The sequence below is a fragment of the Microcaecilia unicolor genome, chromosome 14, assembly GCF_901765095.1.
Source record: "Microcaecilia unicolor chromosome 14, aMicUni1.1, whole genome shotgun sequence".
Taxonomy (NCBI): domain Eukaryota; kingdom Metazoa; phylum Chordata; class Amphibia; order Gymnophiona; family Siphonopidae; genus Microcaecilia; species Microcaecilia unicolor.
Window position 1 is genome coordinate 42521206 of NC_044044.1, and position 144179 is coordinate 42665384.

Below are 144179 nucleotides of genomic sequence, written 5' to 3' on the forward strand. Positions count from 1 at the left end.
TATCTTCTCTTTTTTCCAAGGTATGCCAGGCTTCTATCATCCCCTTGATGCCAACGTACTGTAGCCTCAGAAGCCATAGGTTTAACAATCTTTATAGCACAGTTCCATGCAGCAAATCATCCTCAGTTATACAACAGGTCAGTTTCAGTGCTGGAGAAAATCAGAAAATCGGTGGTGGTGGTGGGGAAATCATTATAAAGGCAGAAAAAGAAATGCTAATAGCAGACACGTCCATATGACTCACTGAAAAAACAATTGTGACAAAACACTCATCCTTCCAGAGGTGGGCAAATTTTCTTCATCACTTACTGCAGTTGCCGTGACAACAAGCTGATGAAACACCGGCATCCTTACAGAGCCACTGTAATTTGGATTTTTTCTTCCAGAGCCACTGATTACACTCTGAACTCTGGCTGTGAAGAGGGGAGAAATACTGTAACCATCATCCCCCTCCTTATTTTTATTTTTAACATCTATTAAAAAGCTAGAAATAGATAGGAAGATACAGAATCAAATACATTTTAAAATAAATTAAGCTGAAGATAGCAAAGTCAACAAGCAGAAACTAAAAACCCATGGATTTGGTTTTCTCCATCCATAGCTAGAAATGGGACTCTTGTGGTGACCATTTTGTATCTTGCCTCAATTAGGAACCTACATTTAGGAATTCAATCAGGCAAAAGCTCTGACTGTATAGCTACCCCCCTCAAAGTCACTCTGTGTCCCCTTAATTTCCATTTCCATGCTAGAAGGGGAGGAGTTAGACAAAGTTACAGAAATTGCTACACACACATTGCCATAATCTGATCAACCTCCATTAAGCTAGAAATCATTTATCAGTTTAGGTTCTTGTTGTTGTATGATTACATTACATTACATTTGGGCTTATATCCTGCTAACACCTTAACAGTTCTAAGCAGCTTACAAACATTTTAAGGGGGTGTGAAAATCAGAGCCTTCCTCTGAGAATTACACTGGGTTGCTTGAGGAAAGCAGAACTATTTCTTAGGTAAGAGAGTTGCTTTTTTTTTTTTTTTAACGAGACCTAAGGTATTATTGTGACGGGGAAACAGTTATAGTACATATTTTCTGAATAAAAGAGTTTTTATCTTTTTTTTGAAATGAGGTACGATTGTGAAGAGGAAAACTATCCAGCGATATCTTTCTAGAGTCTTGCTGCTTGGAAGGCAAGAGATTTATCAAACAGCGCTAATCTTTTCATGCCCTTAGCTGAGGGGACAGTGAAGACGTTAGCGTTTTCCTGTCTCCGTTTTTGAGGAGGTTACGAAACAGAAGTGAACGAACAGTAGCTAGGGATCAGGCCTTGTAGAGTTTTAAAAAGGAAGCAAGCTAGTTTGAAGGACACTCTCACCTCAATGGGTAGACAATGTAGTCTGAAGATCAATCTGACTACCGTATTTTGAATGGTTTGGAGCCTCTTGAGTAAGGTCTTTGTACAGCCCAAGTATATAGAGTTACAATAATCGAGGGGTGATTGTAGTGAGTGGTTTCGAAGTACTTTTGGATGGCACGGAGCTTTTTCATTTGGAAGAAACATGATTATATATGATATGTCTGCTTTAGTATATTTTGTTGGGTTGTATTTGATTTTATTATGTATGTGATTTTCTAATCCGTTAGGAACTGTGGAGTATGCGGAATATAAATAATTTTAAGTTAATAAATATAAAAAAATGAATGTTCCCATTATAAAAATCTTATAACCTTTTTAGGTGCCCTTAAAGCTGACGACATGCTGCTCTTTTTCCTACATTTGCTCTTGTTATAGTTGAATGTGCTGACTGGTTCCTCTTCTTAACATGAATATTCTACAGATCAGAGAAACTACGATGCAGTCAGGAAGGCAAAAGGAATGCAGTTGTAATTAATTTGAACACTCACCTTGGGCTAGTGCATTATAGTTTATTAGATATCCTTGGCAACCCTTCAGCCTTGTTCCTAACACTTGGACGTTTTTCAGCCATAATGGAACAAACCAAACAAAACAGTCCACGACTAAAACTAAGATGTTTTGAGCTAGACATGTCAGCTTCCCCCCCCCCCCATTCTAGTTTAAAAGCTGCTCTATCTCCTTTTTAAAAGTTAGTGTCAGCAGCCTGGTTCCATCTTGGTTAAAGTGGAGCCCATCTTTCAGAACAGTCTCTCTCTTTCACTGAATGTCACCTAATTCCTAACAAATCTAAATCCCTCATCCCTGCACCATCATCTCAACCACGCATTGAAACTTCAGAGCTCTGCCTGCCTTTTGGGTCCTGCACATGGAACGGGGAGCATTTCTGAAAATGCTACCCTGGAGGATCTGGACTTCAGCTTTTTACCTAAGAGCCTAAATTTGGTTTCCTGAACCTTCCTCTCACATTTTCATGTACCAAGACAGCCGGTTTCTCCCCAGCACTATCTAAGATCCTGTCTAGGTGACGTGTGAGGTCTGCCACTTTTGCACCAGGCAGGCAAGTGACCAGGCGATCCTCAAATCCACCAGCCACCCAGTTATCAACATGCCTAATGATCAAATCACCAACTACAACAGCAGTCCCTAACCCTTCCCGCTTGGGCAGTAGTTCTCAGAGACATATCCTCTGGTGGGCAGGTCCTGGCTACAGGAGTACTTCCTACTTTACCAGGGTGATGCTTTCTTTCTAGGAGACCTCTTTCCTCCAAGGCAGCACAGGGTCTTCCAGACTGGAGGTGGGACTTTTCTACAATGTTTCTGTAGGTCTCCTTTATGTACCTCTCTGTCTCCCTCAGCTCCACCAAGTCTGCTATTCTAGCCTAAAGAGAACGGACCCATTCTCTGAGATCTAGGAGCTCTTTACATTGGGCACACACATATAACTGCTCACCAACTGGGAGATAATCATACATGTGACATTCAATACAAAAGATTGGATAGCACCCCTCTCGCTGCTGGATTGCTGTCTCCATCTTAGTATTTTTTAGTTTTTCAATAATTTAAAACTTGCTAAGGTATTGGAAGTAATGGAAGTGATGCTGAAGGAAAGGATAGTGAAGTTCCTGAAATCCAATAGGTTACAAGATCTGAGACAACATGGTTTTACCAAAGTTGAATTATGCCAACAGATGTGATTGAATTCTTTGACTGGGTGAATAGAGAACTGGATTGAGGACCTGCGCTAGATGTAACCTACTTAGATTTCAGCAAAGCCTTTGACACGGTTCCTCATAGAAGGCTCTTGAATAAACTAGACAGGCTGAAGTTAGGACCCAAAGTGGTGAACTAGACTAGGAACTGGTTGACAGACAGATGCCAAAGGGTGGTGGTTGATGGAATTCACTTGGAGGAAGGAAAGATGAGTAGTGGAGTGCCTCAAGGATCGGTGCTGGGGTTGATTCTGTTCAATATATTTGTGAGCAACCTTGCTGAAGGTTTAGAAGGTGAGGTCTGCCTTTTTGCAGATGATACCAATATTTGTAACAGACTGGATACTCTGGAGGGAGTGGGGAGCATTAAAAAGGATCTGCAGACATTAGAAGAATGGTCTAATGTTTGGTAGTTAAAATTCAATGCTAAGAAGTGCAATGTGATGCACTTAGGGAGTAGAAATCCAAGGGAGACATATGTTCAAGGTGGTAAGAGCATAGGCGGTCAGTGACTCAACTGTTTGGGGAGGCTAAGATGGGTGGGGCTAAATAGTGGGTGAGGTTAAGGTGGGGCCAAGGTGCGGTTGAATGGAGTGTGATTGGGAAGGTTAAAATCCTTAGTGTAGGGAGTAGCCCTTAGATTGTAAACTCTCCAGGGACAGGAAAATACTTATTGTATCTGAATGTAATTCTCCTTGAGCTACTGCTGAGAAAGGTGTGATCTAAAATTACATACAGAAGACTAGTACCACACATAATAAAGTGATATAAAACACAAAAAATGTCACTTAGGACCTAAAGAACAATTCTACAATACCATAATAGCCCTAACTTCCAGGAGTCACACAGCAAGGGCAGCAGCATAAACAGTGCAGTGGGCACTAGAAATACTGGAAAACTAAACAAGCCGGATTAGAACAGATCAACCCTACATAGACATTCAATGTTAACAGAATACCTAGTCGTTCACACACACAGAACACAGATAGACCCTCACCAGGTATAGAACTAAAAATAGAAATATGTAGACAAAAATACAAATACTTATGGATTACAGCAATATAACTAGGCATACCTCAGATGTACAGTCATATGTAAAGTATTTAAATTTTCTTCAACCCATATTCTTAAAAATACACTAATATGATTTTAAGAACTTCTGAAATTAAACCGAACCCCAACAAACTAGACTCTCCAATGCAACACTAAAATATATGCCAAATGTAAAGATAGCAGATGTAAATTTTAAAATATGACATATTCCAATCACATTACAAATTAACAAATAAAAATAAAGCAAAAAATGGAAATAAGGCAATATCTTTTTATTGGACTAACGTAATACATTTTCAACTAGCTTTCTATTATATACTATTCCAGTGATTTTATATATATTTGGCCCTTTCAATGCTGAGACTGCAGGGCAGTACTAAGAGAGTCTCTGTTCTGTAGGTGGTGGTGTCCTTCCAGTGCTGCACTGCAGGGCAGTACTAGGGGAGGATGTGCTCTGCAGGTGGTGTTGTCATTTCAATGCTGACACTGCAGAGCAGTACTAGGGGAGGCTTTGCTCTGCATGTGGTGGTGTTGTCCTTCCAGTGCTGCACTGCATGTGGTGTTGGCCTTCCAATGCTGACACTGCAGAGCAATAGAAGGGGAGGCTGTGCTCTACAGGTAGTGGTGTCCTTCCAGTGCTGGCACTGCAGAACAGTATTAGGAGAGGCTCTGTTCTGCAGGTCGTGCAGGGCAGTACTAGGGGAGGCTCTGCTCTGTCGGTGGTGGTGCTCTTCTTCCACTGCTGCACTGCAGGGTAATACTAGTAGAGGCTCTGTTCTGTAGGTGGTATTGTCCTTCCAGTGCTGCACTTCACAGCAGTACTAGGAGAGGCTCTGCTCTGCAGGTGGTGGTGTCCTTCCAGTGCTGCACTGAAGGGTATTACTAAGAGAGGCTTTGTTCTGTAGGTGGTGCTGTTGCTGACACTGGAGGGCAGAACTAGGAGAGGCTCTGCTCTGCAGGTGGTGTTGTCCTTCCAATGCTGACACTGCAGGGCAGTACTAGGGTAGGTTTCGCACTGCCAATCATGTTGTTTGCATGAAACAATATGAGTGTCCAGGACATATTTTGTATTCAATATACCGCTTCTGTTCCTCCACTGTACAGATTGCTGAATGAAGTTCAGCCTTATGTAACGAGTTTCAAAAACACAAGTTTTGTGTGTTCACACATGCAAATGAAAGCTTGAGGCAGGTGAGCAGTCTAAGCCTCAAAACCGTATTTTTTCTAGCTGACCAATTGTTTTGGTTTGAATGCAGAACTCATGTCTATAATGCTTGAGGCAGGAGCAGAATATGTGATGCCTACATTATAGATGGCCATAGAAGGCGAAATGGTCAGAGACTAGTGTCCTTCTGAGCCAGATTCCTCCCTGGTCTCCCCTTTGCATGCTCTATTCTGCCTACAATTATGTCCTTTGCTATCACCCTTTGGAGATCCTCATTGACTTCTAAGATGCCCTCATGCCCTGTTAATATATGAACTGCATTGTCTTTTAAGAAATTGAAGATTATGTTAAAAAGACATATTATTTTTTTCACCTGGCATTTTCAGATCAGAGTGTACTTACTGGGAGCGAGCTGAAGTTATCTGTTTGCCAGTATCTGTATTTTTTTTTAAGTGATTGATATGGAATGAGTGTATAAAAGGATTGTGCTGTTCAGGAATATTCTGCTCTCATTTGACCTCCTCACCTTGAGTGTATTCTCTCTTTCCAGATATGTAACAGGCTTAGTTGTATACCTCTGGGAAGCCAGAAGGAGTCCAGATAAAAAGAGAACTGAATATATTCAGTTTAGCATACCCAGGCTATTGAGCCAATGAACTTTTGGATTTGCAAGTGAGAGAACTATATTTCTGACATCTTTTACCATGAGAATGCTAAATCTTTTGGCAGGTTCTAGAAATTGGGGCCTCACTTTAGGCACCACAAAGTGACACACTCAGTGCTACTTCTACAATGGCTTAAGGGTGTGCCTCAGCTGTTATAGATTATCAGTGAAAAGCCAAAAGTTAGGCGCACCTACTTATGGCAGGTCAATGGCTGGCCGAAGTGTACCATGGAATCCACACAACTGATAGTAAAGTAGAAGTTGCACATGCCACTTGGTGACATACCCATAACATGCCCCCTGACAGTTGCATGCTAAGTGATTTAGGCAATCTTTATTGAATAGTGCCTTGCATGTACACTACCAGGCTCATTTTCGAAAGAGAAGGAGGCCCATCTTTCGACACAAATCAGAAGATGGGCGTCCTTCTCACAGGGTTGCCCAAATCGGTATAATCGAAAGCCGATTTTGGGCGTCCCCCAACTGCTTTCCGTCACGGGGACGACCAAAGTTCATGGGGGCTTGTCAGAGGCGTAGCGAAGGCGGGACTTGGGCGTGCCTAACACATGGATATCCTTGACCCATAATGGAAAAAAAAAGGGTGTCCCTGACGAGCACTTGGAAGACTTTACCTGATCCTGTGTTTTTTACGACCAAGGCACAAAAAGGTGACCAAACTGACCAGATGACCACCAGAGAGAATCGGGGATGACCTCCCCTTACTCCCCCAGTGGTCACTAACTCCCTCCCACCCTAAAAAAAACATCTTTAAAAATATTTTTGCCAGCCTCAAATGTCATACTCAGGTCCATCACAGCAGTATGCAGGTCCCTGGAGCAGTTTTAGTGAGTGCAGTGCACTTCAGGCAGGCAGACCCAGGCCTACCCCCCCTACCTGTTACACCTGTGGTGGTAACTGTGAGCCCTCCAAAACCCACCACAAACACACTGTACCCACATCTAGGGCTATGGTAGTGGTGTACAGTTGGGGGTAGTGGGTTTTGGGGGGGATTTGGGGGGCTCAGCACACAAGGTAAGGGAGCTATGTACCTGGCAGCAATTTCTGAAGTCCACTGCAGTGCCCCCTAGGGTGCCCGGTTGGTGCCCTGGCATGTCAGGGGGACCAGTGCACTACGAGTGCTGGCTCCTCCCATGACCAAAGGGCTTGCATTTGGTCGTTTCTGAGATGGGCATCCTCGATTTCCATTATCACTGAAAATCAGAAACGACCAAGTCTAGGGACAACCATCTCTAAGGACGACCTAAATTTCAGGTTTTGGGCATCCTCAACCGTATTATCGAAACGAAAGATGGACGTCCATCTTGTTTTGATATTACGGGTTTCCCCACCCCTCCATCGGGATGTTTTGCAAGGACGTCCTCAGCAAAACTTGGGCGTCCCTTTTGATTATGCTCCTCCATGGGCACTAATCATGCTCATTAGCACTACTATTTTATAAACCAGGCACCAGCTTTCACATGAACAGTTGCTGGTATGATCGCTGCTTACACGAATATTCAGCAGTGCTAGTTAAACAGATAGTTTATGTTTATTAGGATTTGCTATAGTGACACTGAACGTACATGTACAAAGTTAAGTATCAGTATTGGTGCTTAATTTTAAGTGCTACCTGCCCTGGCTGAATATCAGGCCCATCCTTCCTATGTGTATGTGTCAAAGAATTCTTGGATAGTGTAAGAGAAACACTGTGCTTTCTATTTGCTAACCATGCCTTTTCTGTTTTATTTCTAGGCCAAATGCAGCGTGGACAATAATCCTAACTTAATTCTGGGTGTTATCAGTACCTTGGCTTCCCAAATCTGGATTAAATTGATTGAACAAATCAAAAAGTAAAACTAGCAAGGCAGATTTATTTTGTGAGCTGGACTGTTTCTTACCTAGTCAGCAAGAAACAAAATTTGTACTTTTATGTTTTTTGTGTGATTGAAAGTCTTTGACGCCTCCGATCCTAGCTAGAGAAAAGGAGCTGTCCACAGCTGTAGGTGCTAAAAGTTAACAAAATATTTTGACATCTTCAACTAAGTTGGCAGCCTTGTGCTCTGAAACAAGTAAGATCAGCACAGCTAGTTAATTTGTTCATAATTCAAGCATGGATGAAGCCTTCAGAGATCGGACTGCTTTTATACGAGGGGCCAAAGACATCGCCAAGGAAGTCAAGAGGCATGCTACCAAGAAGGTGGGTCGAAGCGTGGACCGAATGCAGGATGAATACACAAAGCGTTCCTACACTCGCTTTGAGGAAGATGATGATGATGATTACCAGCCACAAGATGGCTACTATCGGGGTGACCAGCAAAATGATGAGGAAGGGGCCTCCAGTGATGCCACAGAGGGCCATGATGAAGATGACGAGATCTACGAGGGAGAATACCAGGGCATCCCTCATGCTGATTCCATGAAAGGAGACCACCTCACTAACAACCAGCAGATTGTCAGCGAGTTCAGAGACTTTGATGACTTGGAAGGAGAAAAGAAGAAGGACAAGGAGGAACTTGCCCAGCAGTATGAGACAATCCTGCAAGAATGTGGCCACGGGCGATTCCAGTGGACACTATACTTTGTTCTAGGACTGGCTCTTATGGCTGATGGGGTGGAGATCTTTGTGGTAGGATTTGTCCTGCCTAGTGCAGAGAAAGACATGTGTTTATCTGACTCAAACAAGGGAATGCTTGGTAAGTCTGTTTTATTTTCATCTTTATCTAAGTCTGGCACTGTTCTGCATTCCCACTCGGAATATAGAGCTAGCTGAGCAATTCATACAAAGCTCCATAAGCAGAGGCAGCAGCATAATTCAGGACTTCTTGACCTGCAGGACCTTGTATGGTAAACACAGAAAAACCCACAAACACTCCTTATGGACACTGAAACCTATTATTTCCAGTCCTTCTGTTCTTTCCCCAAAGACATGTAGGCTCTGAAATCAGCAAGCTGGTAAGAACAGGATTTGGCTTCTAGAGCTTGTCACCTGGTTCCATATTATATTTTTTCCAAGAAAGGCTAGTCCAGTCCTGCCTTTACCCCCACTGCATGCAGGGACTTCTAGTCCTGCTAATATTGATGGATTTTGGAATTACAGGTCACTATATGCAAAATCGGGGGGGGGAGGGGGAGTAAACTAAGGACTAAATCAGACTATCCTGAGAAAATGTGGCAGGTAACCTTCATAATTAGGAAGTATTTATTTCCTTCAGCGACTCTTCCTTTTCCGCTTTATTTTTAAAGACAGCTGCATACTTATAGAGATCAGACTCTAGTTCTTCTCACATGAATGAGAAATTATTCTTTGCAATCCATTTCCAGAAATAGAGTTGGACGAATACTGATATAGCTCATCTGCACAAGACTGTGCTAACAGATGGAGCTTCATATTATTAAATGGAATTATATTTCCAGGCTGCACCACTCCCATTACCACTATGCTGTACAGGCACTCATTGGTCCCAAAGGGACACCAGAGACTAAACAGATCAAGTGAACACTTAATAAACCTGATAAAATTTACACATTTCCACAAGCTCTGCCTGGCGCGATTTCTCACTTTGCAGTTGCAAAGCGATTTTTGTTCCTGCTAAGTAACATTAGAGATATTTTTGGCACACTAATTAAAGATAAAAAAGTCTTTCCATGAAAGTTAAGGACAAGATGTCTTCATTTACAATGATGAGCTCTGAAGCTATGATTCTAAACAAAGCACAGAATCTATTAATGTGAAAGGCAATTCTATAGGCTATCGCCTAAATTTGGGTGCCAGTAGTGTGCCAGTTTATAGAATAGTAGCATTTACATGCATGATTGGTGCCAATAATTGGCAGTCACGCACGTATGTGGTAGGTGCTGTTCTGTAAACAATGTGCCTAAATCACTTACAGATCCTTTTACTAAGGCACGTTAACGATTAGCGTATGCTAAATGCCATGCATCCCATTACATTCCTATGGGCTACATGGCATTTAGCACGGGCTAAATCTGTTAACATGCTTTAGTAAAAGGACCCCTTATAATGCAACTGTCGGGGGGGGGGGGGGGAGTGTACACATGGGTGAAGCATTGACATGTCATGGGTATGTCACCAAGCAGCATGCACAGCTTTCGACCTTATTGACCATTCTTTATTGCTGTCTTGTCTCTCAGACATAGGGCTCTCAGGTATTGTTCTTAGCTGAATCTTTTTTCCTTTCAGTACGATTTTTTTCTGTTCACACACGGGCTAGCTCTTCTAACACTTATCCTCTCACTTGTGGGGTCCCCCAAGGACTCGATCTTTAACATTTTTATTAGCTCCCTGGCTACCCTCATTCAGAAATTCAACATAAGAACATTTATCTATGCTGATATATCTTGCTCATATTCCCCACTCTCCTCTTAATATTAATTTTGGACGACTGCAAGATTGTCTTTCTTCTTTAGCATCTTGGCTTTCTTCCAACAGACTGGCCTTGAATCCGGAGAAGACTTTGAAATGTTGGATCTCTGGCTCCTTGCCTGTCCCAACCCTTGTTCCAGTGATAATTGGGCGTTCAATTCCTACTATTACAATGTTTAAGTACCTAGGGGTCTGATTGGATTCCCAATTATCCTTTAAGAAGCAAATTTCTGAGGTGGTAAAATCTTGTATCACATCATTGCATTCTCTGTTTTGTGATGTTCTTGATTTCTACTACTACTACTACTACTACTACTACTATTTTTCATTTCTATAGCGCTACAAGGCATACTCTGCTTTAACATACAGCCGGTCATGCTTTTCTTGTCTCATGACTTGATTACTGTAAAGCGGTTTATGCTGGCCTTCCTCACTCCCAAATTAAATACCTTCAAACTGTGCAGAACATAGCCGCTGTTGTTTAGGGCCAAAAAGTATGATCACATTACATAAGTACATAAGTACTGCCATACTGGGACAGACCGGTCCATCAAGCCCAGCATACTGTTTCTAACAGTGGCCAATCCAGGTCACAACTACCTGGCAAGATCCTTAAAAAGTACAATACATTTTATGCTGTTTATCCTAGAAATAAGCAGTGGATTTTCCCCAAGTCCATTTTAATAATGGTCTATGGACTTTTCCTTTAGGAAACCATCCAAACCTTTTTAAAACCCCGCTAAGCTAACGGCTTTTACTATATTCTCTGGCAACGAAATCCAGAGTTTAATTACACATTGAGTGAAGACATATTTTCTCTGATTCATTTTAAATTTACTACTTTGTAGCTTCATTGCATGACCCCTAGTCCTAGTATTTTTGGAAAGAGTAAACAAGTGATTCAGGTCTACCTGTTCCACTCCACTCATTATTTTATAGACCTCTATCATATTTCCCCTCAGCCGTCTTTTCTCCAAGCAGAAGAGCCCTAGCCACTTTAGCCTTTCCTCATAGAAAAGGTACAGAGAAGAGTGACAAAAATGATAAAGGGGATGGGATGACTTCCCTATTTCCACTATATCTTTTTTGAGATGCGGCCACCAGAATTGAACACAATATTCGAGGTGCGGTCTCATCATGGAGTGATACAGAGGCATTATAACGTTCTCATTTTTGTTTTCCATTCCTTTCCTAATAATGCCTATTTGCTGTCTGAGCTGCCACCGCACACTGAGCAGAGGATTTTAATGTATCATCAATGACGACGCCTAGATCCCTTTCCTGGTTGGTGACTCCTAACGTGGAACCTTGCATTATGTAGCTATAATTCGGGTTCCTCTTTTCCACATGCATCACTTTGCACTTGCTCACATTAAACGTCATCTGCCATTTAGATGCCCAGTCTTCCAGTCTTGTAAGGTCCTCTTGTAATTTTTCACAATCCTCTCGTGATTTAACAACTTTGAATAACTTTGTGTCGTCAGCAAATGTAATTATCTCACCAGTTACTCCCACCTCTAGATCATTTATAAATATATTAAAAAGCAGCGTCCCAGCACAGACCCCTGGGGAACCCCACTATCTACCCTTCTCCATTGAGAATACTGACCATTTAACCCTACTCTCTGTTTTCTATCTTTTAACTAGTTTTTAATCCACAATAGGACACTACCTTCTAACCCATGACTTTCCAATTTCCTCTGGAGTCTTTCATGAGGTACTTTGTCAAACGCCTTTTGAAAATCCAGATACACAATATCGACTGGCTCACCTTTATCCACATGTTTGTTTACCCCTTCAAGGAAATGTAATAGATTGCTGAGGCAAGATTTCCATTTACTAAATCCATGTTGGTTTTGTCTCATCAATCCATGCTCTGTAATTTTGTTCTTTTTAATAGTCTCTACCATTTTGCCCGGCTCTGGCGTCAAGCTCACCGGTCTATAATTTCCCGGATCTCCTCTGGAACCCTTTCCTCACTCAACTCTGTTGGTTGTCAATCAGTTTTTGGATCTTGTTAACTCATAGAGCTCTTCATCTAGATGAACCTTCATATTTATCATCTCTTACTTTCACGTATAACCCTTCTCGCCTCCTGCGCTTCCTTGACTCAAGTGGTTTGGTCTTGCATAATCCCAAGAGTGCACATTGGGAATCTACCCATCACCCTGCTTTCTTTTTCCTTTCCCCTAGACTATGGAAAGATCTTCCTCCTGGTATTCATCTGGAACTTTCCTTCTCATTCCTCTTGCATGTCTCTTTTCTACTGCAATTTAGTTAGTGGGTGGGGGGGGGGAGGGGATAGTCAGTCACACTGCTTGGTAGCTGATCTGTTTTTTTTTTTTGTTTTGTTTTTAATTTTAACGTTTTAAGGATGTGAGGTCTTGATTGCTTGTGATCGTCTTTACTATCTACATAAGTACATTGCCATACTGGGACAGACCAAAGGTCCATCAAGCACAGCATCCTGTTTCCAACAGTGGCCAATCCAGGTCACAAATACCTGGCAAGATCCCAAAAAAGGTTCAAAACATTTTATGCTGCTTATCCCACAAATATTTTCCCCAAGTCCAATTTAATAATGGTCTATGGAGTTCTCCTTTAGGAAGCCGTCCAAACCTTTTTAAAACTCTGCTAAGATAACCGCCTTTTCCACATTTTCTGGCAACAAATTGGAGGTCTTTTCCTTCCTGTTGCTTTACAGATAGAACAAAGCAAAGAAAAAAGGCACAAAACTGCTTGCACAAAAGCATAAACAAACAGAAAAGCAGAATAAGGTCAAAAAGGTTTATTGGAACAATACCCAACGTGGCCACGTTTCGCCCTCAGGCACACCCACTTATTTCAGCCATTGATCTGTCGTACATAGTCCTGCCTAACGTTTAGTGAACCAATGCAGCTTTGCGCTAAGATTCTATAACAGATTAGGCACACCCTTTTGCCATTATATAACTGGTGCTAAAACGAGGCGCCAATTTATAGACTTGCCTCTTGTGTTTGTCATGGATACACCAGAGGACCCATCTCTTACTTAAGCAAACACATTTTTGAGGATGTGCTTTTTACAGCAACTATATGTTATCTTGCAGTAGTTTAGGCTTGAGAATGGTGTTTTTGTGCACATGGATGGCGCTGACACTTTTCTAGGACAAAGGGGTACTTCTTGGAAGACTTACATATTGATTATAAGATATCTGCAAACTTCAGAATCACAGCTGCTTTTCAAAGGTTTTGCTTTTTAATTATACTACTACACTACTACAAATAATTTCTAGGCATTATAAAGCTCTTAGAAACTTGGACTCAGGCCCAAGGGCTTCTGCCATGGGGTAGGCCTGACCTTCTAACAGTGCATGAGTGTGGCAAAAACCTAAATATATTACAGTTTAGACTAACAGAACATTCCATAGTTTAAGAGGCATATGAGAGGCTCTTTGGCAATGGAAAGTTCACTGGCACTGAGGCTGTTCCATTCTCCAAAGCCAGAACAGTCAGTGGAAGCTATTCATAAACTGTCAGTTAAGGATAATAAGGCCCATTTGGTCTCTGCCCAATTTAACATTTAGTAGAACATTACAATATATTTTTAAGACTCACAGTGGTCCTAATAAATGAATCATAAGGATGCAGTCTTTTTCAGAGAAGCCTGTTGAAAGGCTGTCTAGCCAGGATTTATGCCAAGCGCTTGGTGGATTAGAGGAGCCCTGAGGCAAGAGTGAATCAGCCCCTGTGTCAAAACATAATGATTTGCAAATGGGGGGAGAGAATTTGTCAACAACTAATGTTTTGCATCTGAAACATTGTTATGGCCATTAAGGACTACAAGGGTTGACAGAGGATCTTAATGATTACAGAAGGGAACTGGAAACCTGAAGACCCAGGTTCCAATCCATAGCTTGCCCTTTCCCTTACAAACTTCTGTAAGTCACTGAACCTTCCCCATGCATGACTCTGATAATTAGGCAGCAGAACAGGGTGAGCCACTGGTTCCATGGTTCTACCAATATTTTGGCCAACATGAGAGCTTTGGCAGTGAATGCTGGAGATTGGTTTATTTCGCCTTACCAAACAAAATGGTGTTCCACATAGTACAGAGACAGCATACAGGAATACTTTAGCATTACATTCAACAAAGACATTTGCCCTGGGCATGTAATCCTGAGACTTAACATTGTACCATATTGTTGTTGTAGTAGTAGTAGCAGTAACAAGTTGAAGGGGAAGTCCTGGGACATGAGTTCAAGACTTCCTTCAGACCCCGGCCCAGAGGTGAGTCCCCTTGTTTTTCTGTCCCTCGGTTCTAATCCTAACTTATCACTGATTTTCTAGATGCAACCTTGAAGTAAATCACTTCATTTGATTTTATTAAATTTAATATTCCTCCTTTAACAAACAAGTTTTATAGCATCACAATATCAAAACAATACAACCTACAATACATCTCCTTTCAAAGTGGCATCCATGGAATTCTCCATAGAATTAAATCAGGCATTGACTTAATGGATTCCTGGGCCTCTGAATTTAGGCTTAATTTAAATCAGGATAAGACTAAATTTTTGGTATTAACCAGTCCGTTTGATCATGATCCCTGCAGCAGTTTTAGCATTGCATTATTTATCTCTTGGAAACCACTCTTAAAATATTGGGGATTGTTATTGATCGGCACTTATCCTTTGAATCTCAGGTGTCCCCCAGATTCCATGTAGTGGGCCTAGAGATCTGCGCAACTTAATTGCTTTAACAAGTTAATCAGCATTGTTACACCTCTTAATAAGCAGAAATGCGCACTAATTGGCACTGATTAGAATTCATGCACACAACTCGCTAAGTGTATTCTATAATGAAATGCGCCGAACTTCTAACATGCACAGGCAAAAGAGCGTGGTTATGGGCATGGAAATGGGCATTTCATTGATGTTATGAAATTTATGCTCGTAGTTATAGAATATGGCCCAGTGTGTGTATATCTACGTGCAGTGATTTATGCTACCTTTTCATTGGTGTAAATGGATGTGCATAGTTTTAGGAACTGAGATGTCAACTAAGCGTATTGTATAATCGGTGCCTAAATCTACAGAATACGCTTTAGGGACCATATATAATCTCCTTCTAAATCTTTTAAGGTACTTTGGAAGCTGAAGCAAATTAGGCTCCTTTTTTAATAGATATTTTCAGGTTACTTGTCCAGTCTCTAATCTTGGCCCAATTTGATTATTGTAATTCTATTTACGCTGGTTGCAAAGAGTGTGTTTTAAGGAAGCTTCAAACAGCCCAGAATACTGCAACCAGGTTAGTCTTGCATGTACCATGCTTTGGAAAGGCTACTTCACTGCTGATTCAATTGCATTGGCTTCCTATTAAGGCCAGAGTTGTTTTTATTTTTATTTATTTATTTGTTACATTTGAATCCCACATTTCCTCACCTATTTGCAGGCTCAATGTGGCTTACATAGTACCGGAGAGGCATTTGCATACTCCGGTGTAAACAAATACAAAGTGATGTTGTGGTAAGATAGAGTTCATGTGGTACAGCCACATTAGGGAATCGTTCAACGGAAGAGTTGTGTTATGTCCATTTCGTACGTTAGGTATGTTGTGTTGCAGAGATCAGGCGTTTCTGATGGATTGGTCGGGTATGCCTTTTCAAACAGGTTAGTTTTTAGTTTTTTCCAGAAGCTCTGTGCTCTCATATTTCAGACTTTATATGGCACTGCCCCTGATCATATGTTTCCCCTTATCACTTTGCCTTTTCACACTGCTACCTATGGTGAGAGAGACTACCTACATCTTCATTTTCCTGCCTGTAAGAAATTAGTCTATAAGTCAATTTATTCTGCTACTTTTTCTTACCAAGATACTAAGTAGTGGAATTCCTTTCCGAAATACATTTGATCCCAGCACGAATACTTAGTTTTTTTTGCAAGTTTTTTAAATCTTTCTTTTAAAAAAAAATGTGTTAATTGATGCTGATGCCTAGTTTTTCTCCTCTCCCCCATTGCATATGTATTTATGATTTTTTTCCTTTGTTGATATGTGTGGGATTATGGATTTTATTTATATTTTGTACTGTCTTCTTGTTAGCTACATTGAACTCGAATTTGTGCAGGAAAATGTGGGGTATAAATGTCATAAAAATAAAATGTAAAATATATAAAAACAAGAAACAACTGAGCATAACCTTGCATGAAGAGCAGAGCCTCCTGATAGCATCCCACTGTTGGAGACCTGTTGGCTGAAGGCTTGTCATCTAGTTGTAGTCAAACTGATCTCAGACAATGGGGCCAATCATTACAGCCCTATCTGGGATGAGCAGAGCCTTTGTAATGGTTGGTAAGGTACTATGGGGGTAATTCTATGAAGCAGAATGCTAACCTTTATAAACCAACTACATTTGTAAATAACTACAATAATAGCACATAATCACTTATGTGCACACATTACATTACATTACAATTGATACTTCTAGGCCACATATAAGAAAAACTTAGATCAGTGGAGCTTAACAGACTACAAGCTCCTGTTCCATGGTTAATGACTCCCTTCTCACTAAGCTCCAAATGACTGGTCCATGATTAATGTCTACTCTCACCAGGCTGTAAACAATAGTTCTATGGTTAATGTCTCTCCTCTCCCCTCTATTCCATAGTTAATGTCTATCCTCTCTGCTCACCAAGCTGCAAACAACTGTTTAATGGTTAATGAGTCACAATATCTGAAGGGAGAGCTGAGAAACCACAGGGAGATCTACAGCAGAGAAGGAAAACACAGAGATTCATGCTAGTCCTGTATAGCAGTGACACTACAGGTGTGTGTATGTATGCCAGGACAGAACAAACAGACAGATGAAGAAATGTTTACAGAGATTAGGAAAGCTGGCAAATTGGGCAACGCTATAATAATGGGTGATTTCAATTACCGTAACAAATACAGAAGAAACCTGTCTTCGCGAAAAACAGTAATCAAAAAACAGCGAAGATGACACAGATGAACAAAAAAACGAAAAAGAAAAAAATAATAATAAGAAAAGGGAAAATTACAAAATATGTGTTAAAAAAGAAAAACTTAAAAAAGGAAAAAGAACTGAGGTATAAAAATCAAAAAAAAGAAGAAAAAGTGGACGACACAAGTAAAATGAATAAAAAAATGAATCAATTTATTAAGGTGATATGACTCGACACAGCTGTGTTTCGGCCCAACTGGCCTGCGTCAGGAGTCTAAATGAAACAAATCATATTTAATTTACAACATATCAATTTTTTACAAAAATTAAAATAATTACATATAAAATAATAACATATATAATGAGAAACAAAGAACAGATGTACTACTATTAATGGTCTATTACTCTATGATATATAGTAGGGAAATTAATTAAATACAATCAGAGATACGTAGATAAAATGCATATTTATAAGAAACTAGAAAAAAAATTTTTTATTTTATTTATAAATGTATTTCATAATATCACCGCAAATTATGTCTTTAAAATTAAATTAATAATTTTCTATAATTTCTAACCTTAAACTACCATTAAAAGATAAATGAATATATAGTAAGAATGAAAAGCAGGTGTTCTAATATCAACAGTCTATTGTTTTTTGGTACATTTTTGCTGCCCGATAGATCTCATCCAGAGACAGAGCCCCTGTCTCAGCCCACAAAGCTAACTGGTGAGGAGAATTCGATCCAGTAACCTTCCGTGACAATGTCTAAGACCCACTGCTCTGAAGTGATTTTGGTCCACTCCTTCAAGGCCACCCCACCCTCTACTGGAATGGTGGTCTTCTTAGTGACAGCCGTGACCAAAGCATTCACTCTAGGCAGGACCAGCTTCTCTGCCTGTTCCACCGCAACTGGGTAAAGTCAAGACATAGCCTTGGCTACCTTTAAACCCCCCTCAACATCAGCCCACTGGGCCAAAATAAGCTCTTGGATGGCAGCATGCACAGGAAAAGTTTTAGAAGGCTTCCTAGCGCTGGCTATCTTGCGACTGACTGTAGCTGCTGCTTGCGTGTCGGGATCCTCAATGTTTAATGCTTCCACAGCATGACAGATGAGTGATGGCAGCTCATCCCAGTGAAAAAGACGGACCGCAGAAGGATCATCAGACTCCTCCTGGGGAACCTCACTGTCATCCAACTCATCCACCCAGGATGGACATAAGGACCCCCCTGAGCCCGTCGCCACCGACAAGGGTCCAGAAAAAAGGTCCTACAGACCCCACGTCCAATCCAGCAGAGACCTGCCACCATTTAAACACCTGATTCTCTGTGGAAGGTAGCAAAAGCCCTTCTGACTCAGGAACTGTGGTCCCTAGGCAGGATGGCTACAGGGAACCGTGAAGGGGGTCTGTTCAACAAATACGACTGATGGAGGAGGACAAAATCTGGGGAGAAAAATCCCCCGAGTAAGCAGCCCCCAAAGGCAGCCTGGAGACACCTGCAGGTAGCCCCCCCAGGAGAAGAAACACCCCCCATAGACGCCACGTGCAGGCCATAAGCTAGCTGCAATGACTCCCCTGTCACCAGCAGCTGTGCGGCAGGAACCACGTCAGAAGGCGTGAGAAAATGACTGCATGTACCCGAAGCCTCAGGGCAGGAATCAAAGTGCTCAGGGGAGAGGCCCTCACCTGATCCGGAGGGCGCCTCCGTACACCCAGCGAGAAAAAATGCCCACGTTCAACCTGCGCGCCCCACAATGGGAGCACCGCTTTACAGATTCTGCCACCATGCATGCGCTTCCCGACAGAAAAAAATGGCGCCAAACACTCACCAAAAGCAAAGCACTGACCCAGTGCACAGTGGGAGCTCCAAGGGAAGGCTGCTGGCTGGTTGACTCAGAAAACAAATAGACAGAGCAGGAGAACCGCTGACCTGCCTGACGCTGCAAGTGTCTCCCTGCTTTGTCTTTTGTTTCTCTCTCTTTTTTTTTTTTTTTTTTGCAAGGCTGAGCTGATTTTTTTTTTAACTAGTGAGGAAGGCTACAGCTCAAGAGACAGCTCAGAGACAGGGAGAAATGGGTCCACAGAGTGAGGCAGGGACCCAGCAAACAAGTATGCCTCTAAAGCTGGTCACCAGAACAGACACCCCTTCAGGCTCAACTGTCTCAACAGGCCCAGGGACTGGCCCAGGAGACAAATCCAGGAGAAGCTGAGATGCTGTCTACCACCTGCTGGAGATAGAGATATACTGGTTGAAGGAGGAGCTGGCTGTCTGGTATCACTGCCTTTGACTTCGTAATCTCTATCTCTACCTGCTGGTAAATGGACATAACCCACCAGTTCCTGGATTCATCTGCTGCTAAGGAAAGGGGCATTAAAATCTCCTTATTCCTGCTGGCCATTCGTCTCCCTATGCACCTAAGCATACTTCTGACTTTTGTCATTCTTTTTCCTACTTTAAAATGATCAGATATGAGTGCCCCCAAGTCTCGCTATTATTTTGTGCAAGTGTTGCGTCCAGGCCAAGATGATCCATTTTTGCCTTTATACCTTCTTTGTGTATGGGAGTCAAATCGGCCAGTCCACTCTGTCAAGAAAAAACTGGAACTAGCTAGTGACCCTAGCAAGCGTATGTATGTGAGGAAGGGAGCATTAAAACAAAGAAAGCTACAGAAGCAATTTACAAAGCAATGCTGTCACACTTAGGGGGTAATTCTGTAAGGAGAGTGCCAGCATGTAAATGCTAATATTCTGGCCACGCTCTATTCTTTAAAATGGCGCCTACATGTGATGGCACATACTTTGACGGTGGGCATACACCGAGTCTGGATGAAGCACACAGTTACTTGTGTAAATTATAGAATACTACTACTACTACTTATCATTTCTAAAGCGCTACCAGACTGTAATTTAGTCGCATTTTTAGCAGTCTAGGCACGGGCATTTACACTAGGTGTACAGCTGGTGTAACTTGTCACACTTAAAATATATGCGCGTGTTTGTCCTGCTATGCTAGTAAGCTCCAAATTGGCACCTAAAAATTGTCTTCCACATGCCATGGACTCAACCTTGAACATTAAGCATATCGCTGTGACTGTCCACTATCACTGCTGTCACAGAACAGAAACAATAAGCCAAGGTATGAATTACTGACTTCAATTCCTGCCTGTGTTTAATATTAGTTTCTCATATGTTATAAGGACCCTGAAGGTCCAGGCATGATACTGGCTGGTCCTTTCTGCTGTTCTATCCCACTGCTGCAGCTAAACACATGAAGGTAAAGGGACTTGTCTAAGGTTCCATAGAGTTTAGAGGTTTATTATTTGTTACATTTGTACCCCACATTTTCCCACCTATTTGCAGGCTCAATGTGGCTTACATAGTACCGTAAAGGCATTCGCCAAGTCGGTTGATAACAAATACAAGGTTATATAGTGGTCGAATGAGGTAGGTGTGAATCAGGCACCATGAGGGTTGAAAGGAATAAAGATTGTATATTGTCCAGTACGATCATTGGTTATGCTATGTTGCTGGGTGTGGGGATTTACATTGGATCGGTGGGGTAGGCCTTTTTAAAGAGGTTGTTTTTTAGTGATTTCCTGAAGTTTAGGTGGTCATGGATTGTTTTCACAGCTTTTGGGAGTCCATTCCATAGTTGTGCGCTTATGTAGGAGAAGACAGATGCGTAAGTTGTTTTGTATTTAAGTCCTTTGCAATTTGGGTAATGTAGGTTTAGGTATGATCGTGATGATCTGATTCTGTTTCTGGTTGGGACTGAAGAACAGTAAAACAAGTCATCTGCTCAGGGTTATTCGGACAGTCAAGGGCAAACCGGGATTTAGTGGATTTGGGCTCTTAGATACCCTGTCATATCTCCAGTGTCTTAATCCCCAGGAATCACTACCATACTCGTCTTTATGAAAAGGTGAACAGCTAAGCAGCAGCAGAACCATGACAGGAAGGGGTGGCAACTGGGAGTTGCCACTAAACAAGACAGTCACTTTACATGCTGGTGGTGCACAGCGGTGCTGTAACTGCAGTACCAATCCAGATGGCAAATGGGACTGAAATAGCATTTTACCAGCCCACACTCAGCCCTCTGGCGCTCATCTGCTATTCCCTAGCCTGCTTCCAGTCCCAGCACTGTAAGCACAAGACTCTCTTGTTGTTTTAAATCCATTTGTTTTGGGCTTGTTTGATATTTTATTTTCAGCTCTAGTTCTTTGCAGGGAAACCTGCCTAAACATTGCACTTTGTACAAGAGCGCTCTCGTTGATGTTAATTCTGCTGCTTCACAGCTAGTAAATGTAAAAAGGCAGTCAAAGCAACGCAAAAGTAGGAGAGTCTGGGACTGAGGTGAGGGGAGATTTTGAGAGATTTATAATGCTCCTTTGGAATACCCTGTAGCTCCCAAGAAAGTGACTTAAAGGTCAGTGGCTTAATATTCCCTGAAGAATTTTGTATGACAAGGGAACAAGGGCAGAGACGATTCTCCTAAGAACTGTTGGGAGTAAATCAGTCTCTCGCAAGAGCACAGAGTGCTGTCATATGCCAGTTGAGAATGGAAGTAACTGAATGTCTGAAGTGCAGTTCCAACCCACAATGTTTGTTATCATTACAAGAAGACCAGGGAAGGCACATCTGGCTCTGTTCGCAACACTCCATAGCTGTTAAGCTCCACCTCCAGCTTACAGTGCTGTGATAGACTGCCATTTCCACTTGAAATTAGGACTGGTAGAAGGGGAGGAAGGTAGATGTATTGAAGGCTAGTACTTTGAAAGTATCCTAAACACTCTGGCAATGTACCTCATTCCTCTCCGGCAGCATCCCCAGCTATTAGTATTGGGACCCCCCACACACATTACTTACAGATCTGACAATCCACCTCATTCCCAACATATAACACCCCTATAGTTCCAATACCGGGACCTCCTCCACACCATCTCTTTGAACACACCTCAGTCCTGCCCTGCAGCACTCCCAGCTATTCCAATATTGACACCCCACATACACATATAGGCTTGACAATCCACCTTATGCCTAACCTGTAACACCCCTATTCCAATACTGGGACTTCCTCCACACCCACATGCATCTCTGTGGACACACTTCAGTCCTGCCCTGCAGCACTCCCAGCTAATCCACTACTTATACCCCACATACACATACTGACCTGACAATCGTTCTCATTCCCAATTTATAACACCTCTTTTATTCCAGTATTGGGGAAACCCTGTACCTCCACATAGAGCTCTGTAAATGCCCTACAGTGCTCTCTGCTATTCCGGTCTAACAGTTTTCCTTGCTCTTGCTTCTTCTTTAGGCCTCATCGTGTACCTGGGGATGATGGTCGGCGCATTTTTATGGGGGGGCCTGGCTGACCGCATTGGCCGGCGACAGTGCCTCCTAATCTCCCTCTCTGTCAACAGTGTCTTTGCATTCTTTTCCTCCTTTGTGCAGGGATATGGGACCTTCCTTTTCTGCAGACTTATCTCTGGAGTCGGGTAAGCCCATTCTTCTTGATTTTCAAGTTTGTAGTCTGACTTGGGAGCTTCTTCCAGGAATGTATTTGTCTCAAAATTAGATTATTGTAACATAGTTTATGCAGGAATATCTAACGCTAACATTAGGCACCTTCAAACACTACAAAATACTGCACTCATAGTACTGGGTAATAGTAGAAAGTAGGAGCATATCACACCCCCTTTTTTGAGATATCATTGGTTACCAGTATCTTTTAGAGTATGATTTGAAGTGCTGACCCTAACTCATAATGCAAACTATTCCTTTCAACAGGGTTACTTACACTCTGTGACCATTCCTTATACCCCAGCTAGGATTCTAAGGTCTCTACATTATCATAGATTGATAGTCCCCTCTCTACAGAGGACTAGGCTAAATCCAACTAGAATGAGAGCATTTTTCTACCTTGCTCCTTTTTTAACGATATTCACTTGGAAGAAAATTTTAAGAAATTTAAAGCTTTACTGAAGGCTCTTTTTAAAGAGGCTTTTAATTTGGACTCTTGTACTGATGGTTTGATGCATTAAGGTCTCTGAAAATGGTAATTCCTTGTAAGGAGAATGAGGAATTTGGATGTTTGTTGTATATGTTTATGTAGATAATTCTCAATATTATTGAGTTCCTTTATTTCTTTTGATCTGTAATTTAATTGTATGTGATTGTAAACTGCTTTGGTCTCTTAAGTTAAGCGGTATTAAGTTTTAATAAACATAAACACACAGCTGAGGGGAAATACTTCCCATGTGTGTGTTAAAGTGACTGAAGAGAAAAGCTTTCACTATATTGGAGGTCATAAGTTTGATCTGTAAACTACATGAAGTTGGAAAAAATGCTAATTGTTCTAAAAAGAGGCTGTCTTCCTCTCCAGAATTATAATCCACTGTGAAAATAGCTACTCACCCGAGCCAGCCTATTAATAGCCAGCATGTAGAAGCTGACTGAAGGGTAATATATGAATAATTTCCCTGGGGACCTGCAGTAAAACTTGTTGAAAATTGATACTGTTTTTCAGAGCAAACTAAGTACCTATTTATACACTTTCATGAATATTTGAACCACCTCTACCGAACAGTCAGGCTCTGAAGTTCCTACCTAGCGTGAATAATGACAGAGCTTGTGTGCTAATATTATAGCTTGTTAGCCTCATGCTGATGAGAAACAGGAATGAGCCAACTTTGCTCCAAATACCTAGGCTGAAACTCTTGCAGTACTGGAAGGAATTAAACGAGAATTTCAACTAAAAAGCAAAGTAGTAGCCTGCCAGGGCCTTGTTAGGAGGCCATCTTAGACCTTCAGACTAGAGTAGAGATAGGCATTTTGTAGAACTTGAGAAGCATCCATATAGAATATAATGCCTTTTTTCTTGAAGACAGGGTCAGTTTAATCGTTTATCCAAATTTCAAGTGGAATTGGCATTAGTCAGTTTAGGCAACATCTACAGAACAGAAAAAGGAAGCTCCATTCAGAGAAAAATAATAGGCCCTGACAGACACATCAACCTCAAAGAACTATTAGTGCATACTTTTACCCTTGTGGAGGTGAGTAGTTTTCAAATAACCCATTTACCCAGATAAATTGCCCTCTCTGGAGATCATTTGGTAACGCATTTTGTAACACGTTTGTACATGCAGAAAATCGATAATTCTGTGGCAGAATATGGCTGTACAAATATGTGTTCCATCAAGATCATGCATATTTTTACACTCTCCCCTGGGCACCTAAATTTGGGCATGCTGCCGAGATGTGTGCACAACTTAATTGATTAACAAGCCATCAACTATCAATAATTGGATGTTTTTGATACTTATTGGCAACATTAGGTTTTGAACGTATATCTGGCTGTATGCTATTCTATAACACTGGGCACCCAAATCCCATAGCGCATAACCCAGAATACTAGCTCAGTGTGCCCTACTTGGGAGCCAGCATTTACACCTTGTTTCAGCAGGTGTAAATCTGGCACCCAAAGTCAGGTCATGGGAATTGGTGCTAAGTGTGATTCTATAAAGAGTGTGTTCCCTTCATAGGATCACGCTTAGCACCGACCTATTTTGTCATCCATTTCTGAGTGTGATGTATGGAATTTCCCCCTCTATGCATTGATGATCCTGGGAGCACAGAGTGGGGATGAGGTGTGATATCACATATGAGGCTGCCAGAAGTAAACTTGTGTGAGAGAGCTGGGGCTGGTTCTGGAGCCTGTTTTATAAAGCACATAGGCCCCCAGGTTGACTTTATAAAATAGGCATGTTTTGGGAAAGTGTTCTAGGTGCCTCATTATGAAACTACTTCTATGATATATGTAAATACAAAACAAAATTAAATATTAAAAAATACGACATCCAGTTATGTGCTTTTGCAGGACTGTTCTCGAAAGGGTACGGTTAAGATAATCATGATTGTTGTATTCATTATTTATTGTTTTAAAAATGTATATGTCACTCCTGTTCTACAAACAATCCTAGACAATTTACAATGACATATAATGAAATCCCCCACCCTGAACTATTTTATAACTAAAACCATCACAGCCATAGAGCTGATGTAAATGCTTACATGTAAATTGCTAAAACACACATATAAATGATAGTGTTCTGTAATGTACAAGGATAACTGTATTTCCCACCTTCAAACTATCAGGCTTATTTTCGAAAGTGAAGGACGCCCATCTTTCGACACAAATCGGGAGATGGGCATCCTTCTCCCAGGGTTGCCCAAATTGGCATAATCGAAAGATGATTTTGGGCGTCCCCAACTGCTTTCCGTCGCGGAGATGACCAAAGTTCCCGGGGGCGTGTCGGAGGCGTAGTAAAGGTGGGGTTTGGACGTGCCTAACACATGGGCGTCCTTGACCCATAATCGAAAAAAGGGCGTCCCTGACGAGCACTTGGAAGACTTTACTTGGTCCTTTTTTTCTTACGACCAAGTCATGAAAAGGTGCCCGAACTGACCAGATGACCACCAGAGTGAATCAAGGATGACCTCCCCTTACTCCCCCAGTGGTCACTAACCCCTTCCCACCCTCAAAAAAATGTTTTTAAATATTTTTTGCCAGCCTCTAAGCCAGCTGTCATGAGCTGGCTATGACATTTGAGGCTGGCTTAGAGGCTGGCAAAAAATATTTAAAAACCCACCAGAAACCCACTGTACCCACCTGTAGGTGACCCCTTCACCTGTAAGGGCTATGGTAGTGGTGTACAGTTGTGGGTAGTGGGTTTTGGGGGGCTCAGCACACAAGGTAAGGGAGCTATGTAGCTGGGAGCTTTTTCTGAAGTCCACTGCAGTGCCCCCTAGGGTGCCCGGTTGGTGTCCTGGCATGTCAGGGGGACCAGTGCAGTATGAATGCTGGCTCCTCTCATGACCAAAGGGCTTGGATTTGGTCATTTCTGAGATGGGCGTCCTTAGTTTCCATTATCGCCGAAAATCAGAAATGACCAAGTCTAAGGACAACCATCTCTAGGGACGACCTAAATTTCAAGATTTGGGCATCACTGACTGTATTATCGAAACGAAAGATGGACGCCCATCTTGTTTCGATAATACGGGTTTCCCCGCCCCTTCGCCAGGACGTCCTGCAAGGATGTCCTCAGGAAAATTTGGGTGCCCCTTTCGATTATTCCCCTCCATGTATCACATGTAGGTGCTGGGTTATAGAATAGCATATAGCTTGAAAATTATGTGCATATAGGCCGGTATTCAGATCATTTATGTGCATTCCTGGTGCCTTAATCTTGGTGCCTTCTTTGTAAGATGACTCCATTATTGAGTAATTCTATAAATTGAGCACCAACATTTACACCCCAAATATGCGCATAAATTATTAGAATATCGGCAAATAGGCGCATATGTGTGCAGATGCACATAAAGATTTATCTGTGATTCTGTAAATACCTGCAGATCTTACACAGCATGTATCTGACAGGTGGAGTCTGAGCAGGGCATATTTCTGGCATCCAAGTGCAAGCATTTACACCAGCTCTGTAGCTGCCATGTGCTTGCGCCTAACCACGTAGGTGAATATATAAGCGCTTATGCCTACTTTTCTTTATAGAACAGGATTCTATTAGGCGTCCTCTTGGTGCCCTTTTATAGAATTGTCCTCTTAATGGCCAACGCAGTGATGACTAGTCTCTTAGCATCACTTGTTTGTGATCTTGTTATTATTTCATTATCTCAAATCCCCGGTAAGCCCGAGGGGTCTCGGCTGCCTATGTTATATCAAGGCACAGTGCCCCCCCCCCCCGGGTGCACGGAGCCGCCACTAACATGGCTCCGTGCCCCGACGGGCATGCGCAAAGGTGCAGCGGGGTGCGAGCTGGGAGCCATTACGGCATAATGTAAGCCACATTGAGCCTGCAAATTGGTGGGAAAATGTGGGATACAAATGCTACAAATAATAATCTTCCATTAGAAATGATTTATAGCAGTATAAGGCAAGGCCTTCAACACCTAATTGTTGTAAATGACATAATAATTTCATGGTCTACCACATCAAAGGCAGGCATGAGATCCAAGAGAATCACTACATAATAACATAGTAAATGACAGCAGATAAAGACCTGTATGAGTCAATACATTTATCTAAATTTTGATGAAGGCCATTGGATTGTGGGTTGTGGTCCTATCTAAATCTAGATAGGTAGGGGTTGAGAATATGTGACCGTCTCTGGGAAAATATGACTACAGCCACCAGCTACAAAATAAGGTTTTGTTTTTTCTTAAACTCATTTTTATTGACACCACGAGCAAGATAATACACAAGACATGACAACCCAAACAGAAGCACAAGGCGTAAAACCATAGACATCAAGTCTAGCCAATCCAAAAAACACAAGTGTCATTAAAGTTTTACATAAAACTCGTTCAAACCCACCCCTCCCACCCCTCACCCATCCTCAAATCCCCAGTGAAATCCCTTAAGCATGCAAAATTCTACTGCATGCCTGCCGGAGTCAGTGTGTCCCAGAATGTGCCCAGGTCTTCCAAAAAGAGTCTCCTTTAGCCGAGGATAAGTCAGGGATTCCTTTACGCTCCAGAGAATAAAGCAAATGGCTTTGGGGACGCACAATGCAAATTCATCTTGGTAGCTACTTTCCTTATTAAAAAATGTATATTGCAGTCATGGGTTGACACTGCGCCTCCATCTCTCATGACATGGCATAATTTTATGTGGGAAATGGCGGGGTGGTTGCTAACTTCTTTGAGATTCTCATCTTCCTTGGGGCAGCGCCAGTATTGTGATATATGGACTAGGCATGTCTCCATGCACACACCAATGGCCAGCGATGGGGGGTGCTTCCCATTAATAATAATATTTATAATATGGACAGATAGTGGGTGGAGGGAGGGGGAAAGGGGTCTCTTTTTTTTTCTATATTAAAAATGTTTTGGGGTCAGGGGTGGGATGCTGTACTTTTGTCTTATTTGTTCAGTTTTTCTTACACTGTTGTTTAAAGGTTGGTTCTTGTTATTTACTGTAATATTCACTGTAATAGGATGAGGGGTATTCCCCCCATAAATGTCTGTACGGTGTAGCTCCTTGACTTGATAAAAACATTATAAAAAAAAATCATGGCAGAGCGCCAGTGTGCAACCATAGGACTCTCCGTATTCAGGGCCTCTTTTACAAAGGTGTGCTAACCATGTAGATGCCCATAGGAATATTATGGGTGTCCATATGGTTAGCATGCGCTAAAAAAGCTAGTGCACCTATGTAAAACACCCCCTCAGCCAATATTGCACAATTGTTTGTTTGTTTGTTTGGGGGGTTTTTTGCCATCAACACTGATCATTCAAAAAAGCTTGCAATCCAGCAGGAGTGTGCCCCAAATGCAAAACACATCACTACTACTACTACTTAACATTTCTAGAGCGCTACAAGGGTTACGCAGCGCTGTACAGATTACGAAAAGGACAGTCCCTGCTCCAAGGAGCTTACAATCTAATGGGCGAAATGTCAAGTAGGGGCAGGCCATCACAAAATGAGGTTTTAATGAATTCTATTAGCGCAAACAATTTGTAATAAACAGTACATAGTAACATAGTCGATAACGGCAGCAAAAGACCTGCACGGTCCATCCAGTCTGCCCAACAAGATAAACTCACATGTGCCATTTTTTGTGTATACCTTACCTTGATTTGTACCTGTCTTTTTCAGGGCACAGACCATATAAGTCCCCGCCCCGCCTCCCACCACCGGCTCTGGCACAGACCGTATAAGTCTGCCCAGCACTATCCCCGCCTCCCAACCACCAGCCCTGCCTCCCACCACCGGCTAACCCCATTCTTTTATGTGAAAAAATCTAAAAGCTACAGGAGTTCAAGCATGTCACTTTTTCAGACTGCTTATGGACCAATGACATGAAAATCACCCATTCTCAACATTTTGGCTCTCCGATTTTAGTTGTCACATATTATATTGAACTACAAATTTTCATTTAAAAAGCAATTACATTTGCAATTATTTTTCCTTCAGAAAAGACCACTGGGGACAGCAAAAGTATCTGTATATAATATGTATACTGCTTTGGTTGTACCACAGAAAGGCGGTATATGAAATGTATGACCTTGAACCCTGAAAAGAGAGGCTGCACACCAGTCTGTATCTGTCATGAATTTTTGGGTCTAATGAGGGTTGTAAATAGCTACTTAAGGGTGCTAATGGACATTAAAGTGCATTAAGTGCCACATGGCCCAAAGGTATAAGATAGGACGCACAGAATTGAGTGCATATTAATTCCACTAGCATGCAATAAGCTTTAGTGAAAGGACCCCTTAGTTAGTTAGGGGACCACCATTGTTTTTCAATACTCTGGGCATACAGGCTTGAGTGATGATTCACTAGTTTCTCAAAGTTTCAACCAAATTGTTCTTTGCTGATTTCAATAGCCATGAAGTATAAGGATCAAGTGGACAGGTTTTTGGTTTAGCATATACCATAATGATGTTTATGTCTTTTAAATCCACATGCTGAAAAGAATTTAAGGGGTCCTCCTTTGTGATTACTGCAGCTTAAATTGACGTACCATGGGGTGCGCTGAGATGTCCTGTTGTCATTTTTGCATATGTGCATGCAAACCGTGCATTAAACTATCTTTTCATGGAGAAGAATTGTCTGGGGGGGGGGGGGGGGGGGAGAGAGAGGGTGTGTCTATGCAAATCGGTTAGCACACCAGCATTGCTGCGTGCTAACTGATTAGCACAGATTTAGCACGCGAGTCCCTACCACATACAAAATAGGTGGTGGTAGGGGATCACATGCTAATGACCACACACTAATGGGAAAATTAGCGTATGACCATTAATGGAAAAATCTGAAATTTGTCCATTTTACCCCTTCGGTAAAAATGGCCTTGGTGCGCGAAGGCCACTTTTTGCTGCAGCTTTGTAAAAGGGTCCCTAAGATTTGAGATTTTAGGCATGTTACTTGAACAATTGATTCAGATGTACTCACAGAATTGAACTCATTGTGAATCTGACTAATCTTTTCTATAAAGGACATAGTAACATTTTCCACTCATTCTATATGTAGTCATGTCATTTTACATAAGACACTTGTTTAGATAGAAGACCCATCATTATTTTGAACAACTCCTTTGGGTGATCTCGAGCTAACAAAAGGAGCCTGAGAAATAGGTATTCTTTGTTAAGTTCAGACTTGTGATCCCTAAGATGAAATTTACAATTTATTTTGTCTTTGCTCTTCCATGATTTTCTCCAGAACCATTCAAACAGTTTCCCTCTGCGTTTCGTTCTTCCTAATTGATCCCTAAACCTGGAGTGAGACTCCATTGTAGTGTGTGAGGTCAGTGATGGAAGGAGTGAATGAGATTCTATTACAGTATGGGAGGATAGAAATGTGATTTAGATTTATTGATATCTACAACAGAATAATGTTATCTGTTGGTGAAAACATGGATTCCAGGCAAAGGGTGGTAAGTCTAACTTTTTATATACTGACACAATGCCAAATATCAAGGCATCAGCAGAGAAATTCCTTATCCCTAAGACAACCCTTCATTAACTTTGTTGCTGCAACAATTTTGAGTGTATTAAAATTTGGTCTCTTTCTAGCATTGGTGGCTCCATCCCTATTGTCTTTTCCTACTTCTCTGAGTTCCTGGCCCAAGAGAAGAGGGGAGAACATCTGAGTTGGCTCTGCATGTTCTGGATGATTGGCGGGATCTACGCGTCTGCTATGGCTTGGGCCATTATTCCTCACTATGGTAAGAGAAATGGATTAATACCTTTCTCCATCTTTTCATGGGTGGAATGATGAATCTATCTAACCTTCCGCAGAAACATGTAGCTTTGCAAGAGCCATTGCCAAGGCTGGATTAATACCATATAGGCCCCTAGGCAAACATATATTTGTGGGCCCCCCTACCAGGATTTTCCCTCCCCCCTCCCCCCAATTTACTTTTTTTGTCACTCTTTCCCCCTCCCCCCCAACATTTCACTTCTCCAGAAGTAACAAGGAAAGTGCAGAGCCTATCTGTGGGCGTGATGGCAGTAATACTTTGTGAGTGAGCAGGAGGACCCTGCAAGCACATGCCTCAAATGGAGAGGCTTAATGGTTAGAGTTGGAAAGTTGCCAAGTTACCCAGTTCCAGGGGTGAATTTCTGAACTAGTCCTGGATTTCTGCAACCCTACTACGCCACAGCCTACTATGAGACATGAAATACTGATTTAACTTGGTAGTGTCAAGGACTGGTGGCTCCATCCATATTGGCTGAATTGGGATGTAAGTTCAACTACTGGATTGGCCAGAAAGTCTGCCTCCTGGAGCTGGGTAATTTGACATCTCTGCAGCAGTGAGCCAAGAACCAAAGAAGTTGTGCAAGTCATTTTTACCCTCCATTGCCTGTGGTACAAATCAGAGGTGCCAAGGGACAATGTGCCTGAGGTATATATTTACAATGTTTACATATGAGAAAAATTTCACAAATGGAAGCAGCAAAATAAAAAAAATGTCACTTTCTTTGGTGTTTATAACAGGATATAGACAGATATTACAGTATTAGGACAGTCAGTGTACAAAGGAATGTGCCCAGGAAACTTAGTAGCTAGCTGGGTAAATTTCCTCGGCTAAAAACTTCCTTTCATTTAGGATGTGTACATTTGTAACAGTGGACTTCCAAAAGGAACATTTTCAAAGGGACGATGGAAATGATAAAGTGGATGGGATGACTTCCCTATGAGAAAACGCTAAAGCGGTAGGGCTCTTCAGCTTGAGAAAAGACGACTGAGGGGAGATAAGAGGTCTATAAAATAATGAGTGGAGTGGAACAGGTAGACATGAATCGCTTGTTTACTCTTTCCAAAAATACTAGGACTCGGGGGCACGCAATGAAGCTACAAAGTAGTAAATTTAAGATGAATCGGAGAAAATATTTCTTCACTCAATGTGTAATTAAACTCTGGAATTTGTTGCCAGAGAAAGTAGTAAAAGCAGTTAGCTTAGTGGGGTTTAAAATAGTTTGGATGGCTTCCTAAAGGAAAAGTTCATAGACCATTATTAAAATGGACTTGGGGAAAATCCACTGCTTATTTCTATAATAAGCAGCATAAAATGTATTGTACTGCTTTGGGATCTTGCCAGGTACTTGTGACCTGGATTGGAAACAGGATGCTGGGCTTGATGGACCTTCATGCTGTCCCAGTATGGCAATACTTATGTACACATTTTGAAAGGGAGACTGTATTTGTATCTCACAGAAACCATACACAAATGTATGCACTCTCTCAGACAGTGTCCCACCTCCACACCAACATGCAAAGTTCTTGCACCAGCTGCCAGTTCTTTTCCTTAGCCTGCATTAGACACTTCACACTTTCTCCCAGTCTTCTTAAATTCCTATTCCTTTTCAACAATCCCATTCTCCACAATACTCACTGGTTCTACAGCTCTCTCCAAAACCCCATACAGTGATCAACCTCAGTGCTGCCTGATGGCGAAATGTTTTCTAGCCCAAAAGCAGCCCAAATATAGCCCAATATTAATATAAATATTAATCAGGTAAATATGAATATCAATTAGGTCAATATGAGTATTAATAAAGTAACCACAATCATCATAATCATAATCTGCAGCACCATTATAATTAGCACAAATTCATAATCCATCCAGGCACAGGAAAAAAAATGTTAGTTCTCCCCCAGGTTTCAACCTTAATCATGTTTAATGTGGGCTATAAATGTTGTAAATAAGTAAATAAATAAATAGATAGAAACTCTGAATGTTGAGCACCTGATTCTTATAACTTGTCTGTTTTAGTGGCCCTTTACCAGGAGAAAAAAAATCTCTGCAAGATACAACACGTGCTAGGGTGTCCCTATAAACACCCCCCATCCAAATGCCACACTGATAACAATTTATAACAAATTACTACTCTACTACTATACGTCCTCTGTGTACAACTGTATGCTGCACAAGCCAGCAAGTTTGAAAATATAAGCAATATTAAATAAAAATGGAACCAATAAAGCACAACGTGATTGCAGGAGCTCATCATGGCTCCGCTCCATCCCTCCCCCTCCCCAGTGACTGACTCACACTTTCTTCTGCCTCCTCTGGAGTCCTGCCCCTGGATTCTTGCCTCCTCCAGCCAACAGGCTGCCCCTTGCCTCCTCCTTCTCCTCCAGCCGGCAGGCCACGTGGAAGAGCGGAACTGCTGTTGGGGGCCAGCAGCACTCCACTGGCGGTGCGTGCTGCAGCGGCAGCAGTACAAAATGGCCACTGGGCTAAGCCGGACTCAGGGCAAATCAGATCTGTCAGGATATCCATCCATCCCCTAGCCCATCAAGGGACAATTGGCCAATCCTGGTGGACATGCTGATCCAGACCATTGCCTTCCTTTTCAATCTAACCTCCTTGTTCTACATTTGTCCTTTGTTTTAAATTAAGTGATCGAGATTCATAACCTTACAAGGACAATAACTGCCCTATGATTAGACATGCTGGAAAGAGGAGCAAGGAGGTTAGTTTTTGAAAACCTCTGGTCTGGTCCCACGGTGGCACAGTGGCAGACTACAGGCATTTAAAAGAAGCCTGGAGCCCGCCTCTGCAGGGCTTCTATTGGTCCAACTGGATGAATAGAAGTCACTGCAGGAAAACTGCGCCCAATCTGCGCCCATGGAGGTAAAAACTGCCCAATGTCCCGTGACCAGTGGCCTTCAAAAAAACTGCGGTACCCGCCCAATTCCATGGAGATAACGCAGAATTGGCACCTCTAATCAACCTCTACTTGCTCCAGCCTTTGCAGCTCAGCCCCTCCTTCCTGTGACTAGAAGCCTCCCTATTGGCTGGATCCTGCCACAGTCTCTGCACCAGAAGGGGGTAGGATTGGAGAGCTACAGAGGGTTAAACTGTGAAAAATATCCAGACACTTTAGACATCATTCTGACTTTGAGCCTAGCAATCTACAAATTTGTAGAATCTTAAACAATTCCAGAGAATTGACAATCCAAGAGTCCTCAGCATATCTGATAGGGCTCCCCCCCCTAAACATTTGGGCATGAAGCACATGCCTAGTTTGCCTATGCCTTAATCCAACTCTGGCCATTGCAGAATCACTACACTAATCACATAGCCATGCTGAAGATAATATGTTGAAAAAAAAGATGGCCATTTAAAGCACAGTATTTGTAACATTACAAGACTTCTTATTTTTATGAATAGTGCCTTTTCATACAATGTTCTCTTCGTATTCTAAGCTATTCAGTTTGGGAACATTAAAATACATTGCAAATTGGGACAGGACAGCCCATTGGCTTGGTGACAATGCACTGCAGTGTAGAAGGATTCTGGTTACCTGAGTTAGGTCTTCTGCTCCCTGATTTGGATAAGGATATTGTAAAGGCAGCATTCATAGCCCATGGAGGGGGAGGGGAGGGTTCAAGAGAAGAAATTGTGGTCATTGTTGAGGGGTATCAACTAGTGGTCAAGTTAGAGTCCATGATTGCAGGATCACAAAAGGAACTCTGGTTCATTGCCCCTGGTTCAGGACCATCACTACAATGATGACAGGAGCTATGTTGGGGGTGGGGGAAGGGGAGAAATTCCCAGGTACTTGCCAGTAAAAGCTCATGATGACAGATCTCAACTCAAATTGTGACTGTGAAACTGTCAGGTTGAAAAAAATAGTATTGCATATCAATTGTTCATGTTTTTTCAGTACTGCCCAATGTTTCTATATGAGCATGCACTCTCTATAGATAGATATAGATAGATATATATGTGTGCGTGTGTATATATATATATATATATATATTTCTTCCTTTTCTAACTCCCAGGCTGGAGTTTTCAGATGGGCTCTGCATATCAGTTCCATAGTTGGCGGGTCTTTGTGCTGGTCTGTGCTTTCCCCTCTGTCTTTGCCATTGGAGCTCTAACTTCCATGCCTGAGAGTCCCCGCTTCTTTCTGGAGGTAAAGCCACTGCATTCTGGGTATCAGAGAGATAGGAGCAGAATGAACTCATAGAATTCTGAGTCTCTCACAGATCTGGGAATATAGTAAATTGTATTCTGGGCTTCTCATGGAAAAAAGAGATGGCAGAATTATTGCACCATTTCACAATTACAAGAAGACACTATAAGGGGTTTATGGAGCTTCTTGGCTGCTTGGTGCCTTTAATATGCCAGTATGTCTCAGTTCTGGTGTCTGACCTATTCTGCTTTGATTTTTCTCCAGAATGGAAAACATGATGAGGCCTGGATGGTTCTGAAACAAGTACATGACACCAATATGAGGGCTAAAGGTCACCCAGAACGAGTATTCTCTGTAAGAACCTGACACCTTCGCTCTATGTTATCACTCATAAATGTTGCTACATGTTTAACCTCAGAGCTTACATTTTAGGAATGATCAGTTCTCCACTCAGTTGAGATCCTTTATGTCAGGAAGAGGTGTTCCAAACCTCACTTGCTGGTCACAGTTCCTTGTAGGAATGAACAGGTCATTAAATTTGGGTATGCTTTAAAGGCATCTGCTTCCTTTTCCCTGGATGCCACAGAGTACTTCCTCTGGAGAAGGTGGCAACAGAAGAAGGCAGAAAATGGAGGAATAAAAATCCCCAGGTTACACACGAAGACTCCATAGTCTGGCATTTCTTCTCTGCTGAAACACTGGGGGATCAAAGGAAGTAAGGGTGGGACAGGAGCAACCTTCAACTGAGAGTAGAGCTTAAACAGAAGTGAAGAGGGCATTTCTTAAGCCTGCTAAATCTCCTACTTCCATCAGGTGACACAGATAAAGACAATAAAACAGGAGGATGAGCTGATTGAGATCCAGCTGGACACTGGCACCTGGTATCGGCGCTGGGTCATTCGCTTGTTGAACCTCTCTCAGCAGGTAACTGTCTTTTTATTCTAATATGACACATACATAGGGTGTACTTTTGATAAGGGCTTTTCAATCTTCTCCTCAGTCAGTTTGGTTTTCAGGATATCTCCAATGAATATGCATATATTAACATCAACTGAGTAAATCCTTTCTCCTAGTTACATGCTTTATATCACTAAATAGTAACTCTTTGTGGTGTTATCTTTGCAAATTTCACTTTATTAATCAATTCTCTAAACATATAAAACAACTTCTCACAATCTGATCAAGACGTATGAGCAGAGACTTGCTGACCTGAACATGTACACCCTGGAGGAAAGGAGGACCAGGGGTGATATGATACAGACATTCAAATACTTGAAAGGTATTAATCCGCAAACAAATCTTTTCCGGAGATGGGAAGGCGGTAGAACGAGAGGACATGAAATGAGATTGAAGGGGGCAGACTCAGGAAAGATGTCAGGAAGTATTTTTTCACAGAGAGGGTGGTGGATGCTTGGAATGCCCTCCCGCGGGAGGTGGTGGAGATGAAAACGGTAACGGAATTCAAACATGCGTGGGATATGCATAAAGGAATCCTGTGCAGTAGGAATGGATCCTCAGAAGCTTAGCCGAAATTGGATGGCGGAGCAGGTGGGGGAAGAGGGGTTGGTGGTTGGGAGGCGAGGATAGTGGAGGGCAGACTTATACGGTCTGTGCCAGAGCCGGTGATGGGAGGTGGGACTGGTGGTTGGGAGGCGGAAAATACTGCTGGGCAGACTTGTACGGTCTGTGCCCTGAAAAAGGCAGGTACAAATCAAGGTAAGGTATACACATATGAGTTTATCCTGTTGGGCAGACTGGATGGACCATGCAGGTCTTTTTCTGCCGTCATCTACTATGTTACTATGTTATGTTATGATCATGCACTCCTCTCAATCACACTTAAAATCAAAAAGAATTTTTTGAAAAATAATACAATCCCTCTATCCTCTGAGATTTTACACTCAATTTTCATGACACAAACTCATCGGAGCTTAGACAATTCCCTAAAAATTTTCACCTAATTTGTCCATATAAAAGATTGTTATCCACAATTCCTCTTCCTATTAATGTTCTTTACCAACAATTCCCATGCTATATATTTACACAGCTTCTCATCACAAACTCCAGCTGCTGAGAGTGTGTTATCTCAATGTTAGAATGTCATACATGGGCTCCTTAAAGCTCCTTCACTTATGTTGAGACATTCATCATAATTTCACTTAACCGCACCAACTTCAATATTCTTATCAGTTTCTCTTCTCTCTATGAAGCCCGACACAGTAATTGTGTTTCACAAAAGCGTCGTCAGGGGTTCAACTAAAAAATGTAGATTAACATCATGAGACACTTATACCCTCTCCTCCCAAGTGTCCTCTTCATTATTCTACCAAATATTTAACATGCCTGAGAACAATTGCACTTTTCTTACCAATTGTCTAAACAGTATGGGTTTCCCGGTGCCAGGAGAAAAATGGCGTCTGTCTTCTTGAGTCGTCTGTGCATGCGCATTAGCTCTCTCCTCTTATGAACACAGGTAGATACTGTCACGTGATTACTCCCAGCCATTCTACTTTATTTAGGCCCAACGAGGCCACCATTATCCAGTCATATATTAACCTTTGTTACTTATTAAACATACTTTGCAAAATATCCCTTTCCACATCTACATTATATTGCATCAAGACCACAAACCTCACCTGACTAAGAGAATGCTTAGCCTCTACCCAATGAGCTACCAGAGGCGCTTTCATCTTTTATAATCAAATATTGAGCTAAACGATGTTTCATTTTCTTTATAGCTTGACCAATATACCATAGGTTATACAGACATTTAATAGCATAGATAACAAACGAGGACTCACAATTTGTTTGGGACCTCAAATAAAAAAAATTTTTTCTTTTGTTTGATTTGGTATTTGGATACTGGTGGTTACTAAAGCATATTGACAATATGTACATCCTGCACATTTAGAGTGGTATCCCTTCCCAGTATTTTACTTTTTCTTTAATGTTTCTCCCAAATTTGGTCCCCTAGTGTATGCAAACCTTGGCATAGCTTGAAATCTTTTATGTTGCCTTAATATTGGCCAATATTTACAGATAATTTGTTTTATCTGATTTGTAAGGGGTACAAATAGTAAAATGCAGGTCATTCTGTCTTCAGAATCTGATTTCTCTTGGGGGCTGAATCAACCAAGATCTATGAGCATTATATGCCCTTTTCATCACCTTATGGATTACTGTTCATGAATATCCCCTTTGTACAAATCTATTGCTTATTTCTTGAGCTTGACTACAAAAATCTTGTTTCTGAGAACGTAGGTGCCTAATTCTTAAAAATTGACCTACCAGTATATTATGTTTTAATGGACTAGGATGATAGCTTATATAATGAAGTATTGTATTCCTATCTGTAGGTTTACGGTAAGCTTTTGTCAAAAATTCTCCATTTTCATATTTTATATATACATCCAAAAACTCTACTTGAGCCCCTCCTACCTATCTGTGAAGTAAAGGTAATATTTTGATCACACTGATTAAGATATTGAAGAAACTCCTTCAATTCTTCCTCTTCCCCTCTCCATATAATAAGTACATCTTCTATAAAGTGTTTCCACCCTAAAATATAAGGAGAGAATTTACTATTGTATACATGCATCTGCTCAAACTGACCCACGTAGAAGCATGCAATTGTTGGAGCTACTGTGGCCCCCATTGCAAACCCCTTGAGTTTGAAAATAATATTCATGATCAAAAACAAAATAATTTTTAGTGATAACCAATTTGGCTATTTGATTCAAGAAGTCCATCAATGGGCCTGATATTTCCATTGTATTTAATAACCGTGCTAACATGGATAAAGCCTACTTCTGGGGAATGTGAGTATACAATGCATTCACATCAAGAGTGACTAAAGTTACTGAATGCTCTTCCTCAATCCTGATAGTTTGTAGGATCTGCAACAACTGTGTTGAGTCCTTATCACATGATGAAATTTTCGCTACCTCTGATCTTATGTGAAAATCTAAGAACTGGGACAAGGGCTCAAGTCAAGATACTTTTCCATTCACAATTGGACATCCTAGGGGCTCCTTTACATTTTTAAGCATTTTTTGGCACAAAATATAATTGAGGAACAACTGGAAATTGTTTCTTTTAAGATATTTATATTCTTTACTATTTATAATGCTCTGATGATTTGCTTCATATAATAGCATATTCACTTCTATCTGAACCTGCTTTGTAGGATCCTCTTCCACCTTCTGATAAAATTCTCTGTCTTTCTAATTGTTTTTCTGCTTCTTTTAAATATTGGACCTTAATGTGAACTACTATACTCTCTCCCTTATCTGCCCATGATATCACTATAGTCTCATCCTCCTGTAAATCTTTTAAAACTTCCTGCCATTTTTTTAATTACCTTGAACATATTGTATTTATTACTGCATCTATGGGTCCTGAAGGGACCTAGGTTGATTTCACATGATATTCCTGAGAAAAAGTTTGACAGGTATTGAAATTATCTGCAATTTCTTGATTAAATTGTTCAAAATATTTACTTAATCATAATTTGTGCAAATGTTGTTTCATACTAAATGAATCATAATAATGTGTTGGTACAAATGACAGGCCTCTAGATAACATATCACACTGAACTTTAGTCATAGTAACATAGTAGATGACGGCAGAAAAAGACCTGCACGGTCCATCCAGTCTGCCCAAGACAAACTCATATGTGTATACCTTACCTTGAATTTGTACCTGTTCTTTTCAGGGCACAGACCATATAAGTCTGCCCAGCAGTATTTCCCTCCTCCCAACCACCAGTCCCGCCTCCCATCACCGGCTCTGGTACAGACCTTATAAGTCTGCCCTCCCCTATCCTAGCCTCCCAACAACCAACCCCTCTTCCCCCCACCTGCTCCGCCACCCAATTTCAGCTAAGCTTCTGAGGATCCATTTCTTCTGCACAGGATTCCTTTATGCATATCCCACGCATGTTTGAACTCCGTTACTGTTTTCATCTCCACCACCTCCCGCGGGAGGGCATTCCAAGCGTCCACCACCCTCTCTGTGAAAAAATACTTCCTGACATCTTTCTTGAGTCTGCCCCCCTTCAATCTCATTTCATGTCCTCTCGTTCTACCGCCTTCCCATCTCCGGAAAAGATTCGTTTGCGGATTAATACCTTTCAAATATTTGAACGTCTGTATCATATCACCCCTGTTCCTCCTTTCCTCCAGGGTGTACATGTTCAGGTCAGCAAGCCTATCTTCATACGTCTTGGAACGCAAATCCCATACCATCCTCGTAGCTTTTCTTTGCACCGCTTCCATTTTTTTAACATCCTTCGTAAGATACGGCCTCCAAAACTGAACACAATACTCCAGGTGGGGCCTCACCAACGTCTTATACAGGGGCATTAAAACCTCCTTTCTTCTGCTGGTCACTCCTCTCTCTATACAGCCTAGCAATCTTCTAGCTACGGCCACCGCCTTGTCGCACTGTTTCATCGCCTTCAGGTCCTCAGATACTATCGCCCCAAGATCCCTCTCCCCGTCCGTGCCTATCAGACTCTCCCCGCCTAACACATACGTCTCCCTTGGATTTCTACTCCCCAAGTGCATCACTTTGCATTTCTTCGCATTGAATTTTAATTGCCAAATGTTAGACCATTCTTCTAGCTTCTTCAGATCTTTTTTCATGTTTTCCACTCCCTCCGGGGTGTCCACTCTGTTGGAAATCTTGGTGTCATCCGCAAAAAGGCAAACTTTACCTTGTAATCCTTCGGCAATGTCACTCACAAATATATTGAACAGAATCGGCCCCAGCACCGATCCCTGAGGCACTTCACTACTCACCTTTCCCTCCTCCGAGCGAACTCCACTCACCACCACCCTCTGGCGTCTGCCCGTCAACCAGTTCCTAATCCAGTTCACCACTTCGGGTCCTATCTTCAGGCCGTTTAGTTTATTCAAGAGCCTCCTGTGGGGAACCGTGTCAAAAGCCTTGCTGAAATCTAAGTAGATTACGTCCATAGCACGTCCTTGATTTAATTCTCCTGTCACCCAGTCAAAGAATTCAATGAGATTCGTTTGGCACGATTTCCCTTTGGTGAAACCATGTTGTCTCGGATCTTGCAACTTATTGGCTTCCAGGAAATTCACTATCCTTTCCTTCAGCATGGCTTCCATTACTTTTCCAATAACTGAAGTGAGGCTTACCGGCCTGTAGTTTCCAGCTTCTTCCCTATCCCCACTTTTGTGAAGAGGGACCACCTCTGCCATTCTCCAATCCCTCGGAACCTCTCCCGTCTCCAAGGATTTATTAAACAAGTCTTTAAGAGGACCTGCCAGAACCTCTCTGAGCTCCCTCAGTATTCTGGGGTGGATCCCGTCCGGTCCCATGGCTTTGTCCACCTTTAGCTTTCCAAGTTGTTGATACACACTCTCTTCTGTGAACGGTGCTCTATCCACCTCATTCTCAGGTGTACTTTTGCCAGTCCCTCTCGGTCCTTCCCCAGGATTTTCTTCAGTGAAAACAGAACAAAAGTATCTAAGCAAATTGGCTTTTTCTTCATCATTTTCTACATAGCGTTTCATTGTGTCTTTTAGTCTCACAATTCCCTTTATAGTCCTTTCTCCTTTCACTAATATACCTGAAGAAGTTTTTGTCTCCCCTCCTTACATTTCTAGCCATTTGTTCTTCCGCATGCGCCTTCGCCAGACGTACCTCTCTCTTGTCTTCTTTCAGTTTCATCCGGTATTCCTCCCCGTGTTCCTCCTCTTGAGATTTTCTATATTTCTGGAACGCTAACTCTTTAATCTTTATTTTCTCAGCCACTTGCTTTGAGAACCATATCGGTTTCCTTTTTCTCTTGCTTTTATTTACTCTCATTACATAAAGGTCTGTGGCCCTGTTTATTACTTCTTTTAGCCTGGACCCAGGGCCGGTCTTAAGCCGAGGCGGCCGCATAGGGCCCCGCGCGGCGTGCCTCAGTCAGCCTCTTCCCGCCGCAAGGATCTTTATTTTCTTTTTAACTTTACCCTCCGTCGCCGCCTCACTGGAATCCGAGCATCACTGAAAGCGCTCCTCCTCTCCCGAGTCCCCCCGACGTCTGTAGCAGAACTGGAGCTTTTCCTGATTCGTTCATTCTCAGTGTCCCGCCCTCGAGGGCGGGACACTGAGAATGAACAAATCAGGAAGAGCTCCAGTTCTGCTGCGTTCTGCTAGAGACGTCGGGGGGACTCCGGCGAGGAGGAGCGCTTTCAGTGACGCTCGGATTCCGGCGATGGAGGCGGGTAAAGTTTAAAAAAAAACAAAAAACGAAGAGCCATCCTTGGTTGGGGGGGGGGGGGTGAAAAAGAGGGCGCCAGGGCGGGCAGGCAGTTGAACGTGGGAGCGGGAGGATAAGGGAGAGAGGACCTGGACATGGATGCCAGGCCTCAGGGAGAGAGGGTAATGGCTGGATAGGGATGATGAATGGAATGGAGTGGGCAGGGGAGAGAAGCATGGATGGGAGGGGGCTCAGGGAGAGAGGGTAATGGCTGGATAGGGATGATGAATGGAGGGGGCAGGGGAGAGGAGCATGGATGGGAGGGGGCTCAGGGAGAGAGGGGAATTGCTGGATAGGGATGATGAATGGAATGGAGGGGGTAGGGGAGAGGAGCATGGATGGGAGGGGGCTCAGGGAGAGAGGGTAATGGCTGGATAGGGATGATGAATGGAATGGAGTGGGCAGGGGAGAGGAGCATGGATGGGAGGGGGCTCAGGGAGAGAGGGTAATGGCTGGATAGGGATGATGAATGGAATGGAGGGGGCAGGGGAGAGGAGCATGGATGGGAGGGGGCTCAGGGAGAGAGGGGAATTGCTGGATAGGGATGATGAATGGAGGGGGCAGGGGAGAGGAGCATGGATGGGGGGGGCAGGGGAGAGGAGCATGGATGGGAGGGAAGGGCTCAGGGAGAGAGGAGAAATTGCTGGACATGGAGGGCAGGGGAGAGAGGAGAAATGTTGGGCAGGAATGGAGGGAAGGAAAGACAAAGGAAGGAGATGCACATGGAGATGGTAGACAGGACACATAAGGACACAGGAGGATGGTGGACATGGTGAGAGAAAAAATATCAAATGGAAAGAAGACACTGCATAAAACAGAAGACACTGGGACCAAAGCGAATAGAAAAAAACAAATGATCAGACAACAAAGGTAGAAAAAAGTATTTTATTCAGAATGTATTAATTGGAATATGTCAGCTTTTGGAAATGTGCATCTGTGATATTTTGCATGTAAGTTTCAATTTTTCTAGTATTGCTGCATGCTGTGTATGACTTCTTGAGGTAACTTTCCAGTTTATTTTGCCTTCATATCTGTTGTGTCATGTGTTTTTCATGCGTGATCAAGGTGCAGTATCCTGCTAGCATGTAGCATTTGCAGCCCTTTTTGTTTTGTTTTTTTCACGAGGTAGTGTATTGGTGTTTTAGAGCCTGGTGTAATTACAGTGCTGTCTTTCCACGCATAAGGTTGTAGCTCGTCCTGTCCTTGGAATTAGTGCTGTTATGATTTGGTAAGGTTATGAGTGTGTTTTTGCACAAGTTTGTGTATAGTGTTTTGCAGTGGAGAGATTGTGTGTCCGCACCTCTGACCCCCCCCCCCCCCCCGGGGTTATGAAAATTGGAACTACTAATTGTAGTGGACTTGAACTGAATAATTTCTGGGGGGGGTTCATGATAGCATTGTGCTTATTATTTCAATCAGTTTTTCTGTACAAGTTTAGCTTGGGCTGGGGGCGGGGCTATGATGGGGCCCCACCAAATTGGTCTGCATAGGGCCCCGCACTTGCTAAGACCGGCCCTGCCTGGACCACTGTCCTTCCACTTCTCGTATGTCCTCCCAGCCCATCAGCTCCTTCCTCAGGTATTCTCCCATTTTGTTAAAGTCAGCTCGCTTGAAATCCAGGACTTTGAGTTTAGAGTGGCCGCCATCCACATGAGCCGTTATATCAAAACAAACCGTTTGATGGTCACTGCTTCCCAGGTGTGCAGCCACTCGGACATTTGACACACTATCCCCATTTGTGAGCACCAGATCCAACGTGACTCCCTCCCTCGTGGGTTCCGTCACCATTTGTCTGAGCAGAGCACTTTGGAAAGCATCTACAATCTCTCTACTTCTTTCCGATTTTGCAGACGGAACCTTCCAATCTACATCCGGCAGATTAAAATCTCCCAAAAACAGCACCTCTCTTTTCTTCCCCAACTTTTGAATATCAGCGATCAGATCTTTATCTAGTTCCTCCAATTGTGTCGGGGGTCTATAGACAACACCCACGTGGACCAAGATTCTATCCTCTCTTTTTAAGGTGATCCATATCGCTTCTTCCTTTCCCCAGTTCCCTGTCATTTCAGTCGCTGCGATATCATTTCTCACATACAGAGCTACTCCTCCACCTTTACGTCCCTCTCTATCCTTGCTAAAAAGATTATAGCCTGGTATGTTTATATCCCATTCATGGGAACCATTGAGCCATGTCTCTGTGACTGCAACTATGTCCAAGTCAGCCTCCAAAATCAGGGCTTGAAGGTCATGAATTTTATTGCTTAGACTGCGAGCATTTGTGGTCATTGCTTTCCATCTACATTTCCTAGTATGTGTTTTGGTTTTAGTGATTTGTGAGGGTGTTTTCTCTTTGGGTACCTTCTCATATTTTTGTTCCCCCTTCCTTGCTTTTTCTTTTTTTTCCGCTTCAGTTTTATTTTCAGGAACATCACAGTGCTGTAGTGGAGCAAAAGAATTGTGTAGTGGCAACACTTGTGCGGGAGTCAATGATTTGGATGAAATATTAAAGATATTTAATTGTTTTATTCTCCCTTGTCTCTTGGGCCTTGTTCCTATTTGTTGCAAATTGCTCCCTACTATTTGTGATGTCATTGAGGCTTGTAAAAAAAATTGAGATTCTTTAATTGGATGAGATATATCTTGCTCCCCACCTTTCTATGTTTTTCCTCTGATGAATCACACGAGGAATTTATGAAATTAACCCGTTTAGTTTTTCTACTTTTTTTAGAATTCCTATCCATCCATAGAAACAATTATCCTCTTGTATAATCCTGTTCATCATACTTAAACTTTGCTATTTTTGACCCTTAATTTCTAATTGATATTTCTTCATATTCTGTAAATATTCCATATACTGTTGGTTGAATTGACTCTCCACCATTTTTTGTTTTAATATCTGCATCTTATTAGTTAATTCCTCTTGGATTTCCTTACCAATGTTATTTAACTTATTAATAGTGATTATCATTAAATCCAATGAGCACTGAGATATCAACTCATTCCATTGTTTAACATATTCATTATCATCCAGGAACCTAGGTTCCTTATATATTCTTAAATCTCTGGGTATACGTTTCATGTGACAATATTCTACCAGTGCTCTGGAATGAAATTTCATTCTAATCAAATACTTATGCACTTTATATATATCAGCCCAATCCAATTGAGGGTCAGCTATATCTGAACCAAACAATCTATTCCCCCCAATAACCGTGAAATTTGTTCTCCCGACAGCCCTGTTTTGGAAGTCCACCCTGTTGCAGTATGTATGAGATAGATAATAAAGTGCTGCCTGTACTCTATGTAAATCTATCTCATGCATACTCATTGGGAATATCCTGAAAACCAGAGTGCTATGAGATAATGAAGGACAGGGTTGCAGAACTCTGGTTTACATCCTTCCACTATCCTGAGATACTTAGCAGTAAGTGTAAATATGTGTACATCATCTGGGTAGGGTAATTGTCAAAGGAAAAGTATGTGCCTTCTTTCCCTTTTTAAAATTGGCATAACTTAGGTGCATACTTGGCATACAAGTTAGGTGGACTATTACAAAATGACTCTGTAAATGCCCTTTACTTGCAACATGTTTACAGTCCAGCTCTCATCCAAAGCTTTGCCTTTCCTACCAAAATACAAATTTTTGAATTCCCATCAGAATCAACTCCCACAACACTACAGACAAGACAGAACACATGAAAGAGAAAACTGTTTCCTACAGACTGAGTTACTTTCCTTGTATCGCATTATCTCTTACAATCCATTTAGACATCTCATCTATTTTTCCCTTTTCTTTGTATTTCTTGCTTCCTGTCTCCTGCTGTCATATCTCTGACTCTCCCAGTGTGGAACAGGCATGGGGAAATATTAAATGCTTTGGTAAATAACAGTCTATGTTCTTCTGCTGGGAAGACACAACTCCTGATGTGTTTGTTTCTGACTGTGGATTCACAGGTCTGGGCCAACTTCCTACAGTGTTTCACTCCAGAGTACCGCCGTGTTACCCTTATGATGATGGCTGTGTGGTTCACCATGTCCTTCAGGTGGGCATTACGTTGATGTTGCACCTATGATAATCACCAAATCAGATGCAATTTCACACTGGTAGGACAAGTGTCACTTTGCTCAGTTTACCTGAAGGAGGGTTGTATGCATCCATTCTTCCCTAGTTGTCCAACAATGTCAATGCTGGAACTAAAATGTTTATTTGGTTCTACAGTGAGGGGCTATGGGAGGGGACAGCACCAAGCAATGTGGTTACTGCAAATACTTCCCTGACCTGCTAAGGCAACATTATTTTAGGAAGTGGACCTCTAATGAACAAGAGGGCAGATTAACCATTATTAATTTTTCTTCAGTCTATGGTTGTCTTCCAGAGCCAGGTGAACTTTGGCACAAGTAAGAAAAGAGGTCCTCATGTTCACAGATAGAATCAACAGCAGGGCAAGTCCTAAAACTGTAGTCTAAGGAAATGGAGGGAACTGTGGAGTCCTTTAAGACTACACCTGTGTCATCAGGATGAAGTCCATTCCCTCAATAGTGAGAATGCTATCACTGAAGCCTCTGCATATAATTTATTTATTTTAATTTCTTATAAAGCACTAGCAAGCTCAAAAGCTATCAAAGCAGTGTATATTCAAGTACAATAGGTATTGTTCTGTCCCTGGAGGGCTCTAAGCTTGAGCCTGAGGCAATGGAGGGTTATGTGAATAGCCTAAGATCACAAGCAGCCAAAGTGGTATTTGAACCAGGCTTACCTTGTTCTCAGACTGCTGCTCCAACCATTAGGCTTTTCTTGGGGTCATTGAGAGAGAAATGTGGGTCTTTTTGCAGCTCTGATTACTTCATTATCATTCTTTTACTTATTATACTGTGGAAACTTTTGTGAGAGCTTAATCTGGAAGAAGTCCAAAATTATAGGATCAAAGAGCTAAAAGACTGAAGAGAGACCAACAGCACTGAGAAGAGCTTCAAGAGATCCCCCAGCAACAGTGAGGATAGGAGAGTGGGCATGATACTTGAAGAGGTGTTACTGGAAAACTGGAGAGGCAAGTAATGGGAAGTAGATTAAATATGAAAGAGAATGTAGGGCTGGGGAAGGAGTGACATGGGGAATGGGAGAGCTAGTGGGTGAAAGAAAAAGATGGAAATTTGAAAATTAAAAAGGAGGAGAAGAAGGGTGAGAGAGAGGCAGAAAAGAGCTGAAAAGGAATGATCAATATGTCAGAGGCAGGGAACAGACAGGAGAGAGGAGAAAAGACAAATGGACTGCAGCCGCTTGAAGAAGAATTAGCAGACGACAGACAGGAAAGCAGAAAAGAGAAGTTGGAACCAACAAGATCCAAAAATAAAATGTCCAGACAACAAAGGTAGAAACAAAGCATGTTATTTTGAATGTTTTAAATGGAATATGTTAGCTTTTGGAAATGTGCATAGCAAATATCTTTGTATTGTGTTCAGTAGAAAAGGAAATGCATTTCTGTTTTATGTCTCCAGTGTTGCAGACTGGAGGCTAGGATGTAGAAGTGAGCTCTTGTTCTGAGTGATGAGGGTTGGAAGAAGAGGGAATCATATCTGCCGCAGCCAGAATCATGATGCCACGGTGTTGCTTGAGTTTCAACAAAGTTTTTCCCACTAGAGGTATTGGAGGATATGCATACAGAAGACATGTCCCCCAATTGAGTAGGAAGGCATCTGATGCTAGTCTGTCGTGGGCCTGAAGCCTAGAACAGAACTGAGGGACCTTGCAATTGATCTGAATGGCAAAAAGATCCACCGAGGGGGTGCCCCACGCTCGGAAGATCTTGCAGGCTATGCCCATATTGAGAGACCACTCGTGAGGTTGCATTATCATGCTCAGTCTGTCAGCCAGGGTATTGTTTTCACATGTCAGATAAGTGGCTCGAAGGAACATGTTGGCGAGCTCATGCCACATCCGGATGGCCTCCTGACACAGAGTGCGTGATCCAGTGCCCCCCTGCTTGTTGGTGTAATACATTGCAACCTGATTGTCTGTTTGGATGAGAACAATTTGGTGAGATAGCCGATCTCTGGAAGCCTTTAGAGTGTTCCAGATTGCTTGAAGCTCCAGGAAGTTGATCTGAAGATTTGTTTCCTGGGACCAAGCGCCTTGAGTGTTAAACCCATCTACATGAGCTCCCCATCAGGAGAGTTGCATCCGTCGTCAGCAGTTTTTGTGGCTGAGGAATTTGGAATGGAAGTCCCAGAGTCAAATTACATAGTAACATAGTAAATGACGGCAGAAAAAGACCTGTACAGTCCATCCAGTCTGTCCACCACTGAAGAGAGTGTACAAGCTCTGGGGGCATTTGGGTGCCATCTTCTAGACTCCCTGTGACTTGATACCACTGAGAAGCCAGGGTCCTTTCAGCCGATCTCATGTGAAGACATGTCATGGGTGTAACATACACTTTGGAAGCCATGTGGCCCAATAATCAACATCTGCTGAGCTGTGACCCACTGAGTGGCAGGAACCTTGGACGCGAGCAAGACAAGATTGTTCACTCTTGTCTCCGGGAGGTGGGCTCAAACCCTCTGTGTGTCATGCAGGGCTCATATGAACAATCACTGCACAGGGCGGAGATGGGACCTGGGATAGTTTAAAATGAACCCTAGTAGCTCGAGCACCCAAATATTTATCCGCATGGACTCCTGAGCACTGTCCTCCAAGGTGCTCTTCACCAGCCAATTGTCAAGATACGGGAACACATGAACTCCCAGTCTGCTTAGCGATGCTCCAATTACCACTAGACACTTGGTAAAGACCATGGGAGCTGACATGAGGCCAAAAGGCAACACGCGGTACTGAAAGTGATGTATTCCCAGCTGAAACTGAAGATACTTCCGGTGGGCTGGAAGTATCAAGATGTGAGTATATGCATCCTTTAAGTCCAGAGAGCATAGCCAATTGTTTTTTGGAATCACTGGGAGAAGGGTGCCCAGGAAAACCATCCTGAACTTTTCTTGGACTAGAAATTTGTTCGGGGCCCTTAGGTCTAAGATGAGACGCATCCGCCCTTGTCTTCTTCTGCACAAGGAAGTACCTGTAATAGAATCCCTACCTGTAATAGAATCCCTGCCCTTCTTCCCCTGGTGGAACGGGTTCGACCGCATGGGCCTTTAGAAGGGTGGGGAGTTCCTCTGCAACTACCTGCCTGTGCTGAGAGCTGAATGAATGAGCTCTCAGTGGGCAGTTTGGAGGTTTGAGATGCCAATTGTGGGAAGAACCCACTGATCAGGGGTTATAACAGGTCACCTTTGGTGAAAACATTTAGCCTCCCCCCAACCAGCAAGTCATCTTGGATGGACATTTTTACCATGGCTATGCTCTGCTGAAGCCAGTTAAAAGCTCGTCCTTTGCTTTGACTGGGGAGCAGCAGGGGCCTTAGGCGCATGCTGTTGACATGAACGAGTGCATTGGGGTTGAACCTGAGCAGGCTGGCAAGCCGAAGGGTTGTACCTACGCCTTGGATAATAATAGGAACTTATCCTCGGCTTGCCAAAAGTCCTCTTAGCTGAGGAGGCTGATGCAGAAGGCACCTGGAGGGAGAAAGAAGAGATGGTCTCAGTTTGTTTTTTTCATTTGGTCTGCGACCTCCACAATCTCCTGTCCAAAAAGGTTATCTCCCCGGCATGGGGCATCTGCCAACCTCTGCTGAACAGAATGTTCCAAGTCTGAAACACGTTGCCATGAGAGTCTGCGCACTGCTATAGCTTGAGCAGAAATCCTGGATGCCACATCAAAAGTGTCCCTTAACACGCCTTCTGCTGCTTGACCAACTGGTGAACTGACTCGGCCTGCTCCGGAGGCAGCTTGTCAGCCAGGTTGGATAACTTGCGTACCGAATTTCGCAAGTAGACGCCCGTGACAAGCTAGTAAGATTGTATAAGGGAGATGAACACTGAAGCCTGGTACATATTCCTCCCAAAAGAATCCAGGGTTCTAGCTTCTCTACCTGAGGTGCTGAGGCATAGTCCTTGGAAATTCTAGCTCATTTGAGAGCAGATTCCACTACCATGAAATTGTGAGGCAACTGAGGCCTATCAAAACCAGGCGCACTGTGGAGCCAATACTGGGTGTCAATCTTCTTGGGCATGATAGGGACCGACAGAGGGGACTCCCGGTTCCTGACGAAGAGATCCTTGAGTATCTCGTGGAGAGGTACAGTCACAGCATCTTGGCCATGGGTTCATCCTCCACTTCCAAAAGAAATAGAATGGCATCAGCCATTTCCTTTACAAAAGATGGAAATGAAAGGCTCTCTGGAGAAGACTTTATTCTTTCAGGTGAAGGGGAGGGTTCAGAGTGAATTCCATAGGACTCAGCCAAGGAAAATTACCTTGGATCCTTCTCTGAATCCCATGAGCGCTCCTCCTCGGTGTCAGACAATACCTCCCGATGGGAGTGTCTAGACCGAACCTGCCTCAATGCAGAGGAACCATGTCCTTGAAAACGGCATTGAGAAGCTGGCTCCCGCCTCAACTCTGGCGAAGCTTCTTCCACTGACATCGAGGGAGTGCCGGCTTGGTTGACAGTCAACACTTGTGCCGCATGCATAGACTGGTTTAGATAATTTTTTCTATGTATGATTGAGCTAGGATTGACTGGTTTAGATAGTTAATTCTTTTCTATCAACAACTAGCGTTCTTTTCTGTTTCATATTATTTTATGTTTTTCAAAATTGTAAACCGCTTTAATTTGATAAACTCTCTTCTTTTAAGCATTGGCCGTAGTGTTTAAACAACCACTGGTATATTCAGCACCTGCCTCTATTGGATATCAGTGCTGAATATCCAGGTGTACCACCCACTGTTGATGCAAGCCAGGTATTTTCCAGCTTTGGCAGAGAAGTGCCTAATGGTTAGTGCAGTGGGCTGAGAACCTGGGGACCTGGGTTCAATTCCCACTATGGCTCCTTATGTCCCTGGGTAAGCCACTTAACCCTTCATTGCCTCAGATACAAAACTTTAGATTGTGAGCCCACTAGGGACATAGAAACTACCTGCATATTATAAATGTAAACTGCTTTGGTTGAACCTCAGAATGGCAATATATCAAATCCATGACCCCCTCTCCTATATGGACAGCTCTATCCTCAAACTGCCCCAGAGCATCCAGGATGGTCTGTAGCTGCTGTAAATCACTGACTAGCCCTGGTAAGTGGTACTGATCTACAGGGCTCAATGTGTAGTTAAGAAAGTTGAGAAAGAGAGTGGGTCAGGGCAGAAACAACAGAAGAGGAAGGGCTAGATTACAGGGACTGTTCTTTGTTGTGTTCCATGTTCACCCTTTCCCTTCTTTTCTCTGCAGGCAGCCTGGAAAGGAGTGCCTGGAGCAGAAAATCTTTGCTGCTCTGGAGTCTGAAAAAAATTGGTGGAACTGTGTTCCAAGCCATTTCTCCAGAAATTAAGCCCTGCTTAGCTTATAGATAAATGCTTTTAAATATTGGGCTGATTGTGTTAAGAGCAGTCCCTGTATTTTTGTGACAGTTGTTTTACAACAGAAACCTGCGGCAAGACTGCTAGAACTCATGTTTAAAGCTAGAAACCCTACATAGTTCTTTTATAAAATCCTTTATAAATGTACCTCCAGGGTCTGTGGAATACAAGGAGCTCACCCTGGCTGTAAAGATCAGAACCCATGAGCCCAATGGTGGTCCTGACAAGCAGGCTTTCACGAGGCTCTAATCAAGGTATTTCCTTTCTTCTTTCAACAGTTATTATGGTTTGACAGTCTGGTTCCCAGACATGATCAAGCACCTCCAGCACATCGACTACACTTCACGCACCAAAGTTTTCAAAGAGGAACTGGTGGAACACTTCACCTTCAACTTCACTTTGGAAAATCAGATCCACAAAAACAGCAAATACTTCAATGACAAGTAAGTTGCAATGTCCTACCTCATCTCCTGAGATCTTCAAAGGCCTTATAATACCATACTGAGGCTTTACTTCTGTTTGAGACACTTCTGCACAATTTCATAACTTTTTCTACCAATGGCCCACATTTCAGGATCTGAATATTATGTCTCTGAAAAGAGAAGGAACAGTTTGATGATCTTCAGCACCATTGTGTAAGATCTATTGTTAAAAATAATAAAATCAGAGGTATAATACATTAATAAAAGTTGACAATTGTGTTGGGCATAGTATTGCCAATTACAACTGTACATTTTATTTCAGTTATAGAGCAAATGAGCATTTTGTAGACTAATTGAAAGGTTTTTAAAAAGTTCCTCATTGCCCATGAGACACTCTAGACTAGAGGAATGAGCTGTCTGGTTGGTTACCCAGAAATGTCTGAAGAAGCACAGAGTGCGTGCACATGTGATATCAGAATACTCTTTGCCTAACAGGTTCATTGGTTTGAAGCTCAAGTCAGTCACCTTTGTGGACTCCTTGTTTGAGGAGTGTTACTTTGAGGATGTCACATCCAGTAACACATTCTTCAAGAATTGCACCTTCCTATCCACTATATTCTACAACACAGGTAACATTATAGTAGCACAGTAGCTTAGTTAATGTCAGCAGATGAAGACCAGCATGGTCCATCTAGTCTACCCAGTAAGGTGGCTAGAGTTGTACCTGCTGCTCCATGCAGGTTACACTCTCTGTGCCCTTGTTTGGGGTTGTACCTGCTGCTCTGTGTGAAGGCTGTTTGAGTTTTCTTTGATTGCATCCTCTTGCTATATAGGAATTCTGTTTATCCCATGCATTTTTTAATTCTGTCACTGTTTTTGTCTCTACTACACCTCTACCACTTCCACTGTGGCTGAAACATGAATTTCTTTTTAATATCTCTTGATTTAACTTAACAGGCAAAACATATAAAAAACCCAATACACATATGCTAGAGAGGGACCCCCCTTCCATTCATACAGATCTTCAGGTCCAGGAGAAGGGAACATTGGAGCGTTCCACCTCTGCTTTAATGAAAGAGTTTTAATGAAAGAGAGAACATTACTGTCACTGAATTGGCTATTCCTGCTTACTCCAATATCTATTCCAAATTTTATCATACACATCCCTTTTCCCCTTAAAAGCATATGCAGATTTTTCAATGGATGCAGTCTTTGCCACCTGGATATACCAGTAAGCTAGAGATGGGGTTGTCTTCCAACAAGCAGCAATGGTGAATCTTGCAGCATGTATTAAGTGCCCATCAATGCTTAATCCATTCCACCACGTTCAATGGTGGTACCCTAATAGAAAAAATAACGGTGATAGAGTAAAATGCTTGTCCATAACTTTCTTTATCTCTTCATATACCTAAACATGAATTTTTTACTACACTTGATTAGAAGGTGCTCTACTCATGTCCCTCAAGTCTTCCAATTATTTGCTGAAGTCTTCAGAGTTTTTTGTGACACAGTTTTAATTTTGCTGAAATTTCTGGAGGTTTCAGTACCTCAGAGCCCATGGGGTTTTATCTGAGTCTTCACTAGGATTTGGGAAAATATCCAGCAGAGTTCTGAAAACCCTCAGTACTACGAGATTTGTACTTGACCTTCCATTCCCAGAAGCTTCTGTCCATCGTCACATAGCTTGTGGATTGAAGGGATGCTCACATCACCAAGTTCAACCTCTTTAGTCTTGCCAGGGGTCAACCCAATACTATAGGATAACATCTATTAATATATGTCACTGTCACTATAATGACTTCAAGCAGTGTTGGATATCTGCTTTGAATGTTATACAAGATGAGATATGCTTCAGGTTTTCAGGATATCCACAATGAATATGCACAAGATAGATTTGCATACCAAGGAGGCAGTGCATGAATATCCTGAAACCCCAACTGGCTGGGTGTGTCCCAAGCACTGATATAGAATATATAGGATGTCAGGTGAGTTAGTTTTCAATGAAAAATTGTGCTTCATGGGTCCTCAGCATAGTTTCTAAGCTCTAAGGCAATGTGCATGTGAAAGTTTGCAGATTACATATCATTTTCCTCCCATGGCAGCAAATTATGTGAAAAGGAAGAGAATTACAGCAAGAATTTGGAGCTCTTGGAGCAGAATAAGATCTGGGTAGAGTGCATAGGGGAGTAAAGGTATCAGTCATTTACAGCTGGGATGGGCATTGTATGCAAATAGATCTCATGCATATGCATTAAGGAAATCCCTCAAGGACTGAAGTTGCCCATCCCAGATTTAAAGCATAAGATGAGTTTGGCAGGCTGAACAGAGCAGTCTCAAATGCCGACAGAACCATCTAACATTCTACATCTCAGATTGTTCTCCCTTCTTCAGGGTTAGTCTGTGTTTGGCCATGCTCACTTACTGTGCTCTCATACTGTCAATAGGTCTCTACTGACTTTCCTCCCCTTCCTCCCTACAGACCTGTTTGAGTATAAGTTCATCAACAGCAAGATTACCAACAGCACCTTCCTGCACAACAAGGAGGGCTGTCAGCTGGACTTCAGTGATGACAACAACGCCTACATGATTTACTTTGTTAGCTTCCTAGGCACCCTCGCTGTCCTGCCAGGCAACATCGTCTCTGCTCTCCTCATGGACAAAATTGGACGCCTTAGGATGCTGGGTATGGTTCCATGAAATGACAGTCCCCATAGATATGATAAATAACCAAGGATGAGCGGAGACAGCCCAGGAGAGGAACAAAAGACTCAGGCATCCACCGAAGAACTTTATTGCAGTTTTCCAATGTATCAAAACTAATCACCTTTGATAGTTTCAATACACTGGATATTGCAATAAAGTCCTTTCAACTACGATGGATACCCGAGTCTTCTGTTCCTTTCCCTGGGTTCTCATCACCCATCTTGGTTAAGTATCCATTACATGAAAGACATAGGGATGGCTCTGATGGTTTTTCTTTGTGGCACAGGTAGATGTGGCACTTCTATACATTGGCACCAAGATGTAGACACCACAGTGGGGTGCATTTAGCACTGATTCATTGTGGAATACTAGGGCAAATCCATTTTGATGTGCTGAAAGTTAGGTGCACCAATTTATGTCATGTCAATAGATGGTGCAAGTTGGCATATGCAATATGCACAACTGATAGTATTCTATAAGTTGCATGCATCACATGGCAGCATTCCCATGAGACACCCTGCATGCCACCCTGAAGTTGTGTGCTATCCTCCAGATTCTATATAGCGTGCGTACAGATCTGTGCCAAAATCGAAGCATATAATATAACAATGTATGTAACTTAATTGGCTTAACAAGCTAATCAGCATTGATAATAGCTCTTAACAAGCAATAATGAGCACTAATTGGCAATAATTAGAATTTACACACACAACTCGCTAAGCGCATTCTGTAAAGCAGTGCACCTAACTTTTAACGTGCGCAGGCAAAACGGGGCATGGTTATGGGTGGGAAAATGGACATTTCATGGGTGGTATAAAATTTAGGTGCATAGTTATAGAATATGGCCCAGTGTGCCTTAATCTACTTGCAGGGATTTACGCCACATTTTCATTGGTGTAAATGGAGGCACATAGTTTTAGGTGCTGAGATATCAACTAAGTCTATTCTATATACTGTGCCTAAATCTAGGCACTGCTTATAGAATACGCTTAGTCGGCATTGATTTCCATGCCGATATTTTAGGCGCCTTTATATAATGTATCTCCACCTATGTAACTTACACCAGTTGCAGAAGAGTGCCTAGCACTTACATATGTAATTTTTAGTTACTGACACCAACCATATATGTAACTGCTAGTATTCTGTAACATAATCACGCAATTGGTACCTAAATTTAGGCACCAGCTTATAGAATTGCCTATAGATTATCACTATAATGCTGAGATTTTTTCCTCAGGAAAATGAGGCTATAGTAGCAATGATGTAGGGAATAAAAGGTGATGTTGTTGTGGTGATAGAGTTGTTTCTACAAGCGGAAGTTAATGAGGAGGGTGAGCTTTACTGTTTTGATGGACTCCCTTCTTATGTCTGCGGTGATGTCCACTCTGTACATATGCTGGGGGCAATAATGTGTGCTAAGTCCACTCAGTGCACACTATTCCCAATTTCAATTCACTAAGAGGTTGTGTCATCTTCTTTATAGGACATACAATGTGATCATGGGTGCCTGAACATGTGCATATGATAGTACTTGACACAGCATAAAAAAGAGTTTTTTTACTAACTAAAATATCACTTCTGAGGTCCTTTTAAGGAACTGAATCATCTGGGTGTGGAGCTCTATTTCCGTGGTTGAGATGACACTCTTGTGATTGGCCCCTGAGACTCCTTGCTGAGTCACTTTCCTTCGCATTTTATATTCTGTGACTAGCCACATGGTGACATTCTAAGGTTCTAATGATCCAACAATCAGAACCAGAAGAAATACCCTATGTAGATAAAGATCCAAAAAGAAGAGGAGTAGGGTAGGACATTATTGGAAAGACAGCTCTTTTCTTCAGCCTTGTGGTGAATAAGATTTGAAATTGCACATAAAGCCATTTTTGATAGTACAGCACCGAAAAATTTGGCAGCATTCCATAAGATTTTGTGATCCCTGAGGCAGATGACCTTTGCCGAAACATGGCTCCTTGTTGGGTCTGTTCAATTTTGGTGCTTTATTCATAAACCTCTTGTTTTGAATTGCGAGACTTCCTTTTAATTTATATTTATTTATTGCATTTGTATCCCACATTATCCCACCCATTTGCAGGCTCAATGTGGCTTACATAGTTTCATGATGACATTGTCATTCCAGAATATCAGATACAGTTAGTAGTATGAAGAGATTAAGTAGGGAAGAAAGAGGAAGTGATTGGGCGGGTGATAGTTGAAGTGGATTTTCATAACTGGTTGGGTTGGGAGAGTGAATTAGTGAAGCTGTTGGTTCTCGTTGTAGGCCTTGTTGAAGAAGTGTGTCTTCAGAGATTTGCGAAAGTTATTTATTTTGACAATTGATTTCAGGTCTGTGGGTAGAGCATTCCATATTTGCGTGCTCGTGTAGGAGAAGGTGGTGGCATGCATCAGCTTGTATTTTAGTCCTTTACAGCTGGGGAAGTTCAAATTGAGAAATTTGCGGGATGTTCTTGTGGCGTTTCTGGGAGGAAGGTCCACTAGGTTCAGCATGTAGATCGGGGCGTCTGCATGGATAATTTTGTGTACAATCGCACATATCTTGAATGCAATGCGTTCTTTAAGTGGGAGCCAGTGCAGTTTCTTTCTTAGGGGTTTTGCACTTTCATATTTAGTTTTTCCAAATATGAGTCTGGCGGCTGTATTCTGGGCTGTTTGGAGTTTTTTGATAGTCTGTTCTTTGCAGCCCGCATATAGTGCATTGCAGTAATCCAGGTGGCTTATTACCATTGACTGTACTAGGGTGCGGAAGATGTATCTCGGGAAGAATGGTTTTACTCTTTTGAGTTTCCACATGGTGTGGAACATCTTTTTCATCGTGTTCTTCACGTGGGTATCGAGAGTGAGGTTTCGACCAATAGTAACTCCAAGAATTTTCAGGTTTTGTGAGACTGGAAGAGAGCAGTATGGTGTGATTATTGTAGAGACGTTTTTTGTGTTATGTTGGGAGGTGAGTACAAGACATTGTGTTTTTCCTGCGTTAAGTTTTAGTTGGAATGCATCCGCCCAGGTGTGCATGATTTGGAGGCTTTGGTTGATTTCGTTGGTGATTTCATTTAGATCATGTTTGAACGGGATGTAGATTGTGACATGGTCTGCATATATGTAAGGATTGAGGTTTTGATTGGCTAGCAGTTTGGCTAACGGTATCATCATTAGGTTGAATAAGGTTGGTGATAGGGGGGGATCATTGGGGTACTCCACATTCGGGTGTCCATGGGGGTGATCTGTCCACGTTCGTTGTTACTTGGTATGATCTTGTGGTTAGGAATCCTTTAAACCATTTGATTACTGTGCCTCCTACTCCGAAGTATTCTAGTATATGTAGTAGTATTTCATGATTAACCATGTCAAAGGCACTGGACATGTCGAATTGTAGGACGAGTATGTTGTTACCAGGTGCGATTGCTTGTTTGAATGAGTTCATTGCGGCTACTAGAACAGTTTCTGTGCTGTGGCTTGTCCGAAATCCTGATTGAGATTCGTGCAGGATTGAGTGTTTATTTAGGTATTCAGTGAGTTCTTTCGTCACTATGCCTTCCATGAGTTTGGTTATAAGTGGGATAGATGCTACTGGGCGGTAGTTGGTTAAGTCCATTGTGTTATTCTTAGCATCTTTCGGTAACGGGGTTAGTAGGATGTTTCCTTTATCCGTGGGAAAGAGCCCGTTTTGAAGCCTTTGATTTACGTGGTTCGTGAGGTCAGTTTTGAATTGTTTGGGTGCGGATCTTATTAGGCTGTTAGGGCAAATGTCTAGTTTGCATTGTGATTTGGCGTATTTTCCGAGCCAATGTGAGATTTCCTTTGATGAGAGCTTGTCAAAGTTGGTCCATGATCGGTCTGCTGGGCATTCCCCGGGTTTCGGGTCTAGACATTCAAGTATGTTTGTGTAGTCCGTTGTATTTGTAGGTATCATAAGTCTGAGCTTTATGATTTTTTCCTTGAAGTAGTTTGCGAGATTGATTGCTGATGGGGTTTCTGTGTTGTTGGAGGTGGCTGTAGAGGTATTTAGGAGATTGTTTACGAGTGAGAAGAATTTGTGTGTGTCTTTGTAGTTTGGTCCTATTTTGGTTTTGTAATATGTTCTTTTAGTTTGTCTGATAGCGTATTTGTTTTGGCTTCTTGTGCATTTTCATTGTTCTACCCTACTCCTCTTTAAGGTTCTAATTACACTATTCCAACTGCAATGCAGCTGGAACCCTGAGCAAAGAATGAGTCATGTGAAAAAGAGTTGAAATGTTCCAACTGCTGGTGACTAATTGGGCTACAAAGGCCACCAAGACACCTACTACAAAGTACAATTTCACCTTTTGCAGGTCATTAAAGGGATCAGCTCTGAAGTTTAATCTATGAAGCAAACTGATGTTGAAATCTCTCTCTCTTTCTTTCAAGAATAAGGCATCTAGACAGGCAGGGAAGGCAACATACAGTATACATCTTTGTAAAATAGCCTCCTGCACAGAGGTACTACTACTTCAAGGCGGGTATAAGTTTGTGCTTGTATACACCAGTAGAATTCAATCCTTCAATCAGTGTTACTGGAGCTGGGACAGTTTTTCTTCTGCCCCTTCATTTTCTAAATTGCTACTTTTCCCTCCAGGAAAAGTCTAGTCACCATTCAAATCAACACTAGCACTGCAGTGCGCCCACTCCTTACTAAAGGAGAAAAAAAATCTCAACTCAGGAACAACTATGCATATAGGGCTAGATACACAGGCGTATTCTATAAACCTCACCTAAATTTAGGTGCAGTTTATAGAATACACCTAAATCTAGGCCTAGTTTATAGAATACGCCCATTTTCTGTGACTGTATTTAGTTGTGCACATTTATTCCAAAGATAACCTGGTGTAAATGCCGACTCCTAAATTACATGTGGAACAGATATATTCTATAACAGTGCGTATAAATTCTAGGAATTCCTACAGCCACGCCCCCTTTTCATATCCACATCTTATAATTGAATATTTTTACTGCTGTAATTGTCTATTGCTTATGTTTGACTTATTCTTGCTGTATACCATCTTGAGTGAATTCCTTCAAAAAGGTGGTAAATCCTAATAAATAATTTATGCAAATCACTTTATAGAATACTCTTAGACATTTGTGGATGTAAATTCTAATTAATGCCAATTAGTTTCAGTAATTGCTAGTTAATTTCAATTATTGGCCCTGATTGGCTTGTTAAACTAATTAAGTTGCGTGCACAAATCCAGAATACGACCGGGGGATACTATATAGAATCTGGGGGATTGGGGAAAATTCCTTAAAGATCACCTAACATAAGGAGCTGGTATGCTAAATGCGTAACTTAGAATATTAAGGACAGTTATGCAATAACTGCTAATTAATGACAATTATCGCCAATAATAGCAATAGTGGAGGAGTGGCCTAGTGGTTAGGGTGGTGGACTTTGGTCCTGAGGAACTGAGTTCGATTCCCACTTCAGGCACAGGCAGCTCCTTGTGACTCTGGGCAAGTCACTTAACCTTCCATTGCCCCATGTAAGATGCATTGAGCCTACCATGAATGGGAAAGCGCGGGGTACAAATGTAACAAAAAGAAATAAAAATAAAATAATTGGTTGTTAAAGTCAATTAGCATCTAATTATTACATTATGTTTTGCATGAAACTGACCCTATTCTATAAATTGCATGCACAAATTTGGGTGCACAACTTTATAGAAGTAGGTTAATATTGCATAAATAGTAGGTATTATGCTTTCTGAGTGCTTACTTTTATAAACATATACCCCAGGAAAATTTTAAGTACCTACAGAAGACTATATATAAGGCTATTCTGTATACTGATGTTGCTTATAAAACGACATTCTAATTGCATAGATGCACTTTGTCCTTCCAGCATATGGGCAGAGGGAAATATGTCATAAAAGGAGTTCAGCCTGATGAGTGCAATATTGCCTTGTGTGGATGGCAAGCCAGGAGCAACTGGCTATTGTTCCCTTCTCAGAAGAGTGTGCCATGCCACTAGATAAAAGGGGACTGAAATGGTTTGTGAGAATGAGCTGGGGGGGAGGGGATTCCACTTAATGACAAAATATTGTTTCCTATTGAGGCAGGTTAGTTTTTGATACCCTTCCCAGCCTTTCTAGTTCCCCATTCCTATTATGTGCTGCAGTCTTGGCTATGCTATGGTTATTTTGATATTGTGCTGCTGCTACTACTCCTTCCCTCCCCAGGCCCCTGGGCCAAATGTGATTGCTCTTGACTGTTTTTTTTGTGTGTCGCCTTGATGGGACCCAAATGGCAGTACACCAAATTCTCTTAAATAAATAAATAAATAAATTCCAGAGGCTGGGGAGGGGTGGCAGAGTTGGAGATTTGTAAAGTGGAGGACCTTGGAAGCTAGGAGGGTCAGGTCTATATTTTCTACGTGAGCACAAGTGCCACCAGTTCATTATATCCCATCATTTTTTATGGTCTTTCCCACCAGTTATACATAATTCTACTCAGCATATACATATTGGTGACAGTCAATATGAAAGCTCTTAATTCCCTGGGAGGAGGTGATGGCCTGTAGACCAATCAACTGAGAGTTTGGTGAACTCTTCAGGTTCATAAGTACGTATCTTAACTCCCTAGTATATAGTGTGACATTGGGCTCATCATACTATCTCTCACGTATAAACTTGAGGAAGTCACATTACTGTCATATGCCCTTCATCTATCGAAACATAATAGGAGATTAATAAATTAGGAAGCCAGAATCTCAATTCTAGAGGTGACCACTTGCATGCATGTGATATACCTCCCATCAGTGATACAATCTAGGTGGTTTACAAAATCATTAAAATTAATAGAGCTAGGGGGAGAGAGGAAGAAAATTGTATAAATTGTATAGGTAGATAATGAAAAAGAGCAGATACAAAAAGAAGCAGGTTAAAGATAGTATATAAGAACATAAGAGTAGCCATACTGGGTCAGACCAATGGTCCATCAAGTCCAGTATCCTGTTTCCAACAAGTACCTGGCAGAAACCGAAATCATGGCAACATTCCATGCTACAAATCCCAGGGCAAGCAGTTGCTTCCCCATGTCTGTCTCAATAGCAGACTATGGACTTCTCCCTCCAGGAACTTGTCCAAACCTTTTTTAAACCCAGATACGCTTTATGAAGAGCCATTCTGGGGCCCTTTTACTAAGCTGCAGTAAAAGAGGCCCTACACTAGCGGCGGTAGCTGTTTTTATCATGCGCTAGGGCCCCTTTTACTGCAGTGGGTAAAAAGGCCCAAAAAAGAACTGTCTGTGCAGTAAGTTTGCCCTTGCCATGCGGTATTAATTTTACAAAAATTCCAGCAGCGCTGGAAATGCCACACACTGGGGACAGAACTACTGCTGGCAGCCACGTTGGGCCGGCAGTAGTTCTGGCTTGCCATGCTTTAATAAAAGGGCTCCTATGCAACGATGCTGAACACTGAATGTTGTATGGTTCTAATTGGATTTGTCAAAATGAGGATACTACCAACAAATTCTGTTGGGTGGCTATGAGAGTTCCAGAAGTGAAAGAAATAGTATATGGCTGGTATATTATATCTTTTGAACTACAGTTAAGATTTTCTTAGGAATTCTGGATGAAATTGGTAACCAATATTCCTTTCTGAGTAGTGAGGTAACATGATCCCACTTCTTAGTTTTGGTAATGAGTTTGACAAATGTGTTAGCGTCTTGTGTGGATGAAAGATACTGTGTATTTCCTCATTAATTTTAAGAATATTTATAGTGGCAATACAAGCACCATATGGTTTGATAAGTTCATTTTGAAAAGGTTCCTTTCTTGAGTGGACAGGTGGTTATCTCTTTCTTCTGGGCCTCTTTGTAAATAGAACTCCCTTAAAATTGTCCTGTAGCTCTCTGTACAGATAAGTATGTTACTCAAGTCTTGCATTTCTCTTTCCACAGCTGGTTCCAGCATCATGTCTTGCATTAGTTGCTTTTTCCTCTCCTTTGGGAACAGCGAGTCAGCCATGATTGCCCTGCTGTGTCTCTTTGGGGGGGTTAGCATCGCTTCCTGGAACGCACTAGATGTGCTTACTGTGGAGCTCTATCCTTCAGATAAAAGGTAACAATACCATCCCATCCCAGATCCTGTTTTGAACAGAGATTTCAAGTAATCAGATATGTCTCATTAGGCCAGATAGGGTTGTGGTGGGTTTGCTGAAAGACCTGCTCAATAGATATTTGGAGATGGGAGTTGTTCCATGGGTCTCAAGAATGGTGAATGTGATCCCTTTATATAAAAGAGGTTGGAAATTAATTTATTTACATTTTATTTCAAATCTTGTTAACATAGTCAAGACATTACTAGTTAACCAGTGGTGGAAAAACTAATAGAGACTCTTCTGAAGGAAAAGATAATGAAGTATCTTGAAACTGGTATGTTGCAGGGTCCAAGGCAGCATGATTTTTCCAGAATAAGAATATGTCAGATAAATCTGATAAGTTTCATCCACTGGATGACCAGAGAATTAGATGGGGGCGGGCACTGGATGTATTGCATTTAGATTTCAGCATAACTTTTGATACTGTCCTGCAGATTAAGCTCATATCTAAACTGAGACCTAAAGAGGTGGGAAGCACATTAGAAACTGATTGAGGGATAAACAACAGACTATGTTGGCAAATGGAGTTCACCACAAAGCAGGAAAGAGATCTCAGAGTGATTATTTAAAGGTAGTAAAACAATGCAATAAGACAGATGAATACTAGGTTGCATAGCATAAATATTTTAAAAGGTGACTATGCCATTATACAGTTAACTACTGAGACATAAGTGTCCTGTGGCCAATTCTGGATGTAACGTAAACAGACTTGAGGATGTCCAGAGAAGGGATATCAAAATAGTGCGTGGTCTGCACCAAAAACCTTTTGAGATGTACATAAGTACATAAATAATGCCACACTGGGAAAAGACTGAGGGTCCATCGAGCCACGACAGCAGCCAATCCAGCCTAAGGGCACTGGCGAGCTTCCCAAATGTACAAACATTCTATACATGTTATTCCTGGAATTGTGGATTTTTCCCAAGTCCATTTAGTAGCGGTTTATGGACTTGTTCATTAGGAAACCGTCTAATCCCTTTTTAAACTCTGCTAAGCTAACCGCTTTCACCACGTTCTCCGGCAACGAATTCCAGAGTTTAATTACGCGTTGGGTGAAGAAAACTTTTCTCCAATTTGTTTTAAAATTATTACACTGTAGTTTCATCGCATGCCCCCTAGTCCTAGTATTTTTGGAAAGCGTGAACAGACGCTTCACATCCACCTGTTCCACTCCACTCATTATTTTATAGACCTCTAGCATGTCTCCCCTCAGCCGTCTCTTCTCCAAGCTGAAAAGCCCTAGGGCTTGTGTGTGTGGAGGGGGGGGGGGGGGGGAAATAATATTCAGTTGGTAGTGTTTGCTGTTTTGCTGACCTCCGCCAGCATTATTCCTGGATATTCAGTGTCATGCTCTGCTCGCTAACACATAGCTGGTTAAATCAATATTCACCACTTAACTGTGATTTATGCAGTCCCATTTATGTGCTAAACCTGATTGGTTAAATTATGAATATCATAGCTTAACCGGCCAAGTGCTGACTCTGCCTTGGAACGCCCCCAACATAGCTGGTTTTTACATAGGTGCTAACTGGTCATTTTCAGCGAAGAAACTGGCTAAGTGCTGCTGAAAATGACCAGATAGCTCCGAACAAGCTATTTAACTGGTCAGCAGCCATTTCTGGCTGGTTAAATTGCTTTGAATATCGACCCCTGTGTTGTTTAATTTTGTACCATGTAGAGGTTGTGACAGCTTCTGTTTATTAGGTATTAATTGGAACACATAATTTGACGAGGGATTCCTAACCTTTTGCACATAGCTGTACGTGACAGAGAATTTTTCACTTACTTAAATTATCACTTCTGAGGTCCATAAGGAGCCAGATCTGCTAAGCATGGATGAGGTAGAACTTGATTGCCCCCCAGGACTTCTTGATGTATAGATTTACACAGAATGTGACAGCAGAGGTCATCTACCTTAGAATTTGATTTTAATACACGTGCCCTATGACCAGCCATATGATGATATGTTAATGTTCGAAAGACACTATTCCAACCACAGCACAACTGGAGCCCTGAGCAAGAAACATCCAGGTACTGGATTGAGAAACAGTTGAAGTGTTCCATTTATACTAGTGACCACTGGATTACAAGGCCACCAAGATACCAGCCACAATGCAGAATTTCACCTTTTGCATGTTATTAATGGTTGTGAACTCCACAATGTAAACTATGTGCCTCTCACAGAGGCAGACTAATATTAACCTTTTTCTCTCTCTTTCTTTAAAGAACAACAGCCTTTGGTTTTCTGAATGCACTCTGCAAATTGGCAGCCGTCCTTGGAATCAGCATCTTCACTTCCTTTGTGGGGGTGACGAAATCCGTGCCCATTCTGCTAGCCTCAGGAGCACTGGCATTGGGCAGCTCACTAGCTCTTAAGTTGCCGGAGACACGAGGTCAGGTGTTGCAATGAGAACCACTTCAGCCAAGGAGAAATTAGATTTGTAGACACTGTGAAATGCTTTATTTAATTCTTTCTTCATATTTTTTTTTTAGCACCAATCCCTTTCTCTCTCACTCCTCCTTCATATGTTTTGTTGTCACTTTCTATATGATCCAACTTTGGAGAAAAACCAGCTGTTCCCGCAGGAGGTGGAGGAAGCACTAGTTTGCACTAATCTCAGCTGAAAGGCTACAGAGAAAGTGGTTTAATTTGTAGACAGCTCAATGCAGCAGGTATGAAGCCAATTGGTGCAGAACTCATGCAACCAGTCATTGAAAGAAGTACTTCTTGTCTGTATCCTAACAGTACATTCAATAGACAGACTTCTGTTAAATAGTCATTGTTTGTGCTACAAATTAACTTCCAGTGGACAGTCCTTCCCTCCCCCCCCCCCCCCCCCCCCCCCCCCCCCCCCCACCCATTTCTGTATTAGCTACAATAGATTTTCTGTATAAGGTTGGTTTCTAGGAGCCATGCAATGTGTGTGCAATAGTGAAGGATAGGTGTTCGGAAAAACTTCACCATCCTGTTGCTTGAAAGACATATCAAAATGATGACTTTGCTTTTTGAAGGAGGCAATTTCTCCATGCAAATGCTGCCTAAACAGTGCAGCATTCTGGCAGAAGAAATCTTGGATAATGTTGAATGTTATGGTTAACTATCTGAAGGCCACAGGCAAAAGTCACAAGGAAGTGTAACCTCCAAAAAAAGATTTCCAGAATGCATATTTTACAGGTTTCTGCAGTTTTCTACATTCCTGTTTTCCTGCCAATGCAATTTGTTTTTCATTCATAGCTTTACAGTGTGCATACTGGATCAGGCTCTGGTTGTTGTTCTCCCAGAATCCAAATGTACATCTGTGGAGAAAAGGACCCAGACGGGGACTACCCAAAAGCCTCCTATTTCCCACAGTGGAGGGGCTTTTGTCACAACAGTGCTTCACTGCTGCTGACAGCAGTTTAGTATCTTCTTCAAGGTCAGTTTGTTTGTAGTCCTTTTGGGTCTACCATGTCCTGGATAGTATTATTAGGTACCTCCTATTGAAATGAGTGAGATATCACATCACTTCATGCATTCATGTCACCTAAGTCTTCCTAAAATGTGCTTCTTTATCAGCTGACTTACTTTGCTGTTTTTAAAAAATTTCCTTCTCAGTATGCTTGGAAGAGGGGGGGCTCCTGCACAGTTCAGAAGAAAAGCCAGCGGGAGAAAGGAAGGGCACAAGTCTTAAAATTTGCCCCATCCTCCAACTTCAGCATGAATAAATCAGTGTGCCTGAAGTTCATAACATGTCTTTCCTCTAACTTCAGGCCTTTTAGAGGCTCGTTTAGTAACAATCATCAGCCCAAAGCATCAGCCAATTCAGACTTTAAACCCCTTTGAGTAGCCAGATATTTATAGCTGAACAGGACTCTTACCTGGTAACAGGAGCAGTGAATTAACTTTCAAAATAGTCACTGAATCTAAATCCAACAAATATAGTATCTGGGAAGTCACTGAAAGATGGTATATTGAAAACAAAATTTTGTCAGTGTGAGGGGCCCATCTTGGTCTGTCCTCCTGTTCTTCCAGTATGGTGGTAATTCTATAAGGAGCTGTATGCATGTTAATGCTGGTATTCTTATCATTTACATATGTATGTGAACATATATGTGTGTAAAAAGCAATAATCTAGCTTCACGTTATTCTGTACATATGTGCATATATTTGATAACATGTACATTGCAGGTGGGTGTTCACATGAATGGAGTCTGGTAGAGCATGGGCAGGGGCACATTTATAGCTGTATGACTAGTGTATGTGCTCACGCCTGAATACATACACATGTATATATCCAGTTACACTAGTATTCTATACAGGATAGTAAACACCTACTTTTATAGAACAGATGCCTATTTGTAGAATTGCCCTGTTAATACCTGTCTGATTTGTCCCACTGCTACCATGGCTGCTTCTTGGAGTCCAAGATCCCACCAATATGTTGATGTGGGCTTGTGATTAATATTTGACCATGGAAGGTTCCCCCTATGTTATATAGTGGTTGTATAACTACCTTCCTGTGAAGAAGGATAGCCCACTCAATTTTTATCATCTCCCCTGGATGCTGAACTTTGAGGCTATCGATGAAGCACGGTGATCTTATGGCTATTTCCTGATGACCTGTGACAGCCATGCCAAGCTCAGGAGTTATCCTGGCAATTGGATTTCTACCACACTGACTGCCACTTTCCGCTCATCAAGGCACAACTTCATATCTGTGTGCCTCAATTTCCTCATTGCAATAAGACTAGAGAGCTAATGTGAAAGATGATAGAGGAGTGAAAACAACAAAAATAACTACTTTCCAAAATAAATTCTATGCTGTTATTCCCTTCCTCACCCCCACTTATTTCATTCAAAATCCTATATTTTTTATGTTTGAAAGCATGCTAGAAGTCAGAAATGTCCTACAGAAAGAAAATAAGGTTAAGTAAGCTATATTTATTTATTAAAATATTTATTTGCTGCATTTGTACCCCACATTTTCCCACCTATTGCAGGCTCTATGTGGCTTACATTATGTTGCAAAGGCATCACTTTTAACATTAATATTATTTATTTATTTATTTAATTTATGACATTTATATCCCACAGTATTTCCTGTATTTTGTCTAAATAGTCCTCTAATTCTTATAGTCAGCTACCAACAGCTGCTTCCCTATTACAGGCACCTGCAATTCCTACAACAGTCCCTTACTTATAAAGAACCAGTGAGCTCTGTTCAAGGAGAGAGGGAATGCTCTTCCTGCGTTCAGTATTATTATTAGGGCTGGGCAGTTTATGTTCTGGCCCTTCATTTCCTAAATCCTGCTTCTTCCCTTCAGGAAAAATCTAGTCATTCTTTAAAGCAACACCAGCACTGCATAAAGCTTGCTCTAATAAGACAAGAAAGAGAGAGCAGCTCACCAGATAGCTACTAATTCTCTCCTGGGCTTGGATTATAAATCATTTTAGAATAGGTCACTGTGTGAGTAATAGTGGTGACCACTTTTATCTACTGTACCAAACCAATGCAACCAACAGTTAACTGCTAGAAGGTCAATGGATGTATAATTTTGCTAAGATCTAACATTTGGAAAGCTGTTAATGATGGTTCCACATGGCCACATTCAAAGGCACCAGTAGGGTGGATAATTGTAACAGATCACCTAATTTGTGCAAGTTACACCAGTTTTCTAAGGCAAAATACATTCATACAATGTATTTGAAAATGACCCCACTGAAGCTACACTCAGACATTTAACATCTGTTAGTAATGCACAAAATCTGAGAATGTCAACCATGTTTTTAAAAATCCCAAAGTACGTGTGTAAGTCCAAACCCCACCCCAGTTCTGCTTCTACACGAGTGAAAGGAAACACAAAATGGCATTAAGGGTTAGATTCTATATATGACGCCTGAAAATTCTGCACGGAAAAAATACACCTAGGTGCAATCTGTAAAGTACATCTAAATTTTATAGAATAGGCTTAAGTTTCCGCGTGCTATATAGAATAATGCCGAGTGCCTCTCCACGTGACCAAATGTAGTTGTGGCCATTTATGCCATGTTTTCATTGGTGTAAATCCTGACACATAAATTAGGCGCAGAGCGAGTGTGTTCTATAACAATGTGTATAGATTTTAGAAACATCCACACCCTGCTTGTGGCCATGCCCCCTTTCAACTATGAGACTTAGAATTTCGGCGCCCCACATTACAGAACGCTTAGTGAGTTGTGCATGGAAATCTTAATGCCAATTAGTGCTAATAATTGCTGGTTTATTTATTTTTATTTATTTATTAGGATTTATTTACCGCCTTTTTGAAGGAATTCACTCAAGGTGGTATACAGCAAAAATAAGTCTAACATAAGCATTAGACAATTACAGCAGTAAAAATATTCAAACAACAGTACAAAGTATGGCATCGTATACTACTTACAATGTTCAACACAAAATGTAATAAAACATTTTAGCAGACAGCATAGAGTGTAAACAAATATGAAACATATAGATAAGAGAGTAAGAAAATAAAGACTACTTAACATCCAATCAACAGCACTGATTAGTCAACCAATTCAGTTATGCATATTGTTATAGAATACATTTCGATTTCTGCACAGAAATTAAAGTGCCCGGGGTAAGTGCATATCATACTCCTACCCATATATAATACTGACAAATTTATAACATGTTATTTCCATGCATAAAGTTCTGCTGTCTGCACATAAATAGCTTTTAAAATTGCCTCTAAGAGAGTATGTTTCTGTTGTTTAAAACTTTCTACACTGCTCTATTGGATGGGACGGTCAGAGTGGTATACAATACTAAACTTCAAAGTTTGAACAGGAATACCATAATTTGGATAGGACAGAATCCCAATCACACAAACCTAAACAGATAAAAGAAATAGACTTTTTTAAGGTAAGAAATAAACAGGAATCATACCTAGGCTCAAGATTCAAATAGCTGAATTCCAAATGCCTGTTTGAAATGATAAGTTTTCAGTCCAGTCTTAAATGTACTTAAGTATTCATTTTCACAGTTTCTATTCTAGGCGGACTACAAATCAATATAGACAGTTTAACCATATAAATCAAAACCATACAAACTAACTAAAATAAAATCAACAACCCACATAAGTTGTCCTGATACCATTATAAATTTGAAAATATCAAAGTTTATTTATCCAAATGATATATTCATACTGAATGCCTGACCAATCAAAAAGGTTTTTAATACAATTTTGAATTCCTTCAGATCTCTCAAAGATCAAACCTTTGCTGGTAGTTCATTCCACATTTTAGGTCCTGCAACATAAAAAATAGATGTCCTATTCTCTTCAAGACGTATCATATGGAAAGATGGCACAAACTAACAAAGTAGCGGCTGCATATTGCAAAGTACGTGATGAGTGATATATATATGCAACGTAGCTGATACTACTGAAGAAATCTTGTTTATCAAGACTAAATACCAGTGATAAAACCTGATATTCGATCGGTAGCCAAGCAATGTAATCAAGACAGGAGTAATATGCTCTTTTCTTGATTGTCCAGTAATTGTGCAATTCTGTACAATTTGCAGGGATTTTAATGATCATTTAGGTACACCCAATAACAAGATTGCTCAGCACAGAAATGTAAAGGCAATTCATTCCACGATCTAAAAGCCAAAAAAAAATAAGCTGAACGTCTTGTGGATTCAAAACTTGCATGACGTGGAGCAGGGACAGCAATGTTATTAACAAGTTTCCTAACTTACGTGTTGTATATGCACATAAACTAAACCAGTTTTCAAAAGGCCAGTATGTGTGTACTTTATATCCCCCCAAACAATACCTACACAGTTCATCTATTTAATAGGGAGACATTTCCCAGATTATTTTACACACATATGTGCCTATTATATAAAGTATATGCATAAACACTAACTCCTTCCAACCCTGTGCTGGAAATACCTCAACTCAGTTCAGGTACTTATACGTATACAGGCAAATTGCTGAAAGCAAACATTGTTTTACTCTTGGAAATTATCCCCTAAACAGATAAAAAAAGAAGGTTAATGTTTGATATCTAAATATATGAGCAGTTTAGAAGTGTGGCCTTGTGGCTCAGGTCACTTAAATTTCAGGACATTTAACATCTTAAATTGCCCATTTATTACTGGTGCTGGGGATTCAGGCATCCAACCAGGCTCCTCATTTGCATATCCAGTTTGATAGTTAGATAGTTTTAGGTGTCTAACCCTAATTGAAAATCTGTTCTCTTTTCTGTGCATGTAACACCTATAGAGGCATATTTTCAAAGCACTTAGCCTTCCAAAGTTCCATAGAAACCTATGGAACTTTGGAAGGCTAAGTGCTTTGAAAATATGCCTGTTAGTCTCTTCTTAAGGGCACTGCTACTTGTTTCTGAACCCCTCGATTTATGCACTGAAATCTTTTAGAGAAGATGCCTCAGTTAGGTCTGATACACCAGTTTCAGGGTCTGAAAGTAAAATTACCATTATCGGTTTCATCTTGTGCCCTTCTCTTCCTCCCATTTCCATCTGTCCTCAGTGGTTTCACATACAAACATGCATAGGGTCTTCTTGTGTGATGTAAAAGTGTAATATACTGTGATGCTTAACCTTCTCAAAGAATGTCAGGTACCTTGGGAAAGCAGGGAACAGGGGCTTCAGGGTGACAAACTCAGCAATAGTGCCAGCGATAACCTGGAAATGTTTTACGTTACAAACTGCACATCTGTCTACACAGGGAATTTTTTTTTTAAACAGGAATCTCCTTTTAACAGACTCTGAAACCGACACTTCAGCCACTCCAGAGCTTAACAGGAAATGGTTAACATGAATTGTTTTGGTATAAATAGTTGACTACATTAAGCCTCTTAAGCTCATGAGCTGGACCAAACCCCTAGAGGGAAAAAATAGTGGGTACTAATTACACACCTCACCAGGTCATTGAGCATAGCTTGAAAACAAAGGCATGGCAGATGGAGCACAAAAAAAAAGAGATTAAACTCAGTAGCAACTTGTTCTGTATATAGTATACATTGTAATGTAAGTGTACAGTACAATTATGTTCAGCACAAATGTCTCTTATATCCACTGGTTATACCATACAGTCATTGAGGTTTTGTCACTTTAACTTCATCATTCCATGACTTTGAAAAAGGCACAACTTTGTGCATGGCATTTAACTGCCAGAATCTGGTACCTGGACTTTATCCTGAGGCACTGACCAGGATAATTTTGTATCTACTGGGGAACCTCAAAGAAGATTAGCCATACAAGGTGTAGAAGAGCACAACGCTATGCCACCTCCAGGAGGCTGATGCTTCCTCAAGCACATGGGCTTACAAACAAGGGGTCAGATTCATATCAAGAATAAGAAGAGGCATCCTGGAGATAGTAAAGTTCTTCAGTTAATAGACTGTAATGCCTTTCATATTTGGATCCGATATGCTTTAAAATAGACATGGATTTGCAGCCACCTCTGGTACGACTAGCTCTTCACACCAGTTTACACACAGCATACAGCTTCAGAAGGTGAGAAGGAACAACTTCATGATTGTTACCCAACTGTAACTGGGGTGAAGAGAAGCCAAAGGAGACAGATTAAGCATCATGCATAAATTCAGAAAGAGAGTCAGTGACTGATTCGGGGCTGAAATGCACAGCTGTGGCATATCAGCGTGTCTCTTATGACAGGAACCAAGGCTCTGTTTAGTAGACCATGCTGCCTCTTGATGCCTGTAAAAGTGGAGCTTGGTAAGAAATACTTCTGCACTTCCTTTTCTAGGAACAAATTGAAATGTCCTCAATTTCTTCCCCATTAATGAAGATTTAGGAAGGTTAACTGCGTCAGCAAAAAATCGGAAACCATCACTTGAGAAGTCCTACATAAGAATTAAGAATGGCCCAGCATTCAGATTTCTCAGTTCACAAGGTGTGGGAAAAATTAAGGATATTCCCTACAACTGTTTGTGGAGACATTGATAAAAACAACTTGGAAATCTAGAAGACAAAACTTTGGATTGTTCTCCTGTGCAAATCAAAAATGTTTTTTGATCAGTGTGAAAATGTACAACCCAACATTGGCTTGTCACAGAACAGCTGTGACATTTGATCTGTGTGCCGTGTATGCTACATTGCCTGTCACCAATTGCCAAAAACTTTTCTACATTTTCAGTGTGTTTTTTTTTTTTTTCTTCATTTCTTTTCCTTCTACTGTTCCAAAATGTTAAATGATGTTTAGCGACACAATAGTCTTTAGATGATGTGTTTGGGGTGTGACAGTGAGTGGAGGACAGGGTTTGAGGAAAAGTCTGGTGCATGTAGACATTGCATGATGGTTTCCAGGCCTCAAAGCTTGCTTTATTTATTTACTGGAATTCCCGCCATTAAGTGGCAACTCAGCGTCTTTCAGAAAACAGGGGCCCAATGAAATCCGCGATCCAGAAAGCACCATAAAGGTATGTTTCTGGCACACATGCTCCTTTCTGGGGCATATTTTAAATGTCTTTTTTGATGTTCCCCAGATTTTATGCAAAACCCATAGGTGGCAACTCAGTTGGTGACAGTGGGTGCTCAGCAGAGGGAAGGATCAATTTGTATTGTGTTTGGTAACCCCAATCAATTCTGAAATATTGGCACAGTACATTCACACATTTCTATTGGCATAATTTACAGCTAAATTTCAAAAGGAAAATTCTACAAAACTTGCACAGAAAGCGACAGTGTAATTTGCTTCTGCTATTTCTGTGGGCAGCTTCATGGGGAGCAGGCTCCTGAGGGGCAGGAGTAAAAAAACATATAGTCCTTGGAAAATGCAAGTGTACATTCATTGTTTACTGCCCCTGACCTAAACATATACTGAGAATGTTTCTTTTCTATCCAGCTAAAAGCAAGTATTCTGCATGAGCTGTTACCTGTGTCAGAAAATGGTCCCCCTCAGTATCTAGTAACAACTCCATTGTTACCCTGCTATATTCCTTGGAAGATTCTACTCCTAATACATGAGTAAACAGAAACAAGGATGATCATCTCAGGAGCATAGCCAGACCTGCCATTTCAGGGTGGGACCCGAGTTAACCCGGGTGGATCCTTTCCGCCCCCACCCTCGTACATACATAGTTTTTTTAAATACCTTTCCCTCTGCCCCTGCTATAGTCATCTCTCCCCTCTGCCATCTGCTTTACTCCCCCTGCCCTCCACGGTCTACCCCCAAGCCACTGCCAGCAGCAATTCCTGTAGGCAACCTGCACCGGTCCTAAAGGCTTCCGTCTACCACATCCCCGCCAATGAAGAAGAAGTGATGTCGAGGGCGGGATGCGGTAAAGGGAAGCCTAGAGTGCTGGCACAGGTCGCCTAAAGGAGTTGCTGTAGATGATCCCTCAAAGGTAGATGGGGGGGGGGGGCAGAGAGATGGGTAGCTACCGTGAGAGAAATAAAGAGAGAGAAGAGTGACGTACCACCAATGAAGTGGTGGCCACTAGACAGGTCCACCAATAGCTATGCCATTGGATCATCTCCATAAGAAATGTTTTTTTTTCTTGTTTACTCTGTTAATGTTTGCCATATGGCTTCATAATGTAGTTACAGTGACAGACTGAGAGAAAATGACCCCCCATGATATAGCATTACACTAACTGGCTCCCACTCAAAATGACTCTCCTGATGCTGGAGGTAGGGGATAGCTGTAGCAAAAGCAATCAGAGTTTTTGATAAAATGAGTTGACATCGCTACAAGAGCTTGTCTTCAGGGTATCTGTCATCCAAGGGTTAAATTTTTGATGAGCAAAGAATCACTCAATCCTTCTAGAAAGTTATGCTCTTTCTATGCCAGAAAGCATTGCCTAGTGGTCTACACTAATTTTTAAGTCAGAGCCACTTTGGAGAGCCTCCAATATCTTCTCACGCAGGGCCGTTACACTGTTTGACCACTGTGCGTCAATGACATCCATTCTCACCAACCCACCTTCAGACTTATCATTGGAGGTATCCTTGAGGAAAGTATTTCCAAAGTCATTTTCTTTGTCTATTGAGAAATGTCTTGTCCTTCAAGCATGTGGTTCTTCCCCCATCCACTTTTTCCCTTCTGTTGTGAGCTCAGTAAGAGAGACAAATAGTAGCAAAAAACAGAAAGATGGGGGCCAGAGGTCATGATCATGTCATCACCCTCTTTGAGCAAGAACGTTGGCTGCCTGTGGATGCACAAATTAATTAAAAACTGCTCACACTAGTTCATAAAATCCTTACTACTAACCAACCTCCAATTCTTGCAAGCTACTTGATTCCCTACTCCTCTAGTTGCCTTCTTCGATCTTCGCAACAAAATCTTCTGTCCATTCACTCCTTTCATATTGTTTTCTTGAATGCTCTTCAGAAATCTGTTTAATGTTGCAGGCCCTACCATTTGGATTGTGTAAACTGCAATCTCACTTGGATTTTAAGGCAGCCCTTAAAACTCACCTATTTAAGCAGATATTTGAATCCTCCCTCTAAATTTGACTGTCTGACCTTCGTCTGTTGCCCTTGCCCTTTCGGGAGCTTTGCTTGGTGCACCAAGTTTGTTAATTCTACTGCTTTAGATGTAGTCACTTAAATGCAGATTGGATAGTCAGTCTTAAGGATCTCTATAGTTTGGTAAACCATGTGGCCAACTCTTGCAAATTGCAAACATAGGTTTTCCACAGACCACTATGTCTGTGTGATGAAAGCAAATTTCTGGCCACCGGAGAGCCCAAGTAGCGTCATTGCCTGAGCACACAATAAATAATATGCACTCTATAGCTTTCAGTCTGCAATAGATGTTCAAAAATGTTATTTGGAAACTTTTGACAAACTAGCTAGGCCCAAAATAAAGCCTGACTTTAGTCTCTCAATACCAGATAGGGAAAGGGGATTGGATTTGATATGCTGCATTTCTGTGGTTACAATCAAAGCGGTTCACATATTACATATAGGAACTTTACTTTGTACCTGGGGCAATAGAGGGTTAAGTAATTTTCCCAGAGTCACAAGGAGCTGCAATGGGAATCCAACCCAGTTAGTTCTCTTGTTCTCAGGCTACAGCACTAACCATTAGGCTACTCCTCAAAAACATATATATAGCGCTGTTTGTGGAAAATGAATCTGTCAGGATAGAGAACTAACAAATTTTCAGTTTGTTTTTGGCATGCCTTTTCACTCTCCCTTCCCCACAAAAATATACAAAACTGGCAACATATGAGAATATCAGCATCATATGATAATCCCTAATTATACAATTTTAATACGTGTAATACACTAAAAATATTTTCTGCTAGGGCTTCAAAAGATTTTGAGAGCATGCTTGTCTTAAAAGACGGTGATGCGTGGATTTGATCTATGCATGTCAGGAGGAGACCTGACCCTGGCGTCACATGCACCAGAACCCCTCCGAAACAACCACTGGCCCCTTTCCATTTCTACTAAATGTGGTTTGACTTCTCTTTCTCCATTCTTCGATGTACCTGGTTCTATGTAGTATAGTCTGTATTCTACCTGTACCGTGGTGTAGTTCCTAGGTGTTTGTAAAAGAACAAAAAAATAAAAAACACAAAATAACCTATGGTGTACAAAAACACAAAAGCAGGTTAAAAACAAACTAATGATATCTCAGTTGTGGTCCTCAGTTTGTCCAATTTTGTATAAATTAAAAAAAAAGAGGTTAGATAAGGCAGCTGTTTTACATGTGTCTTGCAGAAAAAAAATAATCGGTGCTGTGTGAGATCTGTATGAAATTTTTTGCTGGGGGTCGTGGCGTCCCTTGTTGGCACAATCCAGTGATTATGAAATCTCTCAATAATAATAAAAATCTATCTTAAAAATACCAGCATTAATGCAATTAATGTCTCTGTTTGGAAATGTTTACGGACTCTCTGAATTTAATCTATTTAATGTAATGCCCTCTTTGATGAAGTAGATGATACACTTGAAAAGGCTGCCAGAAAGGCTCACCGTCATGATTGTCACAGAGACCAACAAAGTGATGGAGGTGTGGGAGAAAAGACAAAGTAAGTAGATTGTATCCATGCTGTCAGGGAATAAAATCTATAACAAGAACATTTAACACACTATACCTCCAGTACAGGCATATTTGCCAAACCAAGGCAATGGTGGGGGCAGAGGATAGTTGTTTAATATTCTTTGAACAAGCTCATTTGCCCTTCAATTTTGTAGCTCTTTATCATAAAATGTTTGCTTTATTGTTTATGCCTTTTAACTGTGGGTTTCCTGTTGTATACTTATTCCCTGATAATACTGAATTGGTAAATTCCTGTCCTCTTTTACCCTTACACCTGCACCACATTTCTTTAGTTCACTCTAAAGATAGTAGAAACCTTTCACCTCATAGCTAAGATTAAGACTTTGAGGCATAACCCAAGAATAGCCCCTTCTTGGTCTTTGGCTGCAACTAAGAACATGTACAATTATATGGGAAGGGGGGCTATGTGCCCTGCCATTCAGCTCTATTGAGGACCCAATTATATTACAATTGCCAAAGCCTAATTAAACTTCCTGCTTATTTGAATAAAGTAACATCACAGTAGTCAGAAGGCGAATGGAGTCAGAATTTTGGCCATTTTCTGCCCTGCAGTTTCACAGAATTTTTGCACATTTCAGAACAGGTGAAATGTGTTAAACTGTGTCTTGTAAAAAATCTCCACTCCTTTATATGTTTCATATTCTGCTGTCTAAAAAACACAGTTCAAAATATATGAAAGTAGGTGTGGTTTATAGAATGTGGTGCAGTTTATAGAATAGCCTAGCAGCCATGTCTGTACCTAATTCTAGGTGCGGCTATTTATGGCAAGTAAAACTTGGTGTAAATACCGGTGCCTAATTTAGGCACGGAGGTGTATTCTATAACCGTGTGTAAATGTTTGGAATGACCACGTCCCTTCATTCCATGGCCACATTCCCTTTTTGGTCCATTGAGCAGATATCATGTGAAGGTGTGTCATAGGTGTAACATACACTGTGAAAGCCATGTGGCCCAACAATCTCAACATCTGCTGAGCTGTGATCTGCTGAGAAGCACGAACCTTGGATGCGAGAAGATTGCTCACTCTCATGTGTAGGCTCTTATACCATCTCAGTATCGAGCAGGGATCCTATGAACTCCAATCGCTGGACAGGGCTGAGATGGGATTTGGGGTTGCTTAAAATGAACCCTAGTAGCTCGAGCACCCAAACAGTAATCCTCATGGACTCCTGAGCACTCTCCTCCAAGGTATATGAGCCAGCTCTGTGGGTGCTTGAGCACCCCCAATATTCAGAAAATTCCTTGTATGTGTCCAGGGAGGGGTTATTTCCATTGGGCTTAACACCCTCAATAATTTTGAAAAGTTGGCTCCTATGCTCCAAAGTGCCCCATACTAACCAGTCACCGAGATAAGGGAACACATGAACTCCCAGTCTACATAGCGATGCTGCAACTACCACTAGACATTTGGTGAAGACCCTGGGAGCTGATGCGAGGCCAAAAGGCAAAGCGGTAGTGAAAGTGATGCATTCCCAGTCGAAATCAAAGATACTTCCGATAGGCTGGAAGTATTGGGATGTGAGTATTGTTTTAAATTTAGGGTTCAGAGACCCCCAAGAAGGCTGGAGTGACCTTAAATCTGACTCCATCTCTAAATAGCACTAGTACTGGGGTAATCAAGGAGTTGTGAAGTTCTAAAAGGAATTGCCACTGAGAGAGAGACATCAAGTCTAAGGAAAAGATACCAGCCTTATGACAAACTGGATTTATGTCACAGGTTATACAATGCAGTGAAAGATAGCCTGATACAGCAAAAGCATTTATACTTACAGCCTTTCATCATTAAGTGAAGCCCACAAATCATCATTTGGAATGAGGAGTTTATTTGCCAAGATACAAGTCAAATCAGTGATTGACAACAGGCACGTACAATCAATTAGTTATAGGAATATAATAATCCAGCTGCAAACAGGTGTTAATTAGTTCCTAATCTTTTATAATTTCTTTTACCAATTAAAGGTTTTACAAGGGAAAGCAATTAGGTAATTTGTCAATTCTGCTGGACACATTGGTTTCCCTTGGAGAGAGAGAGTGGCAACCCTTCTCTCTAACTTAAACCAGGAAATACCCTGATTTTTATAGGTGCCCTCAGGATATGGATAATATGACAATATATATACCTGATTGGATCTATGCTAATGTCATGGTTGTCACTGATTGGCTCATGCTAATGAGTAGCTTTTATCTTGCTAACATGGTTTTGTCTCTAGCTCGCTTGACCACAAATCTTAAGCAAGACCCTGCATCCAGCTACACCTTTCCTTTCTCACACCATGGCTGACCACAATCCTGCTCACAGTAAAGTCTCCCTCCCCTCTTGGACAGCTAGTTCCCTATTTTCTTTGCACCTGGCATGACTCACTCATTTCTCAACTTGTTTTCCTAACTTACATTAGAGAAAATTCCACTTTGTAACAGATACGGCTTCCATTTTGTGCTGAAATCCTCCATTTTGTTTCCATATCTATTGATCTAACTTTTCCTAATTTAGCTTATTTAGGCCTCAATCCGGGCTACAAACTAGGCCATACTTTTCCTGTAAGCTCCCAGTTATGTCAGCCATCAGATTTCTGACTAAGCCAAGGTCTGTAATGGCCTGAGCTCTATGACTGGGCCCGCCACCATTCCAGTGGGGGGGAGGGGGGGGGGGTCTCTGGCTGTACCATAATTATACAGTATATGTATCCTTTAAGACCAGAGAGCATAGCCAATCATTTTCCTGAATCATTGGGAGAAGGTTGCCCAGGGAAACCATCCTGAACTTTTCTCGGACTAGGAATTTGTTCAGGGCCCTTAGGTCTAAGATGGGACACATCCCCCTGTTTTCTTTTGCACAAAGAAGTACCTGGAATAGAATCCCTGCCCTTCTTCTCCTGGTGGAACGGATTTGACCACATGAGCCATCTGGGCGGAGAGTTCCTGCCTGTGCTGAGAGCTAATTGAATGAGCTCTCCGTGGGCAATTTGGAGGTTTGAGATACCAACTGAGGGTGTATCTGAGATGGACTATTTGAAGAACCCACCTTTGGTGAAAAAACTTCAACTGCCTCCAGACCGGCAAGTTGTCCGGGATGGACACTTTTACTGCAGCTATGCTCTGCTGGAACCAGTCAAAAGCTCGTCCCTTGTTTTGCCTGGAGAGCAGCAGGGGCCTTAGGCGCATGCTGTTGACATGAATGAGTGCACTGGGGTTGAGCCTGAGCAGGCTGGTGAGCCGAAAGGTTGTACCTATGCCTAGGATAGTAATAGGAACATCTTCTTGGCTTGCCAAATGTCCTCCTAGCTGAGGAGGCTGATGCAGAAGGCGCCTGGAGAAAGAAGAAATGGTATCAGTTTGTTTTTTTCATTTCGTCTGCGACCTCCACAGTCTCCTGTCCCAAAAGGTTATCCCCCCGGCATGGGGCATCTTCCAACCTCTGCTGAACAGAATGTTCGAAGTCTGAAACACGTTGCCATGAGAGTCTGCAAACTGTTACAGCTTGAGCAGAAATCCTGGATGTCTTAAGTGTCCCTTAACACGCCTTCTGCTGCTTGACCAACTGGCAAACTGACTTGGTCTGCTCCGGAGGGAGCTTTGTCAGCCAAGTTGGATAACTCGCGCATCGAATTTCGCAAGTAGATGCCCTGTGTATAAGGGAAATAAACACTGAAGCCTGGTACATGTTCCTCCCAAAAGAATCCAGGGTTCTAGCTTCTCTATCTGGGGGTGCCGAGGCATAGTCCCTGGAAGTCCTAGCTCATTTGAGAGCAGATTCCACTACCATGAAATTGTGAGGCAACTGAGGCCTATCAAAACCAGGTGCACTGTGGAGCCAATACTGGGTATCAATCTTCTTGGGCATGATAGGGACCGACAGAGGGGACTCCCAGTTCCTGACGAAGACATCCTTGAGTAGCTTGTGGAGAGGTACAGTCACAGCATCCTGGCCCTGGGCTCATCCTCCACTTCCAAAAGAAATAGAATGGCATCAGCCATTTCCTTTACAAAAGATGGAAATGAAAGGCTCTCTGGAGAAGACTTTATCCTTTCAGGTGGAGGGGAGGGTTCAGAGTGAATTCCATAGGACTCAGCCAAGGAAAATTACCTAGGATCCTTCTCTGAATCCCATGAGCGCTCCTCCTCGGTGTCAGACAATACCTCCCGATGGGAGTGTCTAGACCAAACCTGCCTCAATGCAGAGGAACCATGTCCTTGAAAACGGCGTCGAGAAGCCGGCTCCCACCTCGACTCTGGCGAAGCTTCTTCCACTGACATCGAGGGAGTGCCGGTTTGGGTGACAGTCAACACCTGTGTTGCATGCATAGTCATATGTCATAGTCATATGCATTGTCTTAGGCCGCACCACAGGCTGAGGGCCAGGCGGGGCTGCAACGGGAGACAGGGTAGGCGCGCAAGCACCCCCGATGCCGACACACACCGTTGCATGAGACCATATAGCAGCTCAGGGAGCAAGGCCCAGATGCACTCATTGAGGGTCGACACCGGGAAAAGCTAGGGTGCTGGCTCAGGCTGCAGAACCTGTGTGGTCAACACGGGTGCTAGATGTTGGCTGCTGGGAAACCGGAACATCGACACCTCCTTTATGGAGGGGGTGCAGTCCTCCCAGCGCTGATGCTTTTCAGGTGCCAAATCTTTCAACGCCCAGGAGCTCCCGGCACCATACATCAAGGGGGAACCGATGACAATGCTTTTTGGCCTTCGCCCAAAGTGTGTCACCAAGGGTCCTCAGTGGCAACAAGGACGATGTCGAATCCACACGTCACTTCGGGGTCAGGTCCAATGATGGACGGTTCCTGGGGCCCTGCACAGCAGGAGGCCTCAATGCAGGTGGAGACCCACTCGATGCTTCACTGCTCCCAGCGTCTAAGGGTCTAGCAGCAGCCATGCTTACTGATGTTCCCGATGCTGACACCTCTGATCTCGATGCTGATGTCGAGGAACGGGACTTGGCTCCAAAAATCCTCTCTCATTGAGCCTCTCTGGAAACCGGGGTCCTCTTCTTCATACGAAGACAAAGAACATATTTAGTGGGGCTATGATAGGGCCCAAGACACTGCAGAAACCAAGAACAGGTGTCTTTTCCAGAGACTGTCCGACTGAACCGGGTACAGCACTTGAAGCCACTGGAAACTTCTGTGGACAAGGAAGGAAAAACTTTGTCGGCTAAATTAAATGACACGATGGTGACTGAAAAAAGGGCAACGCACTGAAAAAGAAAGGGGAAAGTTCACGACCTAAGTCAAGGCCTAAAAGTGGCCTGATGGCGACGGAAAATAAAAGGAACTTAAAACCAGGAAAATAAAATATATATATAATAAAGGAAACTTAAAGGACGGAGGTTCCAACAACAAAAACACAAAAAATAAATGAAAAATAGCCAAAAAGCACAAAGAAAGCTCTCTAGGACTGAGCGATGTGAGGAGATGGCAAAAAACACTCCCTGTCCAGACTGTGGAAAAAAAAAGAAAGAGACTGCGTTCTCACGGCAGCGGGCAGGCACTCGCGTATGCACGGTTGAGCGCCTCGTGCTCCACAAAGCTCTCATTTAGCTTTGGTAAATTCTGGACTGGGCAATGTGTGTTGCGTTCTCGAGGACCTTGGCATACTGTCATGCTTCTTCCCCAGGAGCATTGGGTTCGTGAGTCCTTGGGCCACTACCGTGGAGCGGCAGTGGCAGGCAAGATCACCTTCAAGGTAGAGACGAGACAAGACTGGACCGGAACCCCGGACTGGAGTTCTACACAGGAATACACGGAACTGGAACACACCGGACAGGTGCGCACAGGAGTGGAGCCCGCTGGACTGGAACACACTGGAGTGGCCCCACTGGACTGGAACATACAGGAGTGAAACCCGCTGGACTGGAACACACTGGACCTAGGCTTCACCTACGCTTAACCACCTTTCCCCGAGGGTAGAGCCCTCAGGTTCGGGCAGCCGGCAGGACTTACAGGAAAAACCGGAACTGGAACTTGCAAGCAGGAACAGCAGGAATCAGGATCCAGAAGTGCCCCCAGGCACCTAGGCGAAAGCAAGGCAGACAGGCAGAGAATGTCCGGGTTCCGGCAGCAGGCAGGTTCAAAGCAATGGTCAGGTCAAGGAACAAGACTATGACTGGAGCTTCTGTATCAAGGAGTACTGGCAACAGACTGAACAAGGGCTGAAGCTCCAGAAGCAAAAGAATACACACACGGGAAAACCAGCAGGCTAAACACAAGAAGACTAGTAAACTGTACATAAGCTAATAGGAAAGCTATGCCCAAGCAAACCAGTCATACACAAGAAACATACACTAAGCAAACACAGGAAAGCTGTACACAGGCTGACAATGCAAAGCTGTGCCCAAGCTAACTAGTCATACACTAGAAACACATACACAGAGCAATCCCAGGAGAACTAGTAAAGCTGTACACAGGCTAACAAGCAAAGCTGTGCTCCAGCTAACAAGTCATACACTGGAAACATACACAGAGCAATCTCAGGAGAATTAGTAAAGCTGTACACAGGCTAACAAGCAAAGCTGTGCCCAAGCTACCAAGTCATACACTAGGAACATACACAGAGCAATCTCAGGAGAACTAGTAAAGCTGTACACAGGCTAACAAGTAAAGCTGTGCCCAAGCTAACAATTCATACACTAGAAACATACACAGAGCAAACTCAGGAGAACTAGTAAAGCTGTACACAGGCTAACAAGCAAAGCTGTGTCCAAGCTAACAAGTCATACACTGGAAACATACACAGAGCAAACTCAGGAGAACTAGTAAAGCTGTACACAAGCTAACAAACAAAGCTGTGCCCAAGCTAACAAGTCAAACACCAGAAACATACACAGAGCAAACAATGTAGCAGTGTACAGAGCACTCTACATACCAGGGCCCTTAGACGAAATGCAAAGGCAAGGGCTGCAGGCTCTAAGTGATTAATAAAGCCTTTCAACACCAGAGGCACAGCTGCAGCAATCTCCTTGCTTCCAAACAGAGGCTTGACACTCAGAGAAGTCAGCCCACAGGAAGAACAAGCGGGAGCTATCTTGGATACTGGCATAGAGGAGTCGGCAGCCATCTTGGAAGAGGCATAGCCCACACAGGTGAGGTCCAGTAAGGCAATCGGCACACAGAGCCAGAGAGAAACTAAGACAGAGACAGACACAGAGACAAGCAGAAGCCAGCACAGCCACTGACTCCCAGAAACAGGGTAAGTATGAGGGTGGTCACGGCCACAGACGTGACAATGTGGGTCAGTGTCACCCACTTGTGAGAATTATAAGCCTGCTTGTCCTTGGAGAATACTGTTTTTTGTGCGGTACCATCTTTTGTTCTTTGTCTACAATCCTTGCACAATTTGGCTGCTCGTTTTTTGTGTCATGCGAAGCATTTTGATCATATTATCCCTCTCTTTATCCAACTACACTGGCTTACAGTCCCATTTAGATGTTGGTTTAAGTTTCTTTATTTGGCTCACAGGACACTTCACTAGGGCTGCCTACTCTATCTTTCGACGGTCACAATTCCTTATACTCATTGGTCTCTCCATTCTCTTGACTCTAATCAGTTCTTTCTTCTAAAAATGCAAACTACAAATCTATCTGTTGTGCAGCTTATCTTTCCTTGGCTCCGTTCCTCTGGAACAACTTGCCCCTTATCTCCGAATGGAGCTGTCTTTTGCTAAATTCAAATCACTTCTCAAAGATCACTTTTTTAAGCTGGCATTTGGCCTCAAATAACCAGAGCCCAGCTGACCTGCTCTTTACTATACATATAGGATAAGAATAGATCAATATTGTTTTTAACTCATGCTTAGGCTTATTTTTAGCTGTAGGTTTGGTGTTGTTTGTTGTCTGCTATGCAAATGTTTACTCTGTCCTATTTGATTATGGAGTTCCTTTTTGATTTTCTTATTGTTTTTAGAATTGTAAACCACCTAGCCCCATTTTTTTTGAATTTTGGCGGGTTATCAAGTACCCAATAAACATAAACATATTGGAAGCCAATGAAAATGAATAAATATTGAAGTTACACAATCATACTTACAGACATTGCCTAGTGTCTGTAGCTGCCTAAGATATTGCAATACCAGCATACACTATATTCCTATAGTCTAATGAGAAAGCAAGGCATGTATGAAAGTATGTAGTGCAACCTTGTCAAAAAAAACACCTCATAGGACGGATCTGACGTAATACATAAAAACCTTTCTTTAACACCCAAGAAATCTGTTCAGAGTAAATCAGAACCCCCAAACATTTGAAAGTATTCACAACTGTTACTGGTATTCCAGATGCTACAGAAACCATTGCTGGGCAAGGTAGATGTTCTATAATTCACCTGGCAGTAGTTTTGGCAATATTCAACACTGACGATGTTCAGCCAGCCAGCAAGCTACAGCATCAGGACAATTTTGCAAGGGCCCACTAAATTACATTACACTCCGGTTGCAGATATCCTAGAATCTATATTTTACAACGAAATCTGCTGCTCAAAAAATGACTCTCATTAAATTATAAGCCCGACAATCCACTGTTTAACAGGAAAAAAGGCCTCAAAGAGCTTTACAGATCTTTAATATGTCTGTTAAAGCTGTATCGGCTGATGATGAAGGCAGGATCTTTTGATCTGATACAGCTTTAACAGACATATTAAAGATGTGTAAGCTCTTTGGGGCCTTTTTTCCTGTTAAACAGTGGATTGTCGGGCTTATAATTTAATGAGAGTCATTTTTTGAGCAGCAGATTTTGTTGTAAAATACAATTTTGCAAGGGGCCAAGGTTCAATGTGCCTAAGGAGACCTTGGTGATGCCAAACTGTTTCCATTTTACAATGATAGATCTGACAGTGCCCAAAAGGATATTCAAATATTGAAACATTCTTATAGCCATATACCCAATCTGTACTTTTGAATAATTTTATCCTGGAGTTTGTTTGGCAGTTCCATGTGTAGCTTGTTTAGACCTTTACATTAAATTCATTTCAGACAATAGAAACAGCTTGACTCTTTCTTCATCTATGAATATTCAAATTACTTCAGCTACCATGATTTGACACAAGTAGCCTAATTTCATTTATTATGGGCTTTGTTAAGGCAATTTTGGGAAACTGAGCAATCAGGACTTTTTCTGGTTTCTTATTCTTAATTAGTTTTGGAATACTTTTATAATTCTTTAATATTGAGGGGGACAATTCTATAAAGTGCTTGCCAAGTTAGGTGCTAAAATATAGTGCGGTGACCAAATTCTATTAACAGAATCTGCACACCCAGATCCTGTTGTAGAATACAAGTGTAAGTCAGCATTTACATACCAATATCTAGTAATGCCCACTTAAGCCATGTCTATGGCTGGTGTAAATGATCACACCTAAATATTGGTACAGATGCACACAACTTACAGTATTCTAAAGTTTCTTGCCTAAGTGTGTAACCCACTTATAGCCTGCCCATATGCAAGCCCCCTTGTAGTTATGTGCTAAAGCACTTGCCACTACTCTGTAAGGTAGCACTTAAGTGCAGTTACACTTATAGCTGCTATAAAATCTTGTTTTAGCGTGGGAAATTATGTGCCAAATTGGCAGCAACTTTTGGCACACTATACAAAATGAAGGGGTGAAAGTCTAAGGTATGTTGTGTAGATCAGTAAACAGCAAAATGTGAAAAATGTCCAAGAGTGTAAAGACTTTTACAAGGCACTGTATCAGAGAGGGATGGGGAAGCCATCCCTAGTAGAGAGTGCAGGTGAATCATCTCATGAAGGATTTTGGATTTGGCTTACATCTTTTCAGTAGTAGCTCAAGGTGAGTTACATTCAGGTTCTGTAGGTATTTCCCTGTCCATGGTGGGTTTGCAATCTTAATATTATATCTGAAGTAATGGAGGGTTAAGTGACTTGCCCACGATCACCCTGGCTTCCCTAGTTGTCAGCAAGGTGCTCTAAGCACTAGGCTACTCCTCCATTCATGTCTTTCAGTGGTAGCTCAAGGTGAATTACATTCAGGCAGAGTACGTATTTCCCTGTCTCCAGGGGGCCTATAATCTTCCCCTTACTGAGGACACTTCATAGTGCATCACAATCGATGGCCCTGTTTGTTTCTCCTATTATACATGCTGCCAGTCAGGCAACACAGTATATGCTGTACACTATAAAGACCTATTGGACTCTCCCTCAGCTCAACTCTTAATTTTTTTCATTTCATTGATTTCTTGTACAGCCTATGCTTCCAATAATATTACAGAAAGCGGAAACACAGGAAAACTAAGCAAGTTACCAATACACCCTGTCAAAACAATACATCGATTTCTTGTATTTGGTGCCAGAGTGCTAGGTATTTGAGTCTTATAGGCCCCTCTTATTACTGCATATAGCTATACAGTTTTTGGAACTGGTGCAAGTGCTCTAAAAATACCAACGGTCTCCTTCCAACAAACTGGGATTTTTAAATGGTTGCTGCCTCTTCCTCCCACTTAACATCTGCTCTTTCTTTACAGTACCATTCTGTCAAAAGAGTGCACTCAGGTAGGGAGAGGATCAGATAAAGTGGGACAAGACAAGCTGATAACACCACAGAGAGCAAAACATAGGAGAAAATGTGGCAAAAGCATGAGCACATCTCACAAAAATAAAAGAAAATAATATCATATGTAACATATGAGCATGAGTATACTCATAATAAAGAGAACAATTCCAGTCTTCCAGTGTTTTAATATGGAACACATATATAACCACTAACAATGCCACATTCTAGAATTCTATACTTATTTGGATAAGAGGGAAGACTGGGTTTGCAAGTGAAGAGTAGAAGGGCTAGAATGTTGGCATCCATTAAAAGAATACTCAGCACATTAAAGAGTTCCTTCTGCCCTGGCCAAGGAATTGTTTTTAAGCCTGGTTACTAAGTTTGCTAGTCATTTGCTGGTCATACTTGGATCCTCCCAGACAGGGGGGACTTTGGCTTATATAAGGGTTCTGCTGCCACTGCTGTGGCGTCTTTGCTAAGATAGAAAGGGCATGGACTGCTCCAGCTAGCTCTTCCCGCAGTGCCTCATTCACCAGACGGTGCCTCTGGATCAGGGTCATCCCGTTGAATTTCTCACACACAACCACTACCTTGAAGTGGGTTTCAGACCCCTTGGGGACAGCATGCATGTGGCTCTCGTTGTGGACCTCCAAGTGGATAGGCTGCAGGTTCTGGGTCAATTTGAGCTGGATACTGGACTCCACTGGCCTCTCCATGCCTGGGAATGCTGTGGAATAACACCCAGAAGGCAACACAGCACTGGGAAGTGCTCTGCAAATCCACAGCAGGCGAGAACGTAACATCAAAAAGACAAATTTCCAAAGCTGAAAAATATAAAAATACTTTCTTTTATAGGAGTTCCAAATATTCCTCCATCGCCCAGATAAAAAAGGTACGTACAAGGAACTCCAAGGCACAAATTAGCTACCCCTCAAAAGAAAGCAGGGGACAATGGAAGGGGGAAGGACCTGGAATGCGTGACACTCAAAGAAGAAACTTTGAGAAAGTTAGTACTTAAAAAAAAAAAAAAAAAAGTCATGCTTGAGAGACCAAAAACTTGCTTCCATTAAAATAAGACAATAAATATGCCTACCAGACCACTGCAGACTGCACAAGATTGCCAGACCTATCATCTGCTGAAGACTGAGAAACACTAGCTGGCCAAGCTGCTGCACAGGGTTCTTAAATTACAAATCATTAGTTTCTCAGTCTCCACCTGTGTCTTTCATATGCTAATGACTCCTAGGTGACAAGTGTACAAATTTGATTCCAACAAAAAAAAAAAAAGGACCCAGCAATAGTACATGTGGTGCACAAAGACCAATAAACCCTGGACCCAATATTCAAAAAAGGCGGAGCTCCTAAATCTGTGACATATTTTCAGCTGAAATTTTCATATTAGCTTAGGTGCTTAAAAGTTAGGCTTATAAATTTAGGCCTGCCATTCATTTACCTAGATTTATGAGCCAAATTATGAGTCTAGTGCTCAAAATCTGTGCAAAGCTCCTTAATGTTTTTTCCTTGCCATCTGCTTTTAACACTTCTACCTTTAAAAGTTTAAATTTTGAGTATAAATTTAGGCGCTCAGCTCTAATAAATTTTCAGAGAGGCCAAACTGAAGGCATAATTCTCAAAGGAGCCCTTTTACTAAACGGCATTAAGCCCTATCTAACATGTGCTTAGCATGAAAAACAGGCTATCGCAAATGAATTAAGTCGTTTTGAGGTATTTGGCCTGTGAGTGCACTAAAGGTTTTTTGGGGAGGAGACATGCCATGGGTGTGGAAGCATTAACCGACTAGCGAGTTCACGTTACTTTATGTTAATTGGCTGGAGTGGAGTTAACACAGGGAAATTTACCATCTCCTAAATAAGAAGCGGTAAGGGCTTCCACTTTTATACAGATACCGCATGTTAATGCAAAGATTAGCTCACGACTTGAAAAAAAATTATTAAAGAGAGCCTTAAATTGTGCTGCATTAAGGGGTCCTTTTACTAAAGGGTTGGCAAGCTGCAATGGGCTTGCCATGTGCCAATCCAAAACTACCGCAGGAGACCAACGGTAGTTCTCACCCTCAGCATGTGCTACTTCCGGCGCAATAAAAATATTTTCAGTTTTGTAGTGTCAGTGCTTACCCAGCAGTAATTGGTGCTGCCCAGTTACTGCCAGCTTAGCATGGGTGGCAGTAAGTGCTTCCCCCTGAGACAGCTGCATGGCAAGTGGTTAACTTACCCACACCAATTTCTTTTTGAGACAAAAAACAGCCTTTACCCGCTGCGGTAAAAGGAGGTCTCAGCAGGCATCAAAAACACATGCTGATGCTAGTGCAGTTCCCCTTTTACCACAGCTTAGTAACAGGACCTCTAAATCTGGGCTTAGCACATGGGGAAGTCCCATGTTATGATGTGTTAAACCCAGATTTCAGTGCACTGTAGTAAAAGGGTCCCAAAGTTAGTAGCATAAATTATATGAATATTGGTCTCAAAGATTTTTTGACGTTACTAAGTCAACAAACTGTTATTAAGGTAGACCTGTGGGAAAGCCACTGCTTATCAATGAGGGTAGATAGCATGTGACCTTAATTGGCTACTGTTGGAAATGGGACACCGGGCTTGATGGCCCTTTGGTCTGGGTCAGAATGGCAATTCTTATACTTTTATGTTGTACTTTCAAAGTACCCCTAATTAGCTGGAAAATAAACATTTACATTTATTTTGTCCAAAACTTAGAATAGAAGCCTTGTTTATAAATACATCTTTTTACAAGAAAATTATTATTATCCCCTAGTAAAGTATTCAAAAGTTTCAGAATCACAAAGTTGTTATTTTCTTGTACCTCTCGTTCTAAAGTATATTAGAGAAGTTTGGTCTACCAGAGGCCCTCTACAGAATGACCACTGCCATGCCTACACTAGACCTTGCCATGTAGATGACCAATATTGAGCTACTGAAGATGGCTATTCCTTAGACCAATTTGGATTGGTGACGCCACAGGGCTCAGAGGAGAGAGCAGTTCAGCAGCTTCCAATATATTTAGAAGCTGACTCACGTCTAAAGCCGCACAAAAAACATAAGATGTACCACACTGGGTCACACCAAGGTATATTGAGCCCAGCATCCTGTTTCCAACAGTGGCAACCACAAGTTACTAGGAATACCCAGCAAATCCCAAACAGCATATTAAATTCATTGCTGCTCATTCATAAGGATACATGGCAACTTTCCCACCTAATAGCAGGTTACAGATGTATTAGAATTTGAGTGGAATATAGCTTTGGTTCAAATGATATTCTTGACTTTTTCAAACCACTTAAGGGGTCCTTTTTATTAAGCTGTGGTATAAAGTGGCCTTAGTGTGCCTTTACTCAGGCCTTTCCAGGACACTAAGGCCATTTTTACTGTGGCTGTAGCTATGCTGTTAATACTACTATTAGCATAGCACACAGTCATTTTTAACAATTACCACAGGACCACTTACCATCACCTATTTTGAAGGCGGTAAGGGCTCCTGTGTTATCCAACTGCTAAATGGATAGCGCAGGAACGCCCACTCTCCGCCCCTTATAATAATACAAAACATTATTTAGCATGTGCACATTTAAAAACTACAATGTGACACTTTAGCGCATCCCATTTTAGTAAAAAGGCCCCAGAATAAGGTTTGCAACCCAACTGAACTTCTAAACCGAGATCTAAACAGCCCCCCCCCCCCCCGATTCACAAAGGAGGATATTACGGTGTTTGTGGCCTTTTTGGAGGACTTTTTTTTTAAATAGCAGCTAACTAGAAAGAAGCTAACAATTCACTACTAAAAGGACAGTATAATGATATCCACATAATCCTAACACCCCGCTGGTCTCTGCCGTTCCTCCCTCCTCGCCTCCCTGTAGAACGGGATCGCCAAATCCATTTAGTGCGGAACAATTAAAAAAAATAAAACACCCTTTCCCCAGGCTATACCTGCTTAGAATGCGCTACACAACTTATCTCATAACAAAACTAAAAATAAAGATTACACGACACAGTAAAAACATGTTAACACTGAACTAACAACTGCTGTTGTTCACCTGCACCAGAAACAGGGAGGGTCCACGAGCACTTCCGGCTTCCGGGAGCATGTTGAATTCTGGGACATATAGTTTTCACCCTACTAGCTCGCTTCCTTAGGGAGTCTTTTACTACAGATTAGCTCGAGTTATCTGCAGCAGGGCACATAGGAATAAAATGAGCCCTGCAACAGATAACTCGAGCTAATCTATTGTAAAAGACTCCCTCAGGTCGGGCAGCAAGGAGTTTCGAAAACTACAACTAACAGAGTGCTCCGGTGCGGCCATAAGACGCTGGGGGACCTGAGTAGGTGGAAAATTGCTGTGTGAGGCAGCCCTTGGATCGCGTAGTTGTCTGGGTTGTTTTGGTTGGGCCTAAGAAAAACACTAAGAATATATTTTTAGGGTTCTGTACGTATGAAGTAACTGGGAGTGGAGTGGGGAAAGAGGATGCGAGACCTGTGTTTTGCAATGAGCATTACAACCGGCAGGTGGCAGACTTGCTCTACTCCTTCTGCTCCTAGATTTGGACACTATTTATTTATTTATTGCATTTGTATCCCACATTTTCCCACCTATTTGCAGGCTCAATGTGGCTTACAATATACCGTTTTGGCATTCGCCATTCCAGATTAGAGGATAACAATTGGTGTTACATACAAGCACATGGATGTCATAATAAAATTAAACAGACAGATATAAGAAGAAAACAGTTTCGAATGTAGGTAAAGTGAAGATGTGTTACATTTACAGTTGTTGATCATTGTGGTATGCCTTGTTGAAGAGGTAGGTCTTCAGAGATTTTCGAAAGTTAGTTTATATATAGTTTTTAGGTTATTCAGTAATGCATTCCAAAGCTGCGTGCTCAGGTAAGAAAAGCTTGACGCATGCATTAGTTTATATTTTGGACCTTTACAGCTGGAGAAGTGAAGATTAAGGAATGTGCGGGATGATCTTTTAGCGTTTCTGGACTAGAGTGCATACCTTGAACGCGATTCTTTCTTTAAGTGGAAGCCAGTGTAACTTTTCTCTCAGGGGTTTTGCACTTTCATATTTTGTTTTACCAGTTTGGAGTTTTTTTGATGATTTGCTCTTTACAGCCAGCGTAGAGTGCATTGCTGTAATCTAGGTGACTCAGCACCATCGACTGTACCAGGTTGCGAAAGATGGTCCTTGAGAAGAAGGGTCTTACTCTTTTAAGTTTCCACACTGAGTGGAACATCTTCTTGGTTGTGTTTTTCGCGTGACTTTCAAGTGTAAGATTTCGGTCAATGGTAACGCCAAGAATTTTCAGGGTGTCTGAGACGGGAATGGAAAAGTTTGGTGTGTTTATGGTGGTGAATTTGCTCGTGTTATGTTGTGAGGTGAGTATAAGACATTGTGTTTTTTCTGCATTAAGTTTCAGCTGAAATGCGTTCGCCCATGAATGCATGATATGGAAGCTTTGGTTGATGTCGTTGGTGATTTCCTTTAAATCATGTTTGAACGGGATATAGATCATTACGTCATCTGCGTATATGTATGGATTGAGGTTTTGATTGGCTAATAACCTGGCTAAGGGTGTCATCATTAGGTTGAAGAGCATCGGCGATAGGGGAGATCCTTGAGGGACTCCACATTCAGGTGTCCATGGGGCTGATATAGTCAAATTAGAAATTACTTGGTATGATCTTTTGGTCAGGAAGCCTTCAAACCAGTTAAGAATGTTACCTCCAACTCTGAAGTATTCTAGGATGTGTAGTAATATTCCATAGTAACATAATAACATAGTAAATGACGGCAGAAAAAGACCTGCATAGTCCATCCAGTCTGCCCTACAAGATAAACTTATATGTGCTACTTTTTGTGTATACCTTACCTTGATTTGTACCTGTCCTTTTCAGGGCACAGACCGTGTAAGTCTGCCCAGCACTATCCCCGCCTCCCGCCACCGGCTCTGCCACCCAATCTCGGCTAAGCTCCTTAGGATCCATTCCTTCTGAACAGGATTCTTTTATGTTTATCCCACGCGTGTTTGAATTCTGTTACCGTTTTCATTTCCACCACCTCCCGCGGGAGGGCACTCCAAGCATCCACTACTCTCTCCGTGAAAAAATACTTCCTGACATTTTCTTGAGTCTGCCCCCCCTTCAATCTCATTTCATGTCCTCTCGTTTATGGTCAACCATGTCGAAGGCACTGGACATGTCGAATTGTAGGAGAAGTATGTTATTGCCAGTTGCGATAGCTTGTTTAAATTTAGTCAAGAGAGTAACTAGTACTGTTTCAGTGCTGTGGTTAGACCGAAATTCTGATTGGGAGTTGTGAAGTATTGAAAATTTAATTAAGTAGTTGGTGAGCTGTTTAGTCACCATACCTTCTGTTAGTTTGGTTATCAGAGGAATAGATGCTACTGGTCGATAGTTGGTTAAGTCACTTGTACTTTTTTTGCGTCTTTGGGTATAGGGGTGAGTAAAATGTTTCCTCTATCCTTTGGGAAGAGTCCATTTTGTAGCATATAGTTCAAGTGCTTCGTGAGGTCTGATATGAATTGTTGAGGGGCAAGCTTTATAAGGTTGTTAGGGCATATGTCTAATTTGCAGTGAGCCTTGACGAACCTTTTGAGCATTTGGGAGACTGAATCATCTGATAGTGTATCGAAGGTCCAGGTTCTGTCAGCTGAGTGTTCACCAGGGGTTGGGTCTAGACAGTCAAGGAGTTTTACGTAATCGATGGTATTGGCAGGTATCGTGACTCGTAATTTTACAATTTTCTTTTTGAAGTATTTCACAAGATTGTCTGCTGCTGGTGTGTCTGTGCTGTTAGAAGTCACAGGTGTAGTATCTAGTAGTTTGTTCACAAGTTGGAAACGTTTATGTGTATTCTTGTGGTCTGGTCCAATTTTAGTTTTGTAGTATGATCTTTTAGTTTGTTTAATGGTGTATTTGTATTTTCTTTGTAGTTGCTTCCAAGCATTGAGTGCGGAGTCATCTTTCTTTTTATTCCATGCTCGTTCTAACCTGTTGCAGGGCAGAGGGAGCACGGAACGAGCGGAGCCGACAGGCGCGCGGCACCCCCCCCCCCCAGCGGCGTGCACCTGGGGCGGACCGCCCCCACCGCCCCCCCCCCCTTGGTATGCCACTGCATTTTATTCCTATGGATCCTGCTTTAGATAACTCGAGTTGATCTTTAGTAAAAGACCCCCTATATGCCAACAAGATAGGGCCACTGCCTCACCCAGGAGGTGAACACGTACAGGCTAATCCTGTACTGGTTTACCCTACTGCACATGTATGAAGATTTTTTGTGGGGTGGGGGAGAATTTCGTGACTCCATGCAAGCAATTGAGGGGGGTGAGCACAAAACAAGGATTGGGCCACCTTGTTCTGGTCCATTTGGGTATAGTAGGCTCAAAGGAGGAATAGCTTCAGTGCAGAATATTGAATATCCTTCCTCATAGGAACCAGTGTTGTGGGTGCTTGATCACTCCCAATATTGAGCAAACTCCTGACTGTGTCCAGGGAGGGTTAATTTCCATTCGGTTTAGCACCCTCTATCATTTTCAAAAGTTGGCTCCTATGGCCTTCATACGACTTTTTATTGTAATATCAATATATAAATCAATTTCTCTTGCTGTATTTGCCATCCCGTCCCTCCCTGCAACCTTTCCCCATTTTTTAAAATCCTTCCCTGACTAGATAAGCCAATTCACAAATGTTTTGACAGAAGAAAGTCTGTCAGGAAGACCAGGTGAATGCAAATGACTGTTTGAGAACCCTGCCAAGACAAATAAGAGACAAAAAAACAAATTGACTACTGTTACCCACCTTGGATAAAGGCAGGATATAAATGTAGTAAATAAATAAATAAATAATAAACTGATGCCGATTATTTGGAGCAAATGTTAGAACCTTACCTATTTTTTGATATGAAATGCAGAGTTGTACATGTAAATCAGCATATTAGAACAGGTGCTACTTATAAGTATAATAGGGCAGCACACAAAGATATTCAGTTGGTGTGTTCTGGGTGGGCCTTCCAGGTATACACATCTACCTAGGACATTTTTACACAGTAGCATTTACACATAATGCCTAGTTAACTTCTCTTCTGGACCTGGAGCTTAAAGGGGTGCTGGAGAGAGGTAATGTAATGTGCTTGCCTTTCTCCTATTCCAAACCATCTCACATGGAAGAAAGTTTTATTTTCAGAGGATGTTTCCCTAATCAGTTCTCTTGGACACTCCTACCCGAACTGAGATAACATTTAATCATCTCTCTGACTTCATATGCAGCTTTTTTTTTTGTTACATTTGTACCCCAGGCTTTCCCACTCATGGCAGGCTCAATGCGGCTTACATGGGGCAATGGAGGGTTAAGTGACTTGCCCAGAGTCACAAGGAGCTGCCTGTGCCTGAAGTGGGAATCGAACTCAGTTCCTCAGTTCCCCAGGACCAAAGTCCACCACCCTAACCACTAGGCCACTCCTCCACAGCCCAGGCTGTCACTGTCAGGCAAGGTCCTTCCTGGTGGCCTAGTATCCCCCCAAGCCCCCACACCCACATGGACACCGAAACAGTGAGGGGGGGCTGGAGGTTCACTCCCCCTAACACCCCTGTCCCCAATAGAAGAGGGCTGGAGGTCACCGGACCTCCAGTCCTCACCTGGTGATCTAGCAACCCCCCCCCCCCCCCCGGTAGTCTAGTGGCTCCGAACCCTCCCCCCGTACCTTTAGAGTTCCCCCCTTATATGGTATGGAAGCCCCACCCAGTGCATCCCAGGATGCACTGGGCAGGGCAGGGTGCTGCCATTTTGGAGGCAGCACTGGAAACAGGAGGCTGTGCTACTCCTTCTTCCAGCATCTAAAGGTATGGGGAGGGAGAGGGTTCGGGGCTGCTAGACCACCAGGTGTAGACTGGAGGTCCAGTGACCTCCAGCCCTCTCTTCTGTTGGGGGGTGTAGGGGGGCTGGAGGTCTACCAGACATCTAGCCCCCCCCCCCGTATCGGTGTCTGTGGGGGCTTGGGGGGCACTAGACCACCAGAGCCTTGCCTTTGGGGGGGGTCTGGGGGTCCTTGGAATGTTTGACAGGTTCAAGCTTTTTTTTGACAGCCTGGATCTGTGAAACAAGTGTGGGAGGATTGTGCCTGGTGCATGCCCAGGTACAATCCTCCCACGCTGTCCCCCAATGATCAACACTAATAACGTGCCTATATTTGCATGTTATTAACGTTGGTCATTGGGGAGTTAATTCCTCGCATTGTTTCGGAACAGCGCGGGGAACTGATTATCAAGTTATATACTAGTATGAAAATAAAGGTCATAAATACAAACAAAATAAAGAGAGAAGATTAACAACACATTTCTAGATCAGCTTTTGAGAGTTAAAGCCCCCTTAGACCAGGACAGAATAACCAAAAGATGACAATATTTATTTATTTTTATTTGTTGCATTTGTATCCCACATTTTCCCATCTATTTGCAGGCTCAATGTGGCTTACATATTACCATGATGGCGATCGCCAATTCCGGTATGAGAAATACAGAGTGGTATTGTGTTAAGGTTCATAAGTGACAGAGTAAATTAAGTAGTCGAGGAGAAAGAGTTATTTTTTTTTTAGTTACATTTGTACCCCGCGCTTTCCCACTCATGGCAGGCTCAATGCGGCAGGCAATGGAGGGTTAAGTGACTTGCCCAGAGTCACAAGGAGCTGCCTGTGCCAGGAATCGAACTTAGTTCCTCAGTTCCCCAACTCTGGTATGAGTTTTGTTGTGTAGCAGGATTCAGGTGTTGAGGTTGGATCATTATGGTATGCCCTTTTGAACAGGTTGTTTTTTTTTTTTTGCCAAATATTTTTATTGAAATTTGTTTTCTCTAAACAATAGTTACCTCAACCGATATTACATATTGAGTGAATAATCAACACTGAACAGTTTACAAATAAGCCCCCCCCTCCCCCCTCCTCTAATGTCTAAGCCCACAGTAGTATTGAAGGTCGATGAGGACATGCTCAAATGTAGAACATTCACAGTCTTGGAACAATCAACTTAGGGGCATCCAAATCTATTCCACTTTGTGCTCTCCATGCTCTATATCGTTCCCATTGCACATTGAACTTCATTAAATGTCCAGATCTTATAGCTGTCATTTTGGACATTTGATAAAGGTAGTCCATTTCCGGACGTTTGTTAGGTCATGCATTGCTTTCATGACGTTTGGAAGTGCATTCCATAGTTGTGTGCTTATATAGGAGAAGCTGGATACATATGTTGATTTATATTTTAGTCTTTTGCAGCTAGGGTAGTGGAGGTTTAGGTATGCGCGTGTTGACCTTTTTGTATTGCTGGTTGGTAAGTCTATGAGGTCTGCCATGTAGACTGGGGCCTCGCCGTGAATAATTTTATGAACCAGGGTGCAGCAGTGACCTAGCCACAGGTGGGCCGGGGCCCACCCACTTAGAGCTCAGGCCCACCCAACAGTAGCACACGTTTAGCGGTAGCTGGTGGGGATCTCAAGCTCTGCCAGCTGAAGACTTCCCCCCCCCCCGATGGTAACGAAAATGCTATTCTCCATGATACCGGCACCTGTGCATGCACAGTTTTCAGCGCATGCCTGCTGCAGACCGCCAAGGTGGAAAGAAGCATTTTCCTGACAGCTGGTGGTTGGGGGGTGGGAGAGAACACTTGGTGCCCGCCCACTTCTTGCCTAGGCCAACCCAAAATCTGTTGTCTGGCTACGCCCCTGGGGTGCAGACCTTGAACGCGATTCACTCTTTGATTGGGAGCCAATGTAGTTTTTCTTGTAAGGGTTTGGCACTTTCGTATTTCGTTTTTCCAAATATGAGTCTGGCTGTGGTGTTTTGGGCAGTTTGGAGTTTCTTAATGAGAATACAGAAGTGAATCTTTTAGAAATTCTTCACATCACAAGGAGTTATTATTTCTCTACTTTCTCCCCTTTTACAAAGCCACTCTAGCAGCTGCTGGTGCACTAATGCCGACACCGCCCACTTTGAATGGGCGGTGTCAGCATTGACACACGGCTTTGTAAACAGGGGTTTGTTTTATTTAAATGTAAGAAGTTGCTCTGGATAGTTATAGTTTACATTGGAATCTTTCTGTATTTAATAACTAAAAAAAAAGAATTAAGAAAACCTGCTTCAGACTGACACACATTTCATCAAACTGTTATGTATGCAAATCAGACACAAGGAAACAATTAAATGCAAATTACTTTAATACCCACCAAGGTGAAGTGATTTGTAGCATAAACATTACATGCTGTGGTCTTTTGATGTTGTGAGACTGGCTCTTCCCATTGATAAGCAGAGATGTTTTGTTGTTCCACAAGCAATAGGAAGTTTACTAAAGGACTCATTTAGCCCTGGACAGAGACTTCAATGTTCTGTACCCTACAGGCTGCTACTCAGCTCACTGTACAGTAGGCAAGTGTGTCCTGATTTGTGTTTTTTTTTTTTTTTGGGGGGGGGGGGGGTTCAATTCACAATAAATCTTCAGGATACTGAAAATGTGAATTTAAAAGAATGGTGTATTTGGGAAGAGACCAGATGTTACAGGTAGTAAACATGCAAGTTAACAGAATAACACATTGAATGCACATTTCAGCTCCTTCCACTTTTCCTTCATCTGGTTTCCTTCTTTGTTAGAAATGGCCCCTGGCTTCACTCTTTGGACTGAATCAAAAGAACAGAGGGGATTCTTAACACAGGAAGAATAGCAAGCCAAAGAAGTGTAGTCGGCCACAAGAGGGAAGGAAGCATAGTTTATTGAGGACCCGACACTGAACGTGTTTCAGCATATGGTTTGCCTCAGGGGTCAGCTAGTGGTCACACAATCATAATGCTCCCAGCACCTTCTATGAATAGTATCAATCCAATGTTTGTGCTGACTGCACTGTGCAGTTCATGCCCACTCTCAACCCATTCCCTGCTAAGTTGTTAGTGCTAAATATTTAACCCACTGGCTGTTTTAATGCATACTAGCCCTTAGTGTGTGCTGGTGCTATTGGTTAGCGTGCATTAAACCTTGTGCTAACTGCTTCGTGAACCTTAGTAAACATGCCCCATAGAAATTTAAGCACTGCTGCTTTTGTTATTTCAAGTAGTGAAAGTGATGGATGACTTTTTAAAGCATTATTTTTTTTAATGTTTAAAATGTTGCTGCACCAGGGAACTTCTAATTAAAGCTCAGTTATTGGAAGGGGTGGCATTAAATGATTGCTGTTTCTGCTCTGCTCTACCGATGCCCTGAAACTGTCAGTGAACAGCAATGGACATGCCACTGCATCCCGAGGAGCTGATTTTTAGGGAAATAAACAAAAAATAATGAATTACTGTAAAAGTTAGAGAGGAGGGTCAAAGATAACGAATGTTGAAGCTGTATTGTGGCTATAATTGATCGTGTGTATATCTGAAAAATGAATAAAAACATATATAAAAAAAGAAAAAAATTAATAGGAAGAAACAACAAAAAAAGCACTTACACATTAATAACAGGCCAAACCACAACCAGATTTGGATACCATGATGCTGCAGCACTATACACAGAAATCCAGTATAGTGGCCAGTTTTAGTAGCTGAGTTTCTCACAGGCTGCGATAGTTTCCTTTAGATTAACACAAGAAAAGATAAGGCGCAGTGCCCCATCGGGTGCACGGAGCTGACAATAACATGGTGCCGTGCCCCGATGGGCCTGCGCGCCGATGCCAGCGGGGTGTGGGCGAGGCACAGAGGGCACGTTCCCGCCCCTCAGTAGCACCCCGCCGGAAAAGGAGGGACTACCATGGGGCTTAAAACCCCCAGAGCGGAGCCCGGACGTCCTCTTCTGGCGTCCGGGCATCAGCATGCACCCAGCCCCACCCGCCCGATTTAATGTGATTATGTTCATGTATATATTCTGTCGCAGCTTTGGCGGGGTACCCAAGCCTGATGGTGTAAGCTAGGCAGCTGGGATAGCTGTGCTTACGGTTGAGCGCCCTTGCTGTACGGCGGGGAGCTCGGTTTACGATTGGCAGCGTAAGCATAGGCAGCTGGGATAGCTGCGCTTACGGTTGAGCGCCCTTGCTGGACGGCGGGGAGCTCGGTTTACGATGGGCGGCGTAAGCATAGGCAGCTGGGATAGCTGCGCTTAGGGTTGAGCGCCCTTGCTGTACGGCGGGGAGCTCAGTTTACGATTGGCAGCGTAAGCATAGGCAGCTGGGATAGCTGCGCTTACGGTTGAGCGCCCTTGCTGGACGGCGGGGAGCTCGGTTTACGATTGGCGGCGTAAGCATAGGCAGCTGGGATATCTGCACTTACGGTCGAGCACCCTTGCTGGACGGCGGGGAGCTCTGTTAACAATTGGTCAGTCTCGCTAAAGATGGCGGACTGGGTTGGCTACTAAGACGGAAATATGATTGGCTTGGGTATACCCAGGGTATGATGTTTGTATTCTAAATAAAGCTGCGGCCAAGTGTGCCATCTTAAGAAAATACCATGTGTCATGTTATTATTGTGTTATTGTTGTAATCTCAAACCGGCATGCCCGAGGGGTCTCGGCTGCCTATGATATGATGCATAGATGCTCTGTGTAAATTTTCCAGATCACACAGGTCCCTTCTAACCCCTGCTTGTGAGTCATATGTGAAATGCAAGGGGGTGGAGATTTTCTTCCATTCTAGTTGATGCCATGCCATACAGTTGCTCCCTCTGAACATCCAATTTCACCCTTTATGCCAAAAAACATACGCTCTCCCTGTTGTATTGAATAAACCAGACTATCTGAATGACAGTGCCCAGAGGAAATTACTGTGGGCTTGGAGCTTGTGTCGAGAATGGGAAAAGGGCAAGATTTAGGCCTGCCAAAATCCAGAGGTAATTGATTTGCTTAAAGCCTTCAGGAATGCGTCCTCTGTGCCCCAGAGCAGGGCTTCTAATCAGGCTTAATTATGAGTTACCTAGGCCTTGGAGAGATGAAGGCCAACTGGCTGGCTTCACAGACCTGCCAGGCCTAGTAGAGGTCAGGCGTTGACCCCTGGATTTGGGGATGGGTAATATGAGCTGAGACCAGGTGTGTGCCTGCAGGACACTCACAAGATCACTGCTTCTCCCACATCTTTACCCCCACTCCCAGCTTTCTTTAACTGCAGCATGCTTTCTCCTCTTCTCTCCTCTCCTTCCCTCTGCTCTTTCTCTTCCTTATTACCCATAATTAATTGATCCAATTGACACTAGTTGAAAGTGTGGCAAAGCAGACAGAGATAGGAGAGTAAAGAACTAGGCAAGCAAACCATATGGTGTTTGGGAAAAAGAATCTGGTCATTTATTTTACTGTTGACAGCAAGACTGATAGCTGTAATGAAATATAAATATTTTAATTTGAATTTCATTAGATTTCTAGCCTGCCAATCTTATATGTTTGTATTTGGCACAGTACAGCAGGAAATGCACATCTGTTTCTATGTCTTTGTAAGCAGAATCTGCCCTTTTTCATATTCCAGTTCTATAAAGGTTTAACATAGCACCTAAGGTCTTATTAAATATTAGTGCAAAGCTACATTGGTATGTCAGAACTTATGACAGGTCAATGACTGGCCTAAGTGGGCCATGCAATCCACACAAATAAGTTGTGTGCATTGTTTGGTGACACGCCCATGTTCTGTGTGTGCTCTTCTGACAGTTGAATGCTAAGTGATTTATATGCACTGTTTATAGAATAGTGCCTGGCACTTATGTGGGTAACTGCCAATTATTGGTGTTAATCATGTGCACGAGTGCTACTAGTCTATAAAGTAGGTGCACCTCTGGCGCTTATAGAATTGCCTTCCTTGTACCTAGTAGTGGAGGAAGTATGCATCACGGTTACTGAACTGACACTAGAATTGTAATATCATTTTTTTTTTTGTATGGTAGCTACTAGGAGGAAATATCCGAGTGTCTGTGTAGGATGCAGTATGTCTGCAAAACCATGGGTGCAGGATTTCTACTAAAATTCTGTTTCATTCTGTATTGTTACAAACCAACAATGTGTGAGTAGGGGAGGGAGTGGTGGGTTATAAGGGAAGTGGGATATTATAGGGATATAGAGGCAGATGCACTAAACGTTTTTCATCGTTAAATGAGCCCTCGGGGAAGAATTTCCGATCCTTTCCATGCACTAAAGCCTATTTTTCGACGGTAGTAGCAGCTAACGAAAACGGAATGGAGATGAGCAATTAGTGTGAAAACCCCATTGAAACGACATGCACTAACCTTTTCCGATTGCCTTTACGCAGGAAAAAGGCAGGAAAACTAACGAGAGGTCTGGACCTCTCGTTAGGACAGCTCCGTGGCAGGAAAAAGTGTTAAGTGAAAAAATAAACAAACTTTGAGCCAATCCCAGCGCATTAGCAGAGCTAAAAGCGCTGTGATTGGTCCAAAGGACCTCAGAAAACACATAAAAAAATAAAAATAAAAAAAGGATCGGGAGGGGGCAAGGGCGCTCATCAGGAGCGTCCTGTACGGACGGCCTTGCTCCCCACTTTCCGCTGCTCCCCCCACCCCGAAAAAGCAAACTTGTAGAAGCCCCTGCCCCCCTCCCTTCCTCACTACTCTCAGCTCCGCCTCCCGACATCCTCCGTCTGTGCCCCGCCCCCTTTGGGGATCGTCGCCGCCATTCCCCTTCTCCATCGGGCCCCCCTCCCTCTTACCGGGCCCGTGCAGCGCCTCTGTCCGAAGGCGCTGCACGGGCAAGAAGAACGCTGAATCAGCTGATGCCTGCCTTCGCGATAGAGCGTCTTTCTCCTCCTGGGCCCGCCCCTGTCTGACGTCAGTAACCTACGTAGGTTACTGACGTCAGACAGGGGCGGGCCCAGGAGGAGAAAGACGCTCTATCAATGCCATCGCGAAGGCAGGCATCAGCTGATTCTGCGTTCTTCTTGCCCGTGCAGCGCCTTCGGACAGAGGCGCTGCACGGGCCCGGTAAGAGGGAGGGGGGCCCGATGGAGAAGGGGAATGGCGGCGACGATCCCCAAAGGGGGCGGGGCACAGACGGAGGATGTCGGGAGGCGGAGCTGAGAGTAGTGAGGAAGGGAGGGGGGCAGGGGCTTCTACAAGTTTGCTTTTTCGGGGTGGGGGGAGCAGCGGAAAGTGGGGAGCAGCGGGGGGGGGGCAAGGCCGTCCGTACAGGACGCTCCTGATGAGCGCCCTTGCCCCCTCCCGATCCTTTTTTTATTTTTATTTTTTTATGTGTTTTCTGAGGTCCTTTGGACCAATCACAGCGCTTTTAGCTCTGCTAATGCGCTGGGATTGGCTCAAAGTTTGTTTATTTTTTCACTTAACACTTTTTCCTGCCACGGAGCTGTCCTAACGAGAGGTCCAGACCGATGTGTATTGTGATTCTTTGATACATTGTACGTTTCACTACCGATCTCAGCATGTGTGACTTTTTTTTTGGTGCATTTTTCGTTATTTTAAAATCGTTAGGGACTTTAACGATTTAGATTTTTTTACGTTTGGTTGCTGCATCTGCCTCAAAGTGTCTTGTGGCAAATAGTGAAGGTAGTGGGAATTTACATGATAATAGTAAAAGGCACTGGAAATGGCAGGAAAGGGTAAGTTGATAGATAATCAATTAGTGCTGTTAAAATGAAGATGCCTGCTGGCTTACTTCTCTCAAACTCTTACAATGGATGCTTTTTCTTTTTTTTCTAAGTGTTGGTCAGTCTGCTTGTTCTTCAATTCTGTGTGATATCCCTGGGGGGAGGTGGTGGGCCTTGGGCAGACCCCTGTGCAGCTTAGGAATGCTGCTGGACTCTTTCAAGCCCTGTTGAATGCTTCTGTTGGGGGAGCTTCATAATGTAAGAATCTCTGCCTGACAGCCAGAAGCAAACATCACAGCAAGCAGATGCTGAGCATTTTCTGCTCAAATGACTGGGAACAAAGTGGAGAAAGATAGGCAGAAAAGGATGGGGGGATGGGGATTAGGTGCATCCACACTGGACGTTTTTTTATTTTACTTCAGGTGGGGGGGGGGGGGGAGGGAATTAGTAGTTGTTTCAGTCTAATATTTTTGATGTTTTATTATTTTTAATGCAAATTATTTGCAAACAGTGTTCTCTAACAACAAAATAATGTTTTCTTGCTAATTTGAAACAAAATAAAATAATCCTGATTCATTGTGTTTTTCATTTCATTTCAAAAATGAATGCACTCCTAGAGTGCGTGTTTGTGTTTAGCAAAACACAAACTGGGAAAATCTATGAGAGGAAGCTGCATAATTTTTCTTAATAATTCTGTCAGCCAAATCTTTTGCCAAATTTTGCTGCATGGTAGTCAAGCATCCCTGGCCATTATCCCGTGAAATACTGGGAATCAAGTCTCCGTATGGAACATCTCAAATAGAATCCCTGTGTTTAGTTCGCTCTCAACTCAGGAATATGTGTTTGAGAGGGAGAAAGCATTGTTAGCATATGCAGCCCCATACAGTACAGTGATCATGGTCGGATTTATGGATAAGCTAGATAAGTTACAGCTTAGGGGGCCTCACATTACAAGGGACCTCATGCTTCACTAGCATGGAAGACTATTAAACCTAAAATTTACTTCCTACCTAATTGAGGGGGGGGGGGGGCTCTTAAATGTTACAGCTTAGGGACCACAATATGCATAAATCTGGCCTAGACAGTGACTTTCTCCTAGCAAAGCTTCTCATCTAAGCGTGAAGGCAGGAGCTTAAGTGACCTGTCTGAGGCCTGCTTTCACAAAGAATCAAGGGAATGGAAGTGGGTTCATCAGATGGAGCATGGTTCTGTGCTCTAACTGCTGCCCTACTGGAACACTTAAAATCCTTTCCTAAGCTTGAGAGCACATGGAGATGTTTACAGAAAAGATAGCACAACCAGCCCAAGAAAGGTGAAGATGAGTGATGCCATTAGACAGAACATTAGGGTGTGCTTTGCCTTGTCTGGGTCCACGCCTTGGTTTCTGCTCTGGGTCCCACTGTGTCTAACATGGACTCTGAGAATAAAGCAGAGCTAGAAGGTGGGGGCATTTATATGGGGGTTTTGGCACCTAGCAGTTGGCAAACACTTTATAGAATTATCCTTCAAGTACCCGGGTCTGCAGCTTGTCTTTTTCAACCTTATGAAGAAGCAGCTCCAACAATAAGAAGAGATAAGGGTGGACGGACATGATGTGACTAGAAGGGCAATCGCTTCATAGCAATCTCTCTTTTAAAAAGTTTAAAAGTGATTTGAAAGCCTGGCTGTTCGGTCAGGCTTATAGTGATGGCACTTGATCAGGGTCTCAACAACAGTCTAGTTCTCCTCCCTTTATAATGGTCCAGTCTCTCTAACCTGCCCCTTTCCCTTTTTTTTTCTGTGTGATTGATATGCTGTCCTATTGATATTGTAGTTCTTTTACTTATATTGTTATTTTTTTATTTAGCCTGTACACCGCTCTGCTCTGCTTGTCAGTTAAAGTGGTATAGCAAGTTCAATAAAATTATAAACTATAAAGGTCTCATCTTCTCAGTAAAGATGTGCAGAGGCAGGCCTGGTGTCAGGTTTTCTGCCCCAAGCTTCAGATTCTTCAGGAGTAAGCAGCTAAGTTCTATATTTACGCTGACAATATCTTGTTGATCTCCCCCCCCCCCCCCCCCCCAATCCATTAAATATCAATTTTTCTGCTCTCCAACTTTGTTTAAATAAGATAGACTCTTGGCTCTCTGCTAACCACCTGGTCCTGAACCCTGTCCTGTGTGGTCTGCCTTTTACCCTTTATGAGCTGTATCTGTTGTTTGGATCTTGTAAGGACTGCACTTTCTCTAAGCTGTGTAGCTTGAGCTACTTCTCTGTGTGCTTTCTCTTTGAGTCCTCTCTGTGAGGTTTTTGTTTGAGTCTTAGTGGGTTGCTCTTTCGTTTAGCTGTGGCTTCTAGCACAGCCCTGAGCTACCTCTCTGTATGCTTTCTGTTTGAGACTGAGTGGGTTGCTCTTCTGTATAGCTGTGATTTCTAGCACAGCCCTGAACCATCTCTCTGTATGGTTTTCCTTTAACCTTTTACTTGTTGATTCTACTATGTGAGCCGGTGTGAGTTGCTCTTTCGTCTGACTGTGCTTTCTGGCACAGTGTGAGCTATTTCTTTGTGTGGGGTTGTCTTTTCCCTTCAGTTATTGTTTGTGGCTATGTTTTGTGCAGTGTGTGTGCACTGCTTGGTTAGTCTTCGCTTAGGGGATTTTGTTCTGTTTCTTTCCCCTTTCTGTTTGTTTGGGTTCCAGTTCAGCCTTGTGGCCTGTATGCTTGGACACTGTTATGTCTGGGTTCCAGTTCAGCCTTGTGGCCCGTATGAGCGTCCTTCTTTTTGTACCTGGTTCCTGCTATAGCCTAGCTCCGTTCCTGGTTCCTGCTACAGCTAGGCTCTGTTTCTACCTTGTCTTTAGTTTGCACTGCTTGTTGCCATGTCTTGTGCCTTGTCTTGGGTTGATCCTTTAGTGTCTGGATCCATTTCTTGGTCTGCCTGCTCGTGTCTGGATTCAGCGTCCAGCTTGCCTTTGTTTTGTGCCTGTGACATCCCAGAGGACTCATCTGCTGCACTGGCTGCACCCCTGGCTGCAGTCCAGGGGCTCATCATCCCTGAATCACTGACAAGGAGAGAGATTGGTAAGCTCGGCTCAAGAGAGGGACCTTGGGGTGATGGTGTCCGAGGATCTGAAGGTGACAAAACAATGCGACAAGGCAGTGGCTGTGGCCAGATGCTAGGCTGCATAGAGAGGGGTATAACCAGTAGAAGAAAGGAGGTGTTGTTGTCCCTCTATAATTCATTGGTGAGGCCATGCTTGGAGTATTGTGTTCAGTTTTGGAGGCCATATCTTACCAAGCATGTAAAAAGATGAAGTGGTTCAAAGAAAAGCGATGAAAATGGTATGGGATTTGCATTGCAAGACATATGAAGAGAGACTTACTGACCTGAACATGTATACCCTGGAGAAAAGGAGAAACAGAGGTGATATGATACAGATGTTCAAATATTTGGAAGGTATTAATCCGCAAACAAAGCTTTTCTAGAGATGGGAAGGTGCTAGAATTAGGGGACATGAATTGAGGTTGAAAGGGGGCAGGAATAATATCAGGAAGTATTTTTTCATGGAGAGGGTGGTAGATACCTGGAATGCCCTCCCGTGGGAGGTGGTGGAAATGTAAACGGTAATGGAATTAAAAAATGCATGGGATAAACTCAAAGGATTCCTGTTTAGAAGGAATGGATCCAAAGAAGCTTAGTAGAGATTAGGAAAGAGCACCGGTAATTGGGAAGCAAAGCCAGTACTGGACAAACTCATATGGTCTGTGCTCTGATTGTGGCTGGACAGATTCAGCTTCAGAAGTCAGAGAACAAGGCCAGTGCTGGGCAGCCTTCTACGATCTATGCCCTGAAAATGGCAAGGTCAAATCCAGACCAGGTATACATATACCTTTGAATCTCAGGTGTCCTCGGTGGCTACTAAATCTTTTAAATTACTTTGGAAGATGAAGCGTATCTCACAGATAGGCTGCAGAGAATACCTTCTCCTGCTTTAGACTTAGCCTGGCCTCAGAATGACATCCTATAGTATATCTCCTATCAAACTGAGCTCTCTTTTTCATCAAGCACTGCCATTTCCTCCCCCTCCCCCTCCCCACAGACAGTTTGAACTTCGTGGGTGTGGCTTGGATCTCTTTCAGGGAGAGAAAACTAACAACTTATAGCAGCAGCTTCAGAGAGCATTTTCCATCTCACAGATAGGCTGCAGAGAATACCTTCTCCTGCTTTAGACTTAGTCCCGCCAACCCTACCCCTCTACCCACCCACCCCTAGAGTGACATGTCTTATATAACCTCCCTATCAACCCACTCATTACTTTTACCTCACCCATTTCTATTCTTCTATCACCTTCTCCCACTACTCCAACCAGAGTTACACCTAATCGCACTGACCACCCTTCAACATCTTCAGTCCTTCTGTGACTGTTCTCTTGTGCTTGACTGCTTAAATATTTTAAATTTAAATGCTTTACTTTTTGTCTATTAGATTGTAAGCTCTTTGAGCAGGGACTGTCTTTCTTCTGTGTTTGTACAGCGCTGCGTACACTTTGTAGCGCTCTAGAAATGTTAAATAGTAGTAGTAGTAGGCCCTGTTTTTCAATTGATATTTTTAGATTACTTGTCCAATCTCTTGTTTTGACCCAATTTAATTATTGTAATTCTATCTATACAGGGTGTAAAGAATGTATCATAATTAAACTGCAAACTGCCCAAAATACTGCGGCTAGACTTGTTATGCAAGTACCATGCTTTGAGAGGACTACTCCTTTGCTAATACATTTGCATTGGCTTCCCATTAGGGCCAGAATTGTATTCAAGCTCTGTGCTCTCATATTTCATAGAAACAGAGAAACATGATGGCAGATAAAGACCAAATGGCTCATCCAGTCTGCCCATCCTCTGTAACCCCTCTTTCTTTTCCTAAGCGATCCCACATGCTTATCCCATGCCTTTTAAAATTCTAACACAGTCCTTGACTCCACAACCTCCACCGGGAGGCCATTCTACGCTTCCACCACCCTTTCTGTGAAATACTACTTTCTTAGATTACTCCTAAGCCTATTCCCTCTTAACTTCATCATATGCCCCCTCATTCCAGAGTTTTCTTTCAGTTGAAAAAGGCTCACTTCCTGTACCTTAATGCCCTTGAGATATTTAAATGTCTTTATCATATCTCCTCTCTCCCTCCTCTCTTCCAGATTTTGTATGGTATTGCCCCTGACTATAAGTTGCCCCTTGTTACTTTGCCTTCTTGCTATTCAATCTTTGGTGCAAGAGACTACCTGTGTCTTCATTTTCTTACCTAAGAAAGTAGTTTATAAATCTATATATTCAGCTACTTTTTCATACCAAGGTACTAAGTGGTAGAATTCCTTGCTGAAAAATATAAGATCCCAATATGATTATTTATTTTTTCATAAGTTTTTGAAATCTTTCCTTTTCAAAACATTTTTGTCAGTTGATCCTGGTGCCTAATCTCCCCCTTCCATTCTTCCCATAATGTATTATTATTGAATTCTTTATATATTTATGATTCTTTCTTTATAGATATGTGTGGGTTTATGTATTTTGTTTCATATGTTGTAATGACTTCATTTTAGCTTGTTAGCCACACTGGAAAATATGGGGTATAAATGAAACAAACAAATAAATATAAAGTATCACATACCATATGTAATGAGTTTATTTCTTTCTTTATTATTTATTTGTTGCATTTGTATCCCACATTTTCCCACCTCTTTGCAAGCTCAATGTGGCTTACAATACATCATGAATAGTGGAAATGAGAAGAGAATAGGCAATTGGTATTACAGAAGGATTTGGGGTTAAATGATAATGATAAAGCATAATAGTGAAATAACAAGAAAACATTTTAAGATAATTCTAGGTACATGTGGGGGATTTCACATGTGATGATCTTAGTGATATGTCTTGTTGAAAAAATGAGTCTTCAGTAGTTTGTGGAAGCTGGTTAGTTCATAGATCGTTTTTAGGTTGCGCGGCAACGCGTTCCAGAATTGTGTGCTCATATAGGAAAAGGTTGATGCGTGGATTAGTTTATATTTTAGACTTTTACAGTTGGGAAAATGAAGATTAAGGAATGTGCGAGATGATTTTTTAGCATTCCTGAGTGGTAGGTCTATCAGGTCTGACATGTAGGCTGGGGCATCACCATGGATGATTTTGTGAACTAGGGTGCACACCTTGAACGCAATGCATTCTTTGAGTGGGAGCCAGTGTAGTTTCTCTCGTAGGGGTTTAGCACTTTCATATTTTGATTTCCCGAATATGAGTCTAGCTGCAGTGTTCTGGGCTGTCTGGAGTTTTTTGAGTATTTGTTCTTTGCAGCCAGCATAAAGTGCATTACAATAATCTAGATGACTGAGTACCAATGATTGAACCAAATTATGGAAGACGGTCCTTGGGAAGAATGGTCTTACTCTTTTTAATTTCCACATTGAGTGGAACATCTTTTTGGTTGTGTTTTTTGCGTGATTTTCTAGTGTTAGGTGCTGATCAGTGGTAACTCCAAGAATTTTTAGGGTGTCCGAGATTGGTAGGTTCGGTTTTGGTGTATTGATGGTGGTAAATTTGTTCAAATTGTGTTGAGAGGTGAGTATTAGACATTGGGTTTTTTCTGCATTAAGTTTCAGCTGGAATGCATCTGCCCATGAATGCATGATATGTAGACTTTGGTTGATGTTGTTTGAAATTTCCTTTAAGTCTTGTTTAAATGGGATGTAGATCGTTACGTCATCAGCGTATATGTATGGGTTGAGGTTTTTGTTTGATAGTAGTTTGGCCAAGGGTATCATCATTAGGTTGAATAAGGTTGGTGAAAGGGGGGATCCTTGTGGAACTCCACATTCAGGTGTCCATGTGGCTGATGTAATTGAATTTGATGCCACTTGATATGAGCATGTGGTTAGGAACCCCTTGAACCAATTGAGAACGTTACCTCCGATTCCAAAGTATTCGAGGATGTGTAGTAGAATTCCATGATCAACCATGTCAAAGGCGCTAGACATGTCGAATTGTAGAAGTAGTATGTTCTTGCCGATTGCAATCATTTGTTTGAAATTAGTCATGAGCGTAACTAGTACTATTTCAGTACTGTGGTTAGAACGAAATCCTGACTGGGAGTCGTGTAGTATTGAGAACTTGTTTAGATAATTAGTGAGTTGTTTGGTCACCATCCCTTTTGTTATTTTTGGTTATTAAGGGAATGGATGCTACTTGTTGGGCAAACTGGATGGGCCGTAAGGGTCTTTATCTGCCTTCATCTACTATGTTAATATAAAGGTGAAGGAAAGTGCAATTATCACTGTTTTTCTATTTTCAGGTCTGTTTATCTTTAGAAATCCTTTTGAAAATTGCCTCAGTTGGGTGTCATTTTATAAAGCATTTTCTCCATGTAGACAATGTCTTAAACACAGAAAATTGCTCTTGTAAATCCGCACAGCCGAATACGCAAAGTAAGGGGTAAATATGCAAACCAACAAGACACTGCATATATTCATGACACGTAGTAGTAGGAGTGTCTGTAAAATGCAGTGAGCCCACTGGGAAAACTAAATGGAATCAGGAGATCAAGAATGGATCTTTCCCAATGAAGAGAACCCTGACTGTCTCCCATAGTCAGCCACAGGAGAGAGGGTACGGTGGCAAGTACATGGTGAGATTGTGGGGGGCAGCTCCTGTGTGATTTGCCCATCAGTTAGTGACTAATCTTACACTCTGTTCTTGGAGTACACACTTTCCTGACTCATAAAGGCCCAGCAGGGTTACCCTTGGGGACACTCAGCTTATTTCTGTTGGACTGGTTTGAATGACAAAAAAAAGAGACTATTAACACTGAAAGAGAAAGTCACTTTCACTGTTTTAAGCAAGGGATGTATAGTCAGAAAACCCATCAATCAATTCCTCATTCTCTCTGTCACATTCCACAATGGAAAGGGAAACACCCTTTTCTTGGGACCTCTTCACTCCTCTTACATTAAAGGGGAAAGGGGAAGTAAAACAGAATGGGAGAAATGGATATACTTTTTGAAAACTAATTCCCTTCTTCTGTCTTTCAATAGTGAAAAACACTGCTATTTCTCTTCCTACCCAGGAGGGTGATAATAACATATGCCCAAACACAGCACGGAGTAGTAGTGGTTAAGGGATAATAGATTGAATAGTAAGAAATATGAAGTTCTATGTGTGAAAACAGCCATTGCATCAGTCTGTCCAAAAGCCAGATTGGGGGAAGGGAGGTACAAACCTCTTTTTGTCCAGTAGTTAAGAGCTTGGGGGTGTACTCAGAGTCCCAACTGATTTTTGCTACGCAGATCTCACCAATAATATGTGGATGCTTTGGGTCACTGCATATGATTTGGCATCTAAGTCAGGGCCACCAAACAAACCCACCCCCCTAGAAAAGGGTACAGAGAATAATTTATCTTGTTTGAAAGCCCCAGGTGCCTCTACTACTCCAGCATCCAGGGTATATTATGGGCAAGGGTTTTCACTCCCTCCTTCCCCTCTGAGGCTGTGTAGGAATGGAGGGGAGGATTCTTTCCATTCCAAGGCCATACAACACTCTCTCTGAGTAGCAGTCACCAGGTCAGTCACCCAAATAGTTATTCTGAATAAGAAATCAAGCCTTTCACATGATCACTTGAATGATTTGTAGTACAAGGTGAAACCTTGCAGCTGGCCCCTGTTTTTCTATCTTCAGTGTTTTCTTCCCACTAGCAGACAGTGTCCACTCTTAGGCACATGGGTATCAGCTCCTTTTTTCTTTTCTTTTTTCTACAGTTTCTGGAGCCTTAAAGACAATCTTCAAGGAACACATACATTCCAACCTTCTACTGTTCTTTTTCTTGGCCAGTGTTCTTCATTGCAAGTCCCAGGGGCCAGTGATGGCCCCAATTGACCCAAGATGTGGCTCCCTAATACACATTAACCTTCACCTTTTCCAGAGGCTTGCTGCTGGCACTGTCTTCAGAAGTCTTGTGAGTTCAGTTCAGAAGTGGGCACATTTTAATAGATTAAAGTTAAATCCCAATAAAACCAAATTTTTATGGTTTAGGAATCAGGGAGTTTTAGTGCCTTCTTGGCTTACCCTTTCTAATGGCAGAGTTTTTTCAATAAAAACTGAGTCTAGAGTTTTAGGGGTAATTCTTGATTCCTCTTTGTCTTACGGTTCTCATATATATCACCTTGTGAAGAAAACATTTTCTAAATTGTGACACTTCCTATTAGTGAAATAATTATTTTCAAAGCTGCTTGTCTGTTTTTTTCAGATATTATATGGATCTACTTCTGAACTATTGATTAAGCTGATTTCATCTTCTCTATTTGGATTTTCATCTTGATTGCGAGAGCAATTGACTTTATATCGACCTGTTTTTAAGAATGTGCGCTTTTCCAGAATTGTTATCTATTTGTTTAAAGTAGTGTCAGTGTGGAACTCTTTTCCAATTTTTATTAGGAATGAAAGAAATTATTCACTATTTAGGAAAGGATCAAGACATTTCTGTTTCCTAAGTATTACTGCTAATGATATAGAGGGGCATAATTGAACGAAAATGTCTATCTCCATGGGCGTTTATCTCCGAGAACGGGTCCATGAAGGGGCGGACCGAACCATATTTTCGAAAAAAATAAACGTCCATGTTTTATTCGACAATTTGTGAGCTGGGCGTTTTTGTTTTTCAGTGATAATGGAAAATGAAAGCGCCCAGCTCAAAAACGAATAAATCCAAGGCATTTGTTCGTGGGAGGGGCCAGGATTCGTAGTGCACTGGTCCCCCTCACATGCCAGGACACCAACCGGGCACCCTAGGGGGCACTTTTACAAAAACAAAAAAAAAAAGGTAAAAGAGCTCCCAGGTGCATAGCACCCTTCCCTTGTGTGTTGAGCCCCCCAAATCCCCCTCAAAACCCACTGCCCACAAGTCTACACCATTACTATAGCCCTAAGGGGTGAAGGGGGGCACCTACATGTGGGTACAGTGTGTTGGGGGGGGTTGGACGACTAAGCATTAAGCAGCACAATTGTAACAGGTGGGGGGGGATGGGCCTGGGTCCACCTGCCTGAAATCCACTGCACCCCCTAACAACTGCTCCAGGGACCTGCATACTGCTGCCAGGGAGGTGGGTATGACATTTGAGGGTGAAAATAAAAAGTTGTGAAACATCATTTTTTGTGGTGGGAGGGGGTTAGTGACCACTGGGGGAGTCCGGGGAGGTCATCCCCGATTCCCTCTGGTGGTAATCTGGTCATTTAGGGCACATTTTGGGGCCTTATTCATGAAAAAACAGAGTCCAGGAAAAGTGCCCTAAATTCTCGCTAAAAACGCATACTTTTTTTCCATTATCGGCGAAAGGCGCCCATCTCTCCTCGGCCGATAACCACGCCAAAGTTCCACCTTCACCACGCCTCCGACACGCCCCCGCCAACTTTGTACGCTTCCGCGATGGAGTGCAGTTGAAAACGTCCAAAATCGGCTTTCCATTATACCGATTTATTCGTTTTTGTGAGATAAACGTCTATCTCCCGATTTGGGTCGAAATCTAGGCGTTTTTCTCTTTCAATTATAAGGTGGCTAGTTACACATCTATTGTTTTGATTTAATTGGGATATAGTTTTATCGAGGTAATATGTTTCTTTATGATGTTTATTGTATTGTATATTGTACACTGCATTGAACTCTGAAAAGAGGATATAGTGGTTACGTGATAGAATTGTTATTGATATCAGGGATGACGCTATGTGGTGAAAGCTCCTCAAGAGGAAAAGGCTAACCCTGAATGATGCCATCGCACTATGCTGTATAAACAAGGTTGCCTCTAAGCACATGAAAACATGATTGGTGAGAAAAAACTGAAGCAGCTGTCCTAGCCCAAACCAGAGTAGAGACAGCCGCAAGCACGCTAGGATTTTAGGTGGCTAGAAGCCAGCTAGAAGTACATTAGCCACTAGTGCAGCCAGGAAGAAAAGAAGGAAGCATGCCCTGCATATGGGAAACTGCAAGCTCTGCATGAATAATGACTTTGCTAGCACATGCAGAATCCAGCTTAATGTACATTCCCTGGCTGATGACAATGGTAATAGAGAAAGCCTTTTAGCCTTAAGAAGAAGTGAAAACAAAACTCTGAGAAAGCTATAAACATAAAGGAATCCTGCTCAGAAGGAATGAATCCTCAGAAGCGTAGCGGAGATTGGATGGCAGAGCCGGTGGGGGGAGGCAGGGCTAGTGGGTGGGAAATGGGGCTAGTCCTGGGCAGACTTCTACGGTCTGTGCCCTGAAAATGGCAGATACAAATCAAAGTCAGGTATACACATAAAGTAGCACATATGAGTTTATCTTGTTGGGCAGACTGGATGGACCGTACATCTGCCATCATCTACTATGTTACTATCGTAACTTGCAGGTTGGAGACAAACTGGTGAGGTTCCAGTTGGATAGGGGCCATAATAAATCTAGCCAGAAGAGACGGCCAAGAAGCTTTTGGATCAGGATATGCTCCTTGGTCTCCTGAAGCTAATGTCTACATGTTTGTAACATGGAGCTACAAACAGAGGTAATTACAACCAATGTGATGAATCCTGGGAAAAATCAGAGTTACAAAGTAGATTTCTACATCATGAGATGACACAGACAGCCCCTGTTTGGTACTGAAGCCTGTAAGCAATTGCAGCTTTATCTCTAAATTCCAACTATATGTTCACACTTGGTACTGCTTAAGCAAACTGTAAGTGGACCAGTATGTGACCAGTTTCTGGATCTCTTCATCGGGCATGGTAGATTGGACAGGCAGCTGCACTTAGAAGTAGACCCAACTGTCCAACCAGACCAGATGTCTTTGCAAGTTGCTATCAAGGAGAAAGTTAAAGCAATTACATTAGTTAGAGGATCAAAGGATTCTGGTTAAGATGCAGGAGACATATGAGTGAACATCATAAGAACCTTATTTGGCAAATCTGATCACGCCTTATTGTCCAACATGCTCTCTCTCCATTCAGCCTCAGAGTCATGTCTCTCTGTTCCCTCCGTCCACTATGCTCATTTGAATTCCACACATATTTTTACATTCTTTTACCTTGTGCCATTTTTGTGGAATTCCTTACCTTCAGCTATTAAAGCTGGCTTTTATTTTCCTGCTTCTGCTGTCTCTTTAAAGCCCATTTATTTTCCCAGGCATTTTTGTACCATCTGTAACCCTAGATTTTCCCTGAAGTGTTCGGCTGGGTAGGCCAGCGGGCAGTCTCTCTGTACCTAGTCCCTTCTTACTGGTTTATCTAGCCCAGTATCCTGCTTCCAACAGTGGCCAATCCAGGTCACCCAGAAACCCAAATAGTGGCAACATTCCATGCTACCAATCTGGGAAAAGCAGTGTCGTCCCCTATGTCCATCTTAATAACACTGAACGTTTCCTCCAGGAACTTGTCCAAATCTTTTTTAAACCCAGATATGCTAACCATCATTACCATATCCTCTGGCAACTAGTTCCAGAGCTTAACTATTCTTTGAGTGAACAAATATTTCCTCCTATTTGTTTTAGAAGTACTTTCACATAATTTCATTGAGTGTCCCCCTGGTCTTTGTAGTTTTTGAAAAAGTGAAAAATAGATTAACCTTTTACCTGTTTTACACCACTCAGGATTTTGTAGACCTCAATCATATCCCCCCTCAACAGTCTCTTTTCCAAGCTGACGAGTCCTAACCTCTTTAGCCTTTCCTCATATGGGAGAAGTTCCATCCCTTTTATCATTTTGGTTGCTCTTCTTTGAACCTTTTCTAATTCCACTATATCTTTTTTGAGATACGGCAACCAGAACTGAACACAGTACTCAAGGTGAGGTCACACCACGGAGCGATACAGAGGCATTATAATATTCTTGGTCTTATTTTGCATTTCTTTCCTAATAATTCCTAGCATCCTGTTTGCTTTTTTGGCCACCGTTGCACATTGGGTAGAAGATTTCAGCGTATCTGCATGTGTCAGAAAACTCATTGGGAAGATCAGACTATGTATAGACCCAAAACTACTCAAATCATTACACCATCCCTGAAGGATACTCTCCAATATTTACACAACGCTAATGTTTTTTCCTGCCTTGATACTAATAGTGGGTTCAGAGCAGAAAACTGACTTTACTTGAGACTCCATTTGGAAAATATAGGTGGTACAACAGATTTCCCTTTGGAATATCTATGGCACCAGGAGAATTTCAGAAGTGCCTTCAAGATGCACTGTCTGACTTGAAAGGGGTGGTCTGTATTGCAGATGACTTGCTGGTCTATGGCTGTGGAGATATCATCAAGCAGGCCCAAGTGGACCGTGATCATAACCTTGAAGTTGTCTTAGTCAGATGCAGACAAAAATGTATTCATGTAAACCAAGAGAAGTTATGCTTCAACCGCAAGTCTGTAGAATTTATGGGACATGTGCTGTCAGCAGAAGGACTGCAACCAGATCTCTTGAAGGCTCAATCAATAGATAATATGCCTGCACCCACAGATAAATAAGGGTTCTTGGCATTACTTCGGATGATGACGTTTCTAGCAAAGTGTGTACCTGGATTCTTTGAAATATGTTAACCCATTAGACAACTGATTGAGGAAGACAAGGAAATGGCCTCAAGTACTTGAAGAACAGGATCACCCTCTACACACCTCCAAGGACACTAAGGTCCTCCCAAGGCATATCCATAATCACACCCTTTCCAAAAGACATTACACGATGTGATACCCGCAAGCAAGCCTTCTTCGGAGTAGCCCCCACACTTGTGCAACTTTCCTTAAATTAGTTCCCTTATTTTCTAACTCCTCTTACTCTCTTACATATCTATATATTCCATCTTTGCTTATACCCTATACTGTCTATTAAAATGTTTTATTTTGTATTGTGTTGATATTGTAAGTAGTATACTATCAGGCTTATTTTTGAAAGAGAAGGGCGCCCATCTTTCGACACAAATCAGGAGATGGGCGTCCTTCTCTCAGGGTCGCCCAAATCGGCATAATTGAAAGCCGATTTTGGGCGTCCTCAACTGCTTCCCGTCGCGGGGATGACCAAAGTTCCCGGGGGCGTGCCAGAGGCGTAGCGAAGGCGTGACTGGGGCATGCCTAACAGATGGGCGTCCTCGAGCTATAATGGAAAAAAGAAGGGCGTCCCTGATGAGCACGGGCAACTTTACTTGGTCCATTTTTTCTTACGACCAAGCCTCAAAAAGGTGCCCGAACTGACCAGATGACCACCGAAGGGAATCGGGGATGACCTCCCTTGACTCCCCCAGTGGTCACTAACCCCTTCCTACCCTGAAAAAAACTTTAAAAACTTTTTTTGCCAGCCTGAAATGTCATACTCAGATCCATCGCAGCAGTATGCAGGTCCCTGGGGGGGGGGGAGGTATGTGTGTGTCAGCGGAGGCATAGCGAAGGTGTGGACGCCCTTCTTTCAAACATTTTGGACATCCTGAACTGCTCCTCCCCCCAAAGGGACCAGCAAATTTCAAGGGAGTGGAGTGGAGGAGTGGCCTAGTGGTTAGAGCACTGGTCTTGCAATCCAGAGGTGGCTGGTTCAAATCCCACTGCTGCTACTTGTGATCCAAAATCCAAATAAATAAAGGGGATGTCAGAGGCATAGCAAAGGCATGGACATCATTCTCACAGAAACATCCACATTTTGGACATCTTCAACTGCCGTCGCTGGAACAGAGGCATAGTGAAGAACATCCTTCACCCATACGCTGAAAAAAAAAAGACGTCCCTGACGAGCACTTGGATGTTTTTACCTGGACTTGTCTAAGGTTGTAGACAGCTATTATACATGCAGCTTGTCTGCATGTATGAAGCCGTCTTTGGCATGCACAGAGCAGCCATGCATAACACTTGGCTGCTCTGCACTGGCTTCCTCTCCTTAGGAAGGAAATCGTGTGCAAATGAGCTAACAGCGAGTAGCTCATTGGCATGTGATTTCCTTCATGAATGCCCATTCCTTTCTGAATTGCTAAGGGATCGGTAAGGGAAGGGCTTTTTCCGTTCAGTTAGAGCATCTGGCTGAAGTAAGGGAGCTATGTACCTGGGAGCAATCTGTGAAGTCCACTGCAGTGCCCCCTTGGGTGCCCGGTTGGTGTCCTGGCATGTCAGGGGGACCAGTGCACTACGAATGCTGGCTCAAATGGCTTGGATTTGGTCGTTTCTGAGATGGGTGTCCTTGCTTTCCATTATTGCTGAAAATCAGAAACTACTAAGTCCTGGGGACGACCATCTCTGCTGTGGACGACCATCTCTAAGGTCAACCTAAATTTGCTGATTTGGGCATCCCCGACCGTATTATCGAAATGAAAGATGGACGCCCATCTTGTTTCGATAATACGGATTTCCCCGCCCCTTGCTGTAGCCATCCTGCGAGGACGTCCCCAGGAAAACTTGGGCGTCCCTTTCGATTATGCCCCTCCACGTAGAATACAACTTCCGTAATGGGAAAACAAACTTGTAAAAGACTATACTTGCATAAAATTACATCAAAGTCATAATATTCATGTTCTTATATAATATTAATCATTAAATAACTGGAACCTCAAATCTCCTGACAGGGGAAACCTAGAAGATTTGGAGAAACACTGCTGGTTCTAAAAAAATCCCCACTTGACTCATATATAATATAAGAACTGAATAAATATGTCTCCATGTGAAGACAGAGGCATATTTATTTGGTTCTTACATTATATATGAGTCTAGTGGGGATTTTTTAGCAGTTTTTCTCCAAATCGTTTGGAATTTTATTTACACTGGTTCAGTTTTTTCCCCTAGTGGGAAATGATGATAGAAATGGACTCCTATATGTAATAGAGGGTGATACAATCTTCTAGATTTCCCCTATCAGGAGATTTGAGGTTCCAGTTATTTAATGATTAAAATTATATAAGAACACGAATATTATGTCTTTGATGTAATTTTGAACAAACGTTTTTATGCAAGTAGTATATTATGCCATACCTTGTATTGTTATTTGAATATTTTTAGTGCGGTACATAAGTACATAAGTAATGCCACACTGGGAAAAGACCAAGGGTCCATCGAGCCCAGCATCCTGTCCACGACAGCGGCCAATCCAGGTCAAGGGCACCTGGCAAGCTTCCCAAACGTACAAACATTCTATACATGTTATTCCTGGAATTGTGGATTTTTCCCATCCATTTAGTAGTGGTTTATGGACTTGTCCTTTAGGAAACCGTCTAACCCCTTTTTAAACTCTGTCAAGCTAACCACATTCACCACGTTCTCCGGCAACGAATTCCAGAATTTATTTATGCGTTGGGTGAAGAAAAAGTTTCTCCGTTTTGTTTTAAATTTACTACACTGTAGTTTCATCGCATGCCCCCTAGTCCTAGTATTTTTGGAAAGCGTGTACAGACGCTTCACATCCACCTGTTCCACTCCACTCATTATTTTATATACCTCTATCATGTCTCCCCTCAGCCGTCTCTTCTCCAAGCTGAAAAGCCCTAGCCTCCTTAGTCTTTCTTCATAGGGAAGTCGTCCCATCCCCGCTATCATTTTAGTCGCCCTTCGCTGCACCTTTTCCAATTCTACTATATCTTTCTTGAGATGCGGCGACCAGAATTGAACACAATACTCAAGGTGCGGTCGCACCATGGAGCGATACAACGACATTATAACATCCTCACACCTGTTTTCCATACCTTTCCTAATAATACCCAACATTCTATTCGCTTTCCTAGCCGCAGCAGCACACTGAGCAGAAGGTTTCAGTGTATTACTGATGATGACACCCAGATCCCTTTCTTGGTTCGTAACTCCTAACGTGGAACCTTGCACGACATAGTTATAATTCGGGTTCTTTTTCCCACATGCATCACCTTGCACTTGCTCACATTAAACCTCATCTGCCATTTAGCCGCCCAGTCTCCCAGTCTTGTAAGGTCCTTCTGTAATTTTTCACAATCCTGTCATGAGTTAACGACTTTGAATAACTTTGTGTCATCAGCAAATGTAATTACCTTGCTAGTTACTCCCATCTCTAAATCATTTATAAATATATTAAAAAGCAGCGGTCCTAGCACAGACCCCTGAGGAACCCCACTAACTACCCTTCTCCATTGTGAATACTGCCCATTTAACCCCACTCTCTGTTTCCTATCCTTCAACCAGTTTTTAATCCATTGCTTATATTTGATTTGTTCTTACTGTACACCGCCTTGAGTGAATTCCTTCAAAAGTGCGGTAAATAAATCCTAATAAATAAATAAATTTGGTGACCTAAGACATAGGCCCCGACTTCGTGGGTGCTGTGGGTGCTCAAGCACCCCCAATATTTCACCCACCAGAAGTTCGTTCCTTCCCTCCCTCCTCCCATCGAGTTCCAGGCCCCCTCCCTCCAAATTTTAAAAGTCGGGGTTAGGGCGGCAGCCCTCATTTCCTGTTTCCGCAAGGGCAGGACCAGAGCTGAGAGAGAGAGAAGGGAAAACAACTAAGCACCGAGCCGAGCCTGCATGCTTTTTACCGCTGCTGCCACCCTAACCCCGACGAGGTAAGATAGATGACTTTTAAAATTCGGAGGGAGGGGGCCTGGAACTCGAAGAGAGGGAGGGAGGAAGAGAGGGATGATGACCCTGGAACTGAGAGGGAGGGAGGGAGGGGGGGCCCTGGAACAGGGAGGGGGCCCTGGAACTCGGAGGGAGGAGCGATGGAGGGAAAGGAGAGAGAGAGGGGAGGGGGGGCCTGGAACTCGAAGGGAGGGAGGGAGGGGGGCCTGGAACTCGGAGGGAGGTGGAGGGGGGATGAGGGAGGGGGAACGGGAGAGGGAGGGGGATGAGGGGGGAGAGGGAGGGGGGACAGGGGAGAGGGAGGGGGATGAGGGGGAGAGGGAGGGGAGAGAGGGGGAAGAGGGGGAGGGGGGAATGCACCACCTGTAAAAAAAAAAAAATTCAGCACCCCTAATCATTTTGAAAAGTTGGCTCCTATGACCTGAGAGACATGGCACAGTGCTAGATGAGCTGAAGCGCTTATTGAGGGAGACCCCAGTGTTGGGATCTTGTGGTGCAATGCAATGCTGGCCAGCGTGGTCTAGGGGCCTGCCTTTTGCAAATAGAAAACCTCTTGCATATACATCCTGAACACTGACAAAAGTGGTGCAAAATAAGGAAGAAATTGTAGGCCTAATTTATTCACTAGAGCATTTTCATATTTATGTCTACACTAGAAAAGTGACTGTTCAAACTGATCACAAATCCCTGACCACTGTGCCTAAATGACTACAAAGGATCATACTTTGCCTTCAGACCAGTGGCGTAGCTACGTGGGGCCTGAGGGGGCCGGGGCCCCCGCAGATTCACCCCAGGACCCCCCTCCCGGCGAACCCGCCCCCGCCTACCTTTACTTTTGCTGGCGGGGGATCCCACTCCCCGCCAGCCGACGTCTTCTCAGTCCTTCCTGCACTTCAATTTGTTTGCTGACGTCCTGCACGTAATTGTACGTGCAGGACGTCAGACTCAGAGAACAGTTCTGTTCTCTGAGTCTGACGTCCTGCACGTACAACGTGCAGGACGTCAGCAAACAAATTGAAGAGCGGGAAGCGACTAAGAAAAAGACGTCGGCTGGCGGGGAGTGGGATCCCCCGCCAGCAAAAGTAAAGGTAGGCGGCAGCGGCGGCGGGTTCGCGGCGGGAGGGGGGGGCGGCAATGTCGGCGGTGGGGGGGCGGCGCCGGGGGAGAGGGCTAAAATATGCCCCTCCCCCCGGGCTCTGGACCCTCTCCCACGGAAGGCTGGCTACGCCCCTGCTTCAGACATATACTACTACTTATCATTTTTATAGTGCTACTAGACATATGCAGCGCTGTACACTTGAACATGACGAGACAGTCCCTGCTCGACAGAGCTTACAATCTAATTAGGACAGACAAACAGGACAAACAAGAGATAAGGGAATATTACAGTGAGGATGATAAAATAAGGGTTCTGAACAAGTGAATAAGGGTTAGGAGTTAAAAGCAGCATCAAAAAGGTGGGCTTTTAGCTTAGATTTGAAGACGGCCAGAGATGGAGCTTGACGTACTGGCTCAGGAAGTCTATTCCAGGCATATGGTGCAGCAAGATAAAATGAACAAAGTCTGGAGTTAGCAGTGGAGGAGAAGGGTGCAGATAAGAGAGATTTACCCAGTGAACAGAGTTCCTGGGGAAAGGAATGTAGGGAGAAATGAGAGTGGCGAGGTAGTGAGGACCTGCAGAGTAAATGCACTTATAGGTCAATAAGAGGAGTTTGAACTGTATGCGGAAATGGATAGGAAGCCAGTGAAGTGACTTGAGGAGAGGGCTAATATGAGCATAACGGCACTGGCGGAATATTAGTGGTGCAGCAGAATTTGAATAGATTGGAGAGAGATGGCTAAGTGGGAGACCTGTGAGAAGCAAGTTGTAATAGTCTAAGTGAGAGGTGATAAGAGTGTGGGTGAGGGTTCTGGTAGTGTGCTCAGAAAGGAAAGGGTGAATTTTGGTGATATTATAGAGAAAGAAACAACAGGTTTTAGCAGTCTGCTGAATATGTGCAGAAAAGGAGAGGGAGGTGTCGAAGATGACCCCAAGGTTACAAGCTGATGAGACAGGAAGGATGAGAGTGTACAGGTAAAATTCTTCGCTTTCTCCAAGGAAAAGCAAGCCATACTTCTCACAACTAGGGCATCACTAGCATCCACACTAACATAAAAAAAAAAACATTGGTCAATCGGGCCTTGCAACAGTGAGGAGAGTACTCAGGTTAACCTGAAACTATCAACAAATTCAGCGAGTGCAGCCTGGAACAGAATAAAACGGGCCTAGGGGGTGGACTTGGATTCTAGCCCCCAGACATATACCTTTGAACCACAATACATTCTGGGAAACACATTGGCCATTGCTGACACACTAAACCAGGCTTTTCCACTGACAACCCAAAGCAGATCACAGTCAAAGATTTTTACAGAACAGTTGATCTTACTGATTGAGACGTCTCACCTGGTCACAGTGCCTGAAATGATTGATATTATTAAGCGAGAGAAAGTGATGAGATCTACCAGGCTATAAAACAGTAGGTCCTTAAAAAGTGTCCCAGCAATAATGAGATCTTTCTGTCGGAGATTAGACATTTTCACAGCTTCTGTGATGAATTGACTGTTGAACAGGGCCTGATTTATAAAGGACAATGACTGTATGTTCTAGCCAGAGCCAGGCAAAATACACTTGAAATAATGGCATTAAATGTGTGAGCTAAATCATGGTTTCATAATTTACGATGAGTTTAAGAATCCTTAGAGACACAAAAGAAGTAAAACTAGAGGACATAATTGAGGTTACATGGTGGTAGACTTAGAATTAACTTCGGGAAAGTGAAGATACTTACCTGTAGCAGGTATTCTCTGAGGACAGCAAGCTTTATGTTCTCACATGTGGGGTAGACACTGATCCGCGTTGTCCGGTCCGGCATATGTGCCAAAGTAAAAAAACAGAGCTTTGTGAAGTGCGAACCACACTCCACTGCACGTGCACGAGTGCCTTCCCACCCATCAAGAGAACGTGGGCCTCTAAGTTTAATTGCAAAGAAAAAGAATAAAATTAAATAATGAAGGAGACAACTCCAATTGGAAGTGGGCATTCCTTCAGAGTCCGCTTTTCCAGCACCTTCGTACGAGGTCTCCACCGCAAACACTTCGGTTTTGGGAGATCCTCTCTGAATCTGGCGGCTGTCCGGAGGGAGCGGTGGATGAAGCGCCGGAGGAGAAAGCGTAACATCTAGGCCCAAGTCCTCAAGGATTTCCCTCTCCTGGAGGACAGCTCGGCGTCCTGGGTGAGAATTCGCAAGGTGAACCTTTCAATCGACACCTGATGTGGAGAAGAGGTGCGGGTTGTCGAAGGTTTTTCCCGGACCGTTCCCTTCCTTTTGGTATGCGGCATCGAAGAAAATATTTTTAAAACAGAGTGTGGATTCAGGAAAGGCTCGAACCTCGATCACTACTACTACTACTACTACTATTTAGCATTTCTATAGCGCTACAAGGCATACGCAGCGCTGCACAAACATAGAAGAAAGACAGTCCCTGCTCAAAGAGCTTACAATCGCCATCTTGACACGCCCCCCCCCCCCCCCCCACTTTGCTTCAATTTCAACAACATTTTTCCTACTAGAATTATCGGAGGATAAGCTTACAGGAGACCTGTCCCCCAATTGAGGAGGAAGGCATCTGACACTAGTTTGTTGTGGGCCTGAAGCCTGGAACAGAACTGAGGGACCTTGTGGTTGATCTGAGTCTCAAAAAGGTCCACCGAGGGGGTGCCCTACACTCGTAAGATCTTGCGAGCCATGCCTATGTGGAGAGACCACTCATGTGGTTGCATTATCCTACTCAGCCTGTCGGCCAGGGTGTTGTTTGCACCCACCAGATAAGTGGCTCCAAGGAACATGCTGTAGTGGCAAGCCCAATGCCACATCCTGACAGCCTCCTGACACAGAGGGAGTGATCCGGTGCACCCCTGCTTCTTAATGTAATACATTGCAACCTGATTGTCTGTTTGAACAAGAATAATATGATGGGACAGCCAATCTCTGAAAACCTTTAGAGTGTCCCAGACCGCTCAAAGCTCCAGAAAGTTGATCTGAAGATTTGTTTCCATCCACATGAGCTCCCCATCCCAGGAGGCTGAGGAATTTGGAATGGAAGTCCCAGAGTCAAATTGGATCGAATTGTCCACCACTGAGGAGAGCGAGTGAGCTCTGTGGACACTTTGATGACATCCTCAAGATTCCCCATGGCTTGAAACCACTGAGAAGCCAGGGTCCATTGAGCTGGTCTCATGTGAAGATGTGTCATGGGTGTAACGTACACTGTGGAAGCCATGTGGCCCAGCAATCTCAACATCTGCCAAGCTGTGACCTGCTGAGAGGCTTGAACCTTGGATGCCAGCAAGACAAGATTGCGTGCTCTGGCTTTCAGGAGGTAGGCTCGAACCTTCTGTGTGTTGAGGAGGGCTCCTATGAACTCCAATTGCTGGACAGGGTGAAGATGGGACTTGGGGTAGTTTAAAATGAGTCCTAGTAGCTCGAGAACCCGAATAGTCGTCCGCATGGACTCATGAGCACTGTCCTCTGAGGTGCTCTTCATAAGTCAATCATCAAGATATGGGAACACACGGACTCCCAGTCTGCATAGCGATGCTGAGACCACCACTAAACACTTGGTGAAGACGACCCTGGGAGGTGACGCAAGGTCAAAAGGTGTTATGACTCTGCCCCGGTATCATGCTCTCATTCATCTCGGCCCCTGGTGGTCAGACCTGGTGGTCGCAATGGACTGTCTGTTAATGGTTTTCCCGGTTCCAGAAGTCATGCCGGTCCGGTCCGGATTTTCTAGCCTGCCAGTTGGTCTTGAGACTTTTTGGAACTAAGCTGTTTCCGTACCTGGTGAACTCCCTGGCTGTTGGCCTTTAATAACCACCTGGAAGTGTTTCTAGTTTGCCTTGCAACAGAGGTCCTCAGAGGTGTGTCTTCTGTGGTTGTTTGTTGTTGTGCTTTTGCTTCTTTCAGTTTCTGCCTTTGAACCTAGTGCCTGGACCTGGACTTTGACTTTGCTTGCCGCCTGCCTTGGAACCTGTGCCTGGACCTTGACTTTATTTGTCTGGCCCCGGTTCTGCTGAGTTTGTGGACTATCTTCCTTTTCCCTGCTGTGGCTTCTGTTCTGGTGGGTGTTCCTCCTGCCGCTGCCGTCCTCGGCAGTAGCCCAAGGGCTCACTATCCAGTGTTTCGTGTGAAGTGTGACAAAAGGCAACACACAGTACTAAAAGTGATATGTTCCCAGTCAAAATAGCTAATCATTTTTCTGAATCATTGGGAGAAGAATGCCCAGGGAAACCATCTTGAACTTCTCTCGGACTAGAAATTTGTTCAGGGCCCTTAGGTCTAGGATGGGACGCATCCCCCTGTATTCTTTTGCACAAGGAAGTACCTGGAATAAGAATCCCTGCCCTTCTGCCCCTGGTGGAACAGGTTTGATTGCATGTGCCTTCAGAAGGGCGGCGAGTTCCTCTGCAAGAACCTGCCTGTGCTGAGAGCTGAATGAATGAGCTCTTGGTGGGCAATTTGGAGGTTTGGAATGCCAATTGAGGGTGTATCCAAGACGGAATATTTGAACAGCCCACCAGTCGGAGGTTACAAGAGGCCACCTTTGGACCTCTCTGCTGGAGCCAATCAAAAACTCGGCCCTTGCATGTACTGGGGAGCAGCAGGGGCCTTAGGCACACGCTGTTGACAAGACAAGCACGCTGGGGCTGAGCCTGAGCAGACTGATGAGCTGCAGGAGTCTACCTATGCCTAGAGTAGTAGTAGGGGGCACTCCTTGACCTGCCAAAATAATTCCTAAATGAAGAGGTAGATGCAGAAAGTGCCCGGCGGGAGAGAAAAGAGATAGTATCAGTATGTTTCTTGATTTGGTTTGCAACCTCCTCTCCAAAAAGTCCCTCCCCCCGGCAAGGGGCATCCTCCAACCTCTGCTGAACAGAATGTTCCAAGTCAGAAACACGCAGCCATGAGAGTCTGCGCATTGCTATACTTTGAGCAGAGATCCTGGATGCCACATCAAAAGTTTCATAAGTGCTCCCTCCAAGAACTTTCGACACGCCTTCTGCTGCTTGACCAACTGGTGAAAAGGCTTGGCCTGCTCCGAAGGGAGTGTATCAACCAAGTCTGACAGCTGTCTCACTGAGTTCCATGCTTATGAAGAGCTGATATAACTCAATACGGGAGATGAACATAGAGACCTGGTACACCTTTCTCCCAAAAGAATCCAGGGTCCTAGCTTCTTTGCCTGGGGGAGCCGAGGCATAATCCCTAGTACTCCTGGCTTTTTTGAGAGTGGAATACATCAACATGGAGTCATGAGGCAACTGAGGCCGCACAAACCCAGGCTTACTATGGATCTGATACTGTCAATCTTCTTGGGGACAACAGGGACCAACAGAGGGGACGCCCAGTTCCTGAGGAGGACTACCTTGAGTACCTCATGGAGAGGAGCCATCACAGTCTCCTTAGGAAGGGATGTATATAGTCCAGGACCTCAAGCATCTTGGCCCTGGACTCATCCTTCACTTCTACAGGGGATAGAATGGCATTAGCCTTTTCCCTCACAAAAGATGAGAATGAGAGGCTCTCCAGCGTAGACCGTCTCCTTTCATGTGGTGGGGAGGGCTCAGAAGGAATCACATAAGACTCATCTAAGGAAAAGTATCTGGGATCCTCCTCTAATTCCCATGAGCGCTACACCTCGGTGTTGGATAAAATCTCCCTATGAGATGACCGAGACTGAGCCTGCCTCGATGCTGAGGACTGTTATATTCTGGTAATTCCCACTCAAACTCCATTAGCCTATGTTATTGATCTTCAGTAGAACATCTTCTTCAATACAGCTTACTCATCAGTAATTTAAAGGGTACTCATGCACTTCAACTTTATAATTTTTGGTGACCTCAGCAGTGCCAGCGACTAGTACTCTTCAACAAGCGCAATCCTCGGCACACAGCTCCTCATCGGTACACCTGATTGACAGTTGTATATATATACTGTTTAAATGACATTCAAAAATTACTATATATTAATTAATACTCATCTGTAATGTTGTCAGATGAGGGGATACTGTTGTCAGATGAGGGGGTACTGCGTCGAAGAGACCGGTGTCGAGAGACCGGCTTCCACCTGGACTCTGACGAAGCTTCTTCCACCGATGTTGAGGGGGTACCGGCCTGTGTTGCAGTCAATACTGGGGCTGCAAGTGGCGCCAGCATAGGAAGCTACAGCGTAGGCTGAGGGCTAGGCAGGGCCGCAGGGTGAAGTATGGCAGGTGCAAGCACCCCCGATACCAAAGCACATCGCTGCATGAGGCCATCCAGCAGATCAGGGAGCAAGGCTCGGATGCGCTCATCGAGGGTCGACATCGAGAAAAGCTGAGGCACAGGTTGCAGAACTGCTGGGGCCGATACGGGAGCAGACGCTTGGCTGCTTGGAGACAATCACACTGGCACCTCTTGTATGGAGGGAGAGTGGTTCTCCTGGTGCAGATACTTCTCGGGTGCTGAATCCCTTGGCGCCTCAGAGCTCCCAGCACCTTGGCCTTTGCCCAAAGCACGTCACACATACTCCTTGGTGCCGACGAGGACAACTTCGAATCCTCACGTTGCCTCGGGGTCGAGTCCAATGATGGACAGTCCCGGGGAGCCTGCAAAGCAGTATGCCTCAAGACAGGTGGAGACCCACTTGATGCCTCACTGCTCCCAGTGTCTTGAGGTCTCAAAGCAGCCATGCTTACCAATACTCCTGATGCTGGTGTGACACTCAATGTCGATGCCAACGTCAAGGAACCAGACCTGGCTCCAAAAATCTTTTCGCATTGAGTCTACCGGGAAACCTGGGTCCTCTTCTTCATAGGAAGACAGAGAACAGTTAGCAGGTCTGTGGTCGGGCCCAAGACACTGCAGACACCAAGAATGGGTGTCCTTTCCCGAGATGGTCCAGTTGCACCGGGTACAACGCTTGAAGCCACTGGGAGTCTTCATGGACATGGAAGGAAGACCTCGTCAGCCAAATCAAATATCTCAATGGTGCCTGAAAAAGGGTGAAGGCATGAAAAAAGGGAGTTCCTGACCAGAGTCAGGGCCTAAAAGCAGCCCATGTCGAAAATAAAAGAAAACTTAAGTGCAGGGAAAACTAGACTAAGAAAATAAAGGGTACTTTTTTGTTTTTTAAAGAAACAAGGCTGAAATAAAAGGAGAAAATAGAAAGGTTGAAGGCACTCAAAAAAACTCTTTACCGGATGTGTGAAGAAAGACCAAAAATCACAGCTTCTCTTCACGCGGAAAAAAAAAACTGAGAGGACAGCATTCTCACGGTGGGCAGGAAGGCACTCGCGCATGCGTAGTGGAGAGCAGCTCATGCTTCACAAAGCTCTGTTTTTTTACTTTGGCATAAATGCCGGACACGGATCGGCGTCTACCCCATGTGTGAGAATATGCAAGCCTGCTTGTCCTCAGAGAAATACTTTGTCACAGAGATGGTGATGGATGCTGGAACACCCTCCTGGTGGAGGTGGTACAGACAAAAACGGTGATGGAGTTAAAAAAAATGCATGGGATAGACACAAAGGATCCCTACATAGAAAGAGGATAGCATCAAAACAAAACAACACATCAACAGCTATAACTTCATTTATGATGGGCAGGAGTGGTGCTTAAATGGGAGCTCCTGCAGTAGGGAAGTAAGGTCAAAGCCAGATGGACTTATACAGTCTGTGTCCTGTATATGGCAAGACAGATCAGGATGGGCTGGAGTGGATTTGAACAGCAGGTCCAGTAGTTGTGAAGTATGGCCAGTGCAAGGCAGTCCTTTTACAGTCTGAGCCCTGAAAATGGCAAGGACGGATCAGGAGCAAGTATGTGTATTTTGTACTGCATTCATGTTGTATGCTATGAGTGCGGGTGTGGAACTTAGCAAGTAAAATGTTGTAATAATAATATTGGACGTTGGTTCAGTAATGATTTGATAATGAATGTGACTGTTGGGAAGACTGGATGGACCATATAGGTCTTTAGCTGCTGTCATTTACTATGTTACTATGGAGCTCATTTTCAAAAGAGAAAAATGTCCAAATAGTGGCATAAATCTGCATTTGAATGTTTTTCTCACAAAAACGTCCAAATTGGTATTTTCAAAACCAATTTTTAGACATTTTTCTATGAAGTCCATCAGAAGTGCATTCAAATCACAAGGGGGCATGTCAGGGGTGTATTAAGGGCGGGATCTGGGCATTCCTAACACTTGGATGTTTTTCAGCCATAATGGAAAAAACAAAACCATCCAGGACTAAAACTAAGATGTTTTGAGCTAGGCCTGTTTTTATAGTGAATAAGGCACAAAAAAGTGCCTGAAATGACCAGATGACAACTAAAGGGAATCAGGGATGACCTCTCCTTACTCCCCCAGTGGTCACTAACTCCCTCCCACACCCTACAAATTTGATTTAAAATATTACTTGCCAGTCTCTATACCAGCCTCAGATGTTATACTCAGGTCCATTAGAATAGCATGCAGGTCCCTGGAGTAGTCTAGTGGTGGGTGCAGTGCACTGCAGACAGGTGGACCCAGGCCCATACCTCCCCTTACCTGTTACACTTGTGGAGGAAACTGTGAGCCTTTCAAAACTCACCAGAAACTCACTGTACCCACATAAAGGTGCCCCCTTCACCTGTAAGGGCTATGGTAGTTGTGCACAGTTGGGGGAAGTGGGTTTTGGGTGGCTTTTAGGGGGCTCAGCAGACAAGATAAGGGAGCAATGGTGAGACGTTTACCTGGGAGCGTTTTATGAAGTAAAACTGCAGTACCCCCTACAGTGCCCTATTGCTTTCCTGGGATGTCTGAGGGACCAGTCTACTAAAAATGCTGGCTCATCCTACATCCCAATGGCTTGATTTTGTTTTGTGCATTTTGTACTTGGACATTTTTTTTTAATGGACCAAATCACAAAACCTTTTCTTGAAAAAAGATAAGACGTTTTTCTTTTTTGAAAATGACCTTCTTTCCTATTCAGATTTTGGATATTTTTTGCAACACGTTCAAAGTCGGACTTAGATGTCATATCGAAAATGCCCCTCCACGTTACTTATATTTATATTATAAAATTATAATAACACCATGGATAAACCTACATTCTCCACCTTAGAACAAAATACTTCTCCCCTAGTTACATCCATCACAGTATTTCAGGTCAGGGATGGGAACTCTCACAGTGTGTAAGGGCAGTGATGAAAGGGAGGAGTGAGAGTCCCTGTCAGTATGTGAGGTGAGCAATGGGAGAACACAGTGTGATTCCATTGTGGTATGTGAAAGCAGGGACTGAAGGTGTGAGAGAGTCTCCATCATGATGTGTTATTTAAGTGGCAGGAGGAATGGGTGCAGTAGTCCTCTGATATAACTGATAGGAAAAAGGCCATAGATTTCCTTGCAGTGGGTGAAAGCAGTCTTACAGGTGATGCTTGAACTTATTTTCCATAATGACAGACACTAGACCTGCTGTCCTATGAGCTGTTCCTTAGTAGTTCAGGCTTCCAATCATGTGTTCTTAATTGCTCTATTTGCATTTGTGTACTGGTTATTTGGCATTGATAGGAGGCCTGTAAAAACAAAATATTAAATTGTAAATGATGATTAATGGCAGGTCATTATAACTCCCTCTTGAGTTGGACTGTTTTATAAATAAATGCATGCCTCAACCAAGGAAGGAGCTATAAAAGATTAGGCTGGTAAGAGCTCTTGCCTTCATCAGTCAAAACTCAGGCCTTCCACCAATGCTAAGAAGGCGTAGGTTGATGCCATACAAAATTGTAGGGCCACTCTCATGGTTAATTGGCCTTACCCAACAGACTACATTAAATACAAAATAACATCCCTGCACTGAGCCATTACAATAGGTGGGCAACTAGAGCAAGCACCTTGGGTGCCAAACTGAGAAGTTATTCCATGCTTCCTTTTTTATTTAATTTTCAAGTGCACTGCAAGCTGTAAAAAGGCTACAGATCCAAATCTTTTTTTGTTTTTAGTATTTGAAAAGTGTTCGTTTGGGGTGCTTTTCTGGTGGATTGTACATCATAGTATTGGTAGGCTTTATCCAAGTTGCCGCATCCTTGGTTGGGAGGAGGGGACTGATGTCAGTGTGTTGACTGTATGTTGCAAGATCTCAATATGCAGGCAAAGTAGTGTCAGACATCACAATAAGAGATTTTTCTCATCCATGTTTCCTGTGGCATAAAGCAGGTTTTTGTACAGAGGAGCTGGCAGGCTGTTTTGCAAAGTCTGCATTATACACAAGGGCACAAGTGACAGAATCTGGCAAATACGATGGCAGCGTCATGACTGAAAAGCAATTTGCAGAAGCTTGCCTCTTTCCTAGCTGCTTCTGGTTCATTTTGTGAATCTCCTTTTTATTTTCTTCCATTAATTTATATCTCTATTTATATCACTATTTATGTTTGTCTGTCTGTCTCTGCACCACAATTACTCCTGTATACAAGCTGTTTCCTGTTGAACATTCAACAAACAAGATTTTCCCTAAACTCAGTAAACTTATTCCTCCCTGACCCAAGGACTCTCAGCCTTCCCCCTAGCCAGACCCAAACACTCTTCTGTTTTTCGCTCTTCCTTCCATCAAGAACTGGCATCCTTCACTTCCTGTGGCTTTGCAAGAGTGAACACCATCATCCTTTTCCATCTAGTTTGCCGTGCCTTCTGCCTCCTTTTGCTTTTGTACCCCCACAACTTTGTGAAATACATGCAATTCATGGCAAACAGCATTCCCTCAAGGCCAGAGCTGCAAAGAATACATCCCTGACAGTTGCCACTGACAGCAGTTAGCAAACCTCTTTATTCCCTGCACTTTTCTCCTTTTTCCTTCCCTGGGCCCAGCACTCTTCCAGTGTGGGTCTTGTGGGGTGTACTAATGGTGGTAATGTGTGCACAAAAACCTCAGTGTAACTCGCCTTGAGCTACCAACAGCTAAATCCAAAATGGTAGCAATCTTTTCTGACAATATTTGTATTTGACAGCTCACAGGCACCCTCTGGTGGCCACAGGAAGCACCAAACAAAAACAGAGGCAGAGTTGCCAGTTCTGTGGTATTCCCACAGAATTGGGTGGGTTCCTGCGGCCCTCTGCGGGATTTTTTCAGAAGTTGCGAGTCGCCACTTATTGGGTGGTTTTTCACTGCCTCGACTGTGAGTTGGCTGGTTTTCCAGCGCTTTGTGTGCTTGCCCTCCTATTAGTCCAATTCAACTAATAGGAGGGGCAAGGGAGGCAGGATTCAGTTGTCTTTTAAATGTCTAGCCCCCTGAGGTGTCTCTGTAGATAGACAAACAAGCAAGCAAGCAAAAAAGTGGTAAAGAACAATCCAGGAAGGACAACAGGACCACAGAAGTTCAACAAGATACTTTATTATAATCTAATTGTGTGATCTATGTAGAGGTTTCAGTGATCCGATACAACCATGTTTCAGCAGTGTCCCTGCCTCAGGGATCCAGAACTCTATAGGTACCCCATCGGCTATAGATTTAGCCAAATTTTTCCAAGATAAAGTCATCAAATTACAGAGCTCCCTTCCGTTGAACAGTTCCAGCATTAGTGACTTCATTAGTGGCTTGGATCCGGGTCCTGACGAGCAACCAGTAGACCGATTGCTCTCAAACCTTTCACCTCTCTCTGTAAATTCCATCAAGCTGGAGCTTCACAGATTTGTCAGGAAGTACTGCAGGCTGGATATGTGCCCCAACTATTTACTCCAATATGCCCCAGCCTGTTTCCTGGAAGACTTAAAACTACATCTCAACTACATGCTTGGCAATGGCAAGTTCCCTACAAGCTATGGCAACATCTTACTAACCCCAGTACCCAAAGATACCAAGAAAAAGAGTAGTGATCTGTCCAACTACCGGCCGATAGCATCCATTCCCCTTTTCGTGAAACTCATGGAGAGCTTGGTGATCAAACAGCTTAGTGAGCACTTAGACAAGTTTAATATTCTGCATACCTCGCAATCAGGATTCCAACCACTCCACAGTACTGAGACATAACATAACATAACATAGTAACATAATAGATGACGGCAGAAAAAGACCTGCACGGTCCATCCAGTCTGCCCAACAAGATAAACTCATATGTGCTAGTTTTTTGTGTATACCTTACCTTGATTTGTACCTGTCTTTTTCAGGGCACAGACCGTATAAGTCTGCCCATTACTATCCCCGCCTCCCACCACCGGCTCTGGCACAGACGGTATAAGTCTACCCAGCACTATCCCCGCCTTCCAACCACCAGCCCTGGCACAGACCGTATAAGTCTGCCCAGCACTAGCCCCGCCTCCCAACTGTCTCTGCCACCCATTCAAGGCTAAGCTCCTGAGGATCCCTTCCTTCTGAACAGGATTCCTTTATGTTTATCCCACGCATGTTTGAATTCCATTACCGTTTTCCTCTCCACCACCTCCTGCGGGAGGGCATTCCAAGCATCCACCACCCTCTCCGTGAAAAAATATTTCCTGACATTTTTCTTAAGTCTGCCCCCCTTCAATCTCATTTCATGCCCTCTCGTTCTACCGCCTTTCCATCTCCGGAAAAGGTTCGTTTGCGGATTAATACCTTTCAAATATTTGAACGTCTGTATTATATCACCCCTGTTTCTCCTTTCCTCCAGGGTATACATGTCCAGGTCAGCAAGTCTCTCCTCATACGTCTTGTAACGTAAATCCCATACCATCCTCGTAGCTTTTCTTTGCACCGCTTCAATTCTTTTTACATCCTTAGCAAGATACGGCCTCCAAAACTGAACACAATACTCCAGGTGGGGCCTCACCAATGACTTGTACAGGGGCAACAACACCTCTTTTCTTCTGCTGGTCACGCCTCTCCCTATACAGCCTAGCAACCTTCTAGCTATGGCCACCGCCTTGTCACACTGTTTCATCGCCTTCAGATCCTCAGATACTATCACCCCAAGATCCCTCTCCCCGTCCGTACCTAGCAGACTCTCCCCGCCTAACACATACGCCTCCTGTGGATTTCTACTCCCTAAGTGCATCACTTTGCATTTCTTCGCATTGAATTTTAATTGCCAAACCTTAGACCATTCTTCTAGCTTTTTCAGATCCTTTTTCATGTTTTCCACTCCCTCCGGGGTGTCCACTGTGTTACAAATCTTAGTATCATCCGCAAATAGGCAAACTTTACCTTCTAACCCTTCGGCAATGTCACTCACAAATATATTGAACAGAATCGGCCCCAGCACTGATCCCTGAGGCACTCCACTACTCACCTTTCCCTCCTCCGAGCGAACTCCATTCACCACCACCCTCTGGCGCCGGTCCGTCAACCAGTTCCTAATCCAGTTCACCACTTTGGGTCCTGTACTTGCCACTCTCTTATCCAATTTCAAGAGTGAAATAGCTGTAGGGAAGAGTATTTTGCTCTTGCAGTTCGACATGTCCAGTGCCTTTGACATGGTGCAACATGGCATCCTGCTGCGGCTCCTAGATTACTTTGGTGCCAGCGGAAACGTACTATCCTGGCTGAGAGGCTTTCTTACGTCAAGAACTTACCAAGTAAACACCAACTCCAACTTTTCATCTCACTGGAAAGCAGACTGTGGAGTGCCACAGGGTTCCCCACTATCACCAACCCTCTTCAACATGATGTTGATTCCTTTGGCAGCGGCTCTCTCCAAACTGGGTCTTAACCCATTTGTCTATGCTGATGATATCACTATCTTCATCCCCTTTGAGAAAGACCTAACTGAAATAACCAGTAAGATTCGGCAAGGCTTCAACACCATGCTCGACTAGACCAACTCATTTCGATTCAAATTCAACACCGAGAAAACACATTGTTTGATTCTCTCCTCTCCCTACAACAAACTCAGGCCTCCTACATTGCTCACTCCTGAGCTCGTCCTACCAATCTTGGAGTCCCTAAAAATCTTGGGAGTCATAGTAGATAGATCCTTGATGCTGGAACAGCATGTGAACTCTACAGTCAAGCAAATGTTCTTCTCTCTTTGGAAGCTTAAACATATCCAGCCTTATTTCCCTAAAGAAATATTCCGCAACCTAGTCCAGTCTCTCGTCATAAGCCGCCTAGATTACTGCAACAGTATCTATGGGGGATGCACAAGCATGCTCCTAAAAAAATTACAAACTGCTCAGAACACAGCAGCCCGACTCATCTTCGGCAAATCGAGATATGAAAGTTCAAGGCCACTACGTGAGAGGTTGCACTGGCTTCCAGTGAAGGACCGCATCGCTTTCAAGATCTGCGCATTGGTGCACAAAATCATCTATGGAGAAGCCCCCGCTTATATGGACACTCTCATTAACCTGCCGCTTAGGAACTCCCGCAAGTCAGCTTGTTCATACCTCAATCTCCACTACCCAGCTTTTAGTGGCCTCAAATATAAGACCGTCTATGCTTCCTCTTTCCCCTATCTCAGTACTCAATTGTGGAACGGGCTGCCTCAAGAGGTCAAATTCACTCCAGATCATCAGACATTTAAGAGGCGACTCAAGACCTTCCTATTTGGTAGAGCATACACCGAAAGCCCGCCTGGCGCCACATCCTTCTGAACCATGGCTATCTCAGCGACAAATCTTTACCTCTCCTCTCTCCCTTCCTCCCTCAGTTGTTTATCTCTCCCTCTTATGACTCGGAATACTGTATTTTGTACTATTGTTTTGCTTAATAGACTATTGTACGCCACATTGAGCCTGCCTGCTGGCGGGAATACTGTGGGATACAAATGCCATAAATAAATAAATAAATAAATAAGACATTTAGATATAAAACAAATGAATCATAAAGGCATAAAACAATAGGATGTAAAAAAACAATTATAGGCAGCACAGCATGGATAGACAAAGAACCACTTCTAGAAGGATGAATATAAATAAATAAAATACTTTTATTTATTTATTTATTGCTTGATTAGGATTTATTAACCATGCGTTTGTGTGCATATATCTATATTATCTATATAATGACAGAATGACAGCCTTTAAATAGTGGCTATGATGGCCCCCTTCTTTAAATAATGAATGTTTTTATGAGTATGGGTCCCACCTCTAAAGACATTTCAGCTTATTTACAAGGCAGTAAATATGAGGGCACTCCCAAAGAAGCAGAATCTCATAGTTGCCCTCTGTCACAGTTTATGACCGTGCAGTGGCATTTAGTGGAAAGAGGTTCTTTTGTAGCTCTCTGAAGCCAGTTGTTTGAAAGCAGCTGTACAGAAAATGCTGTATCAGGCACTGATCCCCAGCCAGGACCCAACTCCTTAGCCTGGTATGAACATACCATCCATCACAAGACCTTTTTATCAACCCAGACAGCTCAAATGCAAGCGTGACTGAGCGACACCACAGACACCACAGGGGCAGTGAATCCATGGGGACAAGAAGGAAAAAAGATTAGGAAAAGCTTATATCAACAGCTTAGAAACATGCCCCGTGATATTCAGCCTATGGTGGTCAGTGTTATAAAATGCTGGCTTCTACAAGTCTTTAATACCCGCATATTCACTGATGGAATCTGGATACTGTGCAGCACTGAATACCTGGGTATAACGTGGCCACCACCACTTATCTGAGTAGTGGCAATATTCAGACCAGAACCCAGATAAATAACCTGATAAAGTTAGGTCAGCCTTTAACCTGTCCTAACTGTATCTGGGCAGTTACCTGGTTATTGGATTGAACATCACCACTCACTGGGTATATGTCAACTCTGCCAGACGCCAGCCCTGGACCGTCCTTGCACTAGCCAGATAGTTCCAAAGCAGTCTGTTTGGCTTTTCAATGTCTCTGAAAATCCACTTATCCAGGTAGGAGCCATTCTTACCCAGATAAGTCTCACTGAATATTCACTGGAGTGATAACAGATCATTTGTAAGTAACTTTTGGCAGTGCTGCTGTTGGTCTGGTTAAAGTTTTCTCTGTCCCAGCCTTTGCCATTTCCTTCTGCAGCCCTTCAGGGTGTTAATGGATACTTTGTTGGATCTGGAGGTGGGAGTGAGATGAAGTGAAGTGAAAGGGCAACAAAGTTTGATTTCACTTTGCAAGTCATTTCCTAAGGGCAATTGGAGTTATAGGGTCAGTAAGTGACTTTTCATTCAATCTAACACTTTCTGGTAGTTGTGCTAGTTGTGGGTGGATCAAGGATGGGGGAGAGTTCATGATTAACATAAGCTTTTGAATCTATTCTTCTGTGTCAGAAAGCTGCAAAAGTTCTCCATAATATTAATTTCAGCTTCTGTGCTATTAAAGCCTATTTTCACTCACTTCCCTTTGATGCTTAAAAAAAAAAAGAATACGAGGAGTGGTGAAGAATGGGGAGGAAGGAATATGTAGTGTGCATGGGGGACATGCAGAGGCTCCCTCCCCTACTGAACAGAGGTGCAAGAAAAGAAATGGGGCCTGTAATAAAGAAAAGGGGGTGGCATGAGGTACATCCCATAAGGAATGGGGTGAAAGGAAGCACCATCATACTTCCAGAAGAAGATAAGTTGTGTAAGCCTGGCATGGAGATGCAGGAATGCAAGGTGGTCTCCACCACGGGATACCGGACACTCCATCACAACTGAGTGCTTTTAAAACACTTTCTCAGAGATTGTTGAACACTGATGTGGAACAGCCTTTGACCATTCCCACCCCATGAGACCGCTTGTCCAGCTCTGCACAAACATAGGCTTTGTCCTCTGGTCTGTAATTTGCAATGCCCCTCCCCTGCTCCATCCTTTCTCCCTTCTCTCCAAAGGTTTGTGTGTGTATGTGTGGAGGGGGGGGGGGGGAGGATGGAGAGCAGCAGCATTCAGGAAGATCAGTTACTGTGCAGCTTGACCTTCATGGGGCAGGTCAAAGATCTTGGGCTTGGAGAAGGAATTAACTTGTCTTAAGAAGTCAGGTATTCAGATTTGGCAGCAAAAATTGCTATGATTACAGACACTTTTCTAGTGCCAAGTCACAAACAAGAGAAGACGGCAGAAAACTCAAGGGCAGATTTTCAAAGGGATTTAAGCCCACTTAAACCCCAATCAGCGAGCCATCCCTGGATGTTCAATGGCACTTAATCATACAGTGCCACTGAATATCCTCTTTGACTGCCAAGGCATTGTGTGGTTTGTGCTGGGATAGTCCATGGGCAGACTTGGGAGGCAGTTACATGGGCTCTGGTGATAATTCATTACTGGTGTCTGCATGTGGGAAAGAGGAACCTGAACTATAGCTACGTAATGCAAGGTTCCACATTAGGAGTCACTGACCAGGAAAGGGATCTAATAGCTGAAACCCTCTGCTCAGTGTGTGGCGGTGTCACCACATCTAAAAAAAAGATATAGTGGAATTAGAAAAGGGACAAAAATGATAAAGGGGATGGGACGACTTCCCTATGATGAAAGGCTACAGCGGCTAGGGCTCATCAGCTTGGAGAAAAGATGGCTGAAGGGAGATATGATAGAAGTCTATAAAATAATGACAGGAGTGGAATGGGTAGAAGTGAATCATTTGTTTACTATTTCCAAAAATACCAGGACTAGGGGGAACGCAATGAAGCTACAAAGTAGTACATTTGAAACAAACTAGAGAAAATATTTCTTCACTCAACGTGTAATTAAATTCTGGAATTTGTTGCCAGAGAATGTGATAAAAGCAGTTAGCTTTTCCTAAAAGAAACGTCCATAAGTCATTATTAAAATAGACTTGGGAAAAATCCACTGCTTATTTCTAGGATAAGCAGCATAAAATGTACTATTTTGGGATCTTGCCAGGTACTTGTGACCTGGATTGGCCACTGTTGGAAACAGGATGCTGGGCTTGATGGTACTTCGGTCTGTCCCTGTATGGCAATACTTATGTACTTATTCAGAAAGCAATCCTAACTTTGCCTGGTTATCTATACAGGGGCCAACATCTGCATAACTTCCAGGTCCACAGCTGACACAGATACTGAATGTGGCTTGGCATTGAATATCTGTGGTAGATTTAACCCACAGTGATTTGCAGCTTTAAAACCACTGACCATTGCACACTGAATATCGAGGGGAGAGGGGTAGAGGGGGTCAGTTTTTAATGATAATACAGAGCACGGTGACCATGTGGTCATAGGTAATCTAGGAGGGAACAGAGAATTAAACATGACCAAAACCGAGCTTCTCATTTTTCCCCCCAAACCCACCTCCCCACTCCCCCCGTTTTCTATTTCTGTTGATGGCTCTCTCATTCTCCCTGTCTCCTCAGCTCGAAACCTTGGGGTCATCTTTGACTCTTCTCTCTCCTTCTCTGCTCATATCCAGCAGATCGCCAAGACCTGTCGTTTCTTTCTTTACAACATCCGTAAAATCCGCCCCTTTCTTTCCGAGCACTCTACCAAAACCCTCATCCACACCCTTGTCACCTCTCGTTTAGACTACTGCAATCTGCTTCTTGCTGGCCTCCCACTTAGTCACCTCTCCCCTCTCCAATCGGTTCAAAACTCTGCTGCCCGTCTCGTCTTCTGCCAGGGTCGCTTTACTCATACTACCCCTCTCCTCAAGTCGCTTCACTGGCTCCCTATCCGTTTTCGCATCCTGTTCAAACTTCTTCTACTAACCTATAAATGTACTCACTCTGCTGCTCCCCAGTATCTCTCCACACTCGTCTTTCCCTACACCCCTTCCCGTGCACTCCGCTCCATGGATAAATCCTTCTTATCTGTTCCTTTCTCCACTACTGCCAACTCCAGACTTCGTGCCTTGTGTCTCGCTGCACCTTAAGCCTGGAATAAACTTCCTGAGCCCCTACGTCTTGCCCCATCCTTGGCCACCTTTAAATCTAGACTGAAAGCCCACCTCTTTAACATTGCTTTTGACTCGTAACCACTTGTAACCACTCGCCTCCACCTACCCTCCTCTCCTCCTTCCTGTACACATTAATTGATTTGATTTGCTTACTTTATTTTTGTCTATTAGATTGTAAGCTCTTTGAGCAGGGACTGTCTTTCTTCTATGTTTGTGCAGCGCTGCGTACGCCTTGTAGTGCTATAAAAATGCTAAATAGTAGTAGTAGTAGTAATAAGGGGTGGTGAAGATAGGCTCTATCCAAACAATGGGGGAGACGTATAATTTAATTAAACAATGATATTTCCCTCCTATTTGTCTCGTGGGGATTAAGTGCACCTCCACACTTTGTGTGGTTTTTCTCTGGCTCATAGGTAATCTAGACCTGGCCGGATCAGACCTGTATTTTTCAAGGAGAGTAGCTAAGTACCAAACATGTTCAGGATGTTTCATTGTATTGTACAGAGAGAGTGAGTATCATGTCTATGTTATATGAATTCTATTCTATTTTCAGCATTTATATCCCACCAGTATCAGCAAGGAATCTAAGAGGGTTACAATAAGAAATTAAATATATAAAGATCCCAGTGCAGAGCCATTGCATCATATATTAAAGCATTTGTTAAAAAAAAATGTTTTAAAGCTTTTCGAAAGGGCAAATAATCCGATAATATATATATTTGAATTGGAATAGAATTCCAAATTTTATTAGATTGAAATATAGACAAACGATGATGAAAGCTTTTATATCAAACATTTCTAATTGATGGAAACCCCAGTATCAATGTAGAATGAAAACATGAAGATTTTTGTGTAACCGGAAAAGTTATAAGCTGAACATGAGTGTACAACAGCTATGTAAAATTTTAAACACCAAGCAGGCAACTTGGAACTCATCTTGTGCATGAACTGGTAACCAATGTATGTCCCTTAACAATGGGATCGTCCAAATATCAATTTTGCCGCAGTATTCTGCAGCAGCTGAAACCTATTATAGAGTTTCAAATGTAGATCTAAATACAGGGAATTGCAATAATCAATTGGAGATATGATTACATAGAGGGGCATAATGGAACAGAAACGCCTATCTCCATGGGCGTTAATCTCCGAGAACGGGTCCGTGAAGGGGCGGACCGAATCGTATTATCGATAAAAAATAGACGCCCATGTTTTATTCGCCAATGTGTGAGCTGGGCGTTTTTGCTTTTCAGCGATAATGGAAAAGGAAAGTGCCCAGCTCAAAAACGAATAAATCCAAGGCATTTGTTCGTGGGAGGGGCCAGGATTCGTAGTGCACTGGTCCCCCTCACATGCCAGGACACCAACCGGGCACCCTAGGGGGCACTTTTACAAAAACAATAAAAAAGGTAAAAGAGCTCCCAGGTGCATAGCACCCTTCCCTTGTGTGTTGAGCCCCCCAAATCCCCCTCAAAACCCACTGCCCACAAGTCTACACCATTACTATAGCCCTAAGGGGTGAAGAGGGGCACCTACATGTGGGTACAGTGGGTTTGGGGGGGTTGGACGACTAATAAGCATTAAGCAGCACAATTGTAACAGGTAGGGGGGATGGGCCTGGGTCCACCTGCCTGACGTCCACTGCACCCCCTAACAACTGCTCCAGGGACCTGCATACTGCTGCCTGGGAGGAGGGTATGACATTTGAGGGTGAAAATAAAAAGTTGTGAAACATCATTTTTTTGTGGTGGGAGGGGGTTAGTGACCACTGGGGGAGTCAGGGGAGGTCATCCCCGATTCCCTCTGGGGGTAATCTGGTCATTTAGGGCACTTTTTGGGGCCTTATTCGTGAAAAAACAGGGTCCAGGAAAAGTGCCCTAAATTCTAGCTACAAACGCATCCATTATCGGCGAAGGGCGCCCATCTCTGTTCGGGTGATAACCACGCCCCAGTTCCGCCTTCGACACGCCCCCGTCCACTTTGTCCGCATCCGCGACGGAGTGCAGTTGAAAGCGTCCCAAATTCGGCTTTTGATTATACCGCGTTATTCGTTTTTGTGAGATAAACGCCCATCTCCCGATTTAGGTCGGAACTTGGGCGTTTTTCTCGTTCGATTATAAGCTGGATAGTAACATAGTAGATGACGGCAGAAAAAGACCTGCATGGTCCATCCAGTCTGCCCAACAAGATAACTCATATGTGCTACTTTTTGTGTATACCCTATAAGTCTGCCCAGCACTATGCCCACCTCCCAACCACCAGCCCCGCCTCCCATCCACCGGCTCTGGCACAGACCGTATAAGTCTACCCAGCACTATCCCCGCCTCCCAACCACCAGCCCCGCCTCCCACCACCAGCTCTGGCACAGACCGTATAAGTCTGCCCAGCACTATCCCTGCCTCCC

At 43.0% G+C, this 144179-nt stretch overlaps 2 protein-coding genes across 4 annotated transcripts; one reads left to right on the top strand and one right to left on the bottom strand.

The window, feature by feature from the left end:
* Window positions 1–8115: 8115 nt before the first annotated feature.
* On the top strand, window positions 8116–65683 carry SV2A (synaptic vesicle glycoprotein 2A). Its single transcript, XM_030187561.1, has 12 exons — window positions 8116–8698; window positions 22653–22833; window positions 30926–31077; window positions 35148–35281; window positions 35546–35635; window positions 36095–36205; window positions 46512–46600; window positions 52295–52459; window positions 52934–53067; window positions 54918–55121; window positions 63074–63233; window positions 65500–65683. The coding sequence occupies exons 1-12, from the start codon at window positions 8116–8118 to the stop codon at window positions 65681–65683; spliced, it is 2187 nt and encodes a 728-aa protein (XP_030043421.1).
* Window positions 65684–87977: 22294 nt separating this feature from the next.
* Window positions 87978–91935, bottom strand: BOLA1 (bolA family member 1). 3 transcript variants are annotated; one of them, XM_030187336.1, is made up of 2 exons: window positions 91879–91935; window positions 87978–88636 (listed from the first exon to the last, which is right to left on the bottom strand). In XM_030187336.1, the coding sequence occupies exons 1-2, from the start codon at window positions 91927–91929 to the stop codon at window positions 88175–88177; spliced, it is 513 nt and encodes a 170-aa protein (XP_030043196.1). In that variant the 5' UTR covers window positions 91930–91935; the 3' UTR covers window positions 87978–88174. The 3 variants fall into 3 exon arrangements, with proteins under 3 accessions (XP_030043196.1, XP_030043198.1, XP_030043197.1); XM_030187338.1 differs by having other exon boundaries at window positions 91863–91914; XM_030187337.1 differs by lacking the exon at window positions 91879–91935 and adding an exon at window positions 91772–91858.
* Between the last annotated feature and the right edge of the window lie 52244 nt (window positions 91936–144179).

What these genes read in the sequence shown, in the direction of transcription:
- SV2A (XM_030187561.1), top strand. Translation starts at nt 8,116, where the DNA reads ATGGATGAAGCCTTCAGAGATCGGACTGCTTTTATACGAGGGGCCAAA. An exon ending in GGCCATTATTCCTCACTATG is followed by an intron (nt 31,078 to 35,147) that starts GTAAGAGAAATG and finishes TCTAACTCCCAG; the next exon opens with GCTGGAGTTTTCAGATGGGC. An exon ending in ACCCAGAACGAGTATTCTCT is followed by an intron (nt 35,636 to 36,094) that starts GTAAGAACCTGA and finishes TACTTCCATCAG; the next exon opens with GTGACACAGATAAAGACAAT.
- BOLA1 (XM_030187336.1), bottom strand. Translation starts at nt 91,929, where the DNA reads ATGCTCCCGGAAGCCGGAAGTGCTCGTGGACCCTCCCTGTTTCTGGTG. An exon ending in CCTCCCTGTTTCTGGTGCAG is followed by an intron (nt 88,637 to 91,878) that starts GTGAACAACAGC and finishes TATATTTTTCAG; the next exon opens with CTTTGGAAATTTGTCTTTTT.